Consider the following 121,896-nt stretch of genomic DNA (forward strand, 5'->3'; position numbering starts at 1 on the left):
TACATAAGGATAAAATGGAAGTGGGAAATATGTAGCAGGGAAAGACCTAGAAAAGTGTGACATGTATTGCAAGATGTCTTTTTAAAACTTCCCCCACACTTTTTGAGAATTAAAACCTTCATTCCTGCCCCAAGCCAGTGGTCAGGAGGGTCAGGTAAGTGTCCTTTATACTTTGTACCATAGGAGATGGCTCAATGGAACTGTCCAGATCATGATAGTGTCTTCACTGGAGACAGAATTGATCAAAAGCACCAGCTGTAGTTAAATAGCAATAACTTGAAGCCAAATACCCTCCCTGTAAAAACTCTGTACTTCTGCTAATAGAGAGGAAGCTGGCATTATAAGACAAGAGTCTCCATCCTCCTCATTTGCCAGCAAATTAATAAACTTCCCTTTCTTTCTCTTCAGAACCCCTGTCCTTCTTTTGATGTGGCCTTGGGGATAAGTACTAAACTTTCACTAACACTTGCTGTCTCAACTCATCTGAAAGCATAGCCTAGAAGATTAATTAAGATGAGGATTTAAAGCCTGACTTGGACAACATCGGGAAACATCCATGTGTAAGAATAAAAAAGAAATAAAATTAAAAGAAATAGCTGAAACATTCTTAAAATAAGGAAGAAACACTTTCTACTTTTAAAGACAAACACAAAATTGTGATAATCAAGAGAGTATGGTAGTGTGTGGTACAGCCATGCAGATAAATATATAGATAAATGAAATCAGTTTTGGAATTCAAATATATATCCACACATTCACGGTTTTTGTTTTTTTTAACTGGCAGAGACTGGCTCTGTTGCACAGGCTGGATTATAGTGGCACGAACATAGCTTACTGCAACCTCCAACGCCTAGACTCATGCCATCCTCCCACCTCAGGCTACCAAGTAGATAGGACTACAGGTTCATGACACCATGTCTGGCTAATATTTTATTTTTCTATTTTGTGGAGACATGGTCTCTCTGTGTATCCCAGTCTGGTCTGGAAGTTCTGGACTCAAGTGATCCTCTTGCCTCAGCCTCCCACAGTCCTGGGATTATACGTCTAAGCCACCATGCCTACACACATTTATGCCTTTTGACAACAGTGACAAAATTATTTAATGGAAAAAGAATAGGTTATTTAAAAATGCTGGTTGGAAAACTGATTATCCACATACAAAAATTAAAAATGAACCCCTACCTCAAATTCTCAAAATAGATCAAAAACTTGTTTAAGGCTAGAACTATAAAACTCTATAATACATACAGATTAATTTTTGTGAACTTAGATTTGCTATTAGCTTCTTAGATATGTTGCCAAAAGCAAAAGCAACCAAATTAAAATACATAAATTTGACTTAATCAAAATAAGCTATTTTGTGCTTCAAAGGACACCATCAAGAAAATGAAAATAAAACAACCAGATCTGGACCATATATTTGCAAATTATATGCCTAATGAGGAACTATTATAAAAATATATTTTAAAAATACAGCTCAATAATGAGACAAATAAGCAAATCAACAATGGGCTAAGAAATTAAAGTACCTAGGAGTATACTTAACCAAGGAGGTAAAAGACCTCTACAGGGAGAACTATGAAACACTGAGGAAGGAAATAGCAGAGGATGTAAACAGATGAAAATCCATTCCATGCTCGTGGATTGGCAGACTCAACATCATTAAAATGTCTATACTACCCAAACTGATCTACAGATTCAATGCAATATCTATTAAAATCCCATCAGCATTCTTCACAGATATAGAAAAAATAATTTTATGCTTTATATGGAACCAAAGAAGACCCCGAATATCAAGAGCAATTCTAGGCAACAAAAACAAAATGAGAGGTATTAATATGCCAGATATCAAACTATACTACAAAGCTGTAGTCATTAAAACAATATGGTATTGGCACAAAAATAGGAATATTGACCAGTGGAACAGATGTGAGAATCCTGATATAAAACCATCCTCATATAACCATCTAATCCTTGACAAAGCAGACAAAAACATATGCTGGGGAAAAGAATCCCTTTTCAATAAATGGTGTTGGGAAAACTGGATAGCCACTTGTAGAAGGCTAAAGCAGGACCCACACCTTTCACCTCTCACCAAAATCAACTCACGCTGGATAACAGACTTAAACCTAAGGTATGAAACTATTAGAACTCTAGAGGAAAACGTTGGAAACACTCTCCTAGACATCGGCCTAGGCAAAGAGTTTATGAAGAAGTCTCCAAAGGCAATCAGAGCAGCAACAAAAATAAATAAATGGGACATGATGAAACTAAAAATCTTCTGCACAGCCAAAGAAACAGTCATGAAAGTAAACAGACAACCTACAGAATGGGAGAAAATTTTTGCATCCTACGTATACGATAAAGGGCTGATAACTAGAAATGCTTAGAATTCACGAAAATCAGCAAGAGAAAATCAAATAACCCTATTAAAAAGTGGGCAAAGGACTTGAACAGAAACGTTTCTGAAGAAGACAGAAGAATGGCCAACAAACATATGAAAAAATGCTCATCATCTCTAATCATCAGGGAAATGCAAATCAAAACTACAATGAGATATCACTTAACTCCAGTGAGAATGGCCTTTATCAAAAAGTCTCCAAGTAACAAATGCTGGCGTGGATGCTGAGAGAGAGGAACACTCCTACACTGCTGGTGGGACTGCAAACTAGTTCAACCTCTGTGGAAAGCAATATGGAGATACCTTAAAGCGATACAAGTGAATCTACCATTTGATCCAGCAATCCCATTGCTGGACATCTACCCAAAAGATCCAATGACACTCTACAAAAAAGACACCTGCACTCGAATGTTTATAGCAGCACAATTCATAATTGCAATGCTGTGGAAACTGCCCAAGTGCCCATCAATCCAAGAATGGATTAATAAAATGTGGTATATGTATACCATGGAGTACTATTCAGCTCTAAGAAACAACAGTGATATAGCACATCTTATATTTTCCTGGTTAGAGCTGGAACCCATACTACTAAGTGAAGTATCCCAAGAATGGAAAAACAAGCACCACATATATTCACCATCAAACTGGTATTAACTGAGTAGCACCTAAGTGGAGACATAGGTACTACAGTAATAGGGTATTAGGAAGGAGGGAGGGGGGAGGGGGCGGGTATGTACATGCATAATGAGTGAGATGTGCACCATCTGGGGGAGGGTCATGCTGGAAACTCAGACTTGTGGGGGGAGGGAGAGAATTGGCATTTATTGAAACCTTAAAATCTATACCCCCATAATATGCAGAAATAAAAATAAATAAATAAATAAATAAATAAATAAATAAATAAATAAAAAACAATGGGTTAAGGATTTGAATAAAAATTTCTGTAAAGAAAAAATGTACAACAGGTGAAAAGCAAATGAAATTAAGCTCAACACCTTTAGAAAATACTGAGATATCACTTCATCCCCACTGGTTATAATCAAAAAATATATAACAGAAAGGTCTTGCAAGGATGTGGAGAAATTGAAAGCCTCATAAATTGGTGGTGAGAATGTAAAATAGTGCAACCAATGTGGAAAACAGTCTAACAATTCCTCAAAAGGGTAAACATACAGCTGGCATATGCCCCAGTAATTCTAATTTTAGGCATAATCCCAACAGAAATCAAATTATGTCCACACAAAGCCTGTACATGAATGTTAATAAACTACAATAAACAATATAACAATGTTAAACAAAAATTAATAACATTCATGTTTATTAAACCTATCAAGAAAGGAGTCTATGTTAATAGTATATTAATAATTTTGGCATCAGCAAAAGCAAATATTGGACAAAATCAATGTCCATCAATTGATAAACAATTAAACCAAATGTGTATATCCATCTGATACAATACTATTCGGCAATAGAAAGGAATGAAGTCCCTCTATAAGGGCCACCATGCATCATTCTTTTTAATATTATGATAAGTGAAAAATGCAACTCATGAAGGACCTCATAGTTAAGTTCCATTTATCAAATTGTATGTAAATTGAAAATTATAGGTACAGAAATTATGTTATTGGTTGCTAAGGGCAGCGGGGATAGAGAAATAAAGGGTGGGGAGATGAAAGCTGAAGTGGACAGTGGATGGGGATTCATTTAGGGAGACAAAACTCTTCATTGTAGTGACTGTGCAATTCCATGAACACATTTAGGAAACATTAAATTTTAAGCCATAATGGTGAATCATATAGTATATACATTGCCTATCAACAAAGATTTACAAAAACAAAACTTTGAACCATGATATTAAAAAATACCGACTCAACTACACAATTGCTTTATTTCTATTTCTGTAATAAGAGACTGCACACCAAGGAGCCTCTCACTTGTCACAATTTTGGACACTATTCAGGAATGCATTACATAAAACAGATTACATGCACATGCAAGGTCATCAAAATTACCTGGATTATAGCACTCACAAACATGAAAAGGACATTAAACACACTTGAGTAAATATGAACTGATCTCACTTTGTTGTGTCCATCCACCAACCACATACTCAGACTGTTCAGTTAATGTAGTTACTTTGAAGTGTAGGAGTTAAATTTTAACTTGATTGATTTGTGCTTGGATATAAGCATGAGAAAGGGCAGAAGAGAACAACAATTGCACTGCAGCACGATGACTCTGCAGTGGACTTCAGTTCTTCTGCTGATGCAACTGAGTGTTTACTTTAGCTCTGGGACTTGCGGGAAGGTGCTGGTGTGGCCCACAGAATACAGCCACTGGATGAACATGAAGACAATCCTGGATGAACTTGTCCAGAGAGGTCATGAGGTGACTGTACTGGCATCTTCAGCGTCCATTGTTATCGATCCCAGCAAAACATCTGCTATTAAATTTGAAGTTTATCCTACATCTTTAAGTAAAGAGGAATTTGATGGGCTTTTCATGCGTCTGTTCCATAGAGCAATATATGATGCTCCAAAGGACACATTTTGGTCACATGTTTCACAAATAGAAGAAATGGTGTTTGGATATACTGAAATTATGAGAAAGCTCTGTAAAGATGCAGTTTTAAACAAGAAACTTATGACAAAGCTACAAGAGTCAAAGTTTGATGTCATTCTTGCAGATGCTGTTGGTTTCTGTGCTGACCTGCTGGCTGAGATACTCAAAACACCCCTTGTGTATAGTGTCCGCTTCTCTGCTGGCTACACATTTGAGAAGCATAGTGGGGGACTTCTATTCCCTCCTTCCTACGTACCTGTAGTTATGTCAGAATTCAGTGATCAAATGACATTCATGGAGAGGGTAAAAAATATGATATATGTGCTCTATTATGACTTTTGGTTCCAAGCATATGATGTGAAGAAGTGGAAGCAATTTTACCTTGAAGTACTAGGTGAGTAATGTATTTAATTGGTTGTTATTAATTCCTACTTTTCCTTGTACCTTAGAAGGCAAGCTTGTATGAATATGAAGTTAGAAGAGTGTATGTTTTATAAATGCAATTATAAAATGAAAGTATAAATGATCTATCAATATCAGATATATTATGGAAAGATTATTATCAGAAATACTATGGAAAGAGCAGTTAGAACCTTGTGGTCATAATTTATACATGACACACCATGAAGTCATAAATGTACAAACTAAAGCAGTTTGGATTTTTTAAAAAATCTTATATTTACTATTCTATACATTATTCCCATGTCAAATACAAGTTAATAGACACATCAAGAAACACCTTGATCAAGGCAGATGTGTAGATGGACAAGTTATACGTTTTTCTAGCATAACCATCCATGTAGCATGGAAGAACTAGTTTCTTCTTGTATACCTTATTTTTCCTGTTTAGAAATTAAAATATTTTTTCTATATAACCAGAAGAATTTCTTCACAGTTGAGGGACAGGTCTGTCTCAGAAATGGACATCTAAAATTTGAGGTTTCCAACATTTGTAAGTTCCTTCACGAAGGCCTTGGAGAGTATCTGTTTTAAGGCCTAAAATCTTAGTGATATGTGATCATCCAAGTTTGTGTATATATTTTATTAAATTATATAACTTCATTAAGTCAAATATGAGCCAAATGAAGGGTTAGCAAAAGTTATCCATATCTATAATTTCTGAAAGTTTCTAGCTATTCTTCGTAAATATGTTTATTATTAGTTGCACTTTTTTGTGTGTGACTCTGTTGCCTGGGCTAGAGTCTCATGGCTTCAGCCTAGCTCACAGCAACTGCAAACTCCTGGGCTCTAGCAATCGTCCTGCGTCAGCCACCTGACTAGCTGGGACTACAGACACTCACCAGCATGCCTGGCTATTTTTTTCTGTTTTTAGTAGAGACAGGGTCTTGCTCTTGCTCAGGCTGGTCTCGACTCCTGAGGTGAAGTGCTCCTCCACCCCAGCCTCTCAGAGTGCTAGGAATACAGGCGAGAGCCACCACGCCAAGCCAATTATATTTATTATTAAAATACTAATACTGTTAAGATCTTCACATGAACCAAAATTAGTAGTAGGTACTAGGATTTCAATTATATATTCAAAAATCCTAGATATACTTGGAGAAGCAAGGATCATGAAAGTTTCTGAAAGTTTCTTCAATAATTATAGAAATTAAACTGAGTTTTTATTAGAAGGAGTTTTCTATGGGCTTGATAGGATTAATTGATAGGGGAACTCAAAGAGTCCCTTAAATGTACATTTGTTACTACTTCAACTTTAGAAAATAATCAAATGCATGGGTAATTCAATAGTGGCTTATATCAATAACTATTGATGATTGTGAATAAACAAATCTAACATTAGAGACATATCTCCTCTAAAAATTCTAAGACTTTGTTTTCCTTATACATACATGTGAGCAACATATATACTACATAGGAATTAAATTATTCCTGTATCTTGACGTGTGTACATATTTGTTTTATCAAACCACAAACACTTTAAATATCTTTGGCTATACTATTCCAACTCCTTTCAGGTAATTACTATTATATTCTCATGACAACTCTCTGGTGTCATCTATGTTTTCTTTTCCTTCTCCCCTTCAGGCAGACCCACTACATTGTATGAGACAATGAAGAAAGCTGATATGTGGCTTGTTCGAACCTATTGGGATTTTGAATTTCCTCGCCCACTCTTACCAAATTTTGATTTTGTGGGAGGACTCCATTGCAAACCTGCCAAACCCCTGCCTAAGGTGAACATATTCCTCCTTGTTTGGTTTTGTTTATTTCTTGTAAAAATGATGTGCTTCACCATTATTCTAGCTTAACACTGTTCCTCACCAATATAAAAATGTCCCCAAAATATTTCCAACAAAACTTAATGTTTCTTGTTTCACTGCAGCATTGAAACCATTCCTCACTGAGATCGCAGAGTTTTACCTCTTAGAGCACAAAAGGGAAGGTTTACCTTATCAGAGCAGGTGTTTCCTGCCTTAGGTCAAGTCTATAGGACACCTCAATAAAGCTGCCCAGGGAAACTTTTGTCTCAACATCATAATTGCCTAAGAGAGAAGCACAGAGAAAATATATAATGCATATATGATATAGACCAAATATATTCTATGATGTGTATCTGAAATGTAAACTTAGGTATATATGCAAAAGAATTCTGCAGCATATAAAATAATATTTCTTATGATGGAACACAAGAACAAAATATATTTTACTTTAATATCATACTTTTAAGACTAAAGGAAAAACAAGTTTTTAGTGCATTATTATATGATCTTTTTGTCTACTTTCTTAATAGCCCCAACATAAAATAGAAATCTTATTCATAGGTAAATCCCAATATTTATGTTTAATGCCAATTGATTATGGAAACTTTCACAAGGGAGAGAAGGAGAGGTAAGATTAATGACAATTCTGTGCTATCTAACCCTATTTATTAATTCCGGCTTTTACTTTAAGGGAAGATGATAGTTCCAGTAAGAGAGTGAAGAGACTAGAAGAAGGAGGATAAGTAAGAATAGGACAACTAGTAGTAAAATAATGATAATTACTAATAATAGCTGTTGTTACTAACTTGCATAATGATTTAAATTCAAGTCAATATTTTTGAAATATATTCTCTAATTATTATATAAAGTAATTGAGCAACAAAATGCTTACTTCTCCATTATATATTAAGTTCTGAGACAATATCTGTGTATTTTCAAATAGTAAGACATTCAGAAAAATATATCAAGCATTTTAAAAATGTATATAAGGATTGGTTTCACACTATACTCATAGGAAAATATGTAAACTGAAAATAAATCAAGATGGGCATAATTCAATATTTATGGCTGATATTCATAATATAAATACTGGAATTAATATAAATATCTTACATTAATAAAGATAAGGAACTTATACTATGTGCATGCCATATTACTACAATAATTTTACCAAAAAATAACTAGCCATAAGGCAAGTTTTTTTGGAAACTGAGGGACAAATGATGAAGAGAACAAGATCACAATTTTTCTATGATTAAAATTTATATAAAATTGTCTAAACATATTCACATAAATACATTGAGCTATATAAACAGAATAAAAGTCATAATGAAAGCACACAAACTTTAAGTTGGGAATATGTCTGGGCAGAGAGTATGGGTGAAACTCAATATCTTTTTTCTTTAATTTTTCATACTATTACAAAATATTTATATTGATCTTGTATTATGTTCAGAAAGATGTCACAGAATGAGATCTGTATTACTTCTATACTGAACGGAAGAAGAAGGGTTTTTTTGCCAGCAACACAGTGAGACAAAACATTGAGCACAAGTTACACAAAATGCAGCTTCAGGAAACTTGCCTCACACATAATACCTGGATGCCCCATGCATTACAAAGAATAGTATTCATAGTATAGTGACTCTCATTTTAAAACTGATGTCATTTGTTTATAATGGTATTTTTGAAAGTTGGGAATTATTGTTCGGAAACAATAGTTTTAAACAGAAGCTTCACCCCAAGCATTAACATCTGAAAGTATACTTGTTATGTTGGAAGGGATTGATCATTATATTACACAAAGAAGAAATAATGATTTAATTTCATGTGAAAGGAACAACAACAGAGTATATGACTTTGATGCGGTATCCACAAAACATTTGCTTCTACATTTATTTATTTTCCTATCTGTTTTCTTTAGTTGGTTTGTTTGTTTATTCTTTGGTGGGAGAATATATTGAGCAATGTAGAATTATTCCTATATAGAATGCATTACAATTTAAAAGTTGGCACAGAATTGAAATCACAAGTCACAATAATTCTCAATCAATTCCAAATAAGCACATATACACCAGGAGTTTTATGTAATGTGATGGAGCCACACAAGAGAGTGACCAGATGTCCATGAGAGAAAGGCCTGGTGGTTCTCTCCACTGTGGCAAAGCTGCTCTCTGAGGGACACAATGAGAGGACAATGACAGTCCCTCCTAGGCGGATGTAAAGAGCCCTTCAATTTAACAGTGTAATTTCAGGGTAAAAATGGCCTCATACCTAAATAATGACCTAAGAAATGTGATTATTCAACCATGTAACAATATACAATAAAGCTCTAATTGTGAATGAAATCTTTGGCCCTATTTCACTGAAATTCAAAACCACAATATCATAATCCTAAATATCAGTGATTCTTAACCTTCAGCTATTTAGTGTGTATGCATTTGTGTGTGTGTGTGTGTGTGTGTGTGTGTGTGTGTGTGTTTTAGGGGAGAAACTTGGAAACTCTGACACACTTTAAGTGAGGTATAAAAGGTTATACAACTAAAGAAATATAGACATAAAATCATTCCAACTCTTAATAAAATTTCCTCCTTGTAATAGAGAATGATTCAAATGATTCCAAAGTAAAAAAATTTTACACAAATATGCCTGAAATGAACAATAGTGATTTAGAACTACAGCCATATAGAATTAAAGCCAAGTGAAGCCACCTTTAATAATCTATATTAGTAAATATAATAATATAAATGAAGAGTCTGGGTGTAATATTTTGTAGCACTATCTCTCCCAACTACACTGTAATAGCTCTACTTCACTTCTTCCTCTTATGTACATACATACACATGCAAACACATATTTGCAAAAGTATCCATAAAAAAAGACCTCTACTTCATAGTACATATTTCTTGCCAGATAAACTTAGCGATTAGCACAGTTAAAAACAGCCCTTGCTCTAATAATTCTTAAGAATACTTGATTTTCTGTCCCTAGAAGTTTATAACAATCTTTTCAAATGTCTTTCTTATACTGACACTCATTTGTGATGGAACACATTCTTTCTTCACAGGAGATGGAAGACTTTGTCCAGAGCTCTGGAGAAAATGGTGTTGTGGTGTTTTCTCTGGGGTCGATGATCCGTAACATGACAGAGGAAAGGGCCAATGTGATCGCTGCAGCCCTTGCCCAGATCCCACAAAAGGTTAGATAAAGCGCCTAATGGTGGACAGCTACTGAATCCCTCTGTCCAACTTTGTAAAGAGTACGGCTGCAGAAATTTTCTGTCCAAAGGGTTAATAGTTAGGATATCTCTACTTATCTCAGTATCAGCTCAAAGACTAAAATATAAATGGAAAATGCTACAATAGTAAAGAGGTGAGTTTTCATTTATAATACCTTTGACATTAACATTGTGATCATAACAAATATACTGAAGAAGTGCAGAGAAGTTTTGGTATTATCATGGGATTGAAAGCTTGTACACAAAAACACCAAATTCTGCCCTGTCATTTGATGCTATTGTTAATAGACTTCCTGAGGGCTTGTGCACACTACAGATATTATCAAAAAGGAGTTAAATTTTAGTGAGTGTCTGCACTAGCACAACAACAATAAGCAGGTATTGAGAAAAGTCTGCAATGCATTGCAGTTTAGGCTTCCCATGCGATCTGACCTTTTTTGTACCTCCTATAAATTTGGAATAAGGCTATTTGTTGTGCTGTTCAGGGAGCATTCAGAGAAAGGATGATCATGCTGAGAAATCACTCCTCCAGGTACCCACCTAGCCAAGTAGATTCAGAAAAGAGACAAACTTGCTTGCCTTTCATTAGCCCTGGTCTAATGAAAAGATGCAGATGGGATCCTGGCCTTAGGGCAGAACCTGTGCATTGTATAATGTAGCCCCACAGAGTCTCTGATCTCACCAGTAGATTAACAGCTCCTTCTCTTGAGAGAGGAGACTGGAATAAAGGAAGGAGTCAATCAGAATGAAGCCAGGAATGGGAGAGGTCCAGATGCCTCATCCATAAAATATAATCAGAACTTAATTTCTAAGATATAGAATACAATTACAGTCTATGTGTATTCATGGATTACTTTTTTATTTTCTATGTGACATAGTCTTCTAATGACCTCTCCTACTTTTCTGCTAAAAACTCTAAATTATTCTAATGCTCACATACCAAGTAGAAGGTAAACACTTTTAAATTAAACTACAGTTCACAAGGATTGCCTGGGAATTCTGCAAGCACTAGATGATTTTGGTACTGGACTTGGAAATGTCTTAGTTATAGCAGACCATATGAATCACAGCTGTAGCCTGTCATCTAAGTGTTAATGATCTAGTAAGCCAAATTTAGAAAAATACACTTTTAGACTTTTTTGATAGCTGTGTTGTTATTCATAAATTGCCCACTGTCTCTATTTTTCTACATTGAAAGAATTTCCAAAACTAGAAATAGTGATAATACTTTGAGTTTGTGTCAAAATTGCCACTTAACCTTTTTCATGGAAGAAACTACCAATGCAGCATTGGTAACTTTCTCACAAGCAGCTCATCTTATACATACTTTGTATGTCAAATAATGATAAACTGTAAAGAAATTACTAATGTAACAAGGATATATAAATCAACTTCTTCTCATATCCCTCAAATGCTGAGGTAATAGATACCACAATTATCATGATTTGATTATTACACATTGTATTCCTGTATGAAGACATCACGTGTATCTCGTACATATGTATAACTATTTTGTGTCCAGTATAATTAAAAATTAAACATTAAAAGAGGAAATAGAAACATTATTATTAAATTTAGAAGATGACAACTTGTATAAAATACATAAACAAATGAAAAGATCATTACTGATGCATGTTTTTTATGTTAGAATTGTATTTACTGTCAATTTCTTAAATACTTGAATTTACCATTAAAAATATCATATGTGTACATTACTTAGAATTCTTATATACAAAATTGAGTATAACACTATGCATTTGAAATCTGGTTATTCTATTTAATTTACAGTTTTAGTAGTTCTCATTACCTAGCAACCTTTTTCTCATTTCTTCGTCTCTTTTTTATGGAGGGGATTTAAATAGATGGTTGTTAACCCCTTTAGAGCTTTCCTATGGCATAGCTTTGGAGTTCCCCCATGCAACAAGGTATTTTCTTTACCCAACAGGTTCTATGGAGATTTGATGGCAAGAAACCAGACACCTTAGGACCCAATACCCAGCTATACAAGTGGTTGCCCCAAAATGACCTTCTTGGTAAGATACTGGAGAAAAAATACTGAATATATAACTAACAGCCAATTAGAGTGGCAGTAGGTCAACAGCAACTAACATATTGAATATTTACTTTTGAAAACTCAAATATAAATCATAACTATTTATTATTTATTTTCAAGCCCTAAGAGGAAACAATAAAGTGTATCAGTTGGCTTTTTATTACATACACCCATATTCTTTATGTCCTTAAACAAAATTTATTTCTGGTCCTAATTGCCTCTCAGAAAATTTTGCAATAGCTTCCTGGGTTGTCTATCTATTTCTAGAATGTTACCCATCCTTTTCCCTATAGTAGGTTTATTTCACATGACACTGAAAAAGAACAGTTGCTCTTCTATTACCAATGACTCTGCATTTTCTATGGGAATAAAACCCGGTATTTACTAGACTGTGATGACACCTCCACAGGGAAGTGTGGCCTGTCCTTCCTCTGACCCCAGCCCTGCTCCCAGCACTCTCCCTGTGCCCTGGGCACCTTGCATGTCAGACTCCCTGACTGCACTGTTGCTTTAAGAGGACATGTTCTTACATGACTAACCTAATTCTTTACTTTTGCTTTTCTGTTTTATATCCATTGTACATTTCCTTTTTTTTTATTTCAGAAATTTATGAGAGTACAAATATTTTTATTACATTTTATATCTTTGCCTCTCCCTAGCCAGGGTTAGAGGCAAGCCCTTCCCCTCTACAATGCTCACCGTGTCCTTAATTGGCGAGTTTACTCCCCAAAGCCCTAATCCCTGGAGTATGTCACTACCATGTGAGCACTATAGTGTTGATCAATCTGTACCAATTTGATGCCAAGTACAAGTGGAGCCTATTCCTCCGATCTTGTGTTAACTCACTTTGGATAATGGGCTCAAGCTCAATCAAGGAAAATATAAGTGATGCTATATCACTGTCATTTCTTATAATGAGTAATATTCCATTGTATATATATACCAAATTTTAATAATTCACTCATGAATTCACTGGCTCTTGGGTCTTTTCCACATCCTTGCAATAGTGATTGTGCTGCCATAAATATTCGGGTACAGATGTCTTTATTATAGAATATCTTTTGCTCTTTTGGGAAGATGCCTAATAGTGCTATTGCTGGATCGAATGGTATTTCTATTTTTAGCTCTTTGTAGAATCTCCAAATTCTTTTCCACAAAGCCTGCACTAATCTGTGGTCCCACCAGCAGTGTACAAGTGTTCCTGTCTCTCCACATTCTTGCCAACATTTGTTGTTTTGGGATATTTTGATACAGGTGAATCTCACTGGGGTTAGGTAGGTGATATCTCATTGTACTTTTGATTTGCATTTCTCTAATGATTAGAGATGTGGAGCATTTTTTTATGTTTGCTGGCCATTATCTGTCTGCTTTTGAAAAGTTTTTGTTCATTTCCATTGCACAATTATTGATAGAGTTCTTTGATTTTTTTCTTGTTGATTCTTTTAAGTTCTACATAGATTCTTGTTAGCAGCCCTTTACTGAATGAGTAGAGAGCAAATATTTTCTCTCATTCTGTAGGTTGTCTATTCGCTTTAATGATTTCTTTGGCTGTGCAAAAGCTTTTTAATTTGATCAGATCCCATTTATTTATTTTTGTTGCTACAGTGATTGCTTTGGGGGTCTTCTTCAAAAATTCATTGCCTAAGGTGATGTCTGAAAGGGTCTTCACATCTTCTTCTAGAATTCCTAGAATTCTTAAGGTTTCATGCTTTAAGTTTAAGTCTTTTATCCATCTTGAGTGGATTTTTGTGAGAGAGGTGAGAAGTAGGGATCCAGTTACATTCTTTTTCATGTAGATATCCAGTTTTCCCAGCAACTTTTATTGAAAAGACATTCTTTTCCCCAATGTATATTTTTATCTGTTTTGTCAAAGATTAGATTACCATATGCGGATTGTTTCATCTCTGGAATCACAGTCCTGTTCCAAAGATCTATGTCTCTGTTATTGTGCTGGTAACAAGCTGATTTAGTTATTATAGCTTTGAAGTACAGCTTGATGTTTGGTAGACTGATATCTCCCAGTTTGCTCTTTTTACTTAAGATCGCTTTGGATATAGGAGGTCTTTCTGGTTTCATACAAAGTATAGAATTATTTTTTCTAGATCTGTAAAGAATGATGATTGTACTTTGATGGGGCTTGCATTAGTTCTGTAGATCACTTTAAGTAGTATGGACATTTTAATGGTATTGATTCTACCAATCCATGAGCAAGGTAGATTTTTCCATCTGTTCATATCTTCTACAATTTCTTTTCTTAGTGTTTTGTAGTTCTCCCTGTATATGTCTCTCACATCTTTCCTTAAACATATTCGTAGTTATTTAATTTTCTTTGATGCTATTGTAAAGGGTATTGTTCTTTTTATTTGAATTTCAGCTTGGCTGTTATTGGTGTATATGAATGCCTCTAATTTCTGTGTATTGATTTTGTATTCTGAGACTTTACTGAATTCAATTATCAATTCTAGGAGTCTCTTGGATGAATCCTTGGGTTTTTCTAGATATAATATCATATCATCAGCAAAGAGTGAGAGTTTGATCTCCTCTTCCCCCATTTGGACACTCTTAATTCCCCTCTCTTATCTTATTGTCCTATCAAGGACTTCCAGCCCTATGCTGAACAGAAGTGGAGATAGTGGGCAACCTTGTCTGATTCCGGTTCTAAGTGGAAATGTTTTCAATTTTTCCCCATTAAGTGTGATACTGGCCATGGGTTTGTCATAAATGGACTTGATATTTTGAGTATGAGCCATCTATGCCTTCTTTCTTAAGAGGTTTTATCATAAAAATGCGTTGTACTTTGTCGAATGCTTTTTCTCCGTCTATCAAGAGAATCATTTGGTCTTTGTCTTGCTTTTATGAGGCAAATTTCATTTATAGATTTGTGTAGGTTGAACCAGCCTTGCAACCCTGGAATAAAGCCCACCTGGTCATGATGAATTATTCCTTTGCTGTGCTGATGAACTCTATTTGCTAAAATATTTTGAGAATTTTTGCATCTATATTCATGAAGGATATTGGTCTGTAGATTTCTTTTTTTGTTTTTGTCCTTTTCTTGCTTTGATATCAAGGTGATATTGACTTCATAGAATGAGTTAGGGAGGATACCATCTTTCTCATTGTTTTGGAATAATTTCTGTAGTATATGTGTGAGTTATTTGTATGTTTGATAAAACTCTGAAGTGTAGCCTTCTGGTCAAGGGCTTTTCCATTTTGGGTGATTTAATTGCTGCTCCAATTTCGGAGCTTGTGATTGTCTATTGTGAAATTTTGTTACCACCTGGGTGAACTGAGGGAGTTTGTATGTTTCCAGGAATTTGTCCATTTCCTCCTCATTATGCAGCTTTTTGGCACATAGTTTTTTGTAGGAATCAAAAATAATGTTCTGTATTTCAGTGATATGTGTTGTGAACTCTCCTTTCTAATTGAGTTTATTATACTCGTTTCCCTTTGAATTCTTGTCAATCTAGCAAGAGGGCTATAAATTGTTTTTATCTCTTCTAAAAACCAGCTTCTGCTTTTGTTGATCTTCCATAAAATTCTCCTGTTCTCAATTTCTTTAGTTCTGCTTTGATCTTACTTATTTCTATTTCGTTTCCACTACTAGGACTGGAAATGGTTTGCTCTTCCTTTATCAAGTCCTATACTCTATTTATTAGGTTGTCAGTTTCTAAGCTTTCTGTTTTTGGATGTGAGCATTTATTGCTATTAGTTTTCCTCTCATGTATGCTTTTGATCTTTCTCACAGGTTTTGATAACTTGTGTCTCAGTTATCATTTAGTTGGAAGAAACTCTTGATTTCCCTCTGAATTTCCTCCTTAACTCAATAATAGATTGTTTACTTAACATGATTTTTTGAAGTGAATGTTTCTGTTGTAATTGAATTCTAATTTTATAACACTATGATCAGAGAAGATATATCACATGACTTCTATTTTTTTTTTTAATTTTTTGATGTCTGATTTGTGGCCTAGTATGTGATCAATTTTGGAGAAAGTTCTATGGGCTGCTGAGAAGAATGTAAATTTAACTTTATTTGGATGGACTGTTTTGGAGAGATCTATCTGAGTCTTTTGTCCTAGAGCTCTGGTAAGTCCATTATTTCTTTGCTTATTATCTGTTTGGAGGATCTTTCCAGTTCATTCAGTGGAGTATTGATGTCCCCCGGTACTATGCCATTATTGTATATCATGCTACTCAGATCAGACAAGGTTTGCTTTATGTAATTGGGTGCTCCTGCATTGATTGCATAAATATTCAAAATTGTTAAAACTTCTTGTTGGATCTTCCCTTTCTCCATTATATAGTGGCCATCTTTATCCTTTTTTACTTTTGATATTTTAAAGTTTATGTGATCTGAAAATGGTACAGCTACCCCTGCTTTCCTTTGACTTCCATTTTCCCGGATGATAATTTTCCATTCCTTGACCTTCAGCTGAAAGTCCTCTTTGTGGGTTAGATGCGTTTCCTGTAGGCAGCAGATACTAGGCTTGTGTATTTTTATCTACTCTGCAAGTCTACATCTCTTCTTAGGACAGGTTAAGCCATTCAAATGTATTGAAAGGATTGACATCTCAGATAGATTTCCATTCATATTATTGGGTGAAAACCTATTGTTTTGTTTTACGTCTTGAGTCATCATGCAGGCCAAGTTCTAGTCTTTAACTATTGGATGATTTGACTTTGTGGATTATCTATTGCACTGTTCTATGTGTAAGGCAGGTCTAAGTGCTTCCTGTAGGGCTGCTCTGCTCTTTGCACATTCAGTCAGTGATTGCTTATCTGGGAAGCACTTTATTTCTCTTTCATAGATGAAACTTAATTTTGCTGCAGAAGGAATTCTAGGTTGGACCTTATTCTGTTTTAGAAGATTAAGGATAGGCACCCAATCCTTTCTGGGTTGTAAGGATTCAGTTGAGAAATCTGCAGTTAGCCTGGGAGGATTTCTTTTGTAGTTTATTTGTTGCTTTTCTCTCACTGCACAGAGAATTGCTTCTTTTGTGTTTACTTTAGTCAGCCTAATAACCACATGACGTAGTGATTGCCTTTTGACATTTAGTCTCTGTGTTTAGGTTTCTGTGTACAACTTATATCTAGATATCAAGAGTTCTTGCCAGGCCCGGTATATTTTCCTCCAGCATTCCATGAAATTAGTTTTCCAGCCCTTGTGAATTTTCTTCTTCTCCCTCTGGGATCCCAATCAATCTACGATTTGGCTTCTTTACGTAATCCCACATTTCTTGTATGTTTTGGTCTTGTCTCTAGTTTCTGTGTTATCTTTCTTCCTCTAGTTTGTTAAGCATATGGGCATTATCTTCAAGTTCTGAGATTTTTTTCTCTGCATGATCCATTCTGTTCTTGAGGCTTTCCACTGTATTTTGGAGTTCCTTGAATGCCTCCTTCATTGACAAGATTTCTGTGTGGTTTTTCTGTAGTATTCCTATTTGTTTGGAGAATTTTTCATTCATTTCCTCAATTGTTCTTGTGGTTTCTTTATGTTGGTATTCTATTTTCTCTCAATTCCATTGAATTTTCTAGCAATCCATACTGAGAATTCTTCCTCTGTCAGTTTAATCATATCATGTAAATTGGTGTCAGATGATGGAGATCAAGTATTTTTGTTTGGAGGTGACTTTTCCTCTGATCTTTCATGTTTCCTTTGTTCTTTCACTTGTTCTTTCTTATCAGGCTACTTTGTTGAGGACTGGAGGTGCTGGGGCTAGTTTATGGACTAAATTCTGGGATTCCAAAAGGAATTTTCTTGACAGAGCTGAAGAGATGTGTTCTGGTCCTGAATTATTTTAGAGGATTTTTAGCCTATTGGGTTATCTCTGACTTATTGTCTTCACGTCTGCTTACAGTGTTTAGTGAGTTGGATCCCTTCATTAGACACCCAGGATTTGGATCTCTGTGTGTGTGTGAAGCCAATATCAACCACTAGTTTGAGGTGGGAGGCACTGTTTTGGGCTTTTAGATTACTCTCTCTTTTGTTGCTTGTGGTTTGCATGGAAGAGTCAGTTATCAAGGTACTCCAATGGCTGTGTATTGTGCTCTAAACCCCCAAATGGGATATACAGGTATCTCAGTTTCTTGGGAATGTCAAGCCACTCCCAAGGGTTCCTTGAGTCCTGTTACCACTTTAGGTGGGGTCAGAAGACCAAAAGGTATTAACAAGCCTAAGACAGAATACTTAAGAAGTTGCTTGATCTTTAGCTAGGGGAGATCGGCTAATATGTTATTCAGAGTCCTTTTGCCACTCTTGGGGAGAAGCTCCTGGTGGGGAGTGTCAATTGGTGCAATTAATAAGGACAATGGTCAAGATTTTCCTTCCCGACCCACAATCCCCTAAGTTGGCACCATCTTAGGTGCCAAAGGCAAGCCCTTGTATTCTGATCTTATGACATGATCAAAACCAACCTTCTGTATGTAGTCATCAATCTGTCCCCTTTAGCTTGGTTCCAAGGTCCGACAGATTCAAACTAGTCATACAGAGAAAACAACTTTTCTCCTTTCTCCTTTCCTTCCAGGTTTGAGTCTGACCTGGTGGGCTGGGCGAGAGACTTTGGATAAGACTACCACAAGTTCTAGCCTGGATAACGTCTGTTCTTATTTTTCCCCTCCTCCAAGGGTCGAGTCTGCACTGCCAGTTGAACAGATAACCAACCGGCCTGGCAGAAGGGTACTTCTTAGGTCTACCAGGCGTCTCAGCCCAGGAAGTGGTTACTCTCATTACCGTGGCTCTCCAAGGGCAGGGTTTATCTCTTTGGTGTCTAATATAAACCTCAGGGCTGTTGGAGAAGCCCTGCCCAAGGCCACTTAGGCTCCCAGATCAGAGAGCGGCCTGCCTCACTACTCTGCCCATTGAGAGGTGGGGTCAGTCCCTTCCATATGAAACACCAGTGGCCTGGTGACAGCCAAGGACCTTCTGCAACCCTGGCAGGTCTCTGCCCAGAAAACAATCTCCCTCACCGCTCCTCAATTCCACGAGTTGGGTCTATCCCTTTGGCTTGAGGCACCAGCTAACAAGTCACAATAAAGAGGAGACCATGGGTCTCAGCTTGAAAAGCAGCCTTGATAAGTTGCTACTACACCCTTTCAGCAACCAGTGGTGGTGGGGAGGGGGGGAGAAGCGAAGAGGAGGTAGCAGTACAACGCCGAGGGTTTCAGCTTGAAAAATGGCTTCTTTCTGAACTCTGCCCCAGGGCACATTCTGTCCCTTTGGTGCAAAGCTCCTGGGCCTGAGTCGCAGGAAAGTGTGGGTGGTAATGTCTCCCCAGGTCACAGCTGGAAAAGTGGTTTCCTTTGAAACTCCACCCTGCTAAGGCGGGCTCTGTTCTTTTGGCATGAAATGCAGGTGGCTGGATGTGATGGGGACTGCCCCAGTCTACCTGGCAACTCAGCCAAGAAAGCAACTTCTCTCCTTTTCCACCCCTTCAAAGGCAGAGCTTGAGACACCGGCAGGAAAAGACTAGCAGCAGCCTTGGGAGAGAGAAATCTGCTTCACTTATTACTATCCTCCTCCAAGGGCCAGAACTGCTCAGCTGGGCCATGGTAGGGAGGAAGTCTGACAGTGTTGCCAGGGCAATATGCCACAGTGTTTTTAGGTTCTGGACTCTCAAAATGGTGGCCTCCTGCCCACTGAGAGTCAGCACCAGAGGCACCTGCATGATGGATAGCTGGGTTGGGTTTGACACAGTCTCTAAGATGCTCCTGCTGAGCCACTGCTTCTCTAACACACTGACGCACTACTGCTTAGATGCAGGGTTCTGCACTCTTTCCCAACCTGCAACATCTATGTCTACGGCGATTTCCAAAGGCAGAGCTTCCATTATGGTGTTCACCTCTCTTGTTCTGGTCCTGGTGGATTCCTGAAGTGAGATGCTTGCAAAAAGTCTCTCTTCTGCAGAACTAGGAAGTGTCCACTTGGTCCAGACCCACCCCTGCCCAAAGAAGACTCAGCACAGTGCACAGGAGAGTTAAAAGTGTTTCTAGCTCTGGACTTTACGCAGCGTGTAGGTCCGTGCTATCCATCCCAGTGACTTCAGGCACTTCCCTGCCTGTGTGGGTGTGGAGGTCGGTAGAGGAATAGTCATCCCCCTGTGGGTCAGACTGCACTGCCCTGGCCGGCTGGCCAATGGTCACAGCCAACCAGGCTCTACTCCCAATTGTATTATCGCCCACTATTCGGTGGTTTATTCTAATTAGTGGTTTATTCTCTGATTCACCTTTTTTTCCTAGAGCTGCTTGGCCCTCACTGCTTCTCTGTAGATTAACGAAGCTGATCCTGTGGGAGTGTGATACACTCACGTGTAGTTGTCTGTGTTCTTCACCTCCTAGTCTGAGAGCAGAGAGCCAGTGGTTCACCCTAATCCTCCATTTTTATACGCTACTGTTGATTGTACACTTTCTTTATGTAGAATGTGATTTTTTATTTGTCCACCTGGAAATCTTGTATTCATTTTTCCATTCTCAAGTCACACACCATTTCTTCCATGTAGCCTTCACTTATCTCTCCAGCAAAAGTAGATGCTTCTTCCTTTGAAATCTGAATGCAATTTCAGGGAAGTTCCATGGACGTTCTAATCTGCTATCTAGAAAACATTGCCTCTCTCAGTATTCTATATTGTGCATTTCTCATTTTATTCCTAAGACTTATAATGAGTAATTTTGCTCAATTTCACCCAACTCTAGGTCATCCAAAAACCAAGGCTTTCATAACTCATGGTGGAGCCAATGGCGTCTATGAGGCCATCTACCATGGGGTCCCCATGGTGGGCATCCCTTTGTTTGCGGATCAACCAGACAACATTGCTCACATGAAGGCCAAGGGAGCAGCTGTTAGAGTGGACTTCAACACAATGTCAAGTACAGATTTGCTCAGTGCTTTGAAGACAGTCATTAATGACCCTTTGTGAGTATGCTAATTCTTTTAATAAGTGGTATTTACAGATATGTTTTCTTGTCCAGAAGGAAGATGAGATTCATCCCTTTATTAGTTGATTAACTTTGAAAGAATTTGAATGTTTTAAGTACTATGAAATCTGCTTTTATTTTCCACCAGTTATTTCACAGTTGCATTGAACTCTATAAATTTAATGGGTAGCCAATTAGTGCAAAGATGTTCTACATAAAAATAACTTCAGATATATAGATAAGTATAAAAAGGATGAATTTTAAAAACTAAAATTTCACACTTAAAAGGAGTAATGAACTTAAATATGATGACATATTTTAATTCAATTTATAAAATTTCTGAATGTATTCATATTTATTACTTAAAAATTTACTTTTATATCATCTTTTTAATATATTTGATGAGATATAATTTATAACGCATAAAATTCACCTATTTAGTATATAAAACTTGAATATTTTTACCATGTTTACAGAGTTTTGAGGCCATCACCATAATATAATTTTAGAAACATTTTATCAACCCAAAATAAATTTCATAAGGTATAGATGTCTTTTCCTATAAGCTCCTTAACCTAGTGAATTACCAATATTTTTCTTTATGGTTTACCCTCTCTAGAAATATGCTGTAAATGGAATCATACAATTTGTAATGTTTTATAAATAGCTTTTTCCATTAGGCCTAGTTTTTTTTTAGTTTTATCCATGTAGCTGCATGTATCAGTATTTTGTTCCCTTTTATTGCTGTATAATATTCTGTAGTATATGAATATACCATAATTAATCCATCCATTTATCAGCTCATGGACATTTTGTTTGCAATTAAGATCATCATCATATATGTTTTTTCATGAAAATATGTTTTTATATTATGAAGGTAGATATTATTAGTGGAATTGCTGGGCCATATGGCAATTATCGTTTATCTATAATTGCTAAATTGTTATCCATTGTGCATGAAACATTTTTCATTACTACCAGTAGAATAGGAAGGTTTCAATTCATTCATAGTGTTCCCAATGCTTATCATCTGACTTTTAATTACTTCATTGCGCTGGAGTAAAGTAGTCTTTCATTAGTCTTGGTTTGTTTTTCCCTTATGGCTCAAAATAGCATCTTTTCAAGTGTTAACTAGCGTTAACTGAGCATCCTTTCAAGTGTTAACTAGTCATTCAGATGTCTTCATTGGGGAAAGTTTGATTTCAATCTTTTGAACATTTTTTTATTTTTAAATTTATTTTATTCCTGATTTATAATAATACCTTATACATTATAGTTGCAATTTCTTATCAGATATATGATTTTAAAATATTTTTGTCCACTCTGGATGGGTGGATTATATATATATTTTTGATGAAATACTTTGAAGCACGAATTTTCTGTTTGGTAAAATAAATCTTTAATAATTAATTATTTTCATACTCCAATGGAAATAATTTGGAAATTGCATTGTCTAGACCAGCTATTATCAATTTCAGCATTTATTACTGCTATCAATAATATTGCTATTTAAGAAAGTATCACATAAAGGAATACTTGAGAGATATTTTATCAAGCAAAAATAGTAGATAATAAATGATAAAAATCCTTTCAGAGAAGGCAGGAAAAATCTAGAAAATAAACATGAAACAAGTTGGAAAAATAGAAAAGAAAATACAGAATGAGATGTTAGATATAAATGTAAATATATCAGTATTTATATGAAATCTAAACAAAGAAAAGACAAAATAATGGTTAAGGAAATAAAACATTTGAAGAACACAATTTAAAAATGTACCTATTTACATAGTATATATGTAGAGATATTTATGTATAGCCTATACCAGGGGTTCTCAAACTTATTAAACAGGGGGCCAGTTCACTGTCCCTAAGATCATTAGAGGGCTGGACTATAGTTTAAAATAAAACTATGAACAAATTCCTATGCACATTGCACATATCTTATTTTGAAGTAAAAAAATAAATGGGCAAAAAAACCCACATGTGGCCCACGGGCCATAGTTTGAGGATGCCGGGCCTATACATTTATAGTATGTATATATATGTATAGGTGTGTGTGCGTATGTGTATAAACTAGAAATACACATTTGTCAAGTGTATACAGAATAGTTACCTGAATTGAGCACACAATGGGTTATAGATCACAAATAAGTAAATTCTAAAAGATTGAAGACCATAAAGATATTTGGACTAGCGATACTATAAGTTTGAAATAATCAAGTTATAGCTTTAAAAGTAATAGTCCATTGGTGACTTCATCGTTATTTTTCAGTTAATTTTTAGCATTTGAGCTGTTTACTTAGAGTATGTACATTTGCCTTATGTATTTCATGCTTAAGAGTTTATTTGAGAAGATAAACAACAAATTTTAAAATTTTAAGACCAAATAGATAAATAAGCACACCAAAAAAGAGGAAATCCTAGGGGTGCTATCATACCAGGAAAAACCTTTCTCAGAGATAACAATTAAGAGGAAGCCTGGAAAAGAGATGGAGGCACCTGTGCTGTTTCAAGGAAGAATGCACCAAGAAGGGGAGGGAGGGACAAAAAATTTAAAGATTCTAAAGTGAGAACATATGTGGCAGCTTAGAGGACAGTAGAAGGACAGCTTTCCTAGAAAAGAATGTGCATGGGCCTGATTAGGAGCAGAGTGTCCAGTGACTGATGATGTAGCGTCCTATTGACCAAAGAAGAGATTCTTTAGGTGATGACAATCCAGATGGGAATCTTAGTCACAGGATGTCATAATAAGACACTTGTTTCACAGAAATTCATTTTAGGTATAGGGTGGCAAACACAGAGCAGAAGACAGAAGAGGAGAATAGAAGCAGACAGACTGCTTAGGAGGCATTTCAGCCACCGTGAAACAATTCCCTTTTGAAAACATCCAGATGATATTTCTCAGATTGCATTTCTAATATATTATTTATAATGCTTAGAATGGTTCTTAATATTTCTTCTGCTAGAAAGATATTAACTTTCCCACTTGACCTCACATTTTGCTTTAAAAAATATATTTAATGATAAAATTCCAATTTAAAGATCATGCTATCTATATTTACTCATATTAAAATATTCAAATTCTATGTCAATTTTGTGACATTTCCTTTGAATCATTTGTATGACACTTTTCAAAAACCTTTCATGAATCTCATATGGTTAGCCAATTAATTTCAATGTTCGGATTTTTACATTTCTCCTCAGATATAAAAAGAATATTATGAAATTATCAAGAATTCATCATGATCAGCCGATGAAACCTCTCGATCGAGCAGTCTTCTGGGTCGAGTTTGTCATGCGCCACAAAGGAGCCAAACACCTTCGGGTTGCAGCCCACGACCTCACCTGGTTCCAGTACCACTCTCTGGATGTGCTTGGGTTCCTGTTGGCCTGTGTGGCCACTGCTATATTCGTCATCACAAAATGTTGCCTGTTTTTCTTCCGGATGTTTGCTACAGCAGGAAAGAAGAAAAAAAGGGAGTAATTAGATCTAGGCCTGAATCCTCAATACCTGATAATGATAGATAGGACTCATCCAGTTGATTCCAGCAAGAAGGGGTTGTGGTATAAGATTTTTTTGCTTCTGTGACAACAGGACAAACAATTTACTTTGTCAATTCAATCTGTGTTCACAAAGGATTTACTGCCTTTTTAAGGATAGAAATATTTTATGGCAAAGAGAATAGAAAAAGTGAGGAATAATAAAAATGCAAAGAACTACATAGTTTTATATTGATATGTGTTGTTGTCATACAGAAATCATGTTAAAATTTGTGTTGAATTTCAATTTAGATGTTGTGCATGAACATAAGAACAAGAAGAAGTCGACTCACAGTATCAGTATTTTTCTGCAAAGTCAGGTACCTTAACTTCCACAGCTCAGTAAGAACAGACATTACAGTTTCTCTCTCTGTTCCTTTCTCTCTCTCTCTTTCTCTCTCACTCTCTTTCTGTCTCTCTGTCCATTATGTTAGAGCCCAATGCCATTCCTGAAATCCCTAGGATAAATTGATCATTTGATGGCAAGATACATAAGTCATGCTTAAGAGGTCCCAATCAGTCCAGCACCAGTTTGAGATTTTTGATAGTAATCTCCACAGAAGTGAGTGATTTACCTTTAGATAAGTACAAACCCAACCATCTTATGATAGTAACCATTTGAGAAATGCAATGCAATGAACACTTAGCTTAGCAGCACTGTAAGACATGACATTAAAATAATTGTTGTTCTAAGCCCCTGTATTGCAGGGCAGGAGCTTATGCAATGATGGGTAACAAGATAAATATTTCCACATATTCAGGAGGAGTCTAAGGGCCTGACAGAGCTGCTTTATGTCGTGCATGGCCTGGAAAACTAGCCTATGACCATGTGGCCCCCTGGGGCTAGCCTATACCTTTCCAGTACACTCCTGATCATGTAGTTGTACCTGGAGCAGAAATTGATCCCACTAAAATAACCTCTCCTGGATGCATTTGGGTCAAATTCCCTGCCTTCCTGGCACTTACTCCTGTCTCCAACTTGAGGAAACTTGTGATGCTAGTCATGCTTTAGAGATACAGGATCCAAACCAAAGTGTGCCATCCCTGTTTTTGAATGCAATGCCCTGTGCCAGTGACCACTGCAAAACTAAGTGGTCTGTGGGCCTGCAGTTCCACCTCCAGGTGTTCAAGATGCATGAAAAAGGCAGGAGACTTTGTGCCTCAGAATTTACACCAAAATGAAAATGTGTCTGTGGATATGTAGGTGAGGTTCAGGATTCTCTGAGGTACTGAGATGAATTCACTTACAATGTACCAGTAAATTACATAATAGCCATCAGGGAGCATGTTTAAAATGGGCAGGTAATGGAAACAGTTGTCGACACTACCTACTCAGGAAATATAGGAAGATTCCTTAATCATTCTTGTGAGCCAAACCAATTCGTGTTCAAATTGACTCAATGGTACCTAAGTTCATGCCTTTTAATGACTTTTCAGGACGGGATTTTTTTTTTTTCATTTTTTTGTTATTTCGGCATATTATGGGGGTACAGATTTTAAGGTTTCAATAAATGCCCATTTCCCCCCCTCCCCCCAAAAGTCTGAGTCTCCATCATGACCATCCCCCAGATGGTGCACATCTCACTCATTATGTATAATATACCTGCCCCCTTCCCCCCTCCCACCTGCCCAATACCCTATTACTGTAGCACCTATGTGTCCACTTAGGTGCTACTCAGTTAATACCAGTTTGCTGGAGAATATATCTGGTGCTTGTTTTTCCATTCTTGGGATACTTCACTTAGTAGTATGGGTTCCAGCTCTAAACAGGAAAATATAAGATGTGCTATATCACCATTGTTTCTTAGAGCTGAATAGTACTCCATGGTATACATATACCACATTTTATTAATCCATTCTTGGATTGATGGGCACTTGGGCTGTTTCCACAGCCTTGCAATTATGAATTGTGCTGCTATAAACATTCGAGTGCAGGTATCTTTTTTGTAGAGTGTCATTGGATCATTTGGGTAGATGCCCAGCAATGGGATTGCTGGATCAAATGGTAGATTCACTTGTATCGCTTTAAGGTATCTCCATATTGCTTTCCACAGAGGTTGAACTAGTTTGCAGTCCCACCAGCAGTGCAGGAGTGTTCCTCTCTCTCCGCAACCACGCCAGCATTTATTGTTTGGAGATTTTTTGATAAAGGCCATTCTCACTGGGGTTAAGTGATATCTCATTGTGGTTTTGATTTGCATTTCCCTGATGATTAGGGATGTTGAGCATTTTTTCATATGTTTGTTGGCCATTCTTCAGTCTTCTTTAGAAAAGTTTCTGTTTCAAGTTCTTTGCCCACTTTTTAATGGGGTTATTTGATATTTTCTTCCTGATTTTCGTGACTTCTAAGTATATTCTAGTTATCAGTCCCTTATCGGATGCATAGGATGCAAAAATTTTCTCCCATTCTGTAAGTTGTCTGTTTACTTTCATGACTATTTCTTTGGCTGTGCAGAAGCTTTGTAGTTTGATCATGTCCCATTTATTTATTTTTGTTGCTGCTATGATTGCCTTTGGGGACTTCTTCATAAACTCTTTGCCCAGGCCGATGTCTAGGAGAGTGTTTCCAACTTTTTCCTCTAGAGTTCTAATAGTTTCATACCTTAGGTTTAAGTCTGTTATCCAGCGTAAGTTGGCTTTTGTGAGAGGTGAAAGGTGTGGATCCTGTTTTAGCCTTCTACAGGTGCCATCGAGTTTTCCCAGCACCATTTATTGAAGAGGGATTCTTTTCCCCAGCGTATGTTTTTGTCTGCTTTGTCAAAGATTAGATGGCTATATGAGGATGGTTTTATATCAGGATTCTCACATCTCTTCCACTGGTAAATATTCCTATTTTTGTGCCAATACCATATTGTTTTAATTACTACAGCTTTGTAGTATAGTTTGATATCTGGCATATTAATGCCTCTCATTTTGTTTTTGTTGCCTAGAATTGCTCTTGATATTCGGGGTCTTCTTTGGTTCCATACGAAACGTAAAATTATTTTTCCTGTATCTGTGAAGAATGCTGATGGGATTTTAATAGGTATTGCATTGAATCTGTAGATCAGTTTGGGTAGTATAGACATTTTGATGATGTTGAGTCTGTGGATCCACGAGCATGGTATGGATTTCCATCTGTTTACATCCTCTGCTATTTCCTTCCTCAGTGTTTCATAGTTCTCCCTGTAGAGGTCTTTTACGTCCTTGGTTAAGTATAATCCTAGGTACTTTAATTTCTTTGTTGCTATTGTGAAGGGAATTGAGTCTTTGATTTGGTTCTCAATCAGATTGTTGTTGGCGTATATGAATGCCTCTGATTTCTGTGTATTGATTTTGTATTCTGAGACTTTACTAAATTCATTGATCAGTTCCAGGAGTTTCTTGGTTGAATCCTTGGTGTTTTCTAGATACAATATCATATCATCAGCAAACAGTGAAAGTTTGATCCCTTCTGCCCCTATTTGGATACCTTTGATTCCATTTTCCTGTCTCATTGCTGTAGCCAAGACTTCCAGTACTATGTTGAACAGAAGTGGAGCTAGTGGGCAGCCTTGTCTGGTTCCAGTTCTAAATGGGAATGATTTCAATTTTTTCCCATTCAGTATGATGTTGGCTATGGGTCTGTCATATATGGCTTGTATCATTTTTAGGTATGTCCCTTCTATGCCTATTTTCTGAAGTGTTCGTATCATGAAAGGGTGTTGAATTTTGTCAAAAGCTTTTTCTGCATCTATTGAAAGAATCATGTGGTCTTTGTTTTTGCTTCTGTTTATGTGGTGAATTGCATTGATAGATTTACGTATGTTGAACCATCCCTACATCCCTGGGATGAAGCCCACTTGGTCGTGGTGGATTATTTTTTTGATAAGTGTCTGGATTCGGTTAGCTAAGGTTTTGTTCAAAATTTTTGCATCTATATTCATTAGGGATATTGGTCTGTAGTTTTCTTTTTTTGTTGCATCCTTTCCTGGTTTTGGTATCAGAGTAATATTCGCTTCATAAAAGGTGTCGGGGAGATTTCCGTTCTTCTCGATGTTGTGGAATAGTTTCTGCAAGATAGGTACTAGTTCTTCTTTGTAGGTATGGTAAAATTCAGAGGTGAAGCCATCTGGACCGGGACTTTTCTTTTTAGGGAGATTTTTAATTGCTGTTTCTATTTCAGCTGTTGAGGTTGGTCTGTTCAGGGAATCTATTTCTTCCTGGTTGAGCCTACGGAGGCTGTGTGTTTCTAGAAATTTGTCCATTTCCTCCACATTTTCCAGTTTGTGTGCATAAACATTTTTGTAGTATTCATAAATTGTATCTTGTATCTCTTTGGGATCAGTTGTGATATCTCCTTTTTTATTCCTGATGGAGCTTATTAGAGATTACTCTTTTCTGCTTTTCGTTAGCTTAGCCAATGGTGTGTCAATTTTGTTTATTTTTTCAAAGAACCAACTTTTTGTTTTATTAATCTCCTGAATAGCTTCCCTGTTTTCAATTTCATTTAGTTCTGATTTGATCTTGTTGATTTTACTTCTTCTGCTGGGTTTGTGGTTGGTCTGTTCTTCTTTTTCCAGCTCTTTGAGTCATTTCATTAGATTGTCTATTTGTGATCTTCTTGTCTTTTGGTTATAGACATTTATGGAGATAAACTTTCCTCTCAGAACTGCTTTATCTGTGTCCCAGAGGAGTTGATAATTTGTCTCTCCATTGTCGTTTTCTTCATAGAACTTTTTTATTTCTGTCTTGTATTCTTCATTTACGAAGTAATCATTTAATAGCAGGTTGTTTAATTTCCAGGTTTTTGTGTAGAAATGTGAGTTTCTATTAGGGTTGATTTCTACTTTTATTCCACTGTGATCTAGGAAGGTACATGGTATGATTTCTATTTTTTTAAATTTCTTGAGATTTTCTTTGTGTCCTAGGATATGGTCAATCTTAGAGAATGTCCCTTGAGCTGATGAGAAGAACGTATATTTAGTGGATTTTGGGTAGAATGTTCTGTAGATGTCTGTCAGACCCAATTGTTCTAGAGTTTTGTTTAAGTCCATTATTTCTTTATTAATTTTCTGTTTGGAGGATCTGTCTCGTGCCGTCAGTGGGGTGTTGAAATCTTCGGCGCGTATGGAGTTGCTATTAATCCATTTGCTTAGCTCCAGTAAGGTTTGCTTCATGAATCTGGGTGCACCTAAGTTGGGTGCATATATATTTAAAATTGTTATCTCTTCTTGTTGAAGTGTGCCCTTCACCATTATATAATGACCCTCTTTGTCTTTCATTACTTTTGTTGGTTTAAAAACTAAATCATCTGAAATTAGAACTGCCACACCAGCCTTCTTTTGGCTTCTATTTGCTTGGAATATTGATCTCCACCCTTTTATTTTTAGTCTATATGCATCCTTGCAGGTTAGATGTGTTTCCTGAAGACAGCATATACTTGGCCTGTATTTTCTTATCCATTCAGCCAGCCTATGTCTCTTGAGTGGAGAGTTTAAGCCATTCACATTTATTGAGAGAATTGATAGGTAAGGTAGATTACTGATCATTCTGTTGGCTTGGATGTTGTTGCTATGATTTCTGTCTTGAGCCATTGTAATATCTGGCCTTTAATATCTTTGGGTTTTGGTTGTTCTTATATTCGTGGGTTATTATTATGATGTTCCTTGCTTAACACTGTTTTAAATACTTCTTGTGGGGCTCGTCTTGTCTTGGTGAATTCTCTGAGCCTTTGCTTGTCTGAGAATGATTTTATTTCTCCTTCATATACGAAGCTTAGTTTTGCAGGGAATAATATTCTAGGCTGGGCATTGTTTTGTTTCAAAAGAGTGAGAATGGAGCCCCAGTCTCTCCTTGCTTGTAAAGTCTCATTAGAGAAGTCTGATGTTATTCAAATTGGCTTTCCCTTGTATGTTACTTGCTTCTTTTGTCTTACAGCTGTTAGAAGGGCCTCTTTAGTTGATACTATGGTTGATACTCTTTAGTCTGATGACTGCATGTCGTGACGTCTTCCTGTTTGTGTTGAATCTCCAAGGGGTCCTCTGAGCTTCTTGAACTTGTATAACAAGATTTTGAGCAAAGCCTGGGAAATTTTCCTCTATTATATCTTCAAACAGCTTGTCCAACCCTTGAGTGTTGTCTTCTTCCCCTTCTTGTAGCCCTATGACCTTCATATTAGGTTTCTTCACATAATCCCACAGCTCTCGTAGGCTTTGCTCTTTTCTCTTGTTTCTCTGCTCTATTTCTGTGACTGATTTATTTAATTGGAGGGTGTTATCTTCAAGCTCTGAGATTCTTTCTTCTGTTTGATCTACCCTGTTCTTGAGACTTTCCACTGTATTTTGTAGTTCCTTGAATTGATTCTTCATTTCCAGGAGTTTGGTTACACTTTTCTTCATTGTGTCTATTTCTTTTCCCATATCCTGTAGACATTTTGTGGTTTCTTTGTGTTGGTTATTGAGTTGTTGTTGCAGCTGGATGAGTGTTCTTATGATCCACATACGAAATTCCTCTTCTGTCATATTGGTTGCCTGATTTTGGTTGGTGTCCGTTTCTAGGGGGCTGGTGCTCCTCTTTGGGGTGTGTTTTCCGTTTGGTTCTTCATATTTCCTGAGTTCTTTCGCTGATTTCTTCCATGTCGATCAGTTATTGTTTCTTTCCTAAGGTTATTATTTGGGTATTCACACACCTTGTTTAGTTTCTGAGGCGTTAGGTGGTGCCTGTGGGTGAAATTGGACCACTCCCTGTATATTGAGTCAGTGGGTGCCGTGGAAAGGCTATGCAAGATACCGTCCCTGTCAGTAGGTGGCATTTGCTTGGAGGAACAGGATATACTGTTGATTTTGTGTCCTGTTAACAGCTCTTGTTCTGGGCGGAGCTGCGTTTGGTAAGCCTGCCCTCACGCCGTTAGTAGGGGTCAAAGTTCTGTTCTCTGCTTCCAGGGAAAGCTGTCAGGGCAGGGTGGAATGGTCCCGCTCAGCCAGAAAGTCTGTGTGTGGGGGTGGGGCTGCCTGAGACGCACAGTCTGGAGCGGGCCTGGCTTCTTTCCACCCTCCCCAAGTCCGCAGCTACTCCTGGGCCTCTGCCAGCAGGCCAGAACACAAGCCACCAGGCCTCCCCGGACTGGGATGCCGGCGGGGAGGTTCCCTGCATAGGAACACCACCTGGGTTGGGCGCACGGCCTCCTCCTGGGTGGAGGGTTGCCCTCTAGGACGCCGATCCGCCCCTGGAGGCACACACACCTCAGTAGGCTGTTCACGTATAACCCTTCTGTGCCCCGGGCAATGCTAGCCCTCGGTGCAGGGGATCTGGTCTGCAAGTCCTACCTCTGGGTCCCAGAGTTCAAACTGTATCCCCACCAGGGAGAGGATTTCCAGTCCCAATTCACCCACAGGGAGCCCAAGCTGGGTCTATGTCTCTCAGCCTCTGAGTCGGCACCGTTCTCCTGGGAACACCGTGCCAGCAGCACCTGGGAGGGTGGGCGGGTAGGGAGCTCACAGTCTGAGTTCCCCTGAGTCAGGTGTAGGGTACCAAACGGGAAGGTCCTGTTCCCTGGAGGGGCCTCCGGCTGGTAACTGTATTGTCTCTCTGGGGAGCCTCGGGTAGAGTCGGCGGAGGGGAGGAGGAGGCAATATGGCGCCTGCCGTGCAGCTCGGGTCTGTGCACACAGAGGTGCCCGGAGGAAGTTGGGAACCTGGTGCCACGTCTGCTACAGGCTCACCGTTGGCAGGCAGCGGCGGTCTCTGGGCCGGTGTCCGTAGGTCTCTCCACCCGCTGGGGAGCCCACCAGCAGTCCCGAATGCAGGGGAAGGGAAACAGCAAATCCACCTACCCTTGCCGCTGGTCTCCGGGTTGCCCTGGTGTTCTCAGTCTCCAGTTCTCCTCCGCAGCCTCCTCCCATGGAGTCTCCCGGGGTCTCAGGTACCCCTCCTTCCAGCCCTTGTCCGCTGTATGCTCGTCTTCTTCCTTCTTTCCTCTAATTTCTGCTAAAATCTGTCTTTTCTGCAGGGACACTCTGTCTAGCGGTGTTATTCGTCCGCCATCTTGCTCTGCTCCTCCAGGATGGGATTTTTTAAACTAATGGACAATGCAGAAAGACTAGATGATTGGAAACTAAGAAAACCTTGTTACTGTGGTGCCAAATAGTGTACTGTTTTCCTGCCTTATGACAGTTCACTGTGCTGCCCCTCAAAAAAGTCAAGCATCAATTAGGAAGAAAGTTGCCCAGCCGCTGACAGAGGCCAGTGGGAGGGAGGAGCAAGCACATGAGGCTCAGACTCTTATGCACTCCCTTCTTCCAGGCAACTCACCCTTGAGGGAAGTCTGCTGTGTGGCAAACACCTCACCCCTTCTTAATGGAGGCCAGCGGTTGCCTAGCTTTGCCTCTGACTGGTTGTATGAGTTTAAGTCAGGAATGGGGTAGAGACTACACGTTGTCCATAAATGTTATTTCTCTCCTGTAATAGAATTCTCAATTTCACCTGGGAACATGACCACAAGATGATCCTGGGAAAGGAAGCCATGCATAGGAAATCAACAATTTAGCAATGACCCTAAGTATCTACTACCATAGAGCATTCTACCAGTCCTGATTTGACACATTTGGACTTTTAAATGAGAAAATCATTTCCTTGTTTATGAAATGGTTGTGAGTTTTCTAGCACTCAAAGAAAACCTAATCATGATCCAAGAAAACCCTTGGTATGTGTACATGAGCCCTGCTTTCCAACCAATGTTACCAGTAATAAACTCCCTGGCCAGTTTTTAAATTGACTGTTTTGTGAAGAGAGGTTCTTGCTACGTACCCTAGTCTGGTCTGCATGTTCTGGACTCAAGTGATCCTCCTGCCTCAGCTCCCACAGTGCTGGGATTATAGGCTTGAGCCACCATGCCAACCACATTTATGCTTTTTGACAAGAGTGACAAAATTATTTAATGGAAAAAGAACAGGTTATTTCACAAATACTGGTTAGAAAACTGATTATCCACACTAAAAATTAAAATGGAACCCCCTACCTCAAATTCTCAAAATAGATCAAAAACTTCATTAAGGGCTAGAACTTTTTTAAAACTCTAAAAATAAAATATATCGATTAATGTTTTGACCTTAGATTTGCTATTCATGTCTTAGATATGGCACCAAAAGGAAACAAATTAAAATAGATTAACTTGATTTGATCAAAATAAGCAATTTTGTGCTTCAAAGGACACTATCAAGAAACTGAAAAGAAAGCAACCAGAACTGGACCATATATTTGCCAGTTATATGCCTAATGAGGAAGTACTATAAAAATATCTTTTAAAAAATACAACTCAATAGTTAGACAAATAAGCAAATCAAAAATGGGCTAAGGATTTGAGATATCACTTCACTGCCACTGGCTGTAATCAAAAGATCTATAGCAAAAAGCTCTTGCAAAGATGTGGAGAAATTGAAAGTCTGATAAATAGCTCATGAGAATGGAAAATGGTGCAGCCATTGTGGAAAACAGTCCACCAATTCCTCGAAAGCATAAACATACAGGTAGCATATGACCCAGTAATTGTACTTCTAGGTGTATACCCAAGAGAAATCAAAACATGTCCACACAAAGCCTGTACGTGAATGCTAATAAGCAATGATAGACACTCTAACACTGTTAACAAAAAATAAATAACATTCATGTTTAATAAAAGTATTAAAAGAAGAGTGTATATTAATAATATATTAATAATTTTGGCTTTTGTGAAAAAGCCAAACATTGGACAAAATCAATGCCTATCAATTGATAAACGATTAAATCACATGTGTATATCCATCTGATACAATACTATTTGGCAATAAAAAGGAATGAAGTCCCTCTTTAAGGGCCACCATGCATCATCCTTTTTAAATATGCTAAGTGAAAAATATGAGTCATGAAGGACCACATAGTTATGATTCCATTTATCAAATTGTACAGAAATTGAATATTTATAGGTACAGAAATTACGTTATTGGTTGCTTAGGGCAGGGCAGATGGAGAAATGAAGGGTGAGGAGATGGAAGCTAAAGTGGACGGGGATGCATTCAGGGAGACAAAACTCTTCGTTGTAGTGGCTGTGCAATTCTATGAACACATTTAGGAAACATTAAATTGTAACCATAGTGGTGAATCATATAGTACATACATCACCTATCAACAAATATTTACAAAAACAAAACTTTGAACCATGATATTCAAAAATACTGACTCAGCTACACAATTGCTTTATTTCTACTTCTGCATCAAGAGACTGCACACAAAGGAGCCTCACACTTGTCACAATTTTTGACATTATTCTAGAATACATTACATAAAACAGATTACATGCACATGCAAGGTCATCAAAATTAGCTGGATTAGAGCACTCACAAACATAAAAGGGACATTAAACACCCTTGAGTAAATACAAACTCATCTAACTTTGGTATGTCCACTAGCCAACCACATGCTGAGACTGTTCAGTTAATGTAGCTACCATAAAATGTAGGAGTTAAATTTTAACTTGATTGATTTGTGCTTGGATATAAGCATGAGAAAGGGCAGAAGAGAACAGCAATTGTACTGCAGCACGATGACTCTGCAGTGGACTTCAGTTCTTCTGCTGATACAACTGAGTGCTTACTTTAGCTCTGGGACTTGTGGAAAGGTGCTGGTGTGGCCCACAGAATACAGCCACTGGATGAACATGAAGACAATCCTGGATGAACTTGTCCAGAGGGGTCATGAAGTGACTGTACTGGCATCTTCAGCTTCCATTGTTATTGATCCTAGCAAAACATCTGCTATTAAATTTGAAGTTTATCCTACATCTTTAGGTAAAGAGGACTTTGATGGGGTTTTAATGCACCTGTTCCATAGAGCAATATATGATCTTCCAAAGGACACATTTTGGTCACATATTTCAGAAATAGAAGAAATGATGTTTGGCTTTTCTGAAGTTATGAGAAAGCTTTGCAAAGATGCAGTTTTAAACAAGAAACTTATGACAAAGCTACAAGAGTCAAAGTTTGATGTCATTCTTGCAGATGCTGTTGGTTTCTGTGCTGACCTGCTGGCTGAGATACTTAAAACACCCCTTATGTATAGTGTCCGCTTTTCTCCTGGCTACACCTTTGAGAAGCATGGTGGGGGACTTCTATTCCCTCCTTCCTATGTACCTGTAGTTATGTCAGAATTCAGTGATCAAATGACATTCATGGAGAGGGTAAAAAATATGATATATGTGCTCTATTATGACTTTTGGTTCGAAGCATATGATGTGAAGAAATGGAAGCAGTTGTACCTTGAAGTACTAGGTGAGTAATGTATTTAATTGGTTGTTATTAATTCCTACTTTTCCTTGTACCTTGGAAGGCAAGCTTGTATGAATATGAAGTCAGAAGAGTATTTGTTTTGCAAATGCAATTATTAAATGAAAGTATAAATGATCTATCAATCTTAGATATATTATGGAAAGATTATAGGATCAGTTAGAACCTTGTGGTCATAATTTATACTGGACACTCCATGAAGCCATAAAGGTACAAACTAAAGCACTTGGTATTTTTTTAAACAATCTTATACATACTATACTATATATTATTTTTATGTCTAATACAAGTTAATAGACACATCAAGAAACACCTTGATCAAGGCAGATGTGTAGATGGAGGAGTTATACGTTTTTCTAGCACAACCATCAATGTAACATGGAAGAACTAGTTTCTTCTTGTATATCTTATTTGACTTGTTTAGAAATTAAAATATTTTTCTATATAACCAGAAGAATTTCTTCACAGTTGAGAGACATGTCTGTCTTAGAAATGGACATCTAAAATTTGAGGTTTCCAACACTTGTAAGTTCCTTCGCTAAGGCCTTGGAGATTATCTGTTTTAAGGCCTAAAATCTTACTGATGTGTGATCATCCAAGTTTGTGTCTATATTTTATTAAATTATATAACTACATTAAGTAAAATATGAGCCGAATGAAGAGGTAGAAAAAGTTATCCATATCCATAAGTTTTGAAGTTTCTAGCTGTACTTCGTAAATATGTTTATTATTAGTACCGCTTTTTTTTTTTTTTTTTTTGGTAACTCTGTTGACTGGGCTAGAGTGCTCTGCCATCAGTCTAGCTCACAGCAACCTCAAACTCCTGGGCTGCAGCAATCCTCCTGCCTCAGCCATCTCACAAGCTGGAACTACAGGCAATTGCCAGCATACTGGGCTATATTTTTCTATATTAAGTAGAGACAGGGTCTCACTCTTGCTCAGGCTGGCCTCCCCTCCTAAGCTGAAGCAATCTGCCCCCCTCAGCCTCCCAGAGTGCTAGGAATACAGGTGAGAGCCACCACAACCAGCCAAATATATTTATTATTAAAATATTAATACTATTATGATCCTCACATGAACCAAAATTAGTAGTAGGTACTAGGATTTTATATATTCGAAAAATCCTTGATAGGCTTCGAGAAGCAAGGATCATAGCTTCAATAATTGTAGAAATTAAACTGAGTTTTTATTAGAAGGAATTTTTTATGGGCTTGGTAGGATTAATTGATAGGGGGTAACTCAAAGAGTGCCTTAAATGTACATTTTTACTACTTCAGCTCTTGAAAATAAACAAATGCATGGGTAATTCAATAGTGGCCTATATTAATAACTATTGATGATTGTGAATAAACTGATTTGATGTTAGGGACATATCTCCTCTAAAAATTATCTTAACACTTTGCTTTCCTTATACATACATATGAGCAACATATATACTACATAGAAATTAAATTATTCCTGTATCTTGACGTGTGTACATATTTGTTTTATCAAAGTAGAAACACTTTATATATCTTTGACTACATTATTCCAACTCCTTTCAGGAAATTACTTTTATGTTCTCATGACAACTCTCTGGTATCATCTATATTTTCTTTTCTTTCTCCCCTTCAGGAAGACCCACTACATTCTATGAGACAATGAAGAAAGCTGATATGTGGCTTATTCGAACCTATTGGGATTTTGAATTTCCTCGCCCACTCTTACCAAATTTTGATTTTGTTGGAGGACTCCATTGCAAACCTGCCAAACCCCTGCCTAAGGTGAACATATTTCTACTTGTTTGGTTTTGTTCATTAATTGTAAGAATGAGGGTCGTCACTATTATTCTAGCTTAAAAGAACACCGTTCCTCACCAATGTAGAGGTGTCCCCAAAATATTGACAGCAAAACTTGCTGTTTACTTGTTTCACAACCAACTGTGAATGTTCAATGTTTCAGCATTGAAATCAATTTGAACATTGAACGTTTCAGTGTTCCAACGTTGAAACCATTCCTTACTGAGATCCCAGTGTTTTACCTCTTAGAGCACAAAAGGGATAGTTTACCTTATCAGAGCAAGAGTTCCCAGCCTTAGGCCAAGTCTCTAAGACACCTCAATAAAGCTCCCTGGGCAAACTTTTGTGTCAACATCATAATTGCCTATTAGAGAAGCACAAAGAAAATGTATTGTGCATATATAATATAGACCACATAAATTCTGACGTGTATCTGAAAAGTAAACTTAGATATATATGCAAAAGAATTCTGCCAGCATATAAAATAATATTCCTTATGATGGAATACAAGAAACAAATATATTTTACTTAAATATTATACTTTTAAGACTAAAAGAAAAGCAATCTTACTTAGTGCACTGTTATATGATCTTTTTGTCTATTTTCTTAATAGCGCCAACATAAAATTGAAATCTTATTCACAGATAAATCCCAATGTTTATGTTTAATGCCTGTTGATTATGGTAACTTTCACAAGTGACAGAAGGAGAGGTAAAATTAATGAAAACTTTGTGCTATCTAACCCTACTAATAAATTCTGGTTTTTACTTTAAGGGAAGTTGATAGTTCCAGTAAGAGAGTAAAGAGAGTAGGAGAAGGAGCATAAGTAAGGAACAGGACAACCACTAGTAAAATAATGATAATTACTAATAATAGCTGTTGTTACTAACTTGCATAATGATTTAAATTCAAGTCAATACTTTTGAAATGTATTCTCTAATTATTATATAAAGTAATTTTTGCAACAAAATGCTTACTTTTCCATTAAATATTATGTTCTGAGACAATACCTTTGTATTTTCAAATAGTAAGACATTCAGAAAAATATATCAAGCATTTTAAAAATGCATATAAGGATTGGTTTCACACTATACTCATATGAAAATATATAAACTGAAAATAAATCAAGATGGGCATAATTCAATATTTATGGCTGATATTCATAATATAAATACTGGAATTAATATAAATATCTTACATTAATAAAGATAAGGAACTTATACTATGTGCATGCCATATTACTACAATAATTTTACCCAAAAATAACTAGCCATAAGGCAAGTTTTTTTTGGAAACTGAGGGACAAATGATGAAGAGAACAAGATCACAATTTTTCTATGATTAAAATTTATATAAAATTGTCTAAACATATTCACATAAATACATTGAGCTATATAAACAGAATAAAAGTCATTATGAAAGCACACAAACTTTAAGTTGGGAATATGTCTAGGCAGAGAGTATGGGTGAAATTCAATATCTTTTTTCTTTAATTTTTCATACTATTACAAAATATTTATATTGATCTTGTATTATGTTCAGAAAGATGTCACAGAATGAGATCTGTATTACTTCTATACTGAACGGAAGAAGAAGGGTTTTTTTGCCAGCAACACAGTGAGACAAAACATTGAGCACAAGTTACACAAAATGCAGCTTCAGGAAACTTGCCTCACACATAATACCTGGATGCCCCATGCATTACAAAGAATAGTATTCATAGTATAGTGACTCTCATTTTAAAACTGATGTCATTTGTTTAAAATGGTATTTTTGAAAGTTGGGAATTATTGTTCGGAAACAATAGTTTTAAACAGAAGCTTCGCCCCAAGGATTAACATCTGAAAGTATACTTGTTATGTTGGAAGGGATTGATCATTATATTACACAAAGAAGAAATAATGATTTAATTTCATGTGAAAGGAACAACAACAAAGAGTATATGACTTTGATGCGGTATCCACAAAACATTTGCTTCTACATTTATTTATTTATTTATTTATTTATTTTCTTATCTGTTTTCTTTAGTTAGCTTGTTTGTTTATTGTTTGGTGGGAGAATATATTGTGCAATGTAGAATTATACCTATATAGAATGTATTCCAATTTTAAAGTTGGCACAGAATTGAAATTGCAAGTCACAATAATTCTCAATCAATTCCAAATAAACACATATTCACCAGGAGTTTTATATAGTGTGATGGAGCCACTCAAGAGAGTGACCAGATGTCCAGAACAGCGAGGCCTGCTGTTCTCTCCACTGTGGCAAAGCTGCCCTCTGTGGGACACAGGGGACAATGACAGTCCCTCCAAGCTGGTCATAAATAGCACAGAATTTAACACTATAATTTCAGGATAAAAATTGACTCATACCTAAATAATGACCTAAGAAATGTGATTATTCAACTATGTAACAATATACCATAAAATTCTGTATTGTAAGTGAAATCCTTGGGGCTACTTCACTGAAATTCAAAACTACAATATCATAATCCTCAATATAAGTGATTCTTAACTTTCAGCTATTTAGTGTGTATGCATTTTGTGTGTGTGTGTGTGTGTGTGTATGTGTGTGTGTGTTTTAGGGGAGAAACTTGGAAACTCTGACACACTTTAAGGGAGATATAAAAGATAATAGAACTAAAGAATTAAATACATAAAATCATCCCAACTCTTAGTAAAATTTCCTCCTTGTCATAAGCAAAGAATGATTACAATGGCTCTAAATTTAAAAATGCCACAGAAAAATGCCTGAAATGAACAATAGTGATTTAGAACTATAGCCATATAGAATTAAAGTCATATGAAGCCACCTTTAATAATCTATATTAGTAAATATAATAATATGAATGAAGAGTCTGGGTGAAATATTTTGTAGCACTATATCTCGTAACTACATTGTAATGCCTCTACTTCATTTCTTCCTCCCAAGTACATACATATATGCATACACATACAAACACATATTTGCAAAAATATTCATAAAAAAAGACCTCTACATCAGAGTACACATTTCTTTCCAAATAAACTAAGTGATTAGCTCAGTTAGAAACAGCCCTTGCTCTAATAATTCTTAATAATACTTGATTTTCTCTCCCTAGAAGTTTATAACAATCTTTTCAAATGTCGTTCTTATACTGACACCTGTTTGTGACGGAACACATTCTTTCTTCACAGGAGATGGAAGACTTTGTCCAGAGCTCTGGAGAAAATGGTGTTGTGGTGTTTTCTCTGGGGTCGATGATCAGTAACATGACAGAAGAAAGGGCCAATGTGATCGCTTCAGCCCTTGCCCAGATCCCACAAAAGGTTGGAGAAAGCGCCTAATGGTGGACAGCTACTGAATCCCTCTGTTCAACTTTGTAAAGAGTACAGGGGCAGAAATTTTCTGTCTAAAGTATTAATAGTTAGGATAGCTCTGATTATCTCAGATATCAGTTTAGAAACTGAAATGTACATGGAAAATACTACAATAGTACAGAGGTGGGTTTTCATTTATGATAACTTTGACATTAACAGTGTGAGGATAACAAATATACTGAAGAGGTGCAGAGAAGTTTCGGTATTATCATGGGATTGAAAGGTTGTACTCAGAAACACTAAATTCTGCCATTATTTGATGGTATTGCTAACAGACTTCCTGAGGGCTCATGCACACTACAGATATTATCAAAAAGGAGTTAAATTTTAGTGAGTGTCAGCACTAGCACAATAACAATAATCAGATATTGAGAAAAGTCTGCAATGCATTGCAGTTTAGGCTTCCCATGCGATCTGACCTTTTGTACCTCCTATAAATTTGGAATAAGGTTATTTAGTGTGCTGTTCAGGGAGCGTTCAGAGAAAGATGACTAGGCTGAGAAATCACTCTTCCAGGTACCTACTTAGCCAAGTAGATTCAGGAAAGAGAAAAACTTGCCTGCCTTTCTGGATTGGGCCCTGGTCTAATGAAAAGATGCAGATGGGTTAGGGTGGAACCTGTGCATTGTACAATGCAGCTCCACAAACATTCTGATCTCACCACTAGATTAACAGCTCCTTCTGATGAGAGAGGAGACTGGAGGAAAGAGTCAATCAGAACGAAGCCAGGAATGAGAGAGGCCCAGATGCCTCATCCATAAAATATAATCAGAACTTAATTTTTAAAATATAGAATACATTTACAGTGTATTGTTTTCTATCTGACATAGTCTTCTCCTAAAGTTGGAGGGCTGGACTCTAGTTTAAAATAAAACTATGAACAAATTCCTATGCACATTGCACATATCTTATTTTGAAGTAAAAAAATAAACGGGCAAAAACACCCACATGTGGCCCACAGGCCGTAGTTTGAGGACGCCGGGCGTGTACATTTATAATATGTATATACATGTATAGGTGTGTGCATATGTGTATAAACTAGAAATACACACTTGTCAAGTGTATACAGAATAGTTACCTGAATTGAGCACACAATGGTTTCTAGATCACAAATAAGTAAATTCTAAAAGATCGAAGACCATAAAGATATTTGGACTAGCGATACTATAAGTTTGAAATAATCAAGTTATAGCTTTAAAAGTAATAGTCCATTGGTGACTTCATCGTTATTTTTCAGTTAATTTTTAGCATTTGAGCTGTTTACTTAGAGTATGTACATTTGCCTTATGTATTTCATGCTTAAGAGTTTGTTTAGAAGATAAACAACAAATTTTAAAATTTTAAGACCAAATAGATAAATAAGCACACCAAAAAAGAGGAAATCCTAGGGGTGCTATCATACCAGAAAAAACCTTTCTCAGAGATAACAATTAAGAGGAAGCCTCAAAAAGAGATGGAAGCAAACCTGTGCTGTTTCAAGGAAGAATGCACCAAGAAGGGGAGGGAGGGGACAAAAAATTTAAAGATTCTAAGGTGAGAACACATGTAGCAGCTTAGAGGACAGTAGAAGGACAGCTTTCCTAGAAAAGAATGTGCATGGGCTTGTGTTAGGAGCAGAGTGTCCAGTGACTGATGATGTAGCGTCCTATTGACCAAAGAAGAGATTCTTTACGTGATGACAATCCAGATGGGAATCTTAGTCAGGGAATGTCATAATAAGACACTTGTTTCACAGGAATTCATTTTAGGTATAGGGTGGCAAAAACAGAGCAGAAGACAGAAGAGGAGAATAGAAGCAGACAGACTGCTTAGGAGGCATTTCAGCCACAATGACACAATTCCCTTTTGAAAACATGCAGACGATATTTCTCAGATTGCATTTCCAATATATTACTTATAATGCTTAGAATGGTTCTTAATATTTCTTCTGCTAGAAAGATATTAACAGCTCCTTCTGTTGAGAGAGGACACTGGAGTAAAGGAAGGAGTCAATCAGAATGAAGCCAGGACTGAGAGAGGTCCAGATGCCTCATCCATAAAATATAATCAGAACTTAATTTCTAAGATATAGAATACACTTACAGTCTATGTGTATTCATGGATTACTTTTTTGTTTTCTATGTGACATAGTCTTCTAATGACCTCTCCTACTTTTCTGCTAAAAACTCTAAATTATTCTAATGCTCACATACCAAGTAGAAGGTAAACACTTTTAAATTAAACTACAGTTCACAAGGATTGCCTGGGAATTCTGCAAGCACTAGATTATTTTGGTACTGGACTTGGAAATGTCTTAGTTATAGCAGACCATATGAATCACAGCTGTAGCCTGTCTTCTAAGTGTTAATGATCAAGTAAGCCAAACTTAGCAAAACACACTTTTAGACTTTTTTGATACCTATTTTGTTATTCATAAATTGCCCACTGTCTCTATTTTTCTACATTGAAAGAATTTCCAAAACTAGGAATAGTGATAATACTTTCAGTTTGTGTCAAAAATTGCCACTTAAACTTTTTCTTGGAAGAAGTGCTTAACAACATCTAACACTAGTCATGCAAACTATCAATGCAGCATTGGTAACTTTCTCACAAGAAGCTCATCTTATACATACTTTGTATGTCAAATAATGATAAACTGTAAAGAAATTACTAATGTAACAAGTATATGTAAATCAATTTCTTCTCATATCCCTCAAATGCTTGAGTAATGGATACCACAATTACCATGATTTGATTATTACACATTGTATTCCTGTATGAACACATCATGTGTATCTCATGCATATGTATAACTATTTTGTGTCCAGCATAATTAAAAATTAAACATTTAAAAGAGGAAATAGAAACATTACTATTAAATTTAGAAGATGACAACTAGTATAAAATACATAAACAAATGAAAAGATCATTACTGATGCATGTTTTTTATGTTAGAATTGTATTTAATGTCAATTTCTTAAATACTTGAATTTACCATTAAAATAACATGTGTATATTAGTTAGAAATCTTATATACAAAATTGAATATAACACTATGCATTTGAAATCTGGTTATAATATTTACCTCAGGGTTTTAGTAGTTCTCATTACCTAGCAACCTTGTTCTGATTTCTTCATCTTTAATATGGATGGGATTTAATTAGATGGTTGTTAACCCCTTTAGAGCTTTACCGTGCCATAACTTTGGAGTTACACTCATGCAACAAGGTATTTCTTTTACCCTGACAGGTTCTATGGAGATTTGATGGCAAGAAACCAGATACCTTAGGACCCAATACTCGGCTGTACAAGTGGTTGCCCCAGAATGACCTTCTTGGTAAGATAATGGAGAAAAAGTACTGAATATATGACTAATAGCCAATTAGACTGATAGTAGGTCAACAGCAACTAACATATTGAATATTTATTTTTGGAAACTCAAATATAAATCCTAACTATCTTATATTTATTTTTAAGCCCTAAGAAAAAACAATAAAGTAAATCTGTTGGCTTTTTGTTATATAACCCATATTTATTATGTACATAAACAAAATATTAATATCTTTATTTCTGGTCCTAATTGCCTCTCAGAATATTTTGCAATAGCTTCCTGGGCTGTCTGTCTATTTCTAGAACGTTACCCCATTCTCTTCTGTATATTATATTTATTTCACATAACACTGAAAGATAACAGTTGCTCTTCTATTATCAGTGATTCTGCATTTTCTATCGGAATAAATCCTGGTATTTATTACACTGTGATGACACCTCCACAGGGAAGTGTGGCCCCTCCTTCCTCTGATCCCAGCCCTGCTTCCAGCACTCTCCCTGCTGCCCTGGCCACCTCGCATGTCAGACTACCTGACTGCACTGTTGCTTTCAGAGAACACGTTCTTACATGACTAAGCTTTTTCTTTACTTTTGCTTATCTGTTTTATATTGATTGTACATTTTCCTTTTTTTTATTTCAGGAATTTATGAGAGTACAAATATTTTGGTTACATTTTATATCTATGCCTCTCCCTAGCCAGGGTTAGAGGCAAGCCCTTCCCCTCTACAATGCTCACCATGTCCTTTAGTTGCGAATTTACTCCCCAACCCTTAATCCCTGGAGTATGTCACTACCATGTGAGCACCATAGTGTTGATCAGTCAGTGCCAATTTGATGGTGAGTACAAATGGAGCCTATTCTGCTGATCTTGTGTTAACTCACTTTGGATAATGAGCTCAAGCTCAATCAAGGAAAATATAAGCGATGCTATATCACTGTCATTTCTTATAATGGAGTAACATTCCATTGTATACATATACCAAATTTTAATAATCCACTCATGAATTCACAGGCCCTTGGGTCTTTTCCACATCCTTGCAATAGTGATTGTGCTGCCATAAACATTCGGGTGGAGATGTCTTTATTATAGAATGTCTTTTGCTCTTTGGGATAGATGCCTAATAGTGTTATTGCTGGATCGAATGGTATTTCTATTTTTAGATCTTTGAGGTATCTTCAAATTCTTTTCCACAAAGGATGCACTAATCTGCAGTCCCACCAGCAGTGTAAGAGTGTTCCTGTCTCTCCACATCCTCACCAGCATTTGTTGTTTTGGATATTTTGATAGAGGCAAATCTAACTGGGGTTAGGTGATATCTCATTGTACTTTTGATTTGCATTTCTCTAATGATTAGAGATGTGGAGTAATTTTTTATATATTTATTGGCAATTATTCTGTCTTCTTTTGAAAAGTTTCTGTTCATTACCATTGCACGAATTTTGATGGACTTCTTTGATTTTTTTCTTGTTGATTCTTTTAAGTTCTAGATAGATTCTTCTTATCAGCCCTTTACCGAATGTGTAGAGAGCAAATATTTTCCCTCATTCTGTAGGCTGTCTATTTGCTTTAATGATAATTTCCTTCACTGTGCAAAAGCTTTTTAATTTGATCAGATCCCATTTATTTATTTTTGTTGCTACAGTGATTACTTTGGGGGTCTTCTTCAAAAATTCTTTGCCTAAAGTGATGTCTTAAAGGGTCTTCACAACATCTTCTTCTAGAATTTCTGGAATTCTTAAGGTTTCATGCCTTAAGTTTAAGTCTATTATCCTTCTTGAGTGGAATTTTGTGAGAGGTGAGAGGTAGGAATCCAGTTTCATTCTTGTTCATGTAGCTATCCAGTTTTCCCAGCAACTTTTATTGAAAAGAGATTCTTTTCCCCAATGTACATTTTTGTGTGCTTTGTCAAAGATTAGATTACCATATGCGGATTGTTTCATCTCTGGAATGACAGCCTTCTTCCAAAGATCTATGTCTCTGTTCTTGTGCCAGTAACAAGCTGTTTTAGTTATTCTAGCTTTGAAGTACAGCTCTACATTTGGTAGACTGATACCACTCAGTTTGTTCTTTTTACTTAAGATTGCTTTGGATGTAGGAGGTCTTTCTGGTTTCATACAAAGTATAGAATTATTTTTTCTAGATCTGTAAAGAATGGTGGTGGTACTTTGATGGGGCTTGCATTAATTCTGTAGATCACTTTAAGTAGTATGGACATTTTAATGATATTAATTCTACCAATCCATGAGCTAGGTAGATTTTTCCATCTGCTTATATCTTCTACAATTTCTTTTCTTAGTGTTTTGTAGTTCTCCCTGTATATGTCTCTCACATCTTTCATTAACATATTCCTAGATATTTAATTTTCTTTGATGCTATTGTAAAGGGTATTGTGTTTTTTATTTGCATTTTGGCTTGACTGTTATTGGTTTATATGAATGCCTCTAATTTCTGTGTATTGATTTTGTATCCTGAGACTTTACTGAATTCAGTTATCAATTCTAGGACTCTCTTGGATGAATCCTTGGGTTTTTCTAGATATAATATCATATCATTAGCAAAGAGCAAGAGTTTGATCTCATCTTCCCCCATTTGGACATTCTTAATTCCCCTCTCTTATCAAATTGCCCTAGCAAGGACTTCCAGCCCTTTGCTGAATAGAAGTGAAGATAGTGGGCAACCTTGTCTGGTTATGGTGATAAGTGGAAATGGTTTCAATTTTTCCCCATTAAATGTGATATTGGCCATGGGATTGTCATAAATGGACTTGATAATTTTGAGGTATGAGCCATCTATGCCTACTTTCTTAAGAATTTTTATCAGAAGAACATGTTGTACTTTGTCAAATGCTTTTTCTCCATCTATCGAGAGAGTCATATGGTTTTTGTCTTACTTTTATGAGGCAGATTACATTTATAGTTTTGCATATGTTGTACCAGCCTTGCATCCCTTGAATAAAGCGCACCTGGTCATGGTAAATTATTTTTTTTGCTGTGCTGATGAATTCTATTTGCTAAAACTTTTTGAGAATTTTTGCATCCATATTCATAAAGGATATTGGTCTGTAGTTTTCTTGTTTTGTCCTTTTCTGGCATTGGTATCAAGGTGATATTGACTTCGTAGAATGAGTTATGAAGGATACCATCTTTCTCATTGTTGTGGAATAATTTCTGTAGTGTATGTGTGAGTTATTTGTATGTTTGGGAAAACTCTGAAGTGTAGCCATCTGGTTCAGGACTTTTACATTTTGGGTGGTTTTTAATTGCTGCTCCAAATTCTGAGCTTGAGATTGGTCCATTCTGAAATTTTGTTACCTCCTGGGTGAACGTAGGGAGTTTGTATGTTTCCAAGAATTTCTTCATTTCCTCCTCATTATGTAGTTTTTGGGCATATAGTTTTCTATAGGAATGAAAAATAATGTTCTGTATTTCAATGATATGTGTTATGACCTCTCCTTTCTCATTTCTAATTGAGTTTATTATACTCCTTTCCCTTTGAATATTTGTTAATCTAGCAAGAGGGCCGTAAATTTTTTTTATCTCTTCTAAAAACCAGCTTCTGCTTCTGTTGATCTTCCATAAAATTCTCCTGTTCTCAATTTCTTTAGTTCTGCTTTGATCTTACTTATTTCTATTTCTTTTATTCTACTAGGACTGGAAATGGTTTGCTCTTCCTTTTCCAAATCCTATACTCCATTTATTAGGTTGTCAGTTTCTAAGCTGTTTTTTGGATGTGAGCATTTATTGTTATTAGTTTTCCTCTCAGGTATGCTTTTGCTCTATCTCACAGGTTTTGATAACTGTGTCTCCATTATCATTTAGTTAGAAGAAACTCTTGATTTCCCTCTGAATTTCCTCCTTAACCCAATAATTATCCAATAATAGATTGTTTAGTTAACATGATTTTTTGAAGTGGTGAATGTTTCTGTTGCAATTGAATTCTAACTTTATAACACTATGATCAGAGAAGATACATGGTATGATTTCTTTTTTTTTTTTTTTAATTTTTTGATGTCTGATTTGTGGTCTAGTATATGATCAATTTTCGAGAAAGTTCTATGGGCTGCTGAGAAGAATGTAAATTCAACTTTATTTGGATGGAATGTTTTAGAGATATCTATCAGAGTCTTATGTCCAAGAGCTCTGTTTAAGTCCATTATTTCTTTGGTTATTATCTGTTTGGAGGATCTATACAGTTTATTCAGTGGAGTATTGAAGTCTCCTGATACTATGCCATTATTGTATATCATGCTACTTAGATCCAAAAGGTTTGCTTTATATAATTGAGTGCTCCTGGATTGATTGCATAAATATTCAAAATTGTTAAAACTTCTTGTTGGATCTTCCCTTTCTCCATTATATAGTGGCCATCATTATCCTTTTTTATTTTTGCTATTTTAAGTTTATGTTATATGAAAATGGTACAGCTACCCCGGATTTCTTTTGATTTCCATTTGCCTGGATGATAATTTTCCATCCCTTGACCTTCAGCTGAAAGTCCTCTTTGTAGGTTAGATGCGTTTCCTGTAGGCAGCAAATACTAGGCTTGTGTATTTTTATCTACTCTGCAAGTCTACATCTCTTCTTAGGACAGGTTAAGCCATTCAAATGTATTGAGAGGATTGACATTTCAGATAGATTTCCATTCTTATTGTTGGGTGAAATCCTATTGTTTGTGTTACTTCTTGAGTCATCATGAAGGCCAAGTTCTAGTCTTTAACTATTGAATGATCTTACTTTGAGGAGTGTCTATTGCACTGTTCTGTATGTAAGGGAGATCTCAGTGCATCCTGTAGGGCTGCTCTGCTCTTTGCACATTCAGTCAGTGATTGCTTATCTGGGAAGGACTTTATTTCTCCTTCATAGATGAAACTTAATTTTGTTGCAGAAGGAATTCTAGGTTGGACCTTATTCTGTTTTAGAAGATTAATGATAGGAACTCAATCCTTTCTAGGTTGTAAGGATTCAGTTGAGAAATCTGCAGTTAGCCTGGGAGGATTTCTTTTGTAGTTTATTTGTTGCTTTTCTCTCACTGCACAGAGAATTGCTTCTTTTGTGTTTACTTTAGTCAGCCTAATAACCACATGACGTAGTGATTGCCTTTTGACATTTAGTCTCTGTGTTTAGGTTTCTGTGTACTACTTATATCTAGATATCAAGATTTCTTGCCAGGCCTGGCATATTTTCCTCCAGTATTCCATGAAATTAGTTTTCCAGCCCTTGTGAATTTTCTTCTTCTCCCTCTGGGATCCCAATCAATCTACAATTTGGCTTCTTTACATAATCCCACACTTCTTGCATGTTTTGGTCTTGTCTCTAGTTTCTGTGTTATCTTTCTTCCTCTAATTTGTTAAGCATATGGGCATTATCTTCAAGCTCTGAGATTCTTTTCTCTGCATGATCCATTCTGTTCTTGAAGCTTTCCACTGTAATTTGGAGTTCCTTGAATGCCTCCTTCATTGACAAGATTTCTGTGTGGTTTTTCTGTAGTATTCTTATTTGTTTGGATAATTTTTCATTCATTTCCTCAATTGTTCCTGTGGTTTCTTTATGTTGGTATTCTATTTTCTCTTCAATTCCATTGAATTTTCTAGCAATCCATACTGGGAATTCTTCCTCTGTCAGTTTAATCATATCATGTAAATTGGTGTCAGATGATGGAGATCAAGTATATTCGTTTGGAGGTGACTTTTCCTCTGATCTTTCATGTTTCCTTTGTTCTTTCACTGGTTCTTTCTCATCAGGTTAATTTGTGGAGGACTGGAGGTCTGGGGCTAGTTTATGGACTAAATTCTGGGATTCCAAAGGGAATTTTCTTGACAGAGCTGAAGAGATGTGCTCTGGTCCTGAATTATTTTAGAGGATTTTTAGCCTATTGGGTTATCTCTGACTTATTGTCTTCACGTCTGCTTACAGTGTTTAGTGAGTTGGATCCCTTCATTAGACACCCAGGATTTGGATCTCTGTGTGTGTGTGAAGCCGATATCAACCACTACTTTGAGGTGGGAGGCACTGTTTTGGGCTTTTAGATTACTCTCTCTTTTGTTGCTTGTGGTTTGCATGGAAAAGAGTCAATTATCAAGGTACTCCAATGGCTTTGTATTGTGGTCTAAACCCCCAAATGGTATATACAGGTATCTCAGACTCTTGGGAATGTCATGCCACTCTCAAGGGTTCCTTGAGCCCCATTACCACTTTTGGTGGGGTGAGAAGTGCAACAGGTATTAAGAAGCATAAGAGAGAATATTTCAGAATTTTCTTGATCTGTAGCTAGCGGGGACCTGCTAATATGTTATGCAGAGTCTTTTGCCACTCTTAGGGAGAAGCTCCTGGTGGGGAGTGTCAATTGGTGCAATTGCTAAGGATGATGGTCAAGATTTTCCTTCCCAAACCACAAGCCCCCATGTTGGCAACATCTTGGATGCCAAAGGCAAGCCCTTGTATTCTGTTCTTATGACATGATCAAAACCAAACTCTTGTATGTAGTCATCAATCTGTCCCCTTTTGTTCGGTTCCAAGGTCTGACAGATTCAAGCTAGTTATACAGAGAAAACAACTTTTCTCCTTTCTCCTTTCCTTCCAGGTCTGAGTCTGTCCTGGTGGGCTGGGGGAGAGACATTGGATAAGAATGCCATAAGTCCCATTCTGGAAAACGTCTTTTCTCATTGTTCCTCTCCTCCAAGGGTAGAGTCTGCCCTGACAGAGAGGCTGATAACCCACCATCCTGGCTGAAGTGTACTTCTTAGGGCTACCAGGCATCTCAGCCCAGAAGTGGTTACTCTTATTACCCTGCCCCTCCAAGGGCAGGGTTTCTCTCCTTATCTAGTATAAACCTCAGGGCTGCTGGAGAAGCCCTGCCCAAGGCCACTTAGGCTCCCAGATCAGAGAGCAGCCTGCCTCACTACTCTGCCCCTGCAGTGGTGAGGTCAGTCCCTTCCATATGAAGTACCAGTGGCCTGGTCATAGCCAAGGGCGGTTTACAACCCTGGTGGGTCTCAGCCCAGAAAGCAATCTCCCTCACCACTCCATAGTTCAAGAGTTGGGTCTATCCCTTTGGCTTGAGGCACCAGCTAACTAGTCACAATAAAGAGGTTACCATGGGTCTCAGCTTGAAAAGCAGCCTTGATAAGTTGCTACTACACCCTTTCGGCAACCAGTGGTGGGGAAGAAGTGAAGAGGAGTTAGCAGTATCATGCCAAGGGTTTCAGCTTGAAAAATGGCCTCTTTCTCAACTCTGCCCTGGGGAACAATCTGTCCCTTTGGTGCAAAGCTCCTGGGCCTGAGTCACAGGAAAGTGTGGGTGGTAATGTCTCCCCAGGTCACAGCTGGAAAAGTGGTCTCCTTTGCAACTCCACCCTGCTAAGGCAGGCCCTGTTCTTTTAGCGTGTTATGCAGGTGGCTGGATGGGGTGGAGGACTGCTCCAGTCCACCTGCCAACTCAGCCAAGAAAGCAACCTCTCTCCCTGTTCTGCTCCTTCAAAGGCAGAGCTTGAGATGCTGGCAGGAAAAGACTAGTAGCAGGGTTGGGAGAGAGAAATCAGCTTCACTAGTTACTATCCTCCTCCAAGGGCCAGAACTGCTGAGCCGGGCAGAGAGTGTTGTCAGGGCAACATGCAACAGGATTTTTAGGCTCTGGACTCTCAAAATGATGGCTTCCTGCCCACTGAGAACCAGCACCAGAGGCGCCTGATGCGGATAGCTGGGTTGGGTTTTGCGCACTGTCTCTAAGATCCTCCTCCTGAGCCCACTGCTTCCCTAACACACTGGCTCACCACTGCTTAGATGCAGGGTTCTTCACTCTGTCCCAACCTCCAACAGCCATGTCTTCTAAGATTTCCAAGGGCAGAGCTTCCATTATGGTGTTCATCTCCTTTGTTCTGGTCCTGGCAGCTTCCAGAAGTGAGATGCTTGTAACAAGGCTCTCTTCTGCAGAACTGGGAAGTGTCCACTTGGTCCAGACCCGCCCCTGCCCAAAGAAGACTCAGCACAGTGCACAGGAGAGTTCAAAATGTTTCCAGCTCTGGACTTTACACGCTGTGTCTGTCTGTGCTACCACTTCACAGTGACTTCAGGCACTTCCTGCCTGTGTGAGTTTGAAGGTCGGTGGAGGAATAGTCATCCCCCTATGGGGCATACTGCACTGACCTGGCTGGTTGTCCAATGGGCAGGGCTATCCCAGGCTTTACTCTCTATTGTATTATCGCCCACTATCCACACTTACTGGTTGATTCTCTGATTCACCTTTCTTTTTCTGAGAGCTGCTTGGCCCTCACTGCTTCTCTGTAGATTAACGAAGCTGATCCCGTGAAAGTGTGATTCACTAGCGTGTAGTTGTCTGTGTTCTTCACCTCCTAGTCTGAGAGCAGAGAGCCAGTGGTTCATCCTAATCCTCCATTTTTATACGCTACTGTTGATTGTACACTTTCTTTATCTAGAATGTGATTTTTTATTTGTCCACCTGGAAATCTTGTATTCATTTTTCCATTCTCAAGTCACACACCATTTCTTCCATGTAGCCTTCACTTACCTCTCCAGCAAAAGCAGGTGCTTCTTCCTTTGAAATCTGAATGCAATTTCAGGGAAGTTCCATGGGTGTTCTAATCTGCTATCTAGAAAACATTGCCTCTCTCAGTATTCTATATTGTGCATTTCTCATTATATTCCTAAGACTTATAATGAGTAATTTTGCTGAATTTCACCCAACTCTAGGTCATCCAAAAACCAAGGCTTTTATAACTCATGGTGGAGCTAATGGCGTCTATGAGGCCATCTACCATGGGGTCCCCATGGTGGGCATCCCTTTGTTTGCGGATCAACCAGACAACATTGCTCACATGAAAGCCAAGGGAGCAGCTGTTAGAGTGGACTTCAACACAATGTCAAGTACAGATTTGCTCAGTGCTTTGAAGACAGTCATTAATGACCCTTTGTGAGTATACTAATTCTTTTAATAAGTGGTATTTACAGATATGTTTTCTTGTCCACAAGGGAGATGAGATTCATACTTTTATTAGCTGATGAACTTTGAAAGAATTTGAATATTTTAAGTACTGTGAAATCTGCTTTTATTTTCCACCAGTTATTTCACAGTTTCATTGAACTCTATAAATTTAATGGGTAGCCAATTAGTGCAAAGATGTTCTACATAAAAATAACTTCAGATATTTAGATAAATATAAAAAGGATGAATTTTAAAAACTAAGACAGAATTCACACTTAAAAGGAGTAATGAACTTAAATATGATGACATATTTTAATTCAATTTATAAAATTTCTGAATGTATTCATATTTATTACTCAAAAATTTACTTTTATATCATCTTTTTAATATATTTGATGAGATATAATTTATAATGCATAAAATTCACCTATTTAGTGTATAAAATTTGAATATTTTTACCATGTTTACAGAGTTTTGAGGCCATCACCACAATAATATTTTAGAAACTTTTTATCAACCCAAAATAAATTTCATAAGGCATAGATGTCTTTTCCTATAAGCTCCTCAACCTAGTGAATTACCAATTTTTTTCTCTATGGTGTGCCCTCTCTAGAAATATGCTGTAAATGGAATCATACAATCTTTAATGTTTTGTAAATAGCTTTTTCCATTAGGCTTAATTTTTTTTAGATTTATCCATGTGGCTGCATGTATCAGTATTTTGTTCCCTTTTATTGCTGTATAATATTCTGTAGTATATGAATATTCCATAATTAATCCATCCATTTACCAGCTCATGGACATTTTGTTTGCAATTAAGAACATCATCATATATGTTTTTTCATGAAAATATGTTTTTATATTATGAAGGTAGATATTATTAGTGGAATTGCTGGGCCATATGGCAATTATTGTTTATCTATAACTGCTAAATTGTTATCCAATGTACATGAACCATTTTTCAATACTACCAGCAGAATAGGAAGGATTCAATTCATTCATAATGTTCGCAATGCTTATCATCTGACTTTTTATCACTGTCATTGTACTGGTGTAAAGTAGTCTTTCATTAGTCTTGATTTGTTTTTCCCTTATGGCTCAAAATACTGAGCATCTTTTCAAGTGTTTATTAGTCATTCACATGTCTTCTTTGGAGAAAGTTTGATTTCAATCTTTTGAACATTTTTTTATTTTTAAATTTATTTTATTCCTGATTTATAATAATACCTTATACATTATAGTTGCAATTTCTTATCAGATATATGATTTTAAAATATTTTCGTTCATTCTGGATGGGTTGATTGTTATACATTTTTGATGATATACTTTGAAGCACGAATTTTCTCTTTGGTAAAATAAATCTTTAATAATTAATTATTTTCATACTCCAATGGAAATAATTTGGAAATGCATTGTCTAGACCAGCTATTATCAATTTCAGCATTTCTTACTTGTAACGATAATATTGCTATATAATAAGGTATCACATAAAGGAATACTTGAGAGATATTTTATCAAGGAAAAACAGTAGACAATAAATGATAAAAATCCTTTCAGAGAAGGCAGGAAAAATCTAGAAAATAAACATGAAACAAGTTGGAAAAATAGAAGAAAAAATACAGAATGAGATGTTAGAAATAAATGTAAATATATCAGTACTTATATGAAATCTAAACAAAGAAAACACAAAATAATGATTAAGGAAATAAAACATTTGAAGAACACAATTTAAAAATGTACTTATTTACATAGGACATATGTACAGATATTTATGTATAGCCTATACCAGGGGTTCTCAAACTTTTTAAACAGAGGGCCAGTTCACTGGAGGCCAGACTCTAGTTTTAAAAAAATTATGAACAAATTTCTATGCACACTGCACATATCTTATTTTGAAGTAAAAAAGCAAACGGGCAAAAACACCCACATGTGGCTCACAGCCATAGTTTGAGGACGCCAAGCCTATACATTTATAATATGTATATATATGTATAGGTGTGTGTGCGTATGTGTATAAACTAGAAATAAACATTTGTCAAGTGTATACGGAATAGTTACCTGAATTGAGCACACAATGGGTTATAGATCATAACTAAGCAAATTCTAAAAGATTGAAAGGCCGGGCGCGGTGGCTCACGCCTGTAATCCTAGCACTCTGGGAGGCCGAGGCGGGCGGATTGCTCAAGGTCAGGAGTTCAAAACCAGCCTGAGCGAGACCTCGTCTCTACCATAAAAATAGAAAGACATTAATTGGCCAACTAATATATATAATATAAAAATCAGCCGGGCATGGTGGCTCGTGCCTGTAGTCCCAGCTACTCGGGAGGCTGAGGCAGGAGGATTGCTTGAGCCCAGGAGTTTGAGGTTGCTGTGAGCTAGGCTGACGCCATGGCACTCACTCTAGCCTAGGCAAGAAAGCGAGACTCTGTCTCAAAAAAAAAATAAATAAATAAAAGATTGAAGACCATAAAGATATTTGGACTAGCGATACTATAAGTTTGAAATAATCAAGTTATAGCTTTAAAAGTAATAGTCCATTGGTGACTTCATCGTTATTTTTCAGTTAATTTTTAGCATTTGAGCTTTTTACTTAGAGTACGTACATTTGTCTTATGTATTTCATGCTTAAGAGTTTATTTGAGAGGATAAACAACAAGTTTTAAAATTCTAGGACCAAATAGAAAAATAAGGTCATTACAAAAGAGGAAATCCTAGGGGTGCTACCATACCAGGAAAAGCTTTTCTCAGAGATAACAATTAAGAGGAAGCCTCAAAAAGAGATGGAAGCAAACCTGTGCTGTTTCAAGGAAGAATGCACCAAGAAGGGGAGGGAGGGGACAACAAATTTAAAGATTCTAAAGTGAGAACACATGTAGCAGCTTAGAGGACAGTAGAAGGACAGCTTTCCTAGAAAAGAATGTGCATGGGCTTGTGTTAGGAGCAGAGTGTCCAGTGACAGATAATGTAGCGTCCTATTGACCAAAGAAGAGATTCTTTACGTGATGACAATCCAGATGGGAATCTTAGTCAGGGAATGTCATAATAAGACACTTGTTTCACAGAAATTCATTTTAGGTATAGGGTGGCAAACACAGAGCAGAAGACAGAATAGGAGAATAGAAGCAGACAGACTGCTTAGGAGGCATTTCAGCCACCATGAAACAATTCCCTTTTGAAAACATCCAGATGATATTTCTCAGATTGCATTTCTAATATATTATTTATAATGCTTAGAATGGTTCTTAATATTTCTTCTTCTAGAAAGATATTAACTTTCTCACTTGACCTCACATTTTGCTTTTAAAAATATATTTAATGATAAAATTCCAATTTAAAGATCATGCTATCTATATTTACTCATATTAAAATATTCAAATTCTATGTCAATTTTGTGACATTTCCTTTGAATCATTTGTATGACACTTTTCAAAAACCTTTCATGAATTTCATATGGTTAGCCAATTAATTTCAATGTTCGGATTTTTACATTTCTCCTCAGATATAAAAAGAATATTATGAAATTATCAAGAATTCATCATGATCAGCCAATGAAACCTCTCGATCGAGCAGTCTTCTGGATCGAGTTTGTCATGCGCCACAAAGGAGCCAAACACCTTCGGGTTGCAGCCCACGACCTCACCTGGTTCCAGTACCACTCTCTGGATGTGCTTGGGTTCCTGCTGGCCTGTGTGGCCACTGCTATATTCGTCATCACAAAATGTTGCCTGTTTTTCTTCCGGATGTTTGCTACAGCAGGAAAGAAGAAAAAAAGGGAGTAATTAGATCTAGGCCTGAATCCTCAATACCTGATAATCATAGATAGGACTCGTCCAGTTGATTCCAGCAAGAAGGGGTTGTGGTATAAGATTTCTTTGCTCCTGTGACAACAGGACAATTTAGTTTGTCAATTCAATCTGTGTTTACAAAGGATTTACTGCCTTTTTAAGGATAGAAACATTTTATGGCAAAGAGAATAGAAAAAGTGAGGAATAATAAAAATGCAAAGAACTACACAGTTTTATATTGATATGTGTTGTTGTAATACAGAAATCATGTTAAAATTTGTGTTGAATTTCAATTTACATGTTGTACATGAACACAAGAACAGGAAGAAGTTGACTCACAGTATCAGTATTTTTCTGCAAAGTCAGGTACCTTAACTTCCACAGCTCAGTAAGAACAGACATTACAGTTTCTCTCTCTGTTCCTTTCTCTCTCTCTCTTTCTCTCTCACTCTCTTTCTGTCTCTCTGTCCATTATGTTAGAGCCCAATGCCATTCCTGAAATCCCTAGGATAAATTGATCATTTGATGGCAAGATACATAAGTCATGCTTAAGAGGTCCCAATGAGTCCAGCACCAGTTTGAGATTTTTGATAGCAATCACCACAGATGTGAGTGACTTACCTTTAGATAATTACAAACCCAACCATCTTATGATAGTAACCATTTGAGAAATGCTATGCAATGAACACTTAGCTGAGCCCACCCAACACCCAGCACTATAAGACATGACATTAAAATAATTGTTGTTCTAAGCCACTGTATTGCAGGGCAGGAGCTTATGCAGTGATGGGTAACAAGATAAATATTTCCACATATTCAGGAGGAGTCTAAGGGCCTGACAGAGCTGCTTTATGTCGTGAATGGCCTGGAAAACTAGCCTATGACCATGTGGCCCCCTGGGGCTAGCCTATACCTTTCCAGTACACTCCTGATCATGTAGTTGTACCTGGAGCAGACATTGATCCCACTAAAATAACCTCTCCTGGATGCATTTGGGTCAAAATTCCCTGCCTTTAAGGCACTTACTCCTGTCTCCAACATGAGGAAACTTGTGATGCTAGTCATGCTTTAGAGATACAGGATCCGAACCAAAGTGCGCCACCCCTGTTTTTGAATGTAATGTCCTGTGCCAGTGTGGTGACCACTGCAAAACTAAGTGGTCTATGGCCCTGCAGTTCCACCTTCAGGTGTTCAAGATGCATGAAAAAGGCTGGAGGATTTGTGCCTCGGAATTTACACCAAAATGAAAATGTGTCTGTGGATATGCAGGTGAGGTTCAGGATTCTCTGAGGTACTGAGATGAATTCACTTACAATGTACCAGTCAAATTACATAATAGCCATCAGGGAGCATGTTTAAAATGGGCAGGTAATGGAAACAGTTGTCGACACTACCTACTCAGGAAATATAGGAAGATTCCTTAATCATTCTTGTGAGCCAAACCAATTCGTGTTCAAATTGACTCAATGGTACCTAAGTTCATGCCTTGCAGCCAGAGACTTTTCAGGATAGGATTTCTTAATCTAATGGACAATGCAGACATAGAAAGACTAGATGATTGGAAACTAAGAAAACCTTGTTACTGTGGTGCCAAATAGTGTACTGTTTTCCTGCCTTATGAGAGTTCACTGTGCTGCCCCTCAAAAAAGTCAAACATCAATTAGGAAGAAAGTTGCCCAGCCGCTGACAGAGGCCAGTGGGAGGGAGGAGCAAGCACATGAGGCTCAGACTCTTATGCTCTCCCTTCTTCTAGGCAACTCACCCTGGAGGGAAGTCTGCTGTGTGGCAAACACCTCACCCCTTCTTAAGGGAGGCCAGCGGTTGCCTAGCTTTGCCTCTGACTGGTTGTATGAGTTTAAGTCAGGAATGGGGTAGAGACTACACGTTGTCCATAAATGTTATTTCTCTCCTGTAATAGAATTCTCAATTTCACCTGGGAACATGACCCCAAGATGATCCTTGGAAAGGAAGCCATGCATAGGAAATCAACAAGTTAGCAATGACCCTAGGTATCAACTACCATAGAGCATTCTACCAGTCCTTATTTGACACATTTGGACTTTTTTTTTTATTTCAGCATAGTATGGGGGTACAGATTTTAAGGTTTCAATAAATGCCCATTTCCTCCCTCCCCCCACAAGTCTGAGTCTCCAGCATGACCATCCCCCAGATGGTGCACATCTCACTCATTACATATGTGTATATCCACCCCACTCCCCCCTCCCACCTGCCCAATACCCTATTACTGTAGTACCTATGTGACCACTTAGGTGCTGTTCAGTTAATACCAATTTGCTGGTGAGTATATGTGGTGCTTGTTTTTCCATTCTTGGGAAACTTCACTTAGTAGTATGGGTTCCAGCTCTAACCAGGAAAATATAAGATGTGCTATATCACCATTGTTTCTTAGAGCTGAATAGTACTCCATGGTATACATATACCACATTTTATTAAATCCATTCTTGGATTGATGGGCACTTGGGCTGTTTCCACAGCCTTGCAATTATGAATTGTGCTGCCATAAACATTCGAGTGCAGGTGTCTTTTTTGTAGAGTGTCACTGGATCATTTGGGTAGATGCCCAGCAATGGGATTGCTGGATCAAATGGTAGATTCACTTGCATCGCTTTAAGGTATCTCCATATTGCTTTCCACAGATGTTGAACTAGTTTGCAGTCCCACCAGCAGTGTAGGAGTGTTCCTCTCTCTCCGCAACCATGCCAGCATTTGTTTGGAGACTTTTTGATAAAGGCCATTCTCACTGGAGTTAAGTGATATCTCATTGTGGTTTTGATTTGCATTTCCCTGATGATTAGAGATGTTGAGCATTTTTTCATATGTTTGTTGGCCATTCTTCTGTCTTCTTTAGAAAAGTTTCTGTTCAAGTCCTTTGCCCACTTTTTAATGGGGTTATTTGATTTTTTCTTCCTGATTTTCGTGAGTTCTAAGTATATTCTAGTTATCAGTCCCTTATCGGATGCATAGAATGCAAAAATTTTCTTCCATTCTGTAGGTTGTCAGTTTACTTTCATGACTAATTTTTTGGCTGTTCAGAAGCTTTGTAGTTTGATCATGTCCCATTTATTTATTTTTGTTGCTGCTGTGATTGTCTTTGGGGACTTCTTCATATACTCTTTGCCTAGGCCAATGTCTAGGAGAGTGTTTCCAACTATTTCCTCTAGAATTCTAATAGTTTCATACCTTAGGTTTAAGTCTGTTATCCAGTGTGAGTTGATTTTGGTGAGAGGTGAAAGGTGTGGGTCCTGTTTTAGCCTTCTACAGGTAGCTATCCAGTTTTCCCAGCACCGTTTATTGAAAAGGGATTCTTTTCTCCAGCGTATGTTTTAGTCTGCTTTGTCAAAGATTAGATGGCTATATGAGGATGGTTTTATATCAGGATTCTCACATCTGTTCCACTGGTCCATATTCCTATTTTTGTGCCAATACTATATTGATTTAATTACTATAGCTTTGTAGTATAGTTTGATATCTGGCATATTAATGCCTCCCATTTTGTTTTTGTTGCCTAGAATTGCTCTTGATATTCGGGGTCTTCTTTGGTTCCATACGAAGCATAAAATTATTTTTTCTATATCTGTGAAGAATGCTGATGGGATTTTAATAGGTATTGCATTGAATCTGTAGATCAGTTTGGGTAGTATAGACATTTTGATGATGTTGAGTCTGTGGATCCACGAGCATGGTATGGATTTCCATCTGTTTACATCCTCTGCTATTTCCTTCCTCAATGTTTCATAGTTCTCCATGTAGAGGTCTTTTACCTCCTTGGTTAAGTATATTCCTAGGTACTTTAATTTCTTTGTTGCTATTGGGAAGGGAATTGAGTCTTTGATTTGGTTCTCAATTAGATTGTTGTTGGCATGTATGAATGCCTCTAATTTCTGTGTATTGATTTTGTATCCTGAGACTTTACTAAATTCATTTGTAAGTTCCAGGAGTTTCTTGGTTGAATCTTTGGGGTTTTCTAGATATAATATCATATCATCAGCAAACAGTGAAAGTTTGATTTCTTCTGCCCCTATTTGGATACCTTTGATTCCATTTTCCTGTCTGATTGCTGTAGCCAAGACTTCCAGCATTATGTTGAACAGAAGTGGAGATAGTGGGCAGCCTTGTCTGGTTCCAGTTCTAAATGGGAATGATTTCAATTTTTCTGCATTCAGTATGATGTTGGCTATGGGTCTGTCATATATGGCTTGTATCATTTTTAGGTATGTCCCTTCTATGCTTATTTTCTTAAGTGTTCGTATCATGAAAGGGTGTTGAATTTTGTCACAAGCTTTTTCTGCATCTCTTGAAAGAATCATGTGGTCTTTGTTTTTGCTTCTGTTTATGTGGTGAATTGCATTTATAGATTTACGTATGTTGAACCTCCCCTGCATCCCTGGGATGAAGCCCACTTGGTCGTGATGGATTATTTTTTGCTAAGTGTCTGGATTCGGTTAGCTAAGATTTTGTTGAAAATTTTTGCATCTACATTCATTAGGGATATTGGTCTGTAGTTTTCTTTTTTTGTTGCATCCTTTCCTGGTTTTGGTATCAGAGTAATATTCGCTTCATAAAAAGTGTCAGGGAGGTTTCCATTCTTCTCGATGTTGTGGAATAGTTTCTGCAAGATAGGTACTAGTTCTTCTTTGTAAGTATGGTAAAATTCAGGTGTGAAGCCATCAGGACCGGGACTTTTCTTTTTTTTTTTTTTTTTTTTTTTTTTTCTTTTGGCATATTATGGGGGTATAGATTTTAAGGTTTCAATAAATGCCCATTTCCCCCCCTCCCCCCAAAAGTCTGAGTCTCCATCATGACCATCCCCCAGATGGTGCACATCTCACCCATTATGTATGTATATACCCGCCCCCCTCCCCCCTCCCGCCTGGCCAATACCCTGTTACTGTAGTACCTATGTGTCCACTTAGGTGCTGTTCAGTTAATACCAGTTTGCTGGAGAATATATCTGGTGCTTGTTTTTCCATTCTTGGGAAACTTCACTTAGTAGTATGGGTTCCAGCTCTAACCAGGAAAATATAAGATGTGCTATATCACCATTGTTTCTTAGAGCTGAATAGTACTCCATGGTATACATATACCACATTTTATTAATCCATTCTTGGATTGATGGGCACTTGGGCTGTTTTCACAGCCTTGCAATTATGAATTGTGCTGCTATAAACATTCGAGTGCAGGTGTCTTTTTTGTAGAGTGTCACTGGATCATTTGGGTAGATGCCCAACAATGGGATTGCTGGATCAAATGGTAGATTCACTTGTATCGCTTTAAGGTATCTCCAATAGATTCCCTGAACATACCAATCTCAACAGCTAAAATAGAAACAGCAATTAAAAATCTCCCTAAAAAGAAAAGTCCCAGGACCGGGACTCTTTAGTGAACCTTTGTTCCATATCCTGGAGGCTTTTTGTGGTTTCTTTGTGTTGGTTATTGAGTTGTTGTTGCAGGTCAGTGAGTGTTCTTATGATCCACATACGAAATTCATCTTCTGTCATTTTGGTTGTCTTATTTGGGTTGGTGTCCGTTTCTAGTTGTCTGGTGCTCCTCTTTGAGGGTATGTTTTCCGTTTGGTTCTTCATATTTCCTGAGTTCTTTCGCTGATTTCTTCCTATGTCGATCCGTTGTTGTTTCTTTCCTTTAGGTTTTTGTTTGGGTATTCACACCCCTTGTTTAGTTTCTGAGCCGTGAGGTGGTGTCTGTGGGTGAGATTCGACCACTCCCTGTATATTGAGTCAGTGGGTGCAGTGAAAAGGCTGTGCAGGATGCCGTCCCTGTCAGTAGGTGGCGCTTGCTTGGAGGAACAGGCTATGCTGTTGATTTTGTGTCCTGTTATAAGCTCTTGTTCTGGGTGGAACTGGGTTGGGTAAGCCTGCCCTCAGGCACCACCTATGTCGTTAGCAGGGATCAATGTTCTGTCCTCTGCTTCCATGAAAAGCTTTCAGGGAGGGGCTGGAATGGTCCCACTCAGCCAGAAAGTCTGGGTGTGGGGGTGGGGCTGTCTGAGACCTGAGGTCTGGAGCGGGCCTCACTTCTTTCCACCCTCCCCAACTCTGCAGCTACTCCTGGGTCTCTGCCAGCAGTCCAGACCATACGCCACCAGGCCTCCCCGGACTGTGATGCCGGCGGGGAGGTTCCCTGTGCAGTAACGCCTCCTGGGCTGGGCATATGGCCTCCTTTTGGGAGGAGGGTTGCCCTCTAGGACAATGATCTGCCCCTGAAGGCACACGCACCTCAGTAGGCTGTTCACGTATAACCCTTCTGTGCCCCGGGCAATGCTAGCCCTCGGTGCAGGGGATCTGGTCTGCAGGTCCGACCTCTGGGTCCCAGAGTTCAAACTGTATCCCCACCAGGGAGAGGATTTCTGGTCCCAATTCACCCACAGGGAGCCCAAGCTGGGTCTATGTCTCTCAGCCTCTGAGTCGGCACCATTCTCCTGGGAACACTGTGCCAGCAGCACCTGGGAGGGCTGGCAGGTAGGGAGCTCACAGTCTGAGTTCCTCTTAGTCAGCTGTAGGGTCCCAAAAGAGAAGGTCCTGTTCCCTGGAGGTGCCTCCAGCTGGTGGCTGTATTGTCTCTCTGGGCAGCCGCAGGTAGGGTCGGTGGAGGGGGTCAGGAGGCAATATGACGCCTGCAGCGCAGCTTGGGTCTGTGCACACGGAAGTGCCGGGAGGGAGTTGGGAGCCTGGTGCCACGTCCGCTACAGGCTCACCGCTGGCTGGCGGCAGCCGTCTCTGTGCTGGTGTCCACAGGTCTCTCCACCCACTGGGGAGCCCACCAGCAGTCCCAAATGCAGGGGAGTGAAAACAGCAAATCCATCTACCCTTGCCACTGGTCTCCGGGCTGCTCCGGTGGTCTCAGCCTCCAGTTCTCCTCTGCAGCCTCCTCCCGTGGAGTCTCCCGGGGTCTCAGGTACCCCTCCTTCCGGCCCTTGTCCGCTGTATGCTCGTCTTCTTGCTTCCTTTTTCTAATTTCTGCTAGAATCTGTCTTTTCTGCAGAGACACTCTGTCTGGAGGTGTTTCTCATCCGCCATCTTGATGTATGTATAGCTTTTTTCATGAGGCCTATTTTTTAAAATTTTTTCCATGTGATTGCATGTATCAGTATTTTGTCCTCTTTTATTGCTGTATAATAATATTCTTTAGTATATGAATATGACATAATTAAGCAGTCCATTTATCAGCTCATGGACATTTTGTTGGCAATCATGAATATCGTTATCCATGTTTTTCCATGAAAATATATTTTTACATTATGAATATAGATATTATTAGTGGAATTGCTGGGCCATATGGCAATTTTTATTTATGAAAAATTGCCACATTGTTCTCCAATGTATGCACACCATTTTTCATTACTACTAGCAGAATAGCAAGCTTTTAGTTCCTTCACGGTGTCCCCAATACTTATCATCAGTCTGTTTATTACTGCCATTGTACTGATGTAAAGTAGTTTCTCATTACTCTTTATTTATTTTCCTTATGGCTAATAATACTGAGCATCTTTTCAATTGCTTATTATTCATTCACATATCTTTGGAGAAAGTTCTATTTCAATCATTTGAGCATTGTGTTATTTTTAAATTTATTTTATGCATGATTTATTATGATACTTTCTACATTATGGTTGCAATTTCTTATCAGTTATATGATTTTGAAATATTTTCTTCCATTCTGGATGGTTTTATTGTTATACATTTTTTTTTTTTTTTTTTTTGAGACAGAGTCTTGCTTTGTTGTCCAGGCTAGAGTGAGTGCCGTGGCGTCAGCCTAGCTCACAGCAACCTCAAACTCCTGGGCTCGAGCGATCCTTCTGCCTCAGCCTCCCCAGTAGCTGGGACTACAGGCATGCGCCACCATGCCCGGCTAATTTTTTATATATATATCAGTTGGCCAATTAATTTCTTTCTATTTATAGTAGAGACAGTGTCTTGCTCTTGCTCAGGCTGGTTTTGAACTCCTGACCTTGAGCAATCCGCCCGCCTCGGCCTCCCAAGAGCTAGGATTACAGGCGTGAGCCACCGCGCCCGGCCTACATTTTTGATGATATACTTTGAAGCACAAATTTTTGAGTTTGGTAAAATAAATCTTTAATAATTAATTGTTTCCATACTTCACAGGAAATAATTTGGTAATTGCTATGTCTAGACCAGCTATTATCAATTCAGCATTTATTACTACTATCAATGATTTTGCTATATAAGGAGTTGTCACCTAAAGGAATCCTTGAAAGATATTTTGTCAAGGATAAATAGGAGAACAACAAACGATAAAAATACTTCAAGAGAAGGCAGAAAAACTAGAAAATAAACAAAAAACAGGTTGGAAAAATAGAAGAGAACATACAGAAAGAGATATTATATAAATGTAAATATGTCAGTACTTATATGAAATCTAAACAAAGAAAAGACAAAATAATGTTAATTACATAAAGCAATTGAAGAACACAATTTAAAATGCACCTACTGACATAGGATGTATGTGTGGATATTTATGTGTAGTATATACATTTACAATATGTATATATACACACATATTTATGTGCTTATGTATATATATGTATATGTACACATGTGCTCTCTGTATATAAACTGGAAATACACATTTTTCAATAGTATACAGAATAGTTACCTGAACTGACCACATTATGGGTTATAAAACATGACTCAGTAAATTTTAAAAGATTGAAAACCATACTGATATATGGTCTACCCACACTATGCATAAGTTAGAAATAATCAAGTTCCTTTTAAAGAGGTTATTTGATTATTTCTAACTTATGCATATACAAGGTAGATGAACCTTGAAAATGCTAAGTAAAAGAAACCAGGCACAAAAGGTCATTTATTGTATGAATCTATTTCTACGAAATATACAAAGGAGATAAATCCATACAGAATGACACAGATTGCTGACTGGAGGAGACAGGGCCTGGGAACGATGGGGAGAAGCTGCATCATGAGTAAGAGGATTTACTTTGGAGTGATGGAAATGTTTTGAAACTATGTAGAACTGGTGGTTGGACAGCATTGTGACTATAATAAATGCCACTACATTGTTCACTTTTAAAAAAATAAATAATCAAAGATATGACTATTGAAAATTTTATATTTTACTATTCATTTCAATAAAATTCACAGTAAACAAAAAAATCATAATTATATATGCACCCTCGTCTCAACAATTCCACTCCCAAATATATAAAAAGCAGAAATGTGTAAATACATAAAGCTGAGGATATATATACTAGAATGTTTATATCAGAATTAGTAGTCACCAAAAATGTTAACATCACAAATGTCTATCGATCACCGTTATGAAGAGATAATCTGTACCATTTGTCAATCAATGGGAGACTACACAGCCATGAAATTAACAAACAACTGCTCTAAAAAAGGCAGACTCAAATAAAGATGCACTAAATGACTTAATTATATAAATAAAATATAATTATATAAATAAAAATATATATAAATAAAAAAGCTAATCTATGGTGTTAGAACTCAACATAATACTGAATTTGAGGGTGGGGTAGTGACTAAAATGGTCTATGAAAAGGGGATACTACTAGGCAGGTGTGGTACCCTATATCTTGATCTGAGTAATAGGTCCATTGGTGACTTCATCATTATTTTTCAGTTAATTTTTTAGCATTTGAGCTGTTTACTTAGAGTATGTACATTTATCTTATGTATTTCATGTTTAACAGTTTATTTGAGAAGAGAAACAACATATTTTAAAGTTCTAAAATCAAATAGAAAAATGAGCACACTAAAAAATAGGAAATCCTAGGGGTGCTAACATACCAGGAAAAGCCTTTCTGAGATATAACAATTAAGAGGAAGCCTCAAAAAGAGATAGAAGCAAACCTATGCTGTTTCAAAGAATAATGCACCAAAACAGGGAGAGAGAAGACAAAAAAATTAAATATTCTAAGGTGAGAACACATGTGGCAGCTTAAAGGACAGTAGAAGGATAGCTTTCCTAGAAAGGAATGTGCATGGGCTTGTGTTAGGAGCAGAGTGTCCAGTGACTGATGATGTAGGGTCCTATTGACCAAAGAAGAGATTCTTTAGGTGATGAGAGTCCAGATGGAAATCTTAGCCAGGGAATATCATAAGATGCTTATTTCACAGAAATTCATTTTGTGTACAGGGTGAGATACAGACAGTAGAAGAGAGAAGAGCAGAATAGCAGCAGAGAGACTGCATAGGAGGCATTTTAGCCACCATGACACTGTTCCCATTTGAAAACATCCAGATGATATTTCTCAGAGTGCATTTCCACTATCTTACTTATAGTGCTTAGAATGGTTCATACTATTTCTTCTGCTAGAATGATATTAACTTTCCCACCTGACCTCACATTTTGTTTTTAAAAATATATTTAATGATAAAATTCCAATTTAATGATCATGCTATCTATATTGACTCATATTAATATATTCGAATCCTATGTCAATTTTGTGACATTTCCTTTGAATCATTTGTATAACACTTTTCAAAAGCCTTTCAATAAATGCCCATTTCCCCTATTGAAACCTTAAAATCTGTACCCCCATAATATGCCGAAATAAAAAAATAAATAAATAAATAAAAATTAAAAATAAAAATTATTATTTTACTTTGAAAAAAAAAAAGCCTTTCATGAATTTGATATGTTTAGCCAATTTACTTACTTTCAGTGTTGGAATTTTTGCATTTCTCTTCAGATATAAAAAGAATATTATGAAATTATCAAGAATTCATCATGATCAGCCAATGAAGCCTCTTGATCGAGCAGTCTTCTGGATCGAGTTTGTCATGCACCACAAAGGAGCCAAACACCTTCGGGTTGCAGCCCACGACCTCACCTGGTTCCAGTACCACTCTCTGGATGTGATTGGGTTCCTGCTGGCCTGTGTGGCAACTGCACATTCATCATCATGAAATGTTGCCTGTTTTTCTTCCAGATGTTTTCTACAGCAGGAAAGAAGAAAAAAAGGGAGTAATTAGATCTAGGCCTGAATCTGCAATACTTGATAATCATAGATAGGACTCGTCCAGCTTATTCCAGCAAGAAGGGATTGTGGTATAAGATTTCCTTGCTCTTGTGACAACAGGATAAACAATTTACTTTGTCAATTCAACTGTGTTTACAAAGAATTTACTACCTTTTTAAGGATAGAAATATTTTATGTCAAACAATAGAAAAAGTGAGGGATAATAAAAATGTAAAAATCTACATAGGTTTATATTGATATGTGCTGTTCTAATTCAGAAATTATGTTAACATTTGTGTTGAATTTTAATTTACATGTTGTGCATGAACATAAGAAAGGAAGACGTCCATTCACGGTATCTATACTCTTTTGCAAATACTCAAAATTCTTTACTTCTATTTGGTATAGGATAGGGGATTTAACTAGATGATTGACGCTTGGCTTATATAGAACATCCAGCCTCAGCAACACATCATTCCTAAAAGACATGGAAAGAATTTTACCTGCTTCTAGATCAAAGTCATTTCCTAGGTGAACAAATGTGGAATTAGAAAATAACAGCTCCTTACCTGTTTCCTATTATTAACTCGAGCTATTTGGGAAAGTGTTTGGTTTCACTAACTTGTTTTCTTTTTCTCATGTCCCTTAAGATAGATTGACCTGGTTGGTTTCACTCTCATTTTCAGCCTTTGATAATAAAAATAATGTCTCAATTGTAGTTTGTGATAATATGGAACCTGCACAACAAAGGGACTTACTCAGTGTTAATTGTCTCCAAGTGTGCTTATATATGTCTGCTCCTTTCCAAACAAGACAAAGCAGCACTTAGATTCTTTATTCATTTGTTGTGACTCATTTGTTCAGTTTGTTGAAGAGATGTTCAAATAATGATTACTAGTCTATATAACTGTACTATGATGAGCATGTCTAGTTATTTTCTTTCCTGAGGTGCCCGCTGTCCTATCCTTCCCAAAACCCTAACACAGAAACATTAAGTCCTTTAGCATGTTCAAAAATAATATAATCACAATTGTCTCTTAAATGTAGACACACTATGAAAGAGCAAAATCAATAACAATGCAAAGAATATGAAAATTACATAATGTTACGGAAAACGGATAAATCAATCCACAATGATTCTAAAGCCCTTCTTGAAAGCTACACATCGGGGAAGTGCTTTATGATGAAAGTAGTCTGGTTTGACAAAAACAGTCTTTATTGCTAGGAAGATCACCATCCAAGCCTTACAATAGACATCCTATGACTCATGGCATTAATTTATTCTACAAGTAAACTAAAGCTGTGATGCTAAGGGAATTATAGGAAGAGTGTACAGCAGAATTTTCCATACAATTCTTCTAGATCATGAACACATTTAAAAAATTAGAATGAATATAGTGCCATAGTAGATAACATTGTTAAAGCATGCATATAAGCCAGAATTAATTTTCATCAAGCCTATCATGCAACATATATAAAAAAGAATTAGCATTCTTTTTATAGTGAAGACTACTGTAACACCAACCAAGAAGACAAACAGACCGATATGAGAGAAGATGAAGGATATAAAGGCAATTCACAAAAGCACCAAATGGCCAACCACATATAAAAAATGAGAAAAGTCACTGATAGTATAGAATTGGACATTAAGTCAATAAACTATTTTCTCACAGGAGATTGGCCAAATGTTAGAAAATGAGAGAACTGTTTTTGGAGTATAATGTGGAATAATCCTTTCAAAAAGTTTAAATATTCAATTTGACCCTGAAATTCCACATGGAGGAATCTGTCATGCTACTATACTTGTACCTGAGAAAATGAATGAAGAAGATGTTCCCTTTAGCACTCAAATGGCTGTCACTCTATAAACACACATACCTCCAACAAAAGTTAGAGGGTATGCAGATATGACAGAAAATAGATTATTATAGATAATACCATTGAATGTTCTGTGTATCACCTTGCTAAATGGCAAATAAGTTCCAGGGAAAATAGTGTGATATTCTTTTTTGTAATGAATAAAATATCTGTAAACCTGTATAACCACAGTGGAAATGATCTGGAAGAATACCCAGAACTTTCAATGATGAGAAATCCCATTTCTGCTCTATAAACTTAATTCATTAGATTTACACACATATATTTTCGTGCACTAGTTATGTGGTTTAAAAATTAATTAGGGAAATAGACATATTGATTCAAGAAGGAGTTCCAAAATTTTAGTATCACGTTATCAATTCATTAACATCATTTGGAATACTTGAAATGACCAGAAGTCTGGTATTCTATATTTGATCAATTCAGGCCCTCTTTTGGGACTCCTAATGGATATTTAAAATATCCTTGGAAAAATTTATTAAAATGTTAATTAAAAATTTCAATAGTGGCAAGAACCTAAACATGCAATTTTTAATGATTTCACTGTGTTTTTGTGTCAATTTTTAATGAATTTTATGGCAGCCTAGTGATTTTTGCTGGTTACTTCTAAAAGTATATTTGTAGTGGCTTTAAGACATGACTACAAATGCTTTTACAACCCTCCCATCAAGTCAAGTCCCCTTCCTGTGAAATCTCTCAATCTTTGTGGCTGTCTCAAGAAAAAGATTGCAGTTAAAGTAAGGTAGTTTAACTTCCAGCCCAGTGAGAAAAGGCACTACATTTTCGCACTCTGTTTCTTTCTCTCTCTCTCTCTTTCTCTCTCACTCTCTTTCTCTGTCTCTCTCTCCACTTATATTGGAGCCCTATGACATACCTTAAATCCCTAGAATAAATAAATCATTTGATGGCAAGATACATAAGTCATGCCTAAGAAGTCCCAATAGGTCCAGCACCAGTTTGAGATTTTTTGTAGTAATCGCCACAAATGTGAGTGAATTACAACCCCAACCATCTTATGATAGTAATCATTTAAGAAATGCTATGCTGAGCCCACCCAACATCCAGCACTATAAGACATGACATTAAAATAATTGTTGTTCTAAGCCCTTATACTGAAGGGCAGGAGCTTATGCAGTGATAGGTAAAGAGATAAATATTTCTACATATTTAGGATGAGTCTGATGATCTGATGGAGTTGCTTTATGTTGTGCATGACCTGGAAAACTTGCCTGTGAGCATGTGGGCATGGGGACCAGGCCTACACCTTTCCAGTACACACCTGATCATGTAGTTGTACCTGGAGCAGACATCGATCCCTCTAAAGTAAGCTTTCCTAGATGCATTTGTGTCATTCTGCATTTAAAATTATAATTTTGAAAAAAAAATTGTAGCTTTGAGAGTTAAAATGTGCTCTAATGGATTCTTGTTTGATTGAAACACAGGCTAAGAGATGGACTACCAGGACTGAACTGAAAATGCCCAAATAACTTTGTTTAAAATGTTAAGGAAAGGAATTCAGAGTCTTAGGGAGCTGTAACTGTTAGAAAGGGTTTGTCATTTAAGACTTACTCATCCACACTGAGAGGGTTTAGAAGACATCCTTTCACTAATACTATAGGAAATAAATTTCTGAGAAGAGCCATAGTGTCTTTGAAAATTTTCATGATTACTCTTCTAGGAAGGCCATATCTTACAATAGGAATGGCAGCCAGTAATTGGAAACCTAACTAAAACAGAAGTAATTATATCCTGGGTGGCAGGTGTCAAGGGACAACACCCCAGGTGGGCATGGTTACTGTAATGGACAACAGAATCAAAGCAGCAATCAAAGTAGTCTGACTTGTGCAAACCTATATTAGTGACTACTTGATCATAGTTTTCCTAGAAATGAAATAGTTGGAAAGACCACTAAGTTATTGTTTGTTCTGTGTAAATATAAAAGGTCAAGTTCAAGTGAACAAAAGTCTAACTTGAGTCACAAAAGCAAACAGTCAACCAATTGCCAGACCTGAACCAGTTTACAAGCACAGAACTTCTTGAATGAAGGGGAGAATAGGTCCTCTTTAGGAAGAGCATTGGTACATTACTAAAAATGTATGTTAAATTATCCCCAGCTATCCCTGAAAGGAAATGTGCCCTTTATCAGGGTAACTGAGCATGGGAGAAAAGGAAATAACCAGATAGTTTCTGGATTATTGGACATTGGCTCTAAGCTCACATTAATGTAAGGAGAACCCAAAGGTCAGTGTGGCCACCAGTCAGATAGGGGTTTATGGAAATCAGGTCACCAGTGGAGTGGGGCTGTCTGTCCTAGAACCCATCCTCCGTCTCTCTGCCTGTTCAGGAATGCATAATTGAAATGCATATACCCAGTAACTGGAAGATTTCCCACACTGGTTTGTTAGCCAAAGCAGTGAGGGCTATAAATGTGGGGAAAACCACGTGGAAGTCAGTATAACTTTCTCTATATAGGAAAATAATAAACCAAAACAATACCATTTTTTGGAGGTATGGCACATTAAGGGCATAAAGTATATAAAGGTGGTAATTTCAACACATCCTCATTCATTCACTTATTTTGACTTTGCCGAAGACAAGTAGCTCTTGGAGAAAAATGTTGAATTATCATAAGTTTAACCAAGTGGTGGCTTCAACTGAAGCAAATGTGCCAGATGTAGTTTCATTTACTAAGAATTAGAACATTCCACTCAGTATCTGCTGTGCAAGTATTGATCTGGGAAATATTTTTTCTTGATACCCATTAGTAAAGACCACCATGAGTAGTTTTCTGTAAGCTAGAAAAACCAGATATTCACCTATACTGTCTTACCTCAGGGATAGATCAACTCTGCAGCCCTATTTTCTAATTTATGTCATGCCAGGAGTTGGTCACTCTCCCAGTGCAAACAAGTCCCAAGGCAGGATCATCGCAAGGGATTTGGAAATAATAGGAAATAAAGAAATGATATATTATAGACAGAGAAATGATTGAGATGGAGACAAAGTGCAGTTTAAATGATGGGGAGTCAGGGGGTCTCCAACATTCCCGCAGGCTCAGACTCTGAGTGAAGTCCCACATCAGTATTTATTGGTACAGCAAATAATTGTCTTTTGTTAGAGAATTACATATACAGTTAATTTTTTTAGGTTTCCAGGGTAACCTTACCTAATTCTGTCTACAAGAATAGACTATTAAACAATTTTTCTAGGATAAGCATGTTAAGCCCTATGTTAGAAACAGACCTAGCTGAGCATACAAATGAAAGATAAAATATATAAAATGTGAACACTGAGTCTGTGTACTACTCTAATACACTTCTTCTAAACACAGAGACATGTAGTCAGGAGTGAAGCAGGAATAGCCTTGAAGTCTTGGATAGTTCGAGCTGCATGTTATCTGCTGGACAGGCATTTTAATCAGTTTCTCCACCAAGGGCCCCAAATGAGCGTCTGCTTTGCAAAAAAGCTCAAGGTGATGGCTGGCAGCAAAAGAAGAAATGTTGCTTTGCAAACATCCTCTGACAATGCCCCCCTAGTTGAAAGCAGCTTCTATTTTGTGAACTAACATATCCATAGATTCCTTCAAGGCAAAGCTTTGAAAAACCCCTGAAACTTCTCACATCTCTTAGCCTATTTCCCAACATCTCCCCCGTTCTTTTTAGAAGTAAGTTGATGAAGTTGGATAGCTATCACTGTGAGGCATCGGTCTCTGGAGTCTTGTCTTCTTAGGAGCTTTTTCCAGACTATAAATAAGCACAAGCAAATGATTAAGATAATGCCAAAATTACTATAGCAGAACTCCCATAGATCTTAAAATGAGAAATTGGATTACTGACTCCAATCCAGATGAGATGTCATTAATAATGTCAACCTAAGAGAGCAAATTAAGTTTGTGACTGAAGGTACTTAATATTTCTTGTTGTAAATTTCCAATCTCTTCAGTCAGATTTCCTTAAGTGAATATTTCTTAATGTTTTTCCAAGGAAACTGAGTCTGATTATATATATGAGGTGTAACACAAAATTGAGTGATATTCCAATCACAGTGGAGTCTAATTTGCTTTTGCAGGTTTACAACCTAGTCTCCCAGTAAGGTGACTGCTTATTGTAAGTCAGCCACTTGAGTAGTCAATTTGTTGTCAATTTAATTTGGGGTAGACCATAATTGATTTGATTCATAATGCCAATTTTGAACAAATTCAGTAGTTTGTCTAAAAGGAATATTGCTGGTGTTTCTTGCCAGACTCTATTCATTTTAACAGGTAACTACAGTCCTGTTCTGGCTTTGAGAATATGAAGTGTTTCTTTATAAGGATTGAACTTTATGGAATTGTCAATACAGGTGCAATAAGAACAGTTAATATATGTTATATACATATATATAATATAATACTTGTTTGACAAGTAGGAGAGTGAGAAACAATATGCTTGGCTTGATTATTTGTTATGTGAATTTTTTTAATTAAGCCTTTAGTATTAACATGAGTTAATTGATGAAATTGAGTGCCTCTTGGATAGAATCAACAAGTAATTGATCTATTTTTTCATTGCCAGCCACTAATGGGCCCAGAAGGTTAGTATGAGATCTGATATGAGTATTAAAAATTGGAAACTGGAGATTCCATATAATTTACTGAAGTTGCTGAAACAGTTTGGAAATTTTATCAGTTTCTGTAATAGTAACTATTTTCAAGGCTAAAACTATTTTACAACATATTGTGAATCAGAAACAATATTTAAAGGTGAAGTAATCTCTTGTAAAACCTGAGTAACAGCTTGTAATTCTACCTTTTTTGCTGAAGTATAAGGGATGGTCCATACCTTAGTTAAAGGACCAGAATAACCTGCCTATCCATTACTGCCGCCATCAGTAAAAAAAAGTAGGAGCATGAGGTACAGGTGTGGATTTTACTATTTTGGGTAATATCCATTAACTTTAGAAATTGGAACAATTTGGTTTTTTGGATAGTGATTATCAATTGTTTCTACAAAATCAGATATACCTGATTGCCAATCCAGATTTTGCTGATAAGCCATTTGAACTTGTGAATAAGTAAGTAGAACAATAATTATTTTAGGATCTTGGCCATTTAGTTGTTTTAGTCTTTGTTGACCTTTAAATATAATTTGACCAATTTTGTCCAAATATGTCATAACACATTTTTGTTGTTTATGTGGGAGAAAAGTCCATTCAATTATACCCTCTTCTTGAATTAAGGTAGCAGAGGGAGAATGTTCTGATGGATAAACAATTAAATCTACTCCTTTTCAAGATTTACTCTAGAAAGCTGAGCTTTGTGAATATGAAATTGAATCCACGCCAGTTCCTCTTGAGCTGCCTGAGTTAGTGTACACATACTATTAAGATTAGAAACAAGTTACTTAAAGCATAAGTAGGAATTTCTAACATAGGTCTAAGCCAACTTATGTTTTCTAACAACTTTTGAAAATCATTTAAATTTTGTAATTTGTTTATACGTATTTGAACTTTTTGAGGAACTATTTTACTTCTATCAATGAGAGACCCTAGATAGTTAAATTGATAATCCTGTTGGACTTTATCTGTAGCAATTATTAAACCAAATTGAGGCAATATTTGTCTGGCCAGTTGGTACAGTTGTTTTAATTTTTTGTTTGGATGAACATGAAAATAAAATGTCATCCATATAATGAATAATATAACTATGAGGAAAATAGTTTCTTAGTTTTTCCAAAGGCTGATTGATGAAATGCTGGCACAGGGTCAGGCTATTAAGCATGTCCTAAGGTAAGACTTCCCATTGGTACTGTTTAGTTGGCTGTTGATTGTTTAAAGCAGGTATAGTAAAGGCAAATCTTTCTCTATTGGATATTTGTAAAGGAATTGTTAAAAAGCAGTGTTTTAAATCTCATATTACAATATGCCAATCTTTAGGGATCATAGTCAGAGATGGAAGTCCTGGTTGTAGAGTTCCCATTGGTTGTATAATTGCATTGATCTTTCTGAAATCAGTTAATATTTGCCATTTACCAGATTTCTTTTTAATAACAAATACAGGAGAGTTCCATGGACCTGTGGACTCCTCTTTATGTCCTGCTTGCAATTGTTCCTCTACTAATGTTTGGAAAGCACCCAATTTTTCTTGGTTTAGCGGCCACTGCTCTGTCCATATAGGCTTTTGTGATGTCCAATTTAAAGCCAGTGCATAGTGGTGCCCTTCAGCAGCAGTGGCAGCTATCCAAACTTTGAGTAGCCTAAACCATGCCGAGAAGAATGTGCTTTTGGTGCTATGAAAGTCTTAGCCCTTTGGCCTTTTTTATCCAAACCAAAACAAGGATTATATTTCATATTAAGCATTATTTGTTTAGCAGGAGCGGATATATTGGGCATACTGATGTGAGTTCCCCATTGTTGTAACAAATCTCTTCCCCATAGATTAATAGCAATGTCAGCCACGTAAGGTTTTAAAGTGGCTGTCCATTTATCAGGGCCAGAACAGTTTAACATTTATTGACTTTGAAATATATTAGTCATAGTTCCAATTTCAGGGAGTATCATAGGAACCTGTTGTTTGGCCAAAAACTTTTAGAAATAATTATAACATCAACTCCAGTATCTATAAGTCCAACAAAAGATTTACCATTTAGCTTAATTTCTAATTGAGGTCTCTGGTCATTAATAAAAGTTTGCCAATATACTTTAGTTCCAGTACTCCCAAAACCTCCTTGTCTTAGAACATTAGATTTTCCAATTTGCATATAAGGTAGTAACAGAAGTTGTGCAATATGGTCTCCAGCCTGAATAGGATAATCAGAAATGGAATTCATCATAACTGAAACTTCTCCTGAATAATCTAAATCAATTTTAAGTATTCTTTGAGCTGCATGTCGTTTAATTTCAATGGACATAAAAGCCCTTGACACTCCGAATTAGCATTATCAAAAGACAACATATGTAACATCATATTTTCTAAATCAGGAGAACTAATCATTTTTTGCACAACATCTTATAATCTAGCAATAAAATCCACATAAGGTTCATTAACATTTTGTTTAACTTTTATGCAGAAAGACACAGTTTGTCCAAGAGAAGCTATCTTTTCCCATGCTCTAATATAGCACTGCTGTATTTGAGCAATAGCCTGATAATCATATTTTAATTGAACATTTATGCCAAATCATTTTTCTTGTCTTGGAATTTGTGCCACTGAGATATCTATTGGCAGATCTTGGGACTGATTTAGCCAGGCTTGGTGGCAAGCCTCATCCCTCCACAAAATGGGGAACTGTAAAAATTCAGACAGAGATAAAACTGTCTATGCCAGAGATTTCCAATCTCAAAGAATTAATCTTTCTGTTTTAGCCAATCTTTCAAGCAAGCCCTTGGTGTAAGGAGAGTTTGTACCATATGAGACATAGGCTTGTTTTGATTCTTTGAGAGTTTAAAATGGAATACTCTCATGAGTATGGCAGGGCCTTCAAGGTGTCTGCCCCGCCCAGTCCTGATCATTAGAATCCGAGCTTGGCTGTACTATAGCAACAGGATAAAGATAAGCTTTTAAATTCCCATTTGATTGTGCCTTTCTCATATCTTTTGAAACTTTAGCTTGTTTCTTAGGAGTTTTTCTAACAGCCTTTCTCAAGGGTGGACAGTGCTTCTGGGAGCCATTTGCATTAGAAATCAATGGCTCCACAGGCTAAAGCTTGGAAGTGGGGAGGGGGAATTTTTAGCTGCTGCTTCAAGGAAAGTTCATTTTTAGAATCTTTTCACTCCGCCATTTTTTCTACAGATCCACACTCAGGGCCCATGGCCATTTTTACTGGCTCTCTTATCCTGGCCTGATGCAGAAGGTCATAAATAACCTCCTCCTTCATGAAAAAAGCAGGCTCTGGATTTCTCGCTGAGCTTTTTATAGGACAGAGTGTTCTGTCTCGCTAGAAGGAAAGTCTGACTCAGACTCCGAATACAAAGTTCTTCCCCATATTATCCCGAGAAAAATATTAATTTTTATCTCTACAATCCCTGGAGTAACTCACTTCTCTCTTCTGCGCACCATGGCTAGAAGCCTTCTTCAGGTCCTCTGCCAGCTGTATGGAATTCCCTTCACTCAGAGTAAAGCCTTTTGCCTTTAGGACCCTGTCATTAAATCCTGACAGCTACGCCAATTTGTGGGGAGTTGGCTATGCTCCCAGCAAAAAATCAGGTCCCTTAGGCAGGGGCGTGGGGTCCCACAGGATAAGGAAATAATAGAAAATAGCAAATAATAGAGTATAGAAATAAAAGAGTACACAAAGATGAAAGTAAAATTTTATAGATTTATAAAAAGTGGGGAGGGTGGGACTCAGGAGACCCCCATAGTATTCCCATGAACTGTGAGACCACCAGTGAAGTTTCACACCAGTATTTATAGGTACAATGATCAATTTCCAGGGGTAACAGATTTACATAACAGGTAGTTTGTTTTAGATTAAAAATTTTCCAAAAGGCTTCTATAGATCCCTTAATTAATTCTACCTATGTGGGCAAACAGTTACAAAATCTTTCGAAAACAAACTTCTAAGATAAAGCTATCACTTAGCAGAAGGGTTAATTAGAGATATAGTGGCTCCATATTTCCTTATCTAGTAACTATACATGTACACAGGCAATCAGGAGTCAAGCAGGAACTGTCTTTTGGGCTAATTACTTTTAGCTACAGGTGTCTGTCTGTCAGGCAGGCACTCTTTGATCAGCTCTCATCCTGTGGCTCCATGCAACCTGCTTTGTCTTTCAAAGCAGATTAAAACCCAGGGTTTGAGACTGCACCATCACCTTGGAAAGCATCACTACTGACCTTTGACATGCCCTCCTGAGCTCAGGCAGCTTTTGATATGCAAACATTCTCATATTCCTTGAAGGCAAAGCCCTACAAAACTACTGAAATAATTTCTGTCTGTAATATAGCAATCTATGGAGCAACAAGAGGGGATGAAGAAGCACAAGATGGGGAGATAAAAGCTCAAGTGCACAGGGATTCTTTTAGGGAGATAAAACTATTTGTTGTAGTGGATGTGCAGTTTTATGAACACATTTAGGAAACATCAAATTTTAAAAAACAATGGTGAATCATATGGGATATACATTACATATCAACAAACTTTTACAAAAACAAATCTTTGAACAATTACATTCAAGAAATATTGACTTAGCTAAATTATTGCTTTATTTCTACTTCTGTATCAAGGGACTGCACACCAAGGAGCCTCTCACCTGCCACAATTTTTGACACTATTATAAAATACATTACATAACACAGATTACTTGCACTTGCAAAGTCATCAAAATTAGCTGGAATAATGCACTTACAAACATAACAGGGACTTTAAACATACTTGAGTAAATACGAACACATCTTTGATATGTCACTTGCCAATCACATGTTCAAACTGCTCAGGTAATGTACTTAGTTTTAAGTGTAGGAGTTAATTTTTAACTTGATTGATTTGTGCTTGGATATAAGCATGAGAAATGGAAGAAAAGAACAGCAATTGCACTGCACCAGGATGGCTCTGCTATGGACTTCAGTTCTCCTGCTGATGCAACTGAGTTTTTACTTTAGTTCCGGGACTTGTGGGAAGGTGCTGGTGTGGCCCACAGAATACAGCCACTGGATGAACATGAAGACAATCCTGGATGAACTTGTCCAGAGAGGTCATGAGGTGACTGTGCTGACATCTTCCACGTCCATTGTTATTGATTCCAGCAAAACAACTGCTATTAAATTTGAAGTTTATCCTACATCCTTAAGTCAAGAGGACTTTGATGGTATTTTAATGAAAATGCTCCATAGAGCAATATATGATCTTCCAAAAGACACATTTTGGTCACATGTTTCACAAACAGAAGAAATCATAGGGGTATTTTCTGAAATTATGAGAAAGCTCTGTAAAGATGCAGTTTTAAACAAGAAACTTATGACAAAGCTACAAGAGTCAAAGTTTGATGTCATTCTTGCAGATGCTGTTGGTTTCTGTGCTGACCTGCTGGCTGAGATACTCAAAACACCCCTTGTGTATAGTGTCCGCTGCTCTGCTGGCTACACATTTGAGAAGCATAGTGGGGGACTTCCATTCCCTCCTTCCTACGTACCTATAGTTATGTCAGAATTCAGTGATCAAATGACATTCATGGAGAGGGTAAAAAATATGATATATGTGCTTTATTTTGACTTTTGGTTCCAAGGATATGATATGAAGAAATGGAATCAGTTGTACCTTGAAGTACTAGGTGAGTCATGTATTTAATTGGTTGTTATTAATTCCTACTTTTCCTTGCACCTTGGAAGGCAAGGTTGTATGAAGTCAGAAGAGCATATGTTTTGTAAATGCAATTATAAAATGAAAATATAGATGCTCTATCAATCTCAGAAATATTATGGAAAGATTATAGGATCAGTTAGAGCCTTCTTGCCACAATTTATACATGATACTCCATGAAGTCATAAATGTACAAGCTAAAGCGGTTAGGATTTTTTAAACAATCTCATATCTACTATACTATACATTATTTTCATGTCTAATACAAGTTAATAGATGTATCAAAAAACATCTTGATGAAGACAGATGTGTAGATGGAGGAGTTATACATTTTTCTAGCACAACCATCAATGTAGCATTGAAGAACTTGTTTCTCCTTGTGTACCTTATTTTCCTTGTTTAGAAATTTAAAAAATTGTTTCTATATAACCAGAAGAATTTAGTCACAGTTCAGAGATGTGTCTAACTCAGAAGTGGACATCTAAAATTTGAGGTTTCCATCATTTCTATGTTCCTGCACTAAGAGCTTGGAGATTATCTATTTTAAGGCCTAAAATCTTACTGAGGTGTGAACATCCAAGTTTGTGTCTTTATTTTATTAAATTATGTGACTACATTAAGTAAAATATGAGCCAAATGAAGAGTAGAAAAGCTATCCATTTCTATAATTTTTGAAAATGTCTAGCTGTTCTTCCTAAATATATTTATTAGTAGTATTAATTTTTTTTTTGAGGCAGAATCTCACTCTGTCACCTGGGCTAGCGTGCTGTGGCATCAGCCTAGCTCACAGCAATTGCAAACTCCTGTGCTCAAGCAATCCTCCTGCCTCAGCCTCCTGAGTAGCTGGGACTACAGGCACTTGCCACCATTCCTGAATAATTTTTTCTATTTTTAATAGAGATAAGGTCTCACTGTTGCTCAAGCTGGTCTCGAACTCCTGAGTTCCAGTGATCCTCCTGCCTCAGCCTCCCAGAGTGCTAGGATTAAGATGTGACCCACTGTGCCTGGCCAAATATATTTATTATTCAATTACTAACATTATTAAGAACCTCACATGCACCAAAGCAGTAGTAGGTACTAAGATTTCAATCATCTATTCAAAAAACTCTTGATACACTTGGAGAAGCAAGGATCATGAGACTAGTTTTATAAATTGTAGAAATTAAATTGAGTTTTTATTAGAAGGAAATTTTTATGGATTTGGTAGGATTAAATGATAGTGGAACTCAAAGAGTTGCTTAAATGTATATTTATTGCTACATCAGCTTTAGAAAATATCAAATGCATGGGTTATTCAATAGTGGCTTATTATTAATAAGTATTGATGATTGTGAATAAACTGATCTGACATTGCAGACATAAATCCTCTAAAAATTCTGTTAACAATTTTCTCTCCTTATACATACATATGAGCAACATATATACTACATAGGAATTAAATTATTCTCATATCTTGACATGTGTATGTATTTGTTTTATCTAAGCACAAACACTTTATATACCTTTGGCTACATTATTCCAACTCCTTTCAGGAAACTACTTTTATATTCTCATGACAACTCTCTTGTGTCATCTATGTTTTCTTTTCCTTCCCCCTTCAGGCAGACCCACTACATTATATGAGACAATGAAGAAAGCTGATATGTGGCTTGTTCGAACCTATTGGGATTTTGATTTTCCTCGCCCACTCTTACCAAATTTTGATTTCGTTGGAGGACTCCATTGCAAACCTGCCAAACCCCTGCCTAAGGTGAACATATTCCTATTTGTATTGTTTTGTTTATTTATTATAAGAGTTGAGGCTCGTCACCATTATTCTAGCTTAAAAGGAACACTGTTCCTCACCAATACAAAGGTGTCCCCAAAATATTGACAGCAAAACTTTGTTTACTTGCCTCACTCCAGCATTGAAATCATTCCTCACTGGGATCCCAGAGTTTTACCCCTTGCAGTCGTCCTCAAACTATGTGGGACACATGTGGGTGTTTTTGTCCGTTAGTTTTTCTTACTTTAGAATAAGATATGTGCAGTGTGCATACGAATTTGTTCATAATTTTTTTTTAGACTATAGTCCAGCCCTCCAACGGTCTGAGGGACAGTGAACTGGCCCCTTGTTTAAAGTCTAAGGACTCCTGTCTTAGAGCATAAAAAGGATGGTTTACCTTATCAGAGCAGGTGTTTCCTGCCAGAGGCCAAGTCTACAGGACACCTCAATAAAGCTGCCTGGGGAAACTGTTCTCTCAACATCACAATTGCCTATTAGAGAAGCACAGAGATAATGTACGGTGCATATCTAATATACAGCAAATAAATTGTACAACGTGTATTGAAAAGTAAACTTAGATTTAATTTGCAAAAGAATTCTGCCAGCATATAAAATAATATTCCTTATGATGGAACACAAGAACCAAATATATTTTACTGTAATATCATACTTTTAATACTAAAGGGAAAGCAAGTTTTCTTAGTGCACTATAATATAATCTTTTTTGTTTACCTTCTTATTAGCACCAACATAAAATTGAAACCTTATTCATAAATAAAACCCAATATTTATGTTGATTGCAAATTACAACCTTCACAAGGGACTGAAGGAGAGATAAGATTAATGAAAATTCTGTGCAATTTAACCCTATTAATAAATTTCCCCATTTACTTAAGGGAAGATGAAAGGGCCAGTGAGAGAGGGAAGAGAGTAGGAGAAGGAGGATAAGGAACAGGACAACTAGTAGTAAAATAATGATAATTACTAATAATAGCTGTTGCTACTAACTTGCATAATGATTTAAATTCAAGTTAATACTTGTGAAATGTATTCTCTCATTATTATATAAAGTAATTTTGCCACAAATTGCTTACTTTTCCATTAAATATTAGGTACTGAGACAATACCTGTGTATTTTAAAATAGTAAGACATTCATAAAAATATATCAAGCATTTTAAAAAAGCATGTAGCTGTTGGCTTCACAGTATACTTATATGAAACTATATAAACCAAAAATAAATCAAGATGGGCCAATTCAATATTTGTGGCAGATATTCATAAAATAAATACTGGAATTCAGGTAAATATCTTACGCTAAAGAAGATAAAGAACTTATACTCAGTTCAGACTATATTATTACAATAATTTTATCAAAACATAATTAGCCATAATGCAAGTTTTTTTGGAAACTGAGGGGCAAATGATGAAGAGAACAAGATTGCAATCTTTTCTATGATTAAAATTTATATAAAATTTCTAAACATATTCACATAAATACATTGAGTTATGTAAACAGAATAAAAATCACAATGAAAGTATACAAACTTTAAATTAGGAATAACTCTGGGCAGAGAGTATGGGTGAAACTCAATATCTCCTTCTTTTATTTTCATACTATTACAGAATTTCTTACATTGATCTTGTATTATTTTATGAAGATGTCACAGAATGAGATCACTAATGATTCTATAGAGAGGTTGTATTACTTCTATACTGAATGGATGAAGAAGGGGTATTTTTTGGCAATGAAACAGTGAGACAGAACATTGAGCACAAGTTACACAAAATGTGGCTTCAGGAAACTTGAATCACACAGAATACCTAGTTGTCCCATATATTACATGGAATAGTATTAATAACACAGGGACTCTCGTATTAAAACTGATGTCATTTAGTTAAAACTATATTTTTCAAAGTTCAGAATTATTTTTTGTAAATAATAGTTTTAAACAAAAGCTTCACCCCAAGGATTAAGAGATGAAAGTATATGTTTTATGTTGTAAGGAATTGATCATTTTTTTTACAAAGAAAGAAACAATTACTTAATTTAATATGAATGGAACAACAACAAAAAAGAGTGTATGATTTTGATGTGATATCCAGAAAACATTTGGTTCTACATTTGTTTTTCTTTTAATTTTTTTCCATTTTGCTTTATTTGGTTGCTTTGTTTGTTTATTCTTTGGTTGGAGAATATATTGAGCAATTTTGAGTTATTCCTGTATAGAATGTATTAAAATTTAAAAATTGGCACGGAATTAAAATCACAAGTCAGAAAATTCTCAATCAATTCCAAATAAGCACATATTCATAAGGAGTCTTACATAGTGTGATTGAGCTACTCAAGAGAGTGACCAGATGTCCATGACAGAAAGGCCTGGTGGTTCTCTCCACTGTGGCAAAGCTGCTCTCTGTGGGACACAGTGAGAGGACAATGACAGTCCCTCCAAGGCGGTTATAAATAGCACAGCAATTAACAGTGTAATTTCAGGATAAAAATGGCCTCATACCTAAATAATAACCTAAGAATGTGACCTTTCAAATATGTAACTATATGCCATAAAATTCTGTATTATAAATGAAATCCTTGGGGCTATTTCACTGAAATTCCAAACCACAATATCATAATCTTGAATATCAGTGATTCTTAACCTTCAGCTATTTAGTGTGTATGCATTTGAGTGTGTGTGTGTGTTTTAGGGGAAAAACTTGGAAACTCTGACACACTTTAAAGTGAGGTATAAAAGATAATAGAACTAAAGAAATAAAGACATAAAATCATCCCAACTCTATGACAAGATTTCCTCCTTGTCATAAGCAGAGAATGATTCCAATGGCTCCAAAGTAAAAAAATTCTACAGAAAATGCCTGAAATGAACAATAGTGATTTAGAACTACAGCCATATAGAATTAAAGCCAAGTGAAGCCACCTTTAATAATCTATATTAGTAAATATAATAATATGAACGAAGAGTCTGGGTATAATATTTTCTAGCATTATCTCTCCCAACTACATTATAATAGTGCTACTTCATTCTTTCCTACCACGCACATACATACGTGCACTCACATGCAAACACATATTTGCACAAATATCCATAAAAAAAAGACCTCTACCTCATCATACACATTTCTTTTCACATAAACTTAGTGATTAGCTCAATTGAAATAGCCCTTACTCTAATAATTCTTAATAATACTTGATTTTCTATTCTTAGATGTTTTGAACCATCTTTTCAAATATGACATCTGTTTGTGACGGAACACATTCTTTCTTCACAGGAGATGGAAGACTTTGTCCAGAGCTCTGGAGAAAAAGGTGTTGTGGTGTTTTCTCTGGGGTCGATGATCAGTAACATGACAGAAGAAAGGGCCAATGTGATCGCTTCAGCCCTTGCCCAGATCCCACAAAAGGTTGGATAAAGCGCCTAATGGTGGACAGCTACTGAATCCCTCTGTTCAACTTTATAAAGAGTACAGGGGCAGAAATTTTCTATCCAAAGGGTTAACTGTTAGGATAGCTTTACTTGTCTCAGATATCAGCTCAAAAACTACAATATACATGGAAAATGTACAATAGTAAAGAGGTGGGTTTTCATTTATAATAACTTTGACATTAACAGTGTGATGGTAACAAATATACTGCAGAGGTGTGGTGAAGTTTTGATATTATCATGGTATGGAAAGCATGTTTACAGAAATCACCAAATTCTGCACTGTCATTTGACGCTATTGCTGTCAGACTTCCCTAGGATATCATATACACTACAGATATCATGAAAAAGGAGTTAAATTTTAGTGTCTGCACTAGCAAAATAACAATAAGCAGGTACAGAAAAAAGTCTGCAATGCATTGCAGTTTAGGCTTACCATACAATCTAACTTTTTATACCACCTATCAATTTGAAATAAGGCTATTTAGTGTGCCGTTTGTGTGCTATTCAAAGAAAGGATGATTGGGCTGAGAAATCACTACCACAGGTACCCACCTAGCCAAGTATATTTAGAGAAAGAGCCAAACTTGCCTGCCTTTCTGGACTGGGCCCTGGTCTAATGAAAAGATGCAGATGGGATCCTGCCCTTAGGGCAGAGCCTGTGCATTCTATAATGTAGCCCCACAAAGTCTCTGATCTCACCACTAGATGAACAGCTCCTTCTTTTGAGAGAGGAGAATGGAGTAAAGGAAGGAGTCAATCAGAATGAAGCCAGAAATGGGAAGAGATTCAGATGCTGCCTCCATAAAATACAATAAGAACCTATTTTCTAATATATAGAATATACTAGCAATCTTTGTATTTGTGAATTACTTTCTAGTTTTCTGCCTGACATAGTCTTCTCCTAATGACCTGTGCTACTTTTATGCTAATATCTCTAAATTATTCTAATGCTCACATAGCAAGTAAAAGGTAAACACTTCTAAATTAAAGTCCAGTTTATAAAAATTGCCTGGGAATTCTGCAGTCAGTAGCTTATTTTGTTACTGGGCATGGACATGGCGGGGTTATAGCAGATCATATGAATGACTGCTGTAACCTATCATCTAAGTGTTAATGATCTATTAGGCAAAATATAGCAAAACACAAATTTAGACTTTTAACACCTGTGCTCTTATTCATAAATTACTCACTGTCTCTATTTTTTTACATTAAAGGAATTTCCTAAACTAGAAATAGTGATAATACTCTGAGTTTTTGTCAAAAACTGCCACATAAAAGTTTCTTGGAAGAGTGTTTAACAACTTGTAAAACTAGTCATGCATACTCTCAATCAGCATTGGTAACTTTCTCACAAGCTGCTCATCTTATACCTTTTTTTGTAAGTCAAATGATGTCAAACTGTAAAGAAATTACTTATATAACAAGTATATATAAATGAACTTCTACTCATATCCCTCAAATGCTTGAGGTGATAGATACCACAATCACCATGATTTGAATATTACACTTCGTATTCCTGTATGAAGACATCACATGTACCTCATATATATGTACAACTATTATGTGTCCAAGATAATTAAAAATAAAACATTTAAAAAAGGAAATAAAAAGATAATTATTAAATTTAGAAGATGACAGCTAGTATAAAATACATAAACAAATGAAACGATCATTACTGATGCATGTTTTTTATATTAGAATTATTTATACTGTCAATTTCTTAAATGCTTAAATTTATGATTAAAAAATACATTTGTGTACATTACTTGGAATTCTTATATACAAAGTTGATTATAACACTGTGCATTTGAAATATGGTTATTCTATTTACCTCAGAGTTTTAGTAGTTCTCATTACTTAGCAACCTTGTTCTCATTTCTTCATCTTTTATATGGATGGGATTTAACTAGATGGTCGATATCCCCCTTAGAGCTTTACCGTGTCATAACTTTGGAGTTCCACCCAAGGAACAAGTTATTTTCTTTATCCTGACAGGTTCTATGGAGATTTGATGGCAAGAAACCAGACACCTTAGGACCCAATACTCGGCTGTACAAGTGGATGCCCCAGAATGACCTTCTTGGTAAGATATTGGAGAAAAAATAATGAATATATGACTAATAGCCAATTAGAATAATAGTAGGTCAACCGCAAGCAAATAGTGAATATTTATTTTTGAAAACCTATTTTTGAAAGCCTATTTTATATTTATTTTCTAGCCATAGGGGGAAAGAATAAAGTATATCAGTTGGCATTTTGTTACATACACCGATATTCTTTATCTCCATAAACAAAGTACTAATATCTTTATTTCAGGCATAATTGCCTGAAATAGCAATAGCTTCCTGGGTTGTCTGTCTCCTATTCCTAGAACATTACCCCATTCTTTTCCCTACAGTAGCTTTATTTCACATGACACTGAAAAATAACAGGTCCTCTTCTATTACCAGTGACTCTGCATTTTCTATGGGAATAAATCCCGGTCTTTACTACACTGTGATGACACCTCCACAGGGAAGTGTGGCCTGTCCTTCCTCTGACCCCAGCCCTGCTCCCAGCACTCTCCCTGCTGCCCTGGGCACCTCACATGTCACACTCTGTGAGTGCATGTTGCTTTCAGAGAACATGTTCTCACGTGACTAACCTAATTCTTTACGTTTTCTTTTCCTTTTATAGTATTTGTACATTTTCTTTATCCAGAATGCGCTTTTTCATTTGCCCACTTGGAAATCTTGTATTCATTGTTCAATTCTCGAGTCCCACACCATTTCTTCCATGCTGCCTTCACTTACCTCTCCAGCAAAAGTAGGTGCTTCCTCCTCTGAAATCTGAATGCAATTTCAGGAAGTTTCATGGGTGTTCTATGCTATCTAGAAAACATCGCCCTGCTCAATGTTCTACATTGTGCATTCTCATTTTATCCCTAAGACTTGTAATGCATAATTTTGCTGAATTTCACCCAACTCTAGGTCATCCAAAAACCAAGGCTTTTGTAACTCATGGTGGAATCAATGGCGTCTATGAGGCCATCTACCACGGGGTCCCCATGGTGGGCATCCCTTTGTTTTGGGATCAACCAGACAACATTGTTCACATGAAGGCCAAGGGGGCAGCTGTTAGAGTGGACTTCAACACAATGTCAAGTGCAGATTTGCTCAGTGCTTTGAAGACAGTCATTAATGATCCTTCGTGAGTATACTAATTCTTTTAATAAGTGGTATTTATAGATATGTTCACTTGTATACAAGGAAGATTAGTTTAATTCCTTTTATTAGTTTATTAACTTTGAAGTAATTTGAATGTTTTAAGCAATATGCAATCTGCTTTTATTTTTCACCAGTTATTTCACAGTTTCATTGAAATCTTTAAATTTAATGGGTAACCAATTAGTGCACAGATGTTCAACATAAAATTAACCTCAGATATATAGATAAGTATAAAAAGAATGAATTTTAAAAACTAAGACAGAATTCACAGTTAAAAGGAGTAATGAACTTAGAAATATGATAAAATATTTTGATTCAATTTCTAAAATTTCTGAATGTATTACTTTTTCTTATTCAAAAATTTACTCATATTATCCTGATTTTAATAGATTTGATAATGATATGCAATCTGTAATGCATAAAGTTCACCTAGAGTATAAAATGTAAATATTTTTATTACGTTTAGGGAGTTTTGAAGCCATCACCATAATATAATTTTAGAACTTTTCTATCAACCCCAAATAAACATCATAAGGCATAGATTTCTTTTTCCATAAGCCCTTAAACCTAGGGAAATACCAACTTTTTTCTCTATGGATTATCCCCTCTAGAAATCTGCTAAAAATGGAATCATATCATTTATAATGTTTTGTAAATAGGTTTTTTCATGAAGCCTAATTTATTTTAGTTTTATCCATGTGGCTGCATGTATCAGTATTTTGTTCCCTTTTATTGCTACATAATAATATTCTTTAGTATATGAAAATGACTGGAGAGATGAATGGACAGAATAATTAATCTGTCCATTTATCAGCTCATGGATATTTTGTTTGCAATCATGAACATCATTATACATGTTTTTTCATGAAAATATGTTTTTATATTATGAAGGTAGATATTATTAGTGGAATTGCAGGGCCCAAGTGGCAGTTTTTGTTTATGAAAAACTGCCAAATTGTTCTCCAATGCAGATGCACCATTTTCCATTACTACCAGCAAAATAGCAAGGTTTCAGTTCCTTCACCTTGTTCCCGATACTTATCGTCAGTCTTTTTATTACTGCCATTGTACTAGTTTCTCATTACTCCTGATTTATTTGCCTTATGGCTAAAAATACTGAGCATCTTTTCAACTGCTTATTATTCATTCACATATCTTCTTTGGAGAAAGTTCTATTTCAATCGTTTGAACATTTTGTTATTTTTAAATTTATTTTATTCATGATTTATTATGATACTTTATACATTATGGTTGCAATTTCTTATCAGTTATGTGATTTTCAAATATTTTCATCCATTCTGGATGCATTGATTATTATACATTTTTGATGATATACTTTGAAGCATAATTTTTAATTTTGGTAAAATAAATCTTTAATAATTAATTGTTTCCATACTGCACAGGAAATAATTTGGTAATTGCTATGTCTAGAACAGCCATTATCAATTCAGCATCTATTACTACTATCAATGATTTTGCTATATAGAGGTGTCACATAAAGAAATATTTGAAAGATATTTTATCAAGGAAAAATAGTAGAAAATAAATGATAAAGAATACTCTAAGAGAAGGCAGGAAAAAACTAGAAAACAAACATAAAACAGGTTAGAAAAGTAGAAGAAAACATAGACAATGAGATGTTAGATATAAATGTAAATATGTCAGTACTTATATGAAATCTAAACAAAGAAAAGACAAAATAATAATTAAGGACATAAAGCAATTAAAGAACACAATTTAAAAATGTACCTACTGAGATAGGATGTATGTGTAGATATTTATGTGTAGTATATACATTTACAATATGTATATACACGTTTGTGTGCTTATGTATATATATGTATATGTACACGTGTGTGTGTCCTCTGTATATAAATTGGAAATACACATTTTCAAGAGTATACAGAATAGTTACCTGAACTGACCACATTATGGGTTATAAAACATGACTCAGTAAATTTTAAAACCATATTGATATATGGTCTACCCACACTATGCATAAGTTAGAAATAATCAAGTTCCTTTTAAAGAGTTTATTTGATTATTTCTAACTTACGCATATACAAGGTAGATGAACCTTGAAAATGCTAAGTAAAAGAAACCAGGCACAAAAGGTCATTTATTGTATGAATCTATTTCTACGAAATATACAAAGGAGATAAATCCATACAGAATGACACAGATTGCTGACTGAAGGAGACAGGGGCTGGGAACGATGGGGAGAAACTGCATCATGAGTAAGAGGATTTACTTTGGAGTGATGGAAATGTTTTGAAACTATGTAGAACTGGTGGTTGGACAGCATTGTGACTATAATAAATGCCACTACATTGTTCACTTAAAAAAAAAAGAAACAATCAAAGATATGATTATTGAAAATTTTACATTTTAATAGTAAAAATTCATTTCAATAAAATTCACAGTAAACAAAAAATCATAATTATATACTAGAATGTTTAAATCAGAATTATTACTAGTCACCAAAAATGTTAACATCACAAATGTCTATCGATCACCATATGAAGAGAGAATCTGTAGCATTTGTCAATCAATGGGAGACTACACAGCCATGAAATTAACAAACAATTGCTATAAAAATGGCAGACATAAATAAAGATGCACTAAATGACTTAATTATATAAATAAAATATAATTATATAAATAAAAATATATATAAATATAAAAGCTAATCTATGGTGTTAGAACTCAACATAATACTGAATTTGAGGGTGGGGTAGTGACTAAAATGGTCTATGAAAAGGGGATACTACTATGCAGGTGTGGTACCATATATCTTGATCTGAATAATAGGTCCATTGGTGACTTCATCATTATTTTCAGTTAATTTTTGAGCATTTGAGCTGTTTACTTAGAGTATGTACATTTATCTTATGTATTTCATGTTTAACAGTTTATTTGAGAAGATAAACAACATGTTTTAAAATTCTAAGATCAAATAGAAAATGAGCACACTAAAAAAAGGAAATCCTAGGGATGCTACCATACCAGGAAAATCCTCTCTGAGTGATAACATTTAAGAGGAAACCTCAAAAAGAGATAGAAGCAAACCTGTGCTGTTTCAAGGAAGAATGCACCAAAACGGGGAGGGAGAGGACCAAAAATTTAAAGAGTCTATGGTGAGAACATATGTGGCAGCTTAGAGGACAGTAGAAGGACAGCTTTCCTAGAAAGGTTGTGCATGGGCTTGTTTTAGGAGCAGAGTGTCCAGTGACTGATGATGTAGAGTCCTATTGACCAAAGAAGAGATCCTTTATGTGATGAGAATCCAGATGGAAATCTTAGTCAGGGAATGTCATAATAAGACACTTATTTCACAGAAATTCATTTTGGGTACAAGGTGGGAAGCAGAGAGTAGAAGATAGAAGAGTATAAGAGAAGCAGAGAGACTGCTCAGGAGGCATTTCAGCCACCAGGACACAATTTCCTTTTAAAATACCCAGATGATCATTCTGTGATTGCCTTTCCACTATCTTACTTAGCAGCGCTTAGAATGGGTCATACTATTACTTCTGCTAGAAAGATATTAACTTTCCCACCTTTAAAAATACATTTAATGATAAAATTCCAATTTAAAGATCCAGCTGTGTATAATGACTCATGTTAAAATATTCAAATTCTATGTCAATTTTGTGACATTTCCTTTGAATCATTTGTATGAACTTTTCAAAAACCTTTCATGAATTTGATATATTTTTCCAATTAATGTTGAAATCTTTATGTTTCTTTTCAGATATAAAAGGAATATTATGAAATTATCAAGAATTCATCATGATCAACCAATGAAGCCTCTTGATCGAGCAGTCTTCTGGATCGAGTTTGTCATGCGCCACAAAGGAGCCAAACACCTTCGGGTTGCAGCCCACGACCTCCCCTGGTTCCAGTACCACTCTCTGGATGTGATTGGGTTCTTGCTGGCCTGTATGGCAGCTGCTATATTCATCATCACAAAGTGTTGTATGTTTTTTTGCCAGATGTTTGCTACAGCAGGAAAGAAGGGAAAAATGGAATAATTACATCTAGATTTGAAGCTGTAATCCCTGAAAGATGGGACATCTTCAGTTTATTCCAGCAAGTAGAGTATGTGATGTAAGATTCCCTTCCTCCTGTAACCACTTGACTTTTCACAATTTAGTTTATCAAATTTAAGTTTGTTTATAAAAAATGTGATACTTGTTTAAAAGTTAGAAACATTTTATGGTGAAGAGAAAAGAAAAACTTGGAGAAAATAAAAAAATTTAAACACAATATGGGTTTACATAGACATGTATTATTCTGATTTAGAATGTATGCCAAATGTATTTATTAAACTTTATCATTCACATATTGTACATGAACAGAAGACCATCAAGCTATCCAGTCACAGTATTAATATTGTTTTGTTAATGTACAGAAGTCTTTACTTCATTTAGTATAGTATTTGGTAGGATAGTATAGTATACAGAAGTCTTTACTTCATTTAGTATAGTATTTGGTAGGATACCTTCTGTTGAAAACTATTCAATAATTAGAATTGCATAGAACACTTATTAGAGAGGGAGGGGGACATATGGCTGACCTGAGACATTGGTCACCAGATCATGCTGAACAGAAGAATAAGTTGCTAGGAAGAAAGCACAGCCCAGGTGAAATGTGTGGGAAAGGTACCAGAGCCGACCCTTACTGGAGGTCACACAGGAAGAAGTTGTGGAGCAGAACAAAAAAGGAAAAGGTTTTGGCAGAATCTAACCCCTGAGGGATTCAGTGCCTGGTGGAAGAGGTAGTTGTGAGTGTTTACTTTTCCTCCCTCACATCTATGACAGTTTCCAGCTCCCAATCTGTCAGAGAGCCCTTCCACCCTGACCAATCCAGGCACTGCTGCCATTGCTGAACTGAGGGCTTCCTGGGAGCAGAGCAGTGGGCTGTGGGCCCCTGTGGGTTGCTTCCCCCTCCACACGGTCAGTCTGAGATGGCAGGCGCCATAGTGCCCGCACACAGGCCAGGTGCCTCCATCCTGTGGGGGAAGTGACAGCCCCTCAGTCTCCCTTTTACTGGATCCCACACCAACATTCCTAAGAATTCATTTGGACTGAGATAAACTCAAAGGAACAGGGAGATGCATTAGAGCAACAGTATTCCTGGAGTTCTGACCTGGGCAAGCTGCTTCAAGGGGACTGGAACATGCCACAATTGCCTTTTAAGGACATAGGAAGGCAGAATGCACATTCTTTTGCACCAGAGAGCTTCTGACTCCAGATGCAAAGTTGTCTGTAGCCCTACCAATAGATACCTGAGTGCAAAGAAGTCTATAGGGTAGGAGAGTGACTCTATCCCAGAGCAGAAGCAGCACCAGAACCCAAGAAGAGATGTGGAGACAAGAACTCAATGACTCAATGGCTCAGTTGAGTCATTGAGTCAACTTCAAATGACTCAATTCTATGGACATGGCTGCCTCTGCTCCCAAGTGTGAGCTGTTGGCATGGGTGCACTATGGGATGGTCAGTTCTAGGCTTGAATGAGGCTGGGAGGTAGATCCCCAGTAATACTCTGCTCACTGTGCCTGAGCTCTGCAACAGAGGATATGGCTCATTTCCCCTCCTTCAGGGGTAGGCAGTTTTTACTAGCAGTCCTGATCTGGGAATCTTAGCCCTGGGTCTCTACTTTGTTCAATCCACAGACAGTGTCCCACACTTCAGCACTCATTCAGACCACACAGCCTTGGGGAATGGTGGGGCCTGGGGGAACTGTATATCTTCTGGAGCTTGGGCATTTAGGCCAGGCTACTTTCAGCTGAGAGAAGAGTGCAGTGTGCCAGAGGGTCCCTAAATACAAACAGGACCAGTTCACAAGCTCCAAACCATTTGGGCCTTCTCCTCCTCCTCCTCCTCCTCCTCCTTCTCCTCCTCTTCTCTTTTGGCCACTGCTGTTCAGGCATATGCAGCTGAAAGGATGTTTTGATTCTAGACTGGTGTGTGTTTCACAGGGGGTGACTCAGCCAGGCCCCTTGGAAGTAGCTGCCTTGCCTCTAACACAACACTTATAACACACAGGCTTCCATGGAACTTGGGACTTACTTGTATGCCTCTTAGAAGCCTCAGCAAATGCTTTTGTGTGCCACAAGGTGGAAAGCTACTACCTCCTATGAGGGAAGGTGAGGTTGGTTGCCAATTCTCTCCCCCAGCTGCTTGGCTCTTCTTGGAAGAGCCTACCACCTGTGTAGGCAATTATTTGGCATGGTTACACCTTACCTACTAGAGCATTTCTGCCACAACCAAGAGCCAATCTGGTCGCCTTGTAGACAAGAAGTTGAGGTGAATCCAGCACCTCTGCTGCAGTTAGACAATGATGGGAGCTGGGAATCTGCGTGCTTTTGTGATGCTGAAGGACAAAGACTCATGCACAGTCAAGAGATAAAGTTGAAAGCAGCTGTACATCCCACAGCTGGCTGCCTCTACAAACCTCATTAAGAGGTGCCCACCTCTTCTGTCCCAGGCTCCCAGCACATCTACCTTTCTTTTGCTTGAGTATAATTCTGAAGCAAGAGATCACCCAACCAATGACTATCACAGCCAATACCTGAACCCTAGGAGATTTGAGAGCAAGTTTGCCAGCTTGGTATCCATCTAGTCCCCCCAGGACTCTAGCACACCATCTAGGGGCTTGGGAACTTGGGATTATCTAACCTAGTCCACCACCACTGGCAGCTGAACACTCTTCCAGGGGTTTGAAGTCCAAAAGATACATACTTCTAGCAACACCACAATTAGTACCTACTAGCATGAATGAAACTTCAGATTACCTCTCCTTTTTTACACTGAGCAACAGAAATCCTTGCAGAGAACATGTGAACTCCAAACCTATGTGTTTAGTCCAAGAAAAGACGTTTCAGAAGATTAAAGAAAAAGCCAGGATAACCACTCTGGGAATATCTAAAGGCAGGCATTTCAACACCCCCAAATGATCGCACTAAGTCTCTAGCAAGGGACTGCAACCTAAAAGTTTTAGAAATGTCAGATATGGAATTGAAAACAAGAATCACAAATCAGATCAATAGGTTTAATAGGAAACTTGAAAGCCAATGAAAAGAAACCAAAAATTAATTCAGGACCTAAATTAAAAATTTAGTAATAAGATACATCTTTAAAAATATAATCAGAACTCTTAGAAATGTGAGTCGTTTAGGGAATTTCAAAATACAGTGGAAAGTTTTAACAACAAACTAAACCAAGCAGAAGAAAGAATTTCAGGGCTTGAAGAAAAAGCTTTTGAATAAATTCAGTCAGTCAAAAATAAAGAAAAAAAAAGAATCAAGAGAAATTTTTTTAAAACTCCAAGAAATATGGGATTATGTAAAATGCCCAAATATCAGAATCATAGATATCCCTGAGAGAGAAGAAGAAAATGTAAAAACCTACTTGAGGAAATAAGAGAAAAAACATTCCCTGGTCTTGCTAGATATTTACACATATTAGTTTGCCAATTTTTTTTTATAGCTGAGTAATACTCTGTGAAATACATATATCATATTTTATTGATCCACTTATCTATGTATGGGCATTTGGGTTGTTGTTACCTATTTGCCATAGTGAATTATGCTGCAATAAACATTCAAGTGCAAGTGTATTTTTTATAAAATGACCTTTTTTTTTTCCCTTTGGGTAAATACCCAGTAGTGGGATTGCTGGATCAAATGGCAGGTCTGATTTTAATTCTTTAGGTATCTCCATACTACTTTCCATAGACACTGTACTAGCTTACAGTCCCATCAACACTATATAAATTTTCCTTTCTCTCAGAATCCATGCCAGTATCTGTTTTGGGGGGACTTTTTTATAAAAGCCATTCTCACTGGAATTAGGTGATATCTCATTGTGGTTTTGATTTGCATTTCCCTGATGATTAGAGATTTTGAGCATTTTTTATGTTTGTTATTTGTCTATCTTCTTTTGAAAAGCTTATGTTCATGTATTTTGCCCACTTTTTAATAGGGGCATTTTCTTGCCGATTTGCATGAGTTATTTGTAGACTTTAGTTATTAGCCCTTTATCAAATGTAGAGCATGCAAATATTTTCTCCCATTTTGTAGGTTGTCTATTCATTCCATTGATTATGTATTTGGCTGTATAGCAGCTTTTAATTTAATCAGGTCCCATTTATTTATTTTAGTTGTTGTGATTGCCTTTGGGTTCTTCTTCATAAATTAGTTCCCTATGTCAAAATCTATAAGAGTTTTTGCAACTTCTTCTAGAATTCATATAGTTTCATGCCTTATGTTAAAGTGTGTTATCCATTGTGAATTGATTTTTGTGAGTGGTGAGAGGTGTGGATCTTTTTCAGTCTTCTACATGTGGCTATCCATTTTTCCCAGCATGATTTATCTAATAGAGATTCTTTTACCCAGCATATGTTTTTGTCTGCTTTATAAAAGTTCAGTTGGCAAATGAAGATGGTTTTATTAATATATCTGGGTTCTCTGTTCTGATCCATCATTCAAGGTCTCTATTCTTGTTCCAGTACCATGGTGATTTGGTTACTATAGCCTTGAAGTATATCTTGAAGTCTGGTGAATTGATGCCTCCTGCTTTGTTCTTTTTGATTAAGGTTGCTTTGGCTATTCTGGATCTTTTCTGTTTCCATACAAAGTGTAGAATTATTTTTTCTAGATGTGCCAAAAATGACATTAGTGTTTTAATGGGGATTGTAATGAATCTGTAAATCACTTTCAGTAGCATAGACATTTTAATAATGTTGATTCTGCCAATCCATGAGCATGATATGCTTTTCCATTTGTTTATATCTTCTGCAACTTCCTTCCTCAGTGATTTGTAGTTCTCCCAGTAGAGGTCTTTCAACTTGTTGGTTAAATACATTCCTAGGCACTTTATTTTCTTTGTTGTTATTTTGAGAGTTACTGAGTCTTTGATTTCATTCTCAGCTTTAATGTTGTTGGTGTAAGGAATGCTACTAATTTGTCTACATTGATTTTGTAGCCAGATATTTTTCTGGATTTATTTATCAATTCCAGAAATATCTTGGCAGAATCTTAATGTTTTTTTAGATGTAAAATCATATCATCAGCAAAGAGTGAGAGTTTGACCTCTTTCTCTATTTGAATAATCTTGATTTCCTTTTCTTGCTTGATTGCTCTTGTTGGGACTATCAACACCATGTAGAACAGAAGTGAAAACCATGGGTAACCTCATCTAGTTCTAGTTCTAAGTAGAAATGCTTTCAGTTTTTCCCTATTCAGTATGATGTTGGCTGTGGGTTTGTGATGCATAGCTTTTATAATATTGAGATGCATGTTTCATCTATACTTATTTTCTTTTTTCTTTTCTTATTTTTATTTTAGCATAATATGGGGGTACAAGTGTTAAGATTACTTATATTGCTCATGACCCACACCCCCCTCAAGTAAGAGTTTCAAGAATGTCCATCCTCCAAACATTGCACATCTTACTCACTGTGGTTGTATATATAAATCCCCTCCTCCCCCCTCCCACCCTCCTGACACACAATAAATGTTATTCCTATATGTCCACTTAGAAGTTGATCCATTAATACCAATTAGCTGGTGAGCACATATGGTGCTGGTTTTTCCATTCTTGAGATACTTCACTTAGTAGAATGGGTTCCAGCAATATCCAGGAATATACAAAAGATGCTGTATCACCATTGTTTCTTAAAGCTGAGTAGTATTCGATGGTAAATATATATACCACATTTTATTAATCCACTCATGAATTGATGGGCACTTGGGTTGTTTTAACATCTTTGCAATTGTGAATTGTGCTGCCATAAATATCAGAGTGAAGACGTCTTTTTATAGTGTCTTTTGTTCTTTTGGGTAGATGTCCAGTAATGGAATTGCAGGATCAAATGGAAGATCTACTTGTATCGCTTTAAGGTATCTCCATATTGCTTTCCACAGAGGTTGAACTAGTTTGCAGTCCCACCAGCAGTGTAGGAGTGTTCCTCTCTCTCCACATCCACTCCAGCATTTGTTGTTTGGGGACTTTTTGATAAAGGCCATTCTCATTGGAGTTAAGTGATATCTCATTGTGGTTTTGATTTGCATTTCCCTGATGATTAGAGATGTTGAACATTTTTTCATATGTTTGTTCACCATTATTCTGTCTTCTTTTGAGAAATTTCTGTTCTTGTCCCTTGCCCATTTTTTGATAGGGCTGTTTGATTTTTTTTTTTTTATTTTTTTTTTTGCTGATTTTCCTGAGTTCTAAATAGATTCTAGTTATCAGCCCTTTATCAGACATGTAGCTTGCAAAAATTTTCTCCCATTCTGTGGGTTGTCTGTTTGCTCTCTTGACAGTTTCTTTGGCTGTGCAGAAGCTTTTTAATTTGATCAGGTCCCATTTGTTTATTTTTGTTGCTGTTGTGATTGCCTTTGGGGTCTTCTTCATAAATTCTTTGCCTAGGCCAATGTCTAGAAGAGTATTTCCAACATTTTCCTCTAGAATTCCAATAGTTTCACACCTAAGGTTCAAGTCTGTTACCCAGCATGAGTTGATTTTTGTGAGAGGTGAAAGGTGTGGGTCTTGTTTCAGTCTTCTACATGTGGCTATCCGGTTTTCCCAGCACCATTTATTGAATAAGGATTCTCTTCCCCAGTGTATGTTTTTGTCTGCTTTGTTGAAGATTAGTTGGCTATATGAGGATGATTTTATATCTGGGTTCTCAGTTCTGTTCCACTGGTCAATGTCCCATTCTTGTGCCAGTAAAAAGCTATTTTAATGACTATAGCCTTGTAGTATAGTTTGAAGTCTGGTAAATTGATATCTCCTATTTTGTTTTAATTGCCTAGGATTGGTTTTGCTATACGGGGTCTTCTCTGGTTCCATATGAAGCGTAAAAATATTTTTTCTATATCTGTGAAAAATGATGATGGTATTTTGATAGGGATTGTGTTGACTCTGTAGGTCACTTTGGGTAGTATAGACATTTTAACAATGTTGATTCTCTTGACCCATGAGCATGGTATATTCTTCCATCTGTGTACGTCCTCTGCTATTTCCTTCTTCAGTGTTTCATAGTTCTCCCTGTAGAGGTCTTTTACCTCCTTAGTTAAATATATTCCAAGGTACTTTATTTTCTTTGTTGCTATTTTGAAGGGAATTGAGTCTTTGATTTAGTTCTTATTGTACTGTTGCTGGCGTATATGAATGCCTCTGATTTCTGTGTATTGATTTTGTATCCTAAGACTTTACCAAATTCATTTATCAGATCAAGGAGTCTCTTGGTTGAATCCTTGGGGTTTCCTAGGTATAATATCATGTCATCAGCGAAGTCTGAGAGTTTGATCACTTCTGCTCCCATTTGGATGCCCTTAATTCCTCTCTCTTTTCTGATTGCTGTATCAAGGACTTCCGGCGCTATGTTCACAGAAGTGGAGATAGTGGGCAACCTTGTCTTGTTCCAGTTCTAAGTGGGAATGCTTTCAATTTTTCACCATTCAGTATGATATTGGCTGTGGATTTGTCATATATGGCTTGTATCATTTTTAGGTAAGCCCCGTCTATGCCTATTTTCTTGAGCATTCTTATCATAAAAGGGTGTTGAATTTTGTCAAATTCTTTCTCTGTGTCTATTGAGAAGATCATATGGTCTGTTTTTCCTTCTGCTTATATGGTGAATTACATTTATAGATTTGCGTATGTTGAACCATCCCTGCATCCCTGGGATGAAGCCCACTTGGTTGTGATGAAGTCCTGGACCAGATGGTTTCACACCTGAATTTTACCACACCTACAAATAAGAACTGGTGCCTATCCTGCAGAAATTATTCCACAACATCGAGTAGGATGGAATCCTCCCCAACACATTTTATGAAGCGAACATAACCCTGATACCAAAACCAGGAAAGGATGCAACAAGAAAAGAAAACTACAGACCCATGTCCCTTATGAATATAGATGCAAAAATTCTATGCCTATTTTCTTAAGAGTTCTTATCATAAAAGGGTGCTGAATTTTGCCAAATTCTTTTTCTACACATATTCTGTATTTTCTAATAGAATAGCCATAAGCCAAAAATTTCGTGTACTGCAAAACAAGCATCATAAATTAAGAAGAAATGAAATATTTCCCAGACAAGCAAACAGTGAAGGAATTTACCACCCCTACAAGAAATGCTTTAAAGTGCTCTAAGCATCAAAAACAAATTGTCAATATGCACCAATGTAAAACTGAAAAGGAAAAATGCAGAGTTCCTAAAAATCAGTAACTCAAAGGAGAATAAAGAATAACTATTTAAGAATTAATAATTAGTAGTGTAGTATTCTCACACATCAATGCTAATGTCAAATATAAATGGACAAAATTCTGCACTTAAAAGATATAGATTGAGAGAATGGACACAAAAATCACAACTCATTTATCTGCTGTCTCCAAGAAACCAATTTATCTGTAAAGGGTGTCAAACACTCAAGGTAAAGGTGTGGAATAAAATATTCCACTCAAATGGAAACAAAAAAAAATCACACAAGATTAGCTATTCTTATATAAGATAAAACAGACTTTAAATCAAAAACAGCAGAGAAAGAAAAAGATTGTCATTATAAAATGAACAATTTAAAAAGAATATAACAATTATAAATGCTATATGTTATATTCTTTTTAATGCTATATGTTATATTGTTATATTCTTTTTTTACAATTTAAAAAGAATATAACAATTATATATGCATTTAACAGTACAGCTTACATTTGTTAAAAAAAATACTACTACTAGACCTAAGCAATGAAATACACAGCAACATAATTGTAGTGAGGGACTTAAATATTCCACTTAAAGACCTAGACAGATTATCAAGACAGAAAATCAACACAGAAATACTAGATGTATATAGGACTCTAGAACAAGTAGACTTAAGAGATTTTTACAGAATCTTCCACACAAAATATACAAAACATACATTTTTCTCATCAACACATGGAACATTTTCCAAGAAAGACCATATATTCTGCCACAAAACAAGTCTCAGAAATTAATAAAATTTCAAAAAATATTATTTGTCTTCTCTGGCCATGGTGTAATAGAACTAGAATTTAATATCAAGAGAAACTATCAACTATACAAATACTTAGAAATTATACAATCTGGTGATGAATGATATCTCAGGCAATGATTATATTGGGATGGAAATAAAACAATCTTTTGAATTGAATGACAGTGGCACCACAACCTACCAAAAATCTCTGGGATACAGGAAAGGCAGTGCTAAGAGAGAAGTTCAGAGCATTAAATGCCTACATCAAAAAGACAGAAAGGTCACAAATTAATAAGCTAATGTCACACATTAGGGAACTAGAAAAATAAGAACAAAGCTAGCAGAAAATAAGAAATAAGATCAGTGTGGAACAAAATGAAATTGAAACAAACAAAAAAAAAATACAAAGGATGAAAGAAGTGAAAAGTTGGTTCTTGTAAAAAATAAGAAAAAATCAACAGTTGACTAGGTACATTAACCAAGAAGAGATGATTTAACAAACTCAATAAGAAATGAAAAAAGAGACATTACAACAGATGCCATAGAAATACAGAAGATCATTTGAGACTACTATGAAAACCTCTATGCACACAAACTAAAATAAAAACTAAAGACAAACTGAATCAACCTGTGGAAACCTACAAGCCCCCAAGACTGAATCAGCAAGACATAAAAATCCTAAACATACTAATAACTAGTAAAACATACTGATAACAAGCTGGGAGATTGAATCAGTAATAAAAATCTTCTAATAAAAAAAAAGCCTACAACCAATTGGATTCTCAGCCAAATTCAATCAGACCTACAAAGGACTGGTACTTATCCTACTAAAAGTGTTCTATAACATCAAGAAGCTGGAGATCATCCTTGCTTCATTCTAACATATTCTACAATGCTAGTCTCACCTTGATACCAAAGCAAGGAAAGGATCCAACAACAACAAAGAAAAAACAGACCAGCATCTTTTGTGAACATAGATATGAAAATTCTCAAGAAAATACCAACAAACCAAAGCAAAAAGCAAATCAAAAACTAATTAACTATAATGAAGTGTTTCATTCCAGTGATATAAGAACAGTTTAGTATATGCACATCAATAAATGTTCACCACATGAAAAGAATGAAATACAAAAACTATATGATCATCTCAATAGATGCAGAAAAAGCTTTCAATAAAACCTAGCACCTCTTCATGATAAAGCAAGTTAGACATAAAAGGAACATATGTCAAAATGATAAAAATCATATATGACAAACCCACAGCCAACAAACATACTGAATGGAGTACATTTAAGAGCATCCCACCTGAGAAATGGAGCAATAGAAAAATGTACACTTTCATCACTTCTATTAAACATAGCACTGGAATTTCTATTAAGAGCAAGAAGGCAAGAAAAAGAAATAAAGTCCCTCCAAATTGGAAAAGAAGATGGAAAACTATTTCTGTTTACTGATCATATGAAATTATATTTGGAATGCCCTAAAAATTCCTTCCAAAGACTCCTAGAATTGATGCATAAATTCACTACACTCTCAGGTTACAAAATTAATGTACACAAATCGATAGTAAATTTATACACTAATAACAATAAATTGAGAACTCGATTCCATTTAAAATAGCTTAAAAATCCTTAGGAATATACTTTAACCAAGGAGTTGAAAGATATCAACAAGAAGAAATACAAAATATTAATGAAAGAAATTATTGCTGACACAAACAAATGGAAAAATATCTCATAATCATGGTTTAGAAGATTCTATATTGTTAAAATATCCACACTGTCCAAAGTAATTTGCAGATTCAATATAATTCCCATGAAAATACTAATGTCATTTTATACAGAATTAGAAAAAAATACTAAATTGCATATGGAATCAAAAGAGACACCAAATAACCAAAGCAGCCCAAATAGCCTTAGCAATCCTAAGAACAAATCTGGAGGAATAACATTACCCATCTTCAAATTATACCATAAGTCTATAATAACCAAAACAGGAGGAGGATCAAGATGGCGGACAAGAAACACTGCCAGAAAGAGTGTCTCTGCAGAAAAGACAGATTCTAGCAGAAATTAGAAAAAAGAAGCAAGAAGGCGAGCATACAGCAGACAAGGGCTGGAAGGAGGGGTACCTGAGACCCTGGAAGACTCCACGGGAGGAGGCTGCAGAGGAGAACTGGAAGCTGAGACCGCGGGAGCAGCCCGGAGACCAGCGGGAAGGGTAGGTGGATAACTCACCTTTCCCCTCCCTTACATTTGGGACTGCTGGTGGGCTCCCCAGCAGGTGGAGAGACCCGCGGACACCAGCCCAGAGACGGCCGCCGACAGCTAGCGGTGAGCCTGTAGCGGACGCTGCAACAGGCTCCCAAATCCCTCTGGGCATCTTCGTGTGCACAGACCCGAGCCGCATGGCAGGCACCATATTGCCTCCTCCTCCCCTCCACCGACCCTACCTGCGGCTGGCCAGAGAGACAATATAGTCACCAGCCAGAGGCACCTCCAGGGAACAGGACCTTCCCTTTTGGGACCATACAGCTGACTAAGGGGAACTCAGACTGTGAGCTCCCTACCCGCCAGCTCTCCCAGGTGCTGCTGGAACAGTGTTCCCAGGAGAACGGGGCCAACTCAGAGGCTGAGAGACACAGACACAGCTTGGGCTCCCTGTGGGTGAATTGGGACCGGAACTTCTCTCCCTGGTGGGGATACAGTTTGAACTCTGGGACCCAGAGGTCAGACCTGCAGACCAGATCCCATGCACTGAGGTCTAGCATTGCCTGGGGCACAGAAGGGATATTTGTGAACAGCCTGCTGAGGTGTGTGTGCCTCCAGGGGCAGATCAGCGTCCTAGAGAGCAACCCTCCCACCAAAGGGAGGCGGTGCGCCCAGCCCAGGCAGTGTTTCTGCACAGGGAACCTCCCCACCCGCATCACAATCTGGGGAGGCATGGTGACCTGTGGTATGGCCTGCTGGCAGAGGCCCAGGAGTAGCTGCAGAGTTGGGGAGGGTGGAAAGAAGCGAGGCCCGCTCCATACTGTGGGTCTCAGACAGCCCCACCTCCACAAGCAGATTTTCTGGCTGAGTGGGACCATTCCAGCCCCGCCCTGACAGCTTTTCCTGGAAGCAGAGAACAGAACTTTGACCCCTGCTAATGGCATTGGTGGTGCCTGAGGGCAGGCTTACCAAACCCAGCTCCGCCCAGAACAAGAGCTGATAACAGGACACAAAAACAACAGCATAGCTTGTTCCTCCAAGCAAGCGCCACCTACTGACAGGGACAGCATCCTGCACAGCCTTTGCACACCACCCACTGACTCATTATACAGGGAGTGGTCGAATCTCACCCACAGACACAACCTAGCAGCTCAGAAACTAAACAAGGCGTGTGAATACCCAACAAAAACCTAAAGGAAAGAAACAACAACTGATCAACATGGGAAGAAATCAGCGAAGGAACTCAGGAAATATGAAGAACCAAATGGAAAACACACTCCCAAAGAGGAGCACCAGCCCCCTAGAAACGGACACCAACCCAAATCAGGCAACCAAAATGACAGAAGAGGAATTTCGTATGTGGATCATAAGAACACTCACCCAGCTGCAACAACAACTCAATAACCAACACAAAGAAACCACAAAAAGCCTCCAGGACCTAGAACAAAAGTTCACTAAAGAAATAGACACAAGGAAGAAAAGTTTAACTGAACTCCTGGAAATGAAGAATCAATTCAGGGAACTACAAAATACAGTGGAAAGTCTCAAGAACAGGGTAGATCAAACAGAAGAAAGAATCTCAGAGCTTGAAGATAACACCCTCTAACTAAATAAAACCATCACAGAGATAGAGCAGAGAAACAAGAGAAAAGAGCAAAGCCTACAAGAGATGTGGGATTATGTGAAGAAACCTAATGTGAGGGTCATAGGGTTACCAGAAGGGGAAAAGGATAACACCCAAGGTTTGGACAAGCTATTTGAAGATATAATAGAGGAAAATTTCCCAGGCCTTACTCAAAATCTTGATATACAAGCTCAAGAAGCTCAGAGGACCCCTGGGAGATTCAATGCAAACAGGAAGGCGTCACGACATGCAGTCATCAGATTGACCAAAATATCAACTAAAGAGGCCCTTCTAAGAGCTGTAAGACGAAAGAGGCAAGTGACATACGAGGGAAAGCCAATTCGAATAACACCAGACTTCTCTAATGAGACTTTACAAGCAAGGAGAGACTGGGGCCACATTCTCACTCTTCTGAAACAAAACAATGCCCACCCTAGAATCTTATTCCCTGAAAAACTAAGCTTCATATATGAAGGAGAAATAAAGACATTCTCAGACAAGCAAAGTCTCAGAGAATTCACCAAGACAAGACCAGCCCTACAAGAACTACTCAAAATAGTGTTACGCACGGAACACCATAATAAAAACTCACAAATATAAAAACAACCAAAACCCAAAGATTAAAGGCCAGATAATACAATGACTCAATAGAGAAATCAAAGCAACAACATCCAACCCAACAGAATGAACAGTAATCTACCTTACCTATCAGTTCTCTCAATAAATGTGAATGGCTTAAACTCTCCACTCAAGAGACATAGGCTGGCTGAATGGATAAGAAAATACAGGCCAAGTATATGCTGTCTTCAGGAAACACATCTAACCTGCAAGGATGCATATAGACTAAAAGTAAAAGGGTAGAGATCAGTATTCTAGGCAAGTGGAAGCCAAAAGAAGGCTGGCATGGCAGTTCTAATTTCAGACGATTTAGTTTTTAAACCGACAAAAGTAGTGAAAGACAAATAGGATCATTATATAATGGTGAAGGGCACACTTCAACAAGAGGAGATAACAATTTTAAATATATATGCACCCAACTTAGGTGCACCCAGTTTCATAAAGCAAACCTTACTGGATCTAAGCAAATTGATTAATAGCAATACCATAATCACTGGAGATTTCAACACCCCACTTACGGCACAAGACAGATCCTCTAAACAGAAAATTAATAAAGAAATAATGGACTTAAACAAAACCTTGGAACAACTGGGTCTGACTGACATCTACAGGACATTCTACCCTAAATCCACTGAATATACGTTCTTCTCATCAGCTCACGGGATATTCTCTAAGATTGACCATATCCTAGGACACACAGTAAATCTCAAGTAATTTAAAAAAAATATAAATCATACCATGTACCTTCTCAGTTCACAGTGGAATAAAAGTAGAAATCAACCCTAACAGAAACTCACATTTGTACACAAAAACATGGAAATTAAACAACCTCCTACTAAATGATTACTTCATAAATGAAGAAATCAAGATGGAAATGAAAAAATTCTATACTCCTACACTGCTGGTGGGACTGCAAATTAGTTCAACCTCTGTGGAAAGCAATATGGAGATACCTTAAAGCAATACAGTGAATCTACCATTTGATCCAGCAATCCCATTGCTGGGCATCTACCCAAAAGATCCAATGACACTCTACAAAAAAGACACCTGCACTCGAATGTTTATAGCAGCACAATTCATAATTGCAAGGCTGTGGAAACAGCCCAAGTGCCCATCAATCCAAGAATGGATTAATACTATGTGGTATATGTATACCATGGAGTTCTTTCTATTCAGTTCTAAGAAACAACGGTGATATAGCACATCTTATATTTTCCTGGTTAGAGCTGGAACCCATACTATTAAGTGAAGTTTCCCAAGAATGGAAAAACAAGCACCACATATACTCACCAGCAAACTGGTATTAACTGAACAGTACCTAAGTGGTCACATAGGTACTGCAGTAATAGGGTATTGGGCAGGTGGGGGGGGGGCGGGTATATACATATATAATGAGTGAGATGTACACCATCTAGGGGATGGTCATGCTGGAGACTCAGACTTGTGGCAGGAGGGGGGGAAATGGGCATTTATTGAAACCTTAAAATCTGTACCTCCATAATATGCCGAAATAAAAAAATAAAAATAAAAAAAAATTTAAAAAAATTATCAAATTGGACACTTCAAAAAAAAAATAACCAAAACAGCATGATATTGATATAAAAGTAGACTCATTGAGCAATGGATCAGAATAGAAAAACCAGAAATAAAACCACCACCTACATGCTTCTGACAAAGCAGACAAAATCCTACACTAGGGAAAAGACACCCTGTTGAATAAATGGTGCTGGAAAAATTAGATATCAACACCCAGAAGAAAGCAACTTTATCCCTATCTCTCAACAACACAAAAATTAACTCACAATGGATTAAAGACTTAAATGTAAGACCTGAAACCATAAAAATTCTAGAAAAAAACATAGGAAAAACACTTGTAGATATAAGCAGAGGCAAACAATTTATGATTAAGACCCCAAAAGCAAATACAACAAAACAAAAACAAATAAATGTGACTTAATTATACTAAACATTTCTGCACTGCAGAATAAATAATCAACAGAGTTAATAGATGACCTGCAGAATGGGAGAAAACATTCACAAACTATGCATCCAAGAACAAATTAATATCCAGAATCTACAAGGAACACAAATAACTCAGCAAGAAATAAAACAAATAGCTCCATTAAAAAGTTGGCAAAAGACATTAATAGACATTTTTCAAAAGAAGATATGCAAATGGCCAGCAAACACATGAAAAAATATTCAACATTACTAATCATCAGGGAAGTGGCAACTGAACTAAAATGAGATACCACCCTACCCCTGTCAAAATTGTCATTATTATTGAGTCAAAAAAAAAAAAAAAAAAGGCATTGACATGAATGCAGTGAAAAGGAAATGCTTACATGCTCTTGGTGGGAATGTAAATTTGTACAACCTCTATGGAAAATAGTATGGAGATTCCTCATTCTTCAAAGAACTAAAAGTAGATCTACCATTCGATCTAGCAATCCCACTACTATATGTCCTAAGGTAAAGAAGCCATTATACCAGAATGATTACACATGCATTCATATATTTCTCACAGAACAATTCATGAATGCAAATATGTGTAATGAACTTAAGAGAGTACAGTGGAAGGGAGGTAACGTAACTTCCAAATCTCAGCAAGAAAAGGGAATACATTTTCTCTGTCTCTCTCTGTTTCTCTCTGTTTCTCTCTCTCTCTCTCTCTCTCTCTCTCTCTCTCTCTCTCTCTCTCTCTCTCTCTCTCTCTCTCTCTCTCTCTCTCTCCCTCTCTCTCTCTCTCTCCCTCTCTCTCTCTCTCTCCCCCTTCTCTCTCACTCTCTTTTTCTCTATCTCTCTATCCACTCACTTTGGAGCTCTGTGTCATATCCAAGGTCCTCAGCATAAATATATCATTTGGTGGTGAGATACATGATTCATACATATGTTGTCCCAATTGCTCCAGCATCTCTGGATATGATATATTTTTTAAATGCTTATATTTTTATATCCCATCCCCAATCTCTTCCTCTCTAGGCTATTCCATTTGTTTATTACTTGCCCAAGAATGTTATCCCATGCCTTAGGCAGCTGTGGTTAGCACATTTAACTTTAAATATTTTTTTACATATGATTCCTGGCAAGTCACTTCCACTTATAAATATCTAACAGCTTATTTCATATGTCACATATATTGGAAATAGATGAATTCATCAAATAATTATTCACATAATTACACATAAATAATCCATTTCACTATGAAGCTGCACATTTTGAATTAAAATTATACTGATTCATATATAATTTATAGTAAAAATTAACCTCTTTACTACAGAGCAGGAATCAGGAGAGATTTTCTGTAAAGTAGATATTTTAGAATTTGCAAGCATTATGGACTCTTGCAGCTACTCAACTCTGCCATTGTAGTGCAAAAGCAACCATGTCAGATAAAAGAGATTCAACCACTTCACACAAAGCATGTTCAAATATATGACTTTCCTATGAACTTTTATCTAAATCTGATCAACCCTTACTTTTCTAACTATGCTTCCATTAGGACTTTATCAACAGGTTTTGTATTACAATATTTTGTAGGAGAAGTGTTCCCCAGCCAGACATAATATTCATCTTACACAACATTTGGGGAAAGGAGACACAACTTCTTTACCTAAAGTCTGTTTAATCACTCTAATTTTCATAATCCTATCAACACTTACATTTTGATGTTCTCTCAATCTAATTGCAGCACCAGTCAGGGCTTTGCCAGTGTACCTTGGTATCATAGTGCATGGTGCTCCCATGTTAAGGAATCCCAGGAATTTCTCTTTATCATTTCCTGACAATTTCACCTTCTCATGTACATAATGTTTGGGGTCTCCAGTAATGAGTTAAACAAAGAGACTCTTGTGTTTTTCTCAATTTTTATCTTGATTAGCACACCTAAACATTGTCCGAAGCAATTTTTATTAAGCTTTTTCATTGTTATCTCCAAATTTCTGCTTTTTAAATTATTCCAAACTGTAATAAATAGAGTAGATTTGTTTGGGGCTCTTTAAGATGTGGGGAGTTTCAAAGAGTGCCATTGGTCCATCCAACCCAATAGTGTTAAGACATTTGTTTTAACCATATTCATTTCCTTTTAAATCCCATTTCTTACTGACCATATAAATATTTCCACCATGCTGCGATGAGCCCCAAGACTCTCTCCATTCTATTAATATTTCCTCTTAGTTTCAACCCATCACTGAAAGGTTTTCTTTCTGGGGGTTTTGTTTTTATTTTCATTTTAGAAACAGAGTCTTGCAATGTCACCCAGGCTGAAATGCAGTGGTGTGATAATAGCTCATTGCAGCCTTGAACTCCTGGTCTCAAGCCTTCTATGGTCTCAGCCTCTCAATTAACTAGGACTACAGGTGGACACCATCATACCCTGCTAATTTTTTATTGTTTTCTTATAGAAACAAGGTCTTGCTATATTCCACAAATTGATCTCAATCTCCTGGCCTCACTTGATGATCCTGCTTTAGCCTCCCAAAGTGTTGGGATTATAGGCATGAGCCACTATGCCTGATGTTTTCTAAAATAACTATTTTAAAAATTCTACCTTTCATAAGTTGAAAACTGGTAAAGAAGACAATATTTCTAGTTTCTCACTCATTAGCATCTCAAGTGTTATTGTACCCTTGGGGACTGCATGGTGGTACAACTCAGATAAGTAAGAGGCATGGACTTCTTTTAAAAATGGAAGTTCTTGAAGATGGGAGCATATGGAAATTCTGACAAAAGTGAGCATAGAGTTGGCCCATTATGTATGCAGACCCACTGGTGGTCACTTCCTAATGTCCAAAAGTTTAGTCAGAATTGACACATGAGCAGGTTGGATTTTTGGTTTCTGTAGTAGCTAGCTCAGTCTTGTTTAGAGCGAGTCTATTGGACCCATATATATCTGTCAACCATCGCCACTCTGTTCATACACCCACCAAACTAAATATGGAGTGGCCAGTTATTCAGTGCCTTACCTGCAATGAAAATTAATTTTTAACAACCCAAAGCATATAAAAATGTACAATTAATTTCATTCTGAATTTCTAAGTTATACTCTGATCAATAGCTTTTTTGGTTTATGATCCTATAAGGTTTTTTGTTATGTTCTGCACTAATTTTTTTTCTTGTGGAATTTTTCTATAGACTTCTTTGGTATGGAAGAGTTACAAAGGGTAAATTTGTATTCTGTAAAAATTCTGGAATCCTGAGTCATGATGACTGGCTAAGAGTGACTGGCAAAGAAATGAGATCACAGAAGGTCAGATAAGCTGGCAAAAATTAATGAGCAATCCTAGGTCAAAGAAGGTGAACTTGGCAGCTGGATTGATCAATCAAAACGACATGCAGTTTGCAAGAGTCAAGATAGAAAGAAGGAAAAATTGAAATAAGCACGTTGAATCAGTTCACAAATACATCAATGAAACGAGGATGTGTGGCTAAGGCCAGGAAAACAATTAGAAAAAAGAGAGCATTAAAAGTAAAGCAAATAATCAGAAGGACTTTAATGTAAGGTGTTAACGAATAACAATTTTTATGTTTTAATCAGTTTACTGGAACTATTTGGAGGCTTTTTTGATAATTTCTACTGTGGGCTCAATTGGTCAAAGTTCAATCAAATAAAAAGAAAATTTACTAATTTTCTCTACTGTTAATCTTGTTCATTCTTGTATTCATCCATTTAGTTCCTTTTTTCATGTAATAAACTATATTTTATATAACTGGAACATATATTTATAATTTCTAGAATTTCTAAATGTTTTTTCTATCCCTGCTTTTCATCCCATTCCATGCTTATATTAACTATTATTTTCATCTCTGAATATTTGAATCATGTTTATTTTAAAACCTCATTTTAACTCTTTTTCTATATCTATAATACTGGGGTGCAAATCTTATTGGGTATAGTTGGTTATTTCCTCATGTGGTTTTCATGAGTTAATCTTTAGCAGGTGTTGATTTCTACCAACATTACTCCTTTTCTAGATTGTGAGATCACCCCTCAGGATGGGTTTGTGATTGCTTCTGCTGAAGCCTAGGGAGATCTGAAGTTCCATCACAACTTGTTTTTATTTTTTAGCAGTTTCTTTACAATCTATAGTAATTATTATAGCAGAAATTTCCTGTACTATGTAGATAAATTTCACTCCCTATTCTTAAGGCCTTTGTCTCATTTTGATTCCTCCCTAAACCCATATTTTTTATAGTTCCTACAAGCATCTATTCACAGAATTCCCTCTAACGTTAACAATTAGTGGATATCCTTTCTTGGTTTTATACTTGGCTATGTATGCTGGTGTATGATGTTTTTTCTTCATGATGTGTATGTGTTGGGAGCAGAAGTGGCACAGGATTGAGTTATGTATGATAAGTACAGTCTAATCTTCTGAATAAAACTCTTTTGTATATATATATTATATATACGTATATATTTGAGGGGCAATGCATTTTCTTTTAATTAATTTTTCAATTTTGTTGCATTATAGTCAGGTATGTGTCATATAAATACTTAAAAACTTGTTGACATTTCATCTGTGACTTTGCCTGAGGTCAATTTAATAAAATGTTTTATGTATACTTGAAAATATATATATATATACTATTTGGAGGTGCAAGATTCAGTACATGATTCTTGTTACTTTTGTTGCTTAAAATAATCAACTCTCGCCCGCGCGTTCCTGCGGCCCGCACTGGGGCTGTGCGGGACGGTGCCACCGCGCTCCCGGGCTGCGCGCGGCGCGGAGATTGAAGGTGGCCCTTCGGCTGTGCCAGGTCTATGATGGGCAGTGCCGCAGTTGGATGTTTCTGTTATGGGTGCCTCTACATCCGCGACCTGGGCAGTTTTACTTTTCGTTTATTTCAGCTTCAGTGAAGTGACTCAGCCACTTAAGAAAGTGCCCATCAAGGGGGCTGGGCCCCGTGGGCCATTTCCCAAGAAAGTCTATCCCCGGTTTGCTCGTGGTCCACATCGATATTAGAGCCACAGCTCAAAGGAAACAGAAGTGATGGTGTGATAGACGGTCATATTGAAGATCCAGAAAACGGCCGTCCGAAATCCTCTCCTGAACTAGGCATGACTTTCGATGAACGCGGTCAGGAGCTGCGAGACCTGGGCTGTCAGAGACACGCCTTTGACATGCTTATCGGCGACCGCTTGGCCGCCCTAGAGGTGTGCGGACACCCGGGACGCCGCGGGTGCGGAGCAGCCCTCCCGGCTGGCCTGCCAGTCGCTGGGGCCGTCACCTGCTTCCACAACGACGCGTTTCCGCCGCTCCGGCCCGTGCAGTGTCACCGACCACACTCCTGCACAGCTTCATGAAATCACCCTCGTGGACGATGACAGTGGCTTTGATGATTTGAAAGGAGAACTAGATGAATGTGTTCCTAAACACCTCCCTGGAAGAATTAAAACAATAAGAAATACAAAGCGTGAGGGGTTGATTCGAGGAAGGATGATAGGAGCAGCCCATGCGCCAGGAGAAGTGCTCGAGTTCCTGGACGGCCACTGTGAAGTGCACGTGGTGTGGCTGCAGCCCTTGCTGGCCGCCATCCGCGAGGACAGGCAGGCCGTGGTGTGCCCAGTGATCGACAGCACTAGTGCTGACACCCTCGCCTGCAGCTCGTCCCCTGTTGTCCGTGGAGGGTTCAGCTGGGGGCTGCACTTCAAATGGGACCTTGTTCCCCTTTCTGAGCTAGGAGGAGCAGAAGGAGCCACTGCCCCCATAAAGTCACCTACAATGGCTGCAGGATTATTTGCCATGAGCAGACAGTTTTTCCATGACCTTGGGCAGTACGACAGTGGCATGGATATCTGGGGAGGAGAAAATTTGGAAATATCATTTCGGATCTGGATGTGTGGAGGTAAGCTCTTCATCATCCCTTGCTCCAGAGTGGGACACATTTTCCGAAAAAGACGACCATATGGATCTCCTGAAGGCCAGGACACCGTGACACACAACTCTTTGAGGCTGGCACACGTCTGGTTGGATGAATACAAGGAGCAGTATTTTTCCTTAAGACCTGATCTCAAGACCAAAAGCTATGGAAATATCAGTGAGCGTGTTGAATTAAGGAAGAAGTTGGGTTGCAAATCATTTAAATGGTATTTGGATAATATTTACCCAGAAATGCAGATATCTGGGCCCCATGCCAAACCCCAGCAACCCATTTTTATCAACAGAGGGCTGAAACGCCCCAAAGTCCTTCAACGTGGAAGTCTCTATCACCTCCAGACCAACAAGTGTTTGGTGGCCCAGGGACGTCCAAGTCAGAAGGGAAGCCTAGTAGTGCTGAAGGCCTGTGACTATGGTGACCCAAATCAGATCTGGATTTATAATGAAGAGCATGAATTGGTTTTAAATAACCTCCTGTGTCTAGATATGTCGGACACTCGCTCGTCAGACCCACCACGACTCATGAAGTGCCACGGGTCAGGAGGGTCCCAGCAGTGGACCTTGGGGAAAAATAATCGGCTATACCAGGTGTCAGTTGGACAGTGCCTGAGAGCGGTGGATCCACTGGGTCAAAAAGGCTCTGTTGCTATGGCAATCTGCGATGGCTCCTCCTCCCAGCAGTGGCATTTAGAAGGCTAAGGTGGGCGCCATGGCTGGAATGGTGGTCCACTGGGCTTTGCTTCCTCTGCAAGCCAGCGTGGAAAGGATGACCATCTCCCTGTCCTGGAGATGCCTGGGCATGTTGGCAGATCTGAGAGACCACAGGTGAAGAAGTGTGTTTCACTACGATCATGTCTGAGCTGCTAGTAAAGAATTTCTTGATTATAGAGGGGAACCAGAATATAATTTTAAAGACTTGGGTTTGTACAGAAGGACAAAACCCAAGAAATGGACATTTCTATTCAAATTTATGCCTCTTTTAAAATTTCCTTTAATGATGGAATGGTTTTTATATGATCAGGAACTTGTGATTTCTTTTCTTAGAAGACTTCATAGGAGACAATTTTTTTTTTACTTCTATCATTTATTGAATATGTTCTAAATAGATAATTTAAAACAACTGAATCCACATTACTTTTAGCTTCAGAAAGGCATCATTTATAAGGCAATATTTAAGAGGCAGTTGACTATTATAAATTATTTTGATGAATTATGATACTATCTATATTGAAAATAAAGGATCCTCTTGATTATTTAAAAAAAATAATCAACTCTCATACTGATTTTTCTCTACTTGATCTATTGTTTTCTGAGCTATATTAAAATCTCAAAAAAATTTGAGTCTTTCTGTTTTGCTTTGTTTTCTAATTTCAAAATACTAGGGGGTACAAATGTTTCTGTTGCATGGATAGCTTTTGTAATGCTTGAGTCAGGGCTACAAGTGTGTCCATGACCTGAATAGTGTTCATTGAACCCATTAGGTAGGTTTTCTCTCCCCACCTCCTCCCCTCCCTGCTGCTTCATTTCCAATGACTTTTACTTCCCTCTGTGCACATGTATGCCCCTAAATTAGTTCCTCACTATTAGAGAGTACATGTGGTGTTTGTTTTTCCATTCCTTAGGCAATTCACTTAGGATAATGATCTCAAGTTTTATCCAAATTGCTGAAAAAGATATTATTCATTCCTCTTCGTGGCAGATAAAATGACTTCTTTTCCTTTGGGTAGATACCCAGTAGTGGGATTGATGGATCAAACAGTAGGTCTACATTTAGTTCTTTTAGAAATCTCCAGGCCGGGCGCTGTGGCTCACGCCTGTAATCCTAGCTCTTGGGAGGCCGAGGCGGGCGGATTGCTCAAGGTCAGGAGTTCAAAACCAGCCTGAGCAAGAGCGAGACCCCGTCTCTACTATAAATAGAAAGAAATTAATTGGCCAACTGATATATATATAAAAAAATTAGCCGGGCATGGTGGCGCATGCCTGTAGTCCCAGCTACTCGGGAGGCTGAGGCAGAAGGATCACTCGAGCCCAGGAGTTTGAGGTTGCTGTGAGCTAGGCTGACGCCACGGCACTCACTCTAGCCTGGACAACAAAGCGAGACTCTGTCTCAAAAAAAAAAAAAAAAAAAAGAAAAAAGAAAAAAGAAATCTCCATACTGTTTTTCATAGAGGTTGTACTAATTTGCAGTCCCACCAACAGCATATAAGTGTTCTTTTCTCTCTGCATCCATGCTGGCACCTATTGTTTTCAGGCTTTTTTTTTTTTTTTTTTTTTTTGGAACTAATGACTTTTAATGTCTTTCTTATAAACCAGAGAGCCCTGTTACATTCTGTGATAAACCATAAGGAGACGATTTCATACACTATCATTGAAAACAGAAACATTGTCATTCTAACAAACTTGAGATATTCTAAAAGTACTTCCAGGTGATTTCAGTTTTTTTTTCTTTTTTGATAGAAACTACCAGTTTGGTTTAATTGCTGGCATATTGGAAAATGTTCGCCTTTCATTTTCCAGCTATAATTGCCATGAGGTAAAAGCACAGCCATGATTAAACTGGGAATTACATAACAATGCAATCACAAAATCCTCGTTCATGGTCTGATGTCCAGTATTAATGTTTTATTTTTTTTTCTTTTATTTCATCATATTATGGAGGTACAAATATTGTTAGGGTTACAAATATTGTCCCTGCCCTCCACTGTCTCCCCCCATGTGTCAAATCCCCGGGTGGTGTGCACCACACTCGCTATTTAAGCATACTCCTCTTTCCTCCTTCCCGCTCCCACCTGCCCATTACCTGATAAAAAGTTTTTTTTTCCTTTTTTGTTTGTTTGGTTTTTTTATTTTTTTAACATCTTGGTTACATTGTATATCTTTGCCTCTTCCTAAGAAGGGTTAGAGTTATGCCCTTCCCCTCCAAAATTCTCGCCACATCCCTAGGATTGGGTCCCCCCCCCCATGTTTTAAAAATAATCAGTTGCTTTGCTACTGAGTAGATATTGTTTATCTAATAAGACTACTTGTTTTCAGGCTTTTTAATATAAGCTATTCTAACAGGGGTAAGGTGATATCTCACTGTGGTTTCAGTTTGCATTTCCCTGATGATAAGTGATGTTGAGCATTTTTTATGTGTTTGGGCATTTGTCTATCTTTGTTTGAAAAGCTTTTGTTCATGTCTTTTGCCCACTTTTTAAGGGGGTGGTTTATTTTTTTTCTTGCTGATTTGTTTAAGCATTATTATCAGGAAAAACCACCTAACAAAAATGTATAGAACACCTCACAGAATAGAAATTCTTTTCTTATATAAAGAATACTTTACAAATTTACCATATGCTATGCCATAAAGTCAGTCTGAACAGATTTCAAAGATTGCAATAATAAAAATGTATGTTTTTAAAGTATCTTTTCAGACCACAATGGAATAAAATCAGAAATCAATAACCAAAGAAACTTTGGAAGTGATACAAATGCGTGAATTAAATAATATGCTTCTGAATGTCCATGAGATCGAGGAAGAAATTAAGAGAGAACTGAAAAAAAAAATGAAGTTAATGAAAATTGAAACAGAATGTACCAAAACCTATGGAATACAGTAAAAGCAATGCTAAGAGAGGAAAATTTGTAGCAATAAACACCTACATCAGAAAAGTAAAATGATGACAAATAAACAGTGTACTTCAAGGAACTAGAAAAGCAAGAGCAAACCAAACCCAAAATTAATAGAAAGAAATAAGTAAGAAAGATAACAACAGAATTAAATGAAATAGAGGCTAAAAAATGTAAAAGATAAATGAAATGAAAATAAATTTTACATGAATAAAATCAATAAAGTAGTTGCTGGATTAACAAAGAAAAAATAAAGAAGACCCAAATAAGATAAGAAACGAAAAAGGAGACATTCAACTGATACCACCAGAAAAGCAAAAGATCATTCAAAGACTATTATGAACAACAATACACAAACAAGAAAGCCTAGAAGAAGTGGATAAATTCCTAGACACATACTATCTACTAAGATTGAATCAGGAAGAAATAGAAAGCATGAACAGACCAACAAAAAGTAATGAGGATCCATCTGTAAGAAAAATTCTCGAGAGAGGGAAAGTGGTGGCTTAGCTGTGGCCTCCAGGCTCACTGCTCCCAGAGAAGGAGGTGAAGAACCTGGGACGGCCACACGCTAGTGGATCACTCCCCACCCCAGAACAGCACTGTGAATCTGCAGTGAAACAGCATGGGACACGCAGTGCGGGAAAAAGGGTGAAAGGGAGATACATTCACAAAGACTGGAGAGTGCAAGAAATACCATAAGGAAGACAGTGCAGTGCAGGAGGGCCACGCCTGTCCATCCAGCCAGCGCTGTGTGGTCTGACCCATGGGAGGATGCCTGGCTCTCTCAGAGACTCCACACCCACTCAGACAGGAATGTGTCTGAAGTCGGTGCAAAGTCGTGATACAGAACGGCAGGCTCTGTGGAGAGGAGACAATAGCAGGAAACATTTTGAAGTCCCCAGTGCTCTGTGTAGGGACTGAACTGAGTGGGGGAGGGACTGGTCTGCATGGTTAGTTCCTGTGACCACAACAGCATGAGGATCTTTAGAGACAGCATCTCGCCTCTGGTGGGCAGCAGGACCAGAGCACAGGAGGTGAACACCAAAAAGGGTGCTCTGACCATGGAAACTCTGGGTAATTTGACTGGCTCAGGACAGGACAAAAAGGCCAGGGCCCTTTGCTAGGCAGGTGTGAGACTGTGGAACTGTGATGCAGAGGTGACAGCTGGTGGACTATTGATTCAGCCTGCCAGACTGGCTTCTGCCAATTCTTGAGTGGTCACCCACAACGCTAGCTCTCCAGGGGTGGGTGGCCTCCATCTTTGGGGTTCCCAGCCCAGAGACACAGTTGTGCAAAAACCACAGCAGTGGTTTTGGGCAACACCCCTCCCCTAGCATGGAGACTTTTTGTGCTGGGTGCAGTGGACTCTGCCCTCGGGGGTGTGGAAATGTCAGAAAAGCCACTTTCTCCGTGTGGCTGGCATAAATCAACAGGACTTTGGTGCTAAAAAATAGTCGGTGACCTGTTGATTCTGCTCCCTGGATCAGTGTTGGCCAGTGATTCTCGAGTGCCTGCCCCTAATGCTAGTTCCCCAGGGACAGGTGGCTGCCATCTTTGGGGTCCCCAGTCCAGAAACGTGGCTGTGCATGGCAGTTTTGGGCAACACACCTCTCCCAGCCCAAGTACTCTCATGTGGGGTGCAGTAGATTCCTCCATGGGAGTGGGGGAGAAGTGAGAAAAGCTGCTTTCTCTGTGTGATTGGCATGACTCTGCAGGACTGTGGTGTTGAAAAATAGCTGGCGGCCTGTGGATTCTGCCTGCTGGGCTGGCTTAGGTCAACTAATAAGAACAAAACTCCAGGGCTTCCCCTTTGGGTTTGGGTGGCCTCCAGTATGGGGTTTGTGGACAGGGAAGGAAAAACCAAGCCAGAGACCTCAGCAATTGCATCAATTGACCCCTCCCATCAGAAGCAGCCTTCCAAGTATGGGGAAAGAGCTCTGAATAACATATTAGTGGCTCAGCAGCAGGTCAAGCAACCATAGAAGCACACATACCCAGCCTTCGCACACCAGCAGTGATCCTTCTTGCCCCTACTCCCGCTTAAGGGAGAACAGGGTCCAAGCCACCTCGAGAGTGGCAAGGCCCCTCCCAAAGATCAAGGCATTGTATACCCCATTTGGGGGACCAGAACCTACCACATAGACACAAGATTACCTTGATATGTGGCTCTTCCATGCAAACTGCAATCAGCAACAGAGAGTGTAACCTAATAGCTTGACGTAATGCCTTCCATCTCAAGCTATTAGAGGGCAGTAGAGTCATACGCATAAGGGCAATCCACCAGCTGCAGCTGAAGCTAGGGAACCAAATTCACTAGTCTCCATTGGCAAGGTCAGAGGTAACCCAAACTGCTAAAATGCCCCTAAAGCAATACAGGAGCAGGGTGCCTCTTCCCAGCACTGTCAAGGAACAACCCTTGGGGACTTGAATATAGGGCCATAAACCAGTCCTAGCATAGTTCATAACCAATTTCCTAACCAGTTCATAACCAAGTTCATAACCAAGAAGCCCAAGGGGAAAGAATCAGTGAAAGAATGTAGCAAACATGAAAGATCAGAGAGAAAAGTCACACCCCAAAGAAATCCATGTTGTACTTCTACCACCACACTCTAGATCTAAAGCATATTCATCACCCCAAAAGATGTCTATTCACATTAGACAGTCACTTCCCATTTCCCAATCTGCCATTTTTGCCATCTGACATTAAGAATTGGAATCATTCCATATTCAGCATTAGGGAATAATAGAATAAACAAAAACAAACAAAAACATACAAGAACATGGCTTCAATCTTATCCTTTTCCTTACTTTTTACATGTCATGTTTAACCTTAAATTGCAATTCTCTGGTATATAAGAATATATATGCCTATGATGTTTTCTTAAATATATGCAGAATGTAGAGTGAAATTTTACAAGAAAATCTTGCATCAGGCACTTCTTTTATGGAACTCTGAGAAGGTTCACAGACCAGCCCCTAATAAAACAAACATAACTAATGAAAATACTTTTTAAAAACAACTATTTAAAGTCTCTAGGCCTAAGGCCTAATTGTTCTGATGCCATATAGTAAAAGAATTTTAAAAAGTATACATTCAAGAAAATCTACTAAGAGTTGGGCACACTGGCTCACACTTGTAATCCCAGCAATTTGGGAGGCCTAGGCAGGAGGATTGCTTGAGGCCAGGAGTTTGGGACCAGCCTGGGCAACATAGCAAGACCCCCTTCTCTACAAAACAAATTTTAAAATATCCAGAGGTGGTGGTGCACAGCTGTAGTCCCAGCTTTGGGAGAGTGAGAGAAGAGGATTGCTATAGCCCAGGCATTTGAGGTTGCAGAAAGTTATGATCATGCCACTGCACTCTAGCCTGTGTGACAGAACAAGACTCTAACTCAAAAAAATCCAAAAAAAAAGCACTACTAAATCTTGGTGAAAGCAGTAGCCACCTGTGGCATTTGAGCCACATGCTCACTTGTCCACTCTTCTAACTCTCAGTGATGGAATTCTCTCTCTCTGTGCAGGGAGGTGCAGACAAGACAAGGGTCCTATTCCCTGCAGTTACCAGTAGAAGGATATGGTATTAATATCTTCTTAGGAGGTGTTCTCAGCCTCATTTTCTCATATATACTCAGCTACAGGTTGCAGGCTAAATTTCAGGCAAGTGTGGCCGAGGGTCTCCCATTGAAGAAGGGTCTCCCATCTTCAATGTAGCCATAGTCATATGGCAGAGGATGTATTGCACTGAGAGCCAAGAAATTCCTCAACACATTAATAAAATGGGGGATCTGTGATATGAAAGGCAAACTAAATGTAGAATTAGAACCTTACCCCCTAAAGTAAAAGAGTCAGTTAGGGAAAAGTATGTCACTGCCCCTACTCTAGGGAACAAGGGAAAGCTTTCACCATCATCCTCTGAAGGTTTATTGAAAAGGAACTGACAATAGATAGATTAATGGGAGAAAGAAATACAAATTTATTTTAACATGCATAATGTGGGGGAATTGCAGGAGAGAGA

The 121,896-nt window shown here is 37.2% G+C and overlaps 3 protein-coding genes and 2 pseudogenes across 3 annotated transcripts; all 5 read left to right on the forward strand.

The window, feature by feature from the left end:
- The first annotated feature begins 4,601 nt into the window (after positions 1 to 4,601).
- On the forward strand, positions 4,602 to 25,106 carry LOC105883080 (UDP-glucuronosyltransferase 2B17-like). Its single transcript, XM_012785959.3, has 6 exons — positions 4,602 to 5,357; positions 7,010 to 7,158; positions 10,253 to 10,384; positions 12,369 to 12,456; positions 21,165 to 21,384; positions 24,591 to 25,106. Exons 1-6 carry the CDS (start codon positions 4,634 to 4,636, stop codon positions 24,868 to 24,870), a joined length of 1,593 nt encoding a protein of 530 aa, XP_012641413.3. The 5' UTR covers positions 4,602 to 4,633; the 3' UTR covers positions 24,871 to 25,106.
- Positions 25,107 to 25,147: 41 nt separating this feature from the next.
- On the forward strand, positions 25,148 to 26,465 carry LOC105883039 (histone-lysine N-methyltransferase SETMAR pseudogene; annotated as a pseudogene).
- An 8,961-nt stretch (positions 26,466 to 35,426) lies between these two features.
- Positions 35,427 to 57,599, forward strand: LOC109729189 (UDP-glucuronosyltransferase 2B17-like). Its single transcript, XM_012785955.2, has 6 exons — positions 35,427 to 36,186; positions 37,816 to 37,964; positions 41,156 to 41,287; positions 44,567 to 44,654; positions 53,355 to 53,574; positions 57,086 to 57,599. The coding sequence occupies exons 1-6, from the start codon at positions 35,463 to 35,465 to the stop codon at positions 57,363 to 57,365; spliced, it is 1,593 nt and encodes a 530-aa protein (XP_012641409.2). The 5' UTR covers positions 35,427 to 35,462; the 3' UTR covers positions 57,366 to 57,599.
- Positions 57,600 to 79,767: 22,168 nt separating this feature from the next.
- On the forward strand, positions 79,768 to 93,200 carry LOC105883083 (UDP-glucuronosyltransferase 2B31-like). Its single transcript, XM_012785965.3, has 6 exons — positions 79,768 to 80,496; positions 82,127 to 82,275; positions 85,574 to 85,705; positions 87,724 to 87,811; positions 88,698 to 88,917; positions 92,686 to 93,200. Exons 1-6 carry the CDS (start codon positions 79,773 to 79,775, stop codon positions 92,963 to 92,965), a joined length of 1,593 nt encoding a protein of 530 aa, XP_012641419.2. The 5' UTR covers positions 79,768 to 79,772; the 3' UTR covers positions 92,966 to 93,200.
- Positions 93,201 to 113,152: 19,952 nt separating this feature from the next.
- On the forward strand, positions 113,153 to 115,199 carry LOC105883056 (polypeptide N-acetylgalactosaminyltransferase 11 pseudogene; annotated as a pseudogene).
- Positions 115,200 to 121,896: the final 6,697 nt, after the last annotated feature.

Source organism: Microcebus murinus, chromosome 26, assembly GCF_040939455.1.
Source record: "Microcebus murinus isolate Inina chromosome 26, M.murinus_Inina_mat1.0, whole genome shotgun sequence".
NCBI classification, from domain to species: Eukaryota; Metazoa; Chordata; class Mammalia; order Primates; family Cheirogaleidae; genus Microcebus; species Microcebus murinus.

Coding starts and splice junctions, on each gene's coding strand:
- LOC109729189 (XM_012785955.2), top strand. CDS start 35,463: ATGACTCTGCAGTGGACTTCAGTTCTTCTGCTGATACAACTGAGTGCT. Junction 37,965..41,155: donor CTGCCAAACCCCTGCCTAAG/GTGAACATATTT, acceptor CTTTCTTCACAG/GAGATGGAAGACTTTGTCCA. Junction 41,288..44,566: donor TTGCCCAGATCCCACAAAAG/GTTGGAGAAAGC, acceptor TTACCCTGACAG/GTTCTATGGAGATTTGATGG.
- LOC105883083 (XM_012785965.3), top strand. CDS start 79,773: ATGGCTCTGCTATGGACTTCAGTTCTCCTGCTGATGCAACTGAGTTTT. Junction 85,706..87,723: donor TTGCCCAGATCCCACAAAAG/GTTGGATAAAGC, acceptor TTATCCTGACAG/GTTCTATGGAGATTTGATGG. Junction 88,918..92,685: donor ACAGTCATTAATGATCCTTC/GTGAGTATACTA, acceptor GTTTCTTTTCAG/ATATAAAAGGAATATTATGA.
- LOC105883080 (XM_012785959.3), top strand. CDS start 4,634: ATGACTCTGCAGTGGACTTCAGTTCTTCTGCTGATGCAACTGAGTGTT. Junction 7,159..10,252: donor CTGCCAAACCCCTGCCTAAG/GTGAACATATTC, acceptor CTTTCTTCACAG/GAGATGGAAGACTTTGTCCA. Junction 12,457..21,164: donor GCCCCAAAATGACCTTCTTG/GTAAGATACTGG, acceptor ACCCAACTCTAG/GTCATCCAAAAACCAAGGCT.